The following is a 144,179-nucleotide window of genomic DNA, read 5'->3' as shown; positions in this document are numbered from 1 at the left end:
TGAATTAAAATGTGGAAATTTTTTTTTCTGTTACTCTCTATCCTCCTTTGTGCATCCTTCTTTCTTGTCTTGGAAATCGCCACAGCCCAGTAGGTAAGGGAGACAGTCTGGGGAGGGTTGCAGAGGGATCTTTTTTTGTGTGGTACGCGGGCTTCTCACTGTTGTGGCCTCTCCCGTTGCGGAGCACAGGCTCCAGATGCGCAGGCTCAGCGGCCATGGCTCATGGGCCCAGCCTCTCCACGGCATGTGGGATCTTCCCGGACCTGGGCACGAACCCATGTCCCCTGGCATCGGCAGGCAGACTCTCAACCACTGCGCCACCAGGGAAGCCCGCAGAAGGATCTTTAATTGTGGCTCTTCTTCCAAAAGCAGACCAGGTACAATGGATAATATCTTTGACAAATTTTAGTGCTTTCTAAAATTAAACTTTATTATGTATAAAAGTTTTATACATCATAAAGGAGACACTGTGAGTCGATGAGAAAGGGAACGATCATTTTATAAATCTTATCTGGGCAATTGTTTAGCTACTTGGAGAAAAATTCAACTTGGATTCTCATTGAACAGCATAAACCAAAATATCAGGATTAAAAAGGTAACTGAACAATGTCAAACTTAATTGACTTAAAAGAAATAAAAGGTAATTATTTTCCAATTTCTAGATAAGGGAGGAATAATTCATAAAGAAAAAGAATAATAGTTTTGACTATAGAAAAATATAAAATTTCTCAAAATCAGGAGTATTATGAACAAGTTTAAAACTAGAGAAACTAAGTTATTTAACTACGTATATGACAAATTATTAATAACTTTAATATTTAAAGCAGTTATATAAATTGATAGGACTCCAACATGTACAAAAGACATGGACAGATAATTTATTTAAAAGGTACAAATGGGGCTTCCCTGGTGGCGCAGTGGTTGAGAGTCCACCTGCCGATGCAGGGGACACGGGTTTGTGCCCCGGTCCGGGAAGATCCCACATGCCGCGGAGCGGCTGGGCCCGTGAGCCATGGCCGCTGAGCCTGCGGGTCCGGAGCCTGTGCTCCGCAACGGGAGAGGCCACAGCAGCGAGAGGCCCGCGTACCGCAAAAAAAAAAAAAAAAAAAAAAAAAGGTACAAATGATTAATATATGCTTAAAAATGTATAATGTTACTAAATGCTCAAAAATTAAAGGTAAAATGAGGTAACATTTTCATCTATTGAGTTATAAAATATGAGAGCACCCAGGGTTGCTGAGGATCACTTCTCGTATAACACTGGTGAAAGCTTCCATTGGTGTGCCACTTTGGAGAGTAATTTGACAATATTATGAAAAATCTTATAAATGCTTAGATTGTTTAACTAAGAAACCCAATCCCAGGGCATATATGATAACACAATATTTTGAAATTTAAAAAAACTTTATTATAATAATAGCTTTAATTCATTAATTGCTTACCATGTGACAGGCTTTACTTACGTCGTATAATTCACTTTTCAGCAAAGCTCCTAAGTAGCTGAGCCAGGATTTGAACTTACATCTGTCTGCTTCAAATTCTGCTTGGACTCTTCATTACTATTTTATTCTACTCATAGATATCTTTCATGATATAATTGGAAATACTTTAAATCTATTAATAATGTAATATTGTTAATTTTCTTATTAATTAATTCTAATTAATTTTCATAGTAAAATAAACTATGGTGGACCCACTCTATATATTGCCATGCAGCTAGAGGTGGCATGGAAACTGCATTTTCTTTTTTCTAAAATTTTTTTATTGAAGTATAGTTGATGTACAATATCTTGTAAGTTTCGGGTGTACAGCACAGCAATTCAGCTGTACATATATACTATATATATATATATGATATATGTGTGTGTATATATATATATATATATATATATATATTCTTTTTCAGATTTTTTTCCCTTGTAGGTGGAAAGTGCTTATTCTTAATAATTTCAAGTGAAAATAGTGTAAAACAAATTTGTATATTTCTAAGATTGTAACTATTTAAAGAAGATAGATACAAGGAAGGAATACAAGTTAATAGTAGTTGCTTTGATTTGTGAGACTGTACTGGTCCATTTTGTCTCTGAACTTTTTGGGGCTTTTCAAATTTTTGCAATCAGAATCGATTATCTTATGCTCAGGAAAAAGTAAATTTGAGTTAAAACGTTTGTGGAAGCTTTTATGCTCTCAGGACATAATTGGGAATGTATTGTCTTCATTAGGTTAAATTCTTAGCTGTTCACCAAAAGAAAAATGCTATAGAGATCGACAAATCCAATGAGAAGAGGCAATGGTTCTGAGGTTAGGTTATTATTAAAATGTGTAATTAGACAAAATTTGTTAGTGTCATGTAAATAAACAAGAATATCTGTATCAGTATTACAGAATGAAAACATATGACTTAGCTCTTGAAAATATAGGTAAGGGATTGAGAAACAAGTTATAAATCTAACAGTTAAGTTTCCAACATAATCAGAAAACAGTTTGTCTTAGTAATGACTTGCCCTGTGAGTATATATGATGTCTAGGAAATTAAATATCTCAACAAATTGATTGAGAGTTTTCTTTGTAGACTTACATGGCAAAACAAGGATAAATATTTTTTAGGTGCTATCATTAAAATCTGCTTAACCTGATTTTTTTCGGGAAAAAAAAATAGAATAAAGTTCTATCTTTTTTGAGCTCCATGTATTAGCTTTAGAAAACAGCTTTACCATAACACATGTAGAACAAAAACAGTGATTTTATAATTATTTTTAACCCGTATCCCCTGCACTGGCAGGCTTATTCTTAACCACTGTGCCACAAGGGAAGTCCCAACAATATATATTATATACCAAAGACTCAGAAATACTGTGCACTAAAGTAATCTATTAACTTAATCATTTAAAGCATATTATAAAGCATATTTTGTTTTATTCTTACATCTTTCTTTCCTTTTGTTTATTTGAGGGTTTTTTGTTTTTTTTTCTTCTTGAGTTAAGCACTTGATTCATATATTTTATTTTATTTTATTTTTTAATATTTATTTACTTTTTGACTGCGTCAGGTCTTAGTTGCAGCACGTGGGATCTTTCATTGCTGCACCCCAGCTCTTCTTTGCAGTGCGTGGGCTTCTCTCTAGTTGTGGTGTGAGGGCTCCAGAGTAGGTGGGCTCAGTAGTTGCAGCACATGGGCTTAGTTGCCCTGCGGCATGGGGGAATCCTAGTTCCCTGGCCAGGGGTTGAACCGGTATCCCCTGCATTGCAAGACCAATTCTTAACGGCTGGACCGCCAGGGAAGTCCTGATGCATATATTTTAAATCTTTATTTTTCAATAAATGCCTTAAGGTTATAAATTTCCTTCTAAAAAACTTTTGAGTTGTATGCCACAAACTCTAAAATGATGTGATTCATTACCACATAGTTCTAAATATTTTGACTTTTGCATTGGGATTTCATGCTTAATCCAGAAATTGCTGAAGAAATTTTAAGAAGTATTGTATGACACTGTGTGTTCCCAAAGGACCATAGCTAATTCATCTCTTAGCTATAACATGTCATGGCATAAAATGGTTATTCCATAAAAGCTGGTTTATTAAGTGAATTGAATTTTTTTCAAAATCACTCAGACTATGGCAGAAATGAAGCTAAAATATGTATCTCTTAACTTTCTTAGTCAGGTTTATTGAGGTATGATTTATATACAGTAAAATTCACCCTGTTTATGAACTTGATGAGTGTATACAGACATGTAACCACTGCTACAATTAAGATTTAGAAGAGTTACATCCCCTCAAAATTCCTTTGCGCCTTCTTCTACCTCAAGGCAACCAGTGAGCTCTTTTTGTCACTATAATTTTGCCCTTCTAGAATATCATATGAATAGAAGCATATAGTATATAGCCTTTTGTGTCTGCCTTCTTTCACTTACTGCATTTGTGATCCCTTCATGTTGTTGTGCTTAATAGTAGATTATTCCTTTTTATTGGTGAGTAGTATTCCACTGAATGCCTATCATATAGTTTGTCATCCATTCACCAATTGATGGACGTTTAGGTTATTTCCCTTTAAGTTGTTAGCAATTTTATGAATTGCTAGGTTGTTTTAGCAAATTTATGAACAAGGCTGCTATAAACATTTGTGTATAGGTTTTGTGAGGACGTAAGCTTTCATTTCTCTTAGACACATACCTAGGAGTGATATTGCTGGCTGTTCTGATTGTTGTATGTTGTTGGTGGCAGTTAGGGGAGGTAGAGGAGGACAATGTAGTTTCTCTGCTGTCCTGGTGCGAAAGAGAGTTTCCTGGCCCTTCCCAACAGAGAGAGCACACCTCTAATGGCATTAATATAGGATTCTGGGGCTGGCTCTCCTCCAGGGGTAGAGGATTTTTTCTTCTACATTCTTCTGTCAGCAATGGGTCTTCACCTCTGCTCTTCTCACAGCAGCTTCAGGCTTTTGCTATTTGTGAGAGGATGATCTGGGCCAGGTGCCTGGGGTTCATGCTTTCCCCATAGCAGCAGCTGTTTCTCTCCTGCTGGCCTGCACCCCCCAGGGGGACTCTCTCAGGGTGTCCACTGTGCCCTCATATTTGTCCTGAGCACCTGCTGGAATTTGTGGGAAAGAACCTGGAGTAAGTATTAACACCTCTTGTGTCTGGGGCTGCCAGGGTGCTTCTATCCTGTCATACTACCCACACTTAGCCCTTTACTGGTTCTTTAAAGGGTCAGTTGATTTTTTTCTTATTCAGTTGCATGGCGGCCAGTGCCTTTTCTCCCACGTTCTGTTACCTGTGAGCTAGTCCACTGGTGCTTGATTTAATTCAATTTCTTTCAAATATAAAATTCAATTAAAAGCAATTCCACACAGTTTAATTTCCTGTACGATAATTACTGTGGATTTCCTATTGGGGCATCCATGGAAGAGAAGTTAGATGATAGAAGAGGAGCAAAGTCTGAATCCAAAGAAATGTGCTTCTCAAACTAGTCTCCCACACGCCCTTAAAACAATGGGGTTTTGCTACAAAATTTCACTAGGTTGGTATGTTCCCAAATACTCAGAAAATAGTTAAGTTTGTGAGTAGAATTTTCTGAATTCTAAGTTTTTACCTCATAATTTGTTATTATGGTAAAACCTTGGCAACTGCTGCTGATTGTTTGCTCAGTGGCTCATGCAGCTGGGTAAACAATGAGCATGAAAATGGCAAATTGGCCAGCCAATCAAGCTCTTTCATCACATCATAAAGTAATTGGGTTCATCTTATATGGTTTCAACTTAACAAAATGTTTTCCTGAAAATTTGTGTGTGTTTTGGGAATGCGGAGACCTATATCATTTTAGAGATTAAAAGAATTTGCATTGCCTACAGGAACTCAGAGTAGTCTTGTAGAGAAATACTGCCAAGCAAAGGAGAGGATGTAGCCAAAAATTAGGGTCAGCAAAAGATCTTTGATTCCAATTGTATGTTATTTCTGTTACTGTGTAAATTTTTACTGCATGTTATCTCAAGTCATTTGAAAAGCCAAGATTTCAACCAAATCTATTTGAAGACCTACAGGGAAGACATGTCGATCCTAAATTACAAACCTTGTACCTAATTGTGAGGGGGTGGGGTGTCACATTTTAATTCATGCTAACTTTTATCTTGGAGAGGGTGTGGGAAGGCTTCCACACTGATTTGAAACAGCTGAAACATATCCAGAAGAATTTTCAACTTTTGTAAAATTCAGTGAGTGAAATACATAATTCTGCAAGACATCGGGTCTGTACGTATTAGAGTTGAAGGCATTCTGGGACATAATATCCCTCTCCAAAGCTGGAGTTGATTTATATATTACTTTTATGTTTAAACATATACAATATAAATATAAATTGGTTGGTACCCATATTATTTTATAGTAATATTTTCTGCTAGAAAATGTTTCTGGTTTATAAAATGGAGCTAAATATATCAATTTTGTGGCATTCCATGAAGAGTGCTATGATTTCCAAGCAATTGCTCACCTGTCTAATGACCTCTAATGACCTCACCTGTTTGAGTTGGCTTTAGGGAGTTTTCACATGACTTACTTTGGATGTTGGGGCATAGTCTTGAATTTGGCCCTGAGAAGTGATCCTGCTTAATTTCTTCGTCTGTGAAATGGGAGTGATAATAGTGCCTCGTTCGTAGGATTATTATGAGGATTAAACTTACCTTGTAAACTGCTTGTTTCAATGCCTGACCATAGTAAGCCTTCATTTAGAGTTTAGCTGTTATTAATATCTGAAGCATAGAAGTAGTCATGGGCTTGTTTTGCAGGCCCTGTAAAAAAAGCTATGCATCATTGTAGAGATACCTCCATTTAAACTGGAGGAAACAAGAGTTATAATATTCCATGGCTTATTAACTTACAGCATCTATCGTGAGGACCAACTGAGATAATGCTCATTTTTCTATATTGCAACTTTAAAATACTTTACACACATATTGTTTTCGGGCTGCAAAATTAACATCCATTCACACCAAGGAAGAAACTGACTGTTATTTTATACACTCATTACTGTAAGAGAAACTGTCAAGTTTTATTTTATTATATATTTTTTACTGTTTTATTCTCCTAGGTTTCATTTTTTTTTAAATAATAGCTTTTCTAACCTTGAATAAGGTTGGTAAGAGATCTTTTTTCATAATGTCTTTCACATCTGACAAGCATGTGTATTAATGCGGGGTTTTAGGTCAGTTAAGATTGTATAGCAAACTCGGTCATTAGGTAGCATTCCACACCCCAGAATTCCAAAATGGTCCTTCAGGTAGGCAAGCCTCCCTGCCCAGGGTGTGAGCCTGACTCTGCCAAGGATTTTCTGTTATCATCTTTCTCTGTAGAACCAGAAGAGGGAGCACTGGTCTCTCGCTATCTAAACAATCATAGTAGCTTTTAAACATATGGTGGGCCTTTCATGATTAAATTTTTTTTTTTAAAGATAGAGTTTGAATAAAGATGTAAAATTCAAAGTATGAATGTCCATTAATTATCTTAATAATTCTGGCAAGTTTAACCGGATTCGAAGTGGAAATGTTCTTTTAAAGACTACACGTTTTCATGGAGTGAATCTGGGTGCTACTGAATAACTTTACCACAACATAATTTAGAATATATTAGTGGTTGGAAGTAGAGGGGAGGAGGAAGCTGACAATGAATGAAATCATTTAATAAATATTTATTGAGTACTTGCTATGTTTTGGATCATGAGCTAAATTATGGCGCTACTTAGATGAATCAGACTCAGTCTGAAGAGGCAGGCAGGGAGGAGAAGTTTGGGAAAAGTCACTTGAAGAAAATATTGTCTAATTTCTAAGTAAGAGGCTTAAAATAGAATGTTTGTTGAATGAATAAAAGAGGGACAATAGTAAGTATATTAATAATACAAAATTTAACATTTTAACATGGTACTCTAGAGTTATGGTGCTTCCACATGCATTACTGATGTAATTAGACTTAGTAGAGGTTTAAAGTTTCGCAAAGAGTAAGTTGCAAGCTAGGTCTCTGATTGCAAATTGTAGACCTTTTCACCATTGCTTTATTCTTACTATATAAGGTTTTTACAATTTGTCTTTTAAAAGTAAAAAATAGGGACTTCCCTGGTGGCACAGTGGTTAAAAATCCACCTGCCAATGCAGGGGACACAGGTTCGAGCCTTGGTCCAGGAAGATCCCACAGGCCACGGAGCAACTAAGCCCACGAGCCACAACTACTGAGCCCATGCGCCGCAACTACTGAAGCCCACATGCCTAGAACCCGTGCTCTGCAACAAGAGAAGCCACCACAATGAGAAGCTCGCAAACCGCAAAGAAGAATAGCCCGTGCTCACTGCAACTAGAGAAAGCCCACATACAGCAACGAAGACCCAATGCAGCCAAAAATAAATAAATTTATAATAAATAAATAAATAAATAAATAAAAGTAAGGAATATCTGCTTTCAAATTAATTCTTATAAAATGAACATATTGCTTTAGTATTGGACAATAATCTCTTTCAGAAGTTATTTTCCCAATTAGTGGAAGCTATTAAGTCCTTATGCTTAGAAGATCGAGAAGGTTGACCAGGGGAAATATATCTATTTCCTGTAATAAAAAAGCCTAACAAGAGTTTCCTTATGGTCATTAGACAAATCTTAGTTGAAGGGAGTACAGGGTCATAACATTCAGAAAATTTCATATACTGAGAAGAAATGGTCCAAGAAATTTTAGTAGTAAGACTGATAGTTCAAATGGGATAATATACCATGTATATCTGTGTTCAAAAATTTTTAAAAAATTGGTTAGATTAGGCAGTTTACCCACTATGCAGATCTAAGTTCTGGACCAGAAGAAAGTCACCTAAATAGTTAACTTTGAATTCATTAAACTTTGTGAATAAAGCAAGCTTTGGGATATTAAAGAAGTAAAGTAAATTGATATTATGATACATTTTGGAGGCAATAAATAGGCACCTGGATCTTTCAGACTTACTCTTACCAAGGATGGATAAGAACTCAAGATGGATCAAATGCAACTAAAGCATGTGAGGTTATGAGAATTTGATGTGGGAATAGAAAAACTACAGCTGACCCAGCTTTATGTTATTTTTTTTTTAATGCTTTAGTGAATAATCTTTTATTTATTTATTTATTTTTGGCTGCGTTGGGTCTTCATTGCTGCGCATGGGCTTTCTCTAGTTGTAGCAAGCGGGGGCTACCCTTTATTGCGGTGCACGGACTTCTCACTGCGGTGGGTTCTCTTGTTGTGGAGCACGGACTCTAGCTGCGCGGGCTTCAGTAGTTGTGGCACACGAGCTCAGTAGTTGTGGCTCGTGGGCTCTAGACCACAGGCTCAGTAGTTGTGGCGCAATGGGCTTAGTTGCTCCGCGGCATGACCCAGCTTTATGCTAGATACAGGTTATTTCAATTTTACTTGAGACAGGACATGGACTTTCTTTTTCTTTTTTTTTTTTTTTGGCATAAAGCAATCATTTTATTATCTCTCTCAGTTCTGTTGGCTGCCTGGGCTCAGTTGGGAGGTTCTTGCTCAGGGTTTCCTTTTATTTTCTTAACATCTTCACCCATTTGTCCCACTCCCCCCCCCACCTCCGGCCACCTCTGGCAACCACCAATCTGTTCTGTGTCTGTGAATTTGGTCTTTTTAGATTCTGCATAATAAGATCATACAGTATTTGTCTTTTACTGTCTGACTTATTTCACCTAGTATAATGCCCTCAAGGGCCATCTGTCTTGTCATAAACAGCAGGAGTTCCTTCCTTTTTATGGCTAAATTTTGTATCTCTGTGTGTGTGTCTATCTATCTGTCTATCTATCTATTTGTCTATCTATCTATCTCACATCTTCTTTATCCATTCAACTATCGACAGACACTTATATCGTTTCCATGTCTCAGTTATTGTAAATAATGCTGCAGTGAACACGGGTACACAGATATCTGTTTGAGACAGTGATTTTCATTTCCCTCCAGTATATGCCGAGAAGTGGGATTGCTGGATCATATGGTAATTATGTTTTTAATTTTTGAGGAATATCCATACTGTTTTCCATAGGGGTTGTACTCATTTACGTTTCCAGACCCTACCAATTTTTAACATACTTCAAACAATTAAAGATTTTCTAAATGGGTATGGGTTATAACATACATGTGTATAATCACATAAGCTAATGTTCAGTAATCCCTGGGTTTCTGGATTATGGCCTTCTCATATGCTTCTGCCCCTCTCTGAGGGGTAGTATAATTCTTGCTTTGTTTTTCTGTCCTGTCCCCCAGCTGCAGTGGGTTTTCACCAGGGCCCTAACATTATGGTTTTCATGCTCTTCGTCCTGCAGATTAGGCTTTCGTTTTGTAGGGAGATGGAGGTGATGGGTAGAGCCAGGATTCTGGCAGCAGCTACTGTTTCCTCGCATAGCCAACCTCCTAAGGAAAAGTTTCTCAGGATTCTCCCTGATCTTCCCTGTGAGTGCCTGATGGGGTTCATGGAGTCAAATCCTGCAAGAGGGTATGAAGGCCCCTTGTAGCTGAGATCCTTAGGGACTTGGCATTCTCATGCTAGCTCACCCTTATCCTCTAGCAATTTGTTAAAAAAAATTAGCTGCCTCTTCTTTCTGGCTAAGACGGTATCTAGTGTTGTCTGCCTCAGGTAAGCAAATACTTGGTCCTATTTTTCCCCAAAAGCACCCGTGTCTCCCCAGACTTAAGGTTGTTTGGTGGCCCTGCAACCTCAGTTCTTTAATGGGTTCAAGAAAAGTCATCAATTGGCACTTTGTACAGCTTTGTCCTTGCTACAAAGTTGAAGCAACACACTTCCGCTCTCTTTACGTCTCTGAGCTGAAAATCCTTATCTTGATTTTAATCATCATCTGTGCTGTTTTCCTGTCTTTATTCCCCACTACCATGTTTCTCAGAATTTACTGTGCATAAAAATCAGCTGAGAAGCACATTAATAATACATATTTCTGTGTCCCATCTCTAGAAATTGTGATTCAGTAGTCTGAGGTAGACAAAAGGAACTTGAATGTTGAAAATGCTCCTCAGGGGGTTCCTGTGCTAATAAAGACTTTGAAAGGCAGTATCCTCTCAAAGGTAAACTTTCTCTGATTGTGTCCAGGTTGATGCCTTATATATGTTAGCCTCTCAATAAATATGTAAAACATGCATTGAATGTAAACTAGTTAGATAGGAGCAGAGGTGGAAAGAAACTTCTCTTGAATATCCTATCTTTTTCACATGTTTATGAAACCTAGCCATAATTCAAGGTTCAATTGAAGTTCCAAATCTTCCCACCATCTTCTTGGAGTATATATAACATTGGAGGAGTCTGAGGGCAGTGAATCAATAAAGCTGCTCTTAGCTCCTAGTTTTGTCAGTAACTAGTTGTGTGATTTGGCTAAGGCACTTAAGCTTTTCTGCAATTCATTTTTGTTTTTGTTTTTTGGGTTTTTTTTTGAATTTGATTAACAAGATATAAGAATGAAGTCGACTTGGATCATAAACATGAGCAATATAAAAATCCCTTGGAGAGGTGTTTATTTTTACCCATAATGTATGAATACTTGTATATACACACATACACGCATTATACATATATACCTACCTGTATATATATATATATATATATATATACATATAAACCTGTATATATACACATACCTGTGTACATGTATGCACCTATAGCACCTTTATGTATATATATAAATTGCAGATCCCAGTCCCTTCAACCTTGGAGATGTTGAATCAGTAATCTGAGGTATTTTTTGTAACCTTCCCTAGATGATTCTAATGATCAGTCATGACTGGAAACCACTGGACTAGATGCTTTCTAAATTCTCAAGTCCAAACAGCTGTCTCCCTCAATGGAACTCCCGCTGATGGTCATATACCACCAGAGAGTTGTGACTAAAAATATAATATGTTACATTTCAGTTTTTATTTGTATTATCAAATTAAAAATTCCTAGTACATTAGAATATACTTGATGATAGATACTACGTGTTATCCTTTTCTCTTGAATAGACTTTCTAGTACAGTTTATAGAATACTGCAAGCAAATTAGTAAATTTTTGTTGATTGATTGATTGGAAGTAGCCAGAAACCTGAAGTCAGAGAGGGAAGGGTGGGAGACATAGAGAGATTGGTAGGAAGACACAGCTGTCTTGGGCTTAGCTGTGTGAATAGCGTATCTCGGCAGAAGGGTTTTAAATAGATCGGATAGGTGACAAAGGAGAACTGGCAGAGAAGAAGATGGCAGTAGTCAGGGTAACTAAGCAGTTGATGACACCTTAGTTGGGAGTTCCCAAAATGTGGAGGAGGAAATGACACGTGAACATGTGAGGGAAGAGCATACAAGAGGAAGGGAGAACTAATGAGGGGAGGCAGCTGCATGTCTAAGGGCTAAGGATAGTTTTCAGACAGACAGAAAGTCTAAAGTTCAGGAAGGAACAAATATGTGTAGCACAATGGCTTCAGAAAGCTTTAATTCTTGGAGATAAAAAGTCGAGTTTTACATGGAGGGCAGCTGCCCTGGAGATCGGCAGCCATCTTTGTGAAAGTGAGAGAAGAACTTCTGTGATTTGGGAATCAATGGCATAGCCCAATCCTATCCTATTCTCACCGATAAAAAACCTTAATAGAGTTTATATGGGCTGTTATTTGATTAATCCTGATGCATGTCAGTTTGAGTTAATAGTAAAATATAACCCCAGATGTCTAAATGGATTTACCTGTTGAGTGAATTTGTGTAATTCTTTGATCATTAATTATGAAGAACACTTGCTCAGAATGAAAAGGTGAAGTTTTAAATTTTGACTTAGTTATGAGAAGTAAATTCTGTTCTCATCAGGATAGTAAATGTTTACTATCAAGGAAGAAGGTGGGATTTTGATTTACTTCATTGATTCTGTTAGTGGAATAACTTCCAGAAAAGAAGTGTATCCCATTAGATATTTAAAAATATTTGTGACCTAATCCTGAGGTCTCACTGCAAGGACGGGAGTGAGCAAAGATCAACGATTTTGAATGTTCTTGTCCAGAAACTATCATTGTGTCCATGTTCCTTGCAAAGGAGAATCAGTGTTCAATTGTTATGCCAAAGAAGAAGTGATCCCCCTTTTAAAAGGTATATTGTGTCATATACTTGCAGCCCAAAGATGACTGATGCTCTGAAGAGAAGGTAGTCATCAAAGAAAACACAGCCACAGACTTAGAGAGTGCCTTGTCTGAGAGGCAGAGGGCTGCAGTATTACAAAGCTGAGTGCAACAAAATACTCAAGGGAAGGCAAACCTTAACAACCATCCACTGATAAAGGTGGTGACTTTATTTTTTTAATTTTTTCTTTTTTAAAATTAATTAATTAATAATATTATTATTTGTCTGTGTTGAGTCTTCAGTACTGCGCGTGGGCTTTTCTCTAGTTGCATCAAGCGGGGGCTACTCTTCGTTGCGGTGCGCAAGCTTCTCATTGCAGTGGCTTCTCTTATTGCAGAGCACGGGCTGTAGGTGTGCGGGCTTCAGTAGTTGTGGCATGCGGGCTCAGTAGTTGTGGCTCACGGGCTCAGTAGTTGTGGCTCGTGGGCTCTAGTACGCAGGCTCAGTAGTTGTGGCTCACGGGCTTAGTTGCTCCGCAGCATGTGAGATCTTCCCGGACCAGGGGATTAAACCTGTGTCTCCTTGCATTGGCAGGCGGATTCTTAACCACTGTGCCACCAGGGAAGCCCCGAAGGTGGTGACTTTAAATAGGTGCAGGAGCAGAGTTGTGGGACCCTTAAGGCAGAAATACATGTCCCAGCATAGAAAATATGGAGCCTGGAGAGAGATGCTGTTCGGGCCAGACCACTCCCTTAGCCTCCCGGTTCCAGGTTTATCACAAGTTCTATGTGAGATAAATAGGTTGTCAGAACCTCCTACGTATCCTTTCTAGTTCGTTGTATCTTAACATATATCTGGGTAGCATTACCAAGTATGGAATTCTTTGATCTCAGTAAATCCTTTTGTCATCTTCGTGAAGTTCTGAATAAATCACCTCTCCAGGTGCCATTAAATGTAGATACTGAAACTGGGAATAACACACCGAATACTCATGATCAAGGATGTAGTACTGAAGTCAGTACTGTAGAATAGACCTTGCTCTGTTGTTTGGCTGCCTAACAACCATCAACCATTCTTAATTTTCCTGTGACTTTTGGGGGAATTTCTTCTTTGTATTTGTGGGCAATTTAAGTATGTCAGTCATGTGTCCTGCCCTGTCCTAACTGAAAACCAGACTAGCTGATTGCTCTTACCTAGAACTTTTGGCTGACTGAGTCAAGAAAACGGTTATTTGAAACTCATTCATTCCAGCATTTGGGCCCGGGAGTCGGTTGAGTCACTGAGCTGTCTTGGTTTGTGATTCTGCCTGTTCTGTCTTGGAGGCTAGTTTCCTTTCCTTCCTCCCTCCATCCCTACTCCCTCCATCCCTATTCCTTCCTTCTTCCCTCCCTCCCTCCCTCCCTCCCTTCCTTCCTTCCTTTTCAAATAAAACTGTAATATATTTAAGTGTACAGTGTGATTTGATATACGAGTGCATTGTGAAATGATTCCCGCAATTGAATTAATTAGCACGTCCATCACCTCACATAGTGACTTTTTTTTTTTTTGGTGAGAATGCATAAGATCTATTCTCTTAGAAAATTTCAAGTATACTGTACAGTATTACTAACTATAGCCACCTATAGTCACCATGCTATATAATAGATCCTCAGAACTTATTCATCTTATAACTTAAAGTTTGTATCCTTTTTATCAACCTCAAAGCCTTTTCCAGTTTCCAGTTTCAACACCTGGTATCCCTTCAATAAATTATATTTTTATCAAAATTTATCTTTGATGTTTGAACTCTCTGCAAATATAGTGCAAATTCTTTTAGTAAACACAGTGAGGAAAACCAGATAACTAGCCCCAGAATTCTCAAGAGGAGAATAATTTATCTTAGGCAGTACTTCATATCATAAAAGGTCAACAGGTAAAAAAAAAAGAAGGAGGTAAATATTAGAGACAGTTTTGTTACTTGTGGGTCCTCTGGGTACCTGGTAATGTTAGTTCATTCAGGGTCAGCTCGTGTTTGGCCCATCCTTCTATTGTCAGCTTGTGGGATCAAGTGCTGCAAATATTATCTGGGCAGATTCAATGAGCATTAGTTTACCTTTAGTCACACAGGTCATATAGACAAAGACGGAGCCAAGGTAGGTAAAACAAGGAGGAGCAGTCAGGCCCCATAGGCACACAGGCTGCAGAGCTCAGGCAGCAGGAAATACAGACTCAAGATATGAGAGTGGATATTAAAAAGGGCAGGCACCCAGGTGCACAGGTGATATAGAATGTACTCAAGAGTCTAAGGCAGAGCATCCGAGCACCATGTGTTACACGTCTAGGGAAAGGTGCAGAGGCTGGAGTGTCATTTCCTCCATTTGAATCCACATTCCTCTACTTATTAGTTCTGTGACCCAGGCAGGTTATATCAATATAACCTCTCATCTCTCTGTGCCTCTGTTTCTTCATGCATAAAATAGGGACAATTGCAATACCTACCTTACAAGTGTTTACTGAGGATTAAATGAGTTAATACAGATACAGTGCTTAGAATAGTGCTTGGTGCATAATAAGTGTTTAATACGTATCAGCTATTAAAAGGCATTGGTAAATATGATTGGGGTGCAACTGTGAGCTTCTCTTCAGGCACTTGACCCCGAGTGCAGGTAGAAGGAACAAAGAGCACATAGGTGAAATCAGCAGTGAGTGGGTGAGGATCCAGGAATGCTCGCCTCCCAAATTCAAGACTGAATTTGGAGACAAATATATGTGCCATAGTATACCCAGAAGGAAAACTTGCTAATAAGCCCACTTCAAAAAGACCTAGATATAATTCTCATTCTTCCCCTCCCCTTTTTCTATTAAAAAAATTCTGCTCCACTATAGAGGCAGGCAAATCTTTAACCTTTGTCCCCTCATCCGTAAAATAGGCACTTTCTCTGGGCAAAATGAAATTATCTGTATGAAAGCATTCTGCACAGTTATAGAAAGTTTGTATTATTCAGGATCCTTCCAGTTGCAAGCGATGGAAACTCAACTCAAACTAGCTAAGAAGTTAAGTGGAGTTAATTAGCTGATGAAACTGGACAGGATACTGGGTATTTCATGGACTGAAGGACAAGCTGTAGGAACCTGGTCCTTAGAGACTGGAACTACGTACTCAAAGTGACCGGGATTTTTTTTTTTTTTTTTTCTCTTAGACTACTTTGTGACACAACTCTAGAGGGCACTGTTCACATGGTATTGCAGGGGAGTGGCACTCCATCAGGAAGAAGGGCAAGTGAGGGGTGAATGGTTCCCTTTGGAGATGTGACATGCTCTCTTCTCTCCTTGATTTTGCTTCTCTTTGCACCTTATTCTCTTCCGCACCAGGTAGGTTTCCTGCTGAAGGCTGGGAAATATGGCCACATGTAACTGTAGCTTGTATCCTTCCAACGCTGTAACAGAAAGAAAACCAAACCTTCCTTTCAGTTTCAGTAGGAAGTTGCCAAGGAGGACTCTGATTGGCCCGGACTGGGTCACGCGCCTATTCTTGATCCACTGTGGCCTGGAGGATGGAGTCTTCCGATTGTAGGAGCACAGGTCAGGTGCTCACACTTACGAGTATGCATGGAGGGAGATGGGTGTGTGGAGGGAAGGTTTGTGATTGAAAGCCCAAAGAAGGGAAATATGAAAGGCAAGCTAGAGTTACCACAGTCCACCATAAACAAAAGCTTTATTATTTTATGATGTTTGAGGTTATTCCCCACCCTTCCACCCTGCATTAATGTGAAGAGTGTGTTGAGCAGTAGTAGTAGTTATATGCCTATGTGATACATATTAAGCCTAGATTTTCGTATTGGGAAAACAGACTTCTTGCTGAATTAAGATATTTCACTACAGCTGTACTATATTTCTTCAGCATTACCCTTTTGGAGCACTCTGACACTGACATGAATGAGAAATTATTTTCCATATACTATCATCGTTTTTAACAGTTCTGAAAAGAGCTGGTAACTACCTCTGTTACTATAAGGGCAGCAGGTGAAAGCAGGAATTCAACGGGTTCGTTCACATAGTAAGTCTCCTGAGTGTGCTCACAGATACCAAGAAGTCAGCGTGACTTCGGGAAGACAGCGTGTGTTTATCAGATATTCTTGCCCCAGCACATAAACAAATAGAACTGGCACTATGGAAATGATATGTAGATATGTTTCTGGAAATTTAAACAGAAGTAGTATTCAGTAAGCAAAAAACTTGGGTTGGGAATTGGTAACCCTTTGAGGGTCACTACAAAGATGAATAAAAACGTATATAAAAACCAAAGGTGAACTTTGGTAGTCAGTTCAAGTTTAATATAACAATAGAGAGTGCCTCCTCTTTCCCCCCAAATTTCTTTACTCATTCTTTCTAAATTTCTGTCTATTTTAAAGACCATTCTTTCTAGTCTATATATAACCTTATTTATTGATAGAGTTTTAGTCTTCATTTTCTTCACATCCAGAATTTTTGTTGCTGATATGATCCCCGCCTTATACAGAATAAGGAAGCTGATGCACAGAGAGGTTAAGTAACTTGACCAAGCTTGCAAATTTCCTTAGTGGTAGAGCCAGAATATGGACCAAGGCAGGCTGGCTCTAGAGCACATGCTGTTTATTATTCCACTTTGGTGCATTTTCACTAAATTCAAGGTAAATGTTTGAAATCTGGTGTATTGTCAAATTCTCTTGCAGGAGAGTTTTTGTGTCATCAGGATCGTTGTATTCAGCCACTTGTTAAACATAGCAATGAGATTATAATTTTTTTGAACATCGATGTGCTCTGAATACAGGGATAATCTGAGTGCTAGAACCGTCTCATCTTCTTACTAGCTGTGTGAATACAGGTACACTCAGATTCTTCACTTTTAATAAAGGGAACATACTAGCTGCTTGACACTCTTTGAAAATTATTGGGAGAAAATGAGACAGGAAGTGTGAATCGAGGAAGCATGAAGAAAATTGCCACCATGAAAATGAAGCAAACTGAAACCAACACCAGCTTCTCACGATCTTCTGTCATCTCATTTTCATCTTCTGTCATTCTCATTTTCCTAATTTAGATCATAAACTCTCCAGTCAGAAACCATCACCTCTTTATACAGAGTACTAAGGCTGGTGTTACTATTTAATAAAAATACAAGAAGCAGTAGCAAAAGTTTGAAATTAAATCCACAGACCTAAGGTGAAAATTATATTGAGTTCCAACGTTAGTTCGTTGTGGCAAAGTTAAGGGCATGGATTTATTTCCTTAATTTTCCTATAACTAGTGTAATGTAGCAATTAAGAGAATGTGGTCCAGAGTCAGATTTCCTGGGTAACAATTCTGGCTTGGCCTCTTAACAATTATATACTGTTTTGAACACACTATATTTTATAGATTCCAAGAAACGCAATACTGTACATTTTCACATCTCAGAATTTGAGATGACTCATACAAAGAACAGTATTTTGTGGTCACCATTGGCCTCATGGCAGCTGAGACATAGCTGGCATTGCCTGAGCACAGACATGTACTTGGTCATTGCTGTTCACGTTGTCATCTCTTTACCGGAGTTATGGGCCCTGGTGTTATTGCACATGCTGAGTTAATTTGCCATTTAAGTTGTTTTCAGAAAGATTACACAATGCACTTGGCTTTAAGACAAAAAGTTACTGTATGCATGAAAACAGAGCAGGGGGCTTAAATTTGATATTTGTGAAGCAAATATTCATCATTAAAGGAATGACCATCTTGCCAGGTTTTCTTCCAAAGAAAAAATCAAGTGCTTTATGATATACAAAAGAGGAAGGTACCCACATGTAGCTGAAACTGTGTTTACTATAATGTTGCTGAGGTGCAGCAAAAGGATTACTTATCACACACCAAGTCATGCAACTGAACTGCACACAGGAGAAATTCCAAATCCTTTGGAATACTGGGAAAAAATTGCAAAGCAGTTTTTGGTGGTATGATACAAGAGTGCTTTCAACAAGTATAAAAGACAAATTCCAAGTGACAAGAAAACATTACATCGTAGTTTATTTGGCAGCATTTCCCCTATTTTTTATTTGTATATTTTAAAAAATCGTAATGTGCTGATGGCCTCCTTGAGATGATGAAATATAGAATCTATCTCAAAGGCTGTGTGAGGATTCAGTGAAATAACATAGGTAAAGGGTTATTGCTGTGTTTGGCACACGATGTGTGTAATACACAGTGGCCATTTTATTAGCATCATCAAATGACAAAGGTCTTCCATTTTCATATCTGCTCTCTAATAGATTAATGGGGATTGGAAACAATTCGAGAGGGATACATTCCATTCGAAAATAAAATAATAGTTTTGTGATCTTGGGGAGACTGGGGAAAATTCAAAAGGTGATGTTGAAGGGGCTTCCCTGGTGGCGCAGTGGTTGAGAGTCCGCCTGCCGATGCAGGGGACACGGTTCGTGCCCCGGTCCGGGAGGATCCCACATGCCGCAGAGTGGCTGGGCCCGTGAGCCATGGCCGCTGAGCCTGCCTGTCCGGAGCCTGTGCTCTGCAATGGGAGAGGCCACAGCAGTGAGAGGCCCGCGTACCGCCAAAAAAAAAAAAAAAAAAAGGTGATGTTGGGAATCCTGCCAGGTGCTTCGCAAGTCACAATGATGAGTGAAGCAGAAGACTTTACAGCATGCCTGACACCGGGTGGCTTTTCTTGTCTTTGGAGGTTACTCCAGTGCTACCTTAAGAAATTGCTACCCAGCATCCTGATAGACACAGCTTCAGCTGTGTTTTCTGAGCCAAGAAAATTGGAGACATTTCTATCTACCACCTTGGTGTTTTTATTCAAAAAGTGTAGTGTTAATTTCAGTGTACCATTTCACACAAAAAATATTCATAGCTTTAGAATTTGTGATTTTAGCAGCTCTTTGGAACTGCAAGCACATTATAAGACTTTATTGAAAAGTCCTCAAGTAAACAAATGTGGGCCTCAGCTCAGTGAATTTACACAATGTTCAAGTACACAGCTGAATTCAACCTCTGAATTATAATTTTCATCTCACTGAAGCTCTTGCATTCCTCAAAACATAAAAGGAAGACTTTATAAAGTCATGAGTGACACTAATTGGGCTGTGATTTTTTTTCAGGATCCATTTCCTGGTTAGAAAAATCAACATTTTGAGAGACTTTTTCCCAAAGTGTCTCTTAGATTGTGTTCAGGCATCTTTATTAAAAGTTAATGCTTTTTTTTTTTTTTTAACAGATTCACTTCTGAAGTTGGACATATTTATTTGACTATATTTGACTTTTATTAATCAAGATAACTAAATATAGAAAAATGGAGTAAGTACAAACACACCAAGTTTCTCTCACACACATGTTTAAGTTACTTTTTGTGAAAGACAAGCAAAGATGACGTGTACCTGATCTTTACAACTTTTATTATTTTGAGAGGGCAAGATGATAACATATGATATTTGAGGTCTTAGGAGTGAAAATCTCTCTTATGGCCAGGGAATTATTGACAATTCAGTTCAAAAATAATTCTGGGCTTATTCATTTGGCCAAATTATTTTGTCTTGTTTTTGCATTATAATTGTGATTGCTGCACTCCAGTTTCTTTTTTGGCCCTGAAAACTATCTAGAAATGCTTTGGCTAATGAGTACCATAATAACAGTGTCATGAGATAATTGCTCGAGTAGTCAAGTTACCAATCATGATACAGTGCCTCTGGACAAGTGGACTTTTGTGCATGTGATTGAAAGTTAATTTGGTGTGTTCATTTATTGATATTTTTGACAAAGTTATCCTTTAAAGTGGGAGGGGAGAAAAATGCTGCTCTGAGACTTCTTTGCTGGGTTAAATTTGTTTCTCCATGTCCAAGTAAGAACAGCCTTTTTTAGTAATGTATGTACTCAAGAAGAATCTTCCACTTTTCACATTCAGCTTGTTTTCCCCAAAGGGTCAGATAGATGAAAGAGGAATGGACATGATCACTGAATATGGTTTAGATCTTTGAATTTATAGGGTCGACCAAGATGGAAGAACTTTCTTTTTTTTTTCATTTTTTACTTTTTCTGTATTTCGTTTAAGCAAAAAAAAAATGGTACAAAACTCTATTCCATGATGGTAAAACTTTCTCCAAAATGTTACCTTTCACTAATAAATATTTGATATGAAGTACTTTGACTAGTGTTAGATAAATCACAGAATGGAAGGGAATTTTCAGAAAACAACAATTCAAGTGTTATATGGTCTCTCTGTGTTTGATAGTCTACTCTATTTTTGGAAGTCCCTTTTTTTTTTTTTTTTTGTGGTACACGGGCCTCTCACTGTTGTGGCCTCTCCCGTTGTGGAGCACAGGCTCCGGACGTGCGGGCTCAGTGACCATGGCTCACGGGCCTAGCCGCTCCGCGGCATGTGGGATCTTCCCGGACTGGGGCATGAACCCGTGTCCCCTACATTGGCAGGCAGACTCTCAACCACTGCGCCACCAGGGAAGCCCATGGAAGTCCCTTTTAAGCTCTGGGAACGTGAAACAATTACCTTTCAAACCACTGAAGTGCAACCTGAATATAGTTAACACCTCATCTGGCTTCCAGGGTGTAAATTAACCTTGTCTACAGGCCATCAGGAACATTTAATTATCTTTATTTGTGAATCATCAACTTTCCAAAATTTGACTAACTGTGATAAAAGCAATGTAATAAAAATTCTTGAATGCAGTTAGGAAGCAAGGTATTATTTTCATGATTTTATTATAATATGCAATACGCTTTTCCTTGATCCCCAAGTTGATTGGTTTCTGCATTAATTCCTCTTTAGAAAAGCATTCTAATAATATAAGGAATTAGTACTCACCCACCTACTGTCACTTCAAATGCACACGCATTGACAGGAAATCTAGGGGCCCCAAAATATTCCCCATCAGCCCATAGGTCTTCTGCTGGGAAGGAGACAGCAGTGGGCACAGAAGAGCACATCTGGAAGGGAGATAGAGTCTCAAAGACTCTGCACAGGAATGTCCCACGAACATAATTTTCTACTGGAATGCTTGAACAATACATGGATTTGACCTTAGAATAAAGATACGGTTAGCCCTCTCTATTAACTGAAATCAAAAATCTTTTTCTTTCTTTTCCTCCCTCCTCGTGCTTTCCCTTCTTCCTCTTTCTTTTCTCTGTTCATTCCTCATCTGTCTCTTTCTACTTTTGGTCTCCTTTCCTATCTTGGTCTTCTACTATCCCTCTTCCCCCATCCCCTCTCCATCACTCACCCTTTGAGAGCACAGATAATCTCTGACACATTAGTGTAGACATAATCCCAGTTCTCCATCTCTAGCCCTGATCTCTTTTTACCTCCAATCCACTATTACCTGCTGCCCACTGGATACTGGCAGCTATGGTCATTTAAATCCTATAGATTCCACTTGTTTTATGTTGAACTCATCTTCCCCTCATTCCTCAACCCGGCTTTTGATCCTCTCTTTCCTATTTCAGTGAATATCCTCACCAACCTTTCAGTTATCTAGGCCTCAATCCTTGCAGTAATCTTGGACTTCTTTGCCTTTTCTTCCTATGTCCAATTAGACACGAGTCCTCCTGACTCTACTTTTGTTACATCTTTAAATCTGTCTTTTCATTTTTATTTCTAATATTAAGTAGTAGACCCTTGTCATCATTCATCTAAATTGGTTTTCACTTCCTTTCTCTGGTCCTTACCAATCCATGCTTCACACCATGTCAAGATATCTATGATACCACAGGATTCCAACATACCACAATGAGCATTTCATCTCCTTATCAAAAACCTTACATTAGGACCTGGAATTGCAAGCCAATCAGAGAGATGAAAACCAAGTTGAGTACATATAATACTAGATATCAGTATGGATTAGAAGCGATTTATACTATAAGATATCAAACGTAATTCAGACAGTATGGTACTTGAGCAAGAATAGACAAATGGACTTGGAATAGATGAAAAAAACTGCAAAGCAGTGAAGTCTGGTATGATGAAAGAACTCTTTCAATAACTGTAGACATAACAGAGATTCCAGAAATGAACTCACACATATATAGCTCCTTGATTAATGAGAAAGATAATGCTAGAGTGCAGTTGGAAAGGATGGTCTTTTCAATAAGTGGTGCTGGGTTAATTGTATATTCATATAGAAAAAAATGAAATGTTGACCCCTCTCTCATATATGTAAAAAACAATGGGGCATGGAGCTAAACTTGGAAGCTAAAATAACCAAAGGGACACACACACAAAATCATTAGCTAAAAAGGAAAATACTAGTTAATCAGACTGCATTAAAATTAAGAAACATAAAGAAGTGAAAATGCTTGCCACAGAGTAGAAGATGTTGGCAGTACAGCTGACAAAGGAGTAGTATAGAATACATAACAAACTCCTACAAAATAATAAGACAAAAGCAAGTAGCCTAATAGAGAAATGCACGAAAGACTTTAACAGGTACTTAACAAAAGAGGATCTATACATGGCCAATAAACATATGAAAAGGTGCTAAATCTTATTAGACACTAGGAACTGCAAACTAAAACCTCAGTGAAATACCACTACATATCCACCAGGATGGCTAACATTTTTAAATGTGTACAATACCAGTGCTGGGAGGGATGTGGAACAGGTAGAACTTTTATAATCCCTGGCAGAAATGCAGAATTTATATAATTACTTTGAAAGACTGTTTGGTAGTTATCAACTAAAGCTGAGTGTATGCATACCCTCTGATCCAGCAATTCCACTTGTACATAAATACCCAGCAGAAATGGGTAATGAGTGCATTTCAAGATGTGTACAAAATTATTTATAGCAGCACTATTCATAACAGTTCCAAACTGGAAGACCACCTCCATGTCCATCAATAGTAGAGTAATAAATACATTTTGTTTTACTCCTTGATATGCATACATTCTACCGACACATTTTGGAAACCGTTGGCTTCCATACTATACATCTTTGTACTCACTTTGCATCTCCCTGAACTCCTATGCGTGGTGAGCCCAGTGGAATTCCTTGCTCTTAGGGCATCACGAACACTGTATGCAAATGGAGTGGTAAGGAACACTAGACACACATATTTTGTCAGTCTCCTCTGCTTACACACATGCTCCATTGTTCTGTTGGACTTACTGACAAAACACAAGTTCAAAGCTAAAATTATTAAGAATTTAACTGTAGAGCAATAAACTAAGCATGGCCCTTCTGAATGAGGGGCATTCCCATGAAACCAGCCCTTCATGTTAATCATAATTCAATACAAAGTTTATTAAAAGCAAAGTGAACAAATAAATATCCTTTGCTGGCTTCTTCACTGATGAGCAAATAAAGTTAAAATTCCTTAGGCTAAAATAAAGTTAAAAAAAATTTTGTCTCAACTCTAGATTTCTCGTCCCTCAGTCCCCTCCCCACAAACCAATTTATCCTTCTCTAATACTGATCCATTTCAAAACCTGAGATTCATCTTACACCACTTTTTCAACTCCTGACAGCAGGTTTGGTTGCCTTACTTTCATAAATGCATCCACCTTCACCTAGAAATTGATCACTCTAATGTAAGCCCCATGGTACCTGAGCTTCTACAATAGGCACCTAATCTAGTAAGCAGCAAAATGCTATAAGCAAAATGAAAGCCAACACCAAACAGCCTGGTGTGGAGGGGAGGGGAGCTTCCAGTCACCCTTCCTCCATGACCCTCCACAGTCATTCCCCAACCAGCAGTCAGATTACCCTTTACAAAATGTTCGTCACTCCCTCTCAGTTCCTACAGGGGATTCCCACTCTATGGAGAATGGAATCCAGACTTCTTACTCTGAACCCTGCACACCTCTCTGTCCTCATCTCTCTCTCCTCCTCACTCATTTTGCCCCAGCTTTCCTGACCCTCTTAAGATTGATTCATGGCTTTTACACTTGGTAATTTCTCCATCTAGAATGCACATCTTTGCGTGGCTATTCCCTTTCTGTTATTATTCAGATCAAAAGTATTTTCCTCGGAGAAGCCTTTGCCTCCCATTAACTATAAAGCAGCTTTCTCCCACCAGTCCGCATCGTTGTTATCATAGCATCAGACTGACATATGTGCTTGATGTTTAATGTCTGGATCGTCTCTCTAGAATGTAAGCTCTAGGCTGTCTTGTTCATGGCTGTATCCCCGGATCCAAGAACAATGCCTGGTACATAGTGTATGCTTAAATGTATTCCATCTCATCACTTGCTTTTGGAAGAGCGATTGAAGGCTCTCATTCCCCAGGTTGGTTTGGCTTTGTTATTTATTTTTCCCCACTGATACTCCTCAGCCAGCCAGCAGGATTTTATTTCAGTGAGGGGATATTAAGAGGCATGTGTGGCAGGAAACCAGGGCTCAGGGTAGTTGGTGGGAAGACAGAGAGGAGATATGCTTATTCTGGAGAGAATTTTTTTCTTTTCTCTGGGAAAGAGAGAAGTAGGTTTTGGAAACTTCTGCTGTCTTGCCATCTAGCTCTCTCTACCTTCTCAGAAAACCATCAGTAAAATCTGCATGGCTCAAGTGTAGGTTTTGGGGGAGGGGAGGATTGTTCACCATGTGCTGATATGGGGTTCGTATACAAGGCAAGGTAGGGAGCCTCAGCAGCCTGGCCTCCTTCAGTTTACACCTGTTCTTCAACTAACATGGACTGCTAAGTTTGGTAAGAAAAATATTTTATGCTTTCTTTGGCTATTGCTTTTGTTTGTCACATTGTTGCCAACCATCCCTCTCTAGGCATCCTCATATGGAAAGGACCTCGTGGGTAAGAACAAGGGTACTGGAGACTGACTTCTTTCAAAGCCCGGCTCTGCCCCTTTCTAACTGTGTGAACTTTGGCAGGTTGACTAGCTTCTCTGTAAAATGGTTGTAATACCACCACTTTTCTCATCGTCTGCTGTGGCGGTCAAATAAGATAACACATTTACACAGTGGCAGGCAACATATGCATACAACAAAGGTTAGTTTTGATTCTCCCTTCTCTGGGAGGCAAACACCTTGAGAACAGGGTAGCTGTGATGGGATTACATCTGTCATGATTTCACGTCTCGTGGAAGAGCCCTGTAAGTCGTTGTATGTGGCCAATTTCAACAAACACTTGTATGAAATCTAGGCTTTTAACATTCAAACTTGAAACAGTCTTGTTCTCTTTTATAACACCCCTTTAAAAGTACCAGTATCCTATTGTCATTTGTTTGAGTTTTATTCTTTTCCCATGCCTCTCCTCAAAAAGAATGTCTTGGAACACCTAACAAATCAAACAATAGACACATAAAATCTCAAATGAATTAAGATGACTTTGTCTTGAGAATATTCATGATACAAAAATAGCTTTGGAAATAAAATCTTTGGGTGTTATTCTTCCACCTTTCCCTTCTTTTCTCCCTAGGAAAACCACAACCCATTATCATTTACTGCTTAGTATGTGAGGTCTTTCTTTAGTGCCGTATCTCTCTAAGGCTCTATCACAGAGAGCGAAGACATCTTCTTCTTAGTATTCCCTACAATTCCTAACTCTATACATTCAGCCCTTTGTATCTGTGGACTCCATATCCATACGTTTAGCCAACTGCAGATTGAAAATACTAAAAAAAAAATTTCCAGAAAGTTCCCAAAAGCAAAACGTGAATTTGCTTTCGCCCAGCAACTATTTACACAGCATTTACTTGCAGTAAACTATTTACACAGCATTTATATCGTATTAGGTATAATAAGTAACTTAGAGATGATCTAAAGTATGGTGGGGGGGGGATGTACATAGGTTATTCAAATACTACAGCATTTTATACATGGGACTTGAACATTCTTGGAACCAGTCCCCCACAGGTACCCAGGGAGGACTATAGTTTGTACGTGGTGCGTGCTCAAGAAGGGGCTGAGCTGAATTTCATGGTGTTGAAGAGCTAGGAGATCCCAATACCTCAATGTATTGTCATTTAAACACGTTGCACAGACCTCAAAGAAACTTCTGATTATCTTCTGGTTCTCTGAGGAAGAAGGCCCATTAATGAAGACCCCTTGCCTAGTCAATAGGTGTCTGCCTGAGGTCTCCTAGTGGCTGGAGAAAACCTTGCTCACTGTCCTCCCACCAGAGCGACAGGAGGTTTGCCTCTGTGAGTCTCTAAAGAGTGTCATTGTGCATGGACCCCCAGTGAGCTCTCTCCCGTCTCATCAGCTTCAGAGCTGGTGGGTGTTCATGGAACGCCTCTCCGGAGAGAGCTTCGGGGTCTTGGACTTTTGGCTCTGCCTTATTCACCCATTCATTCTTCCATCCACTCACACATTCCCCGCTTTTTACTGAGTGCCTCCTATGTGCAGGACTCTCTTCTAGATGCTGCAGGTAGAGCAGTGAATAAGACACACCAGATGTCCACTTTCTCTGTAGAGCTTACATTGCAGTGCAGGGAATGGTGGTGGACACAAATGATGACTAGATAAATAAGTCAACAAAAGTTCCAATGGGCTTAGGTTTCATGAAAGCCTTAAATGGAGAAGATTTTAAGGATGTGTCAGTGGCAAACTAGCTTAGGCAAGAAAGAAATACATTAGCTCATTTGACCAAAAACACTACTGGGGAGGGCTCAAAAAATTGAAGGAGAACTTCCCCGGTGGCACAGTGGATAATAATCCGCCTGCCAATGCAGGGGACACAGGTTCAAGCCCTGGTCCAGGAAGATCCCACGTGCCGCAGAGCAACTAAGACCATGCACCACAACTACTGAGCCCACGTGCTGCAACTACTGAAGCCTGCGCGCTTAGAGCCTGTGTTCCGCAACAAGAGAAGCCACTGCAATGAGAAGCCCGTTCATTGCAATGAAGACTAGCCCCAACTAGAGAAAGCCCGCATGCAGAAATGAAGACCCAGACAGCCAAAAATTTAAAAAAAAAATTGAAGGAAGAGCTGCACCCACAGAGGTCTCAAGCACTTGGATTTCCCCTGCTATCAGCTAGGAACCTGCTGAAAACCTGGAAGATTGAAGACCTCAGGTTCACATCTTCTTATTTTAGAAATCTCACTTGATAGAGAACTTCTTTCTCTTAGTACCTGTGCAGCAAATCCAGGAAAGGATTCTGATTAGCTTCCCTTGGGTAGCTAATCAGAGATGTGCCCATCTCTGAGTTAATCACTGTGTTGAGGGAAATGGATTTTGTAATTGATCAAGTCTGGATCATAGGCTGAATCCAATGGCGCTGAGGTAGAATTTGTTAACAGAAGGCAGGGCTCACAAAAGGTGAAGGGCAATCAAACAATAGATTTCATAGTCTCCTAGAGTTCTCTTTGCTGGGTCAGAAGATCTAGCAATCAGGGTACTAATGGGACAGACCACCAAATAGTATCTTATCAATAGCCTTCTAAAATTCTTGGAATTCTCAGAACTAACCTTAAGGCATAATTCCAACTTGGGGATGGATTTGCATGTCATGTAGCTATAAGGGACCAGGACAAAGAAGATGCTGAGCACGGCAAGAAAGACCTGGGATCCTGGTTCTTATTTCTACTCTGTGACCTTGTGCAAGTTATATATATTGGGACCCGAGTCCTCTCATTTGTGAAGGATTTTTGCATGGATGAAGAACTGTAATTTAAAAAGATTACGCAAATGCGATGTATTAAGTTTCCTCATCCTTGGTCCCCAATCACCAGGCTTAACCTTTCTGAGGCATAACCATTCAGCGTCTCTAGGATCATGGGACTGCAACTCCCGAGGATAAGTTTAGTGCTAAGTGTAGATCTAGACACAGAAAACCAGTCAGTTGGGAATCTTGGGATCCAGAGTGTAAAATAAAGGTGAATTCCCCTATGCCAGCCAGGAAGAAGGATTAGCAGAGCGTTGAGACTACCAAAGTCAGGATGGGGGCAGCTCCACTGAACCCCAGGTTGCCTGGGATCTTCTGTAAGCAGATCTTCTGTAAGCTTCTTAAACCCTTTCTGTCTCCATTTCTTGTTTTGTAGGGCTTGGTTCTCTGGAGGTTTAAAGGTAGCTATTGATTTTATAGGATCTTATTTTATGATTACAGTGTTTCTGCCTATCACTGTTCAATAAGATTATCAAATCTTCAAGAATAAAAAAATAACTACCATTCATTCATTCATTCATTCAATAAAACTAAATTAGAAACAGTATGTGTAGACTGGAACCAGAGTGCCAGGGTTAAGTGCCATTTACCACTACACCTGTGTGACCTTAGGCAAGTTACTTATCCTTTCCGTGCCTCAGTCTTTTTCTCTGTAAAATGAGGAGAATCATAATATCCAGCTCACAGGGTTATTTTGAGAGACAAAAGTGTTTGTGTGTTTTTTAACATCTTTATTGGAGTATAATTGCTTTACAATGGTGTGTTAGTTTCTGCTGTATAACAAACTGAATCAGCTATACATATACATATATCCCCATATCCCCTCCCTCTTGCGTCTCCCTCCCACCCTCCCTATCCCACCCCTCTAGGTGGTCACAAAGCACCAAGCTGATCTCCCTGTGCCATGTGGCTGCTTCCCACTACTTATCGGTTTTACATTTGGTAGGAGAGACAAAAGTTTTTTAATAGTAGGTTGTAAGCCCTCAGTACATGCTAGCTATTAATAGGGCAACAATTACAATGTGACAACCGGTACTGTGCTATATTTATATCATCTGAGTTGTTCCTCACAATGGCTCATGATAGCGTTATTACTATCCCCATTTTACAGATGACATATCTAAGAGGTGGAGATCTCTGACCAAGGTGTTATACATCTAGGATACAGTGGATGCAAGGTTGAAATCCTTGTTCATCTAACAAGAGCCCTTGTTTTCAATGACACCTTACCATTACCTCCTTGCTTGTGGAGTTCCTGCCTTCAGTTCTGGGCACCCAGATGCTCCCTTATAGAACCATGTGTCTGGAGCAGATTGACTCTCCTGGAGTTTCCAGGTTTGATTTCAGTCTTATCACAAGCCTGGGGATTTTCCCAGAGCTAACTCACATCGTGGTTTCACAATACAGAGCTGAGGTGGAGAGGCTGTGTTGAGGCATTTTTTTTCCTCCTTGTCATTTAAGGTCAGGATTGGGTACAGCATGTTGAAATATATAGTGTTCACAGCCTTTTTCTGTTCACTGAACTTTCCAATTAGTGTCCACTTAAATGGATGCCGGGGAGAATTTGTTACAAGTCATGGTGTCATGTTGAATTGTGGTGATTATGAAGGCTACAGTGACAGGAAAGGCTTAAGATATTTTTTATCTCTCCTCATGTTCCTTGGTTAAAAACTGGCTGTGAAAAATAACCCTTAAGTTAAGAATTCCCTGATAGAAAAGGACATTAAGCCTCTTTTTCTTTTTTTGCCATGTTGTTTTTTAAAAGTCCTTCTAATTTAAATGTTCCATTTCCTTGAGTTTTGTTTTAAAGATTATAGTTGTATATAGCGCCCTCGGGGTAATGTTTTATTGATTATCAAATGTCTCCAGTGCATTTCTGCTCTCCGTCTATTTAAGTAGAGAACAAAATAGTGTGGGTTTTCTGTCTTTCATTCCAAATGTCATTTGCTGTGAGCTATTTTCTTGTACCCGGTTGCTTTCTTTTCCTTTTGTTTATCTTCTTTTGCATACACTTTCACTTTTTACAAAATTGGTTATAATATGGGATTACGCTGTGTTCCGAGGGTAAATTGGAACATTAGGACTGATATTTTATTTAGTGACAGAAAGATTAGGGTATTTTTTTTCCTCTTTTATTCTCATTCAAAAAAAAAAGAAATGCTCCAGTCAATGAATAATTTAAGTCCTTGAATTCTGAAGAACATATTTGAGTATTTTATGGTACAGGCATCTTTATTTTATGTTTCCTTCCCCAAGGCAGGAGAGGTACAAGGCATTATAATATGAACTCAATCAGTCATGTCCTTTCCCCGGGCTCTGTGGTGATGAGAGTCTCATCTCTAAGAGGATTTAATTCATGGACCGGAAGAGAATTCAAGGAAGCTGCTGTCACCCTTATTTAATCTCCATTGCATTTTAGGTTAGTCTAGGAGTACAGACTTGCAGTTTCCCTTGCGCTAAAACCAAAAAGGTGGGTTTTCCTATGAAAATACAGCTGTCTCTGGAGTTTGCTCAAGGACGTCCAGGTTTCGATCAGAGGAGTAGAACAGGTTCTCTGTGTAGTTCCCTCCTGGGAGGTATGAGGGGAGAGGGGTGTTTCTAACCGTGCTTCGGTTCTGTTCTCCGGCTCAATTTTATCCAGATCTATTATGGCATTTCTGGCTATCTCAATTTTAAAAAAGGAGCCTGCAAACATTAAAGAAAGTGTTGAATTTGCTTATCAGCCATTCAGAACATATTGGTAGCAGAGGACAATTTATGCTGAATTGTATCTGCTCCCAAGTTTCAAGGCCATTTCAGGGTGTGGCAAGTCACTAGTATAGCTAGTTTGCCTTTTAGAACTGAATTGGGCTTCTTTGTAAGTTGGTTGTTTGGAATTCAGGAGGATAATAATCTATACAAAGCATTAGTAAGAATACGGGCATAATTCCTAGGCTAGCCCTCCAACATCTATGGAGCTTACAATGCGATTGTAGCGTGATATAATCGTACTGATGAAACCAGCAATCATTTACATTTGGAAATGTGTTCGGAGTTTCAGTTACCTCCATTGTGGCCCTGGTTTTAGGAGCTAATATTTTTCCTCCATCCCCACCAACTCCACCTCTTCCTTGGCTTACCACATAGAGACATGTACGTCTTCATCTCATGCCTTGGAACTCCTACGTTTAATCTTTCTCAGTTCTTTCAGGTGTTCAGTGTGCCATCTTTCTATCAAGTCAAGACCCTCATTTTTGCTAGGCCCTCTACTTAAAATCTCCCCCATTCATTCACCTCTTGACTGACTCCTATTTGTCCTTCAGTGTGGGTGTCACCTCTTTGCCAGAGGTGTCCTCCTTCTCATGCTTCACCTTGTCTTAAGCCTACCCATATTCAAACTGCCCAGGACTTCTGAGAGTATATATAGGTAACCCAAAGAAGAGAAGATGGCCAGTCGAGCTTCCATACTTACACGGAAAGACAACTGCTATTTCCACTGGCCCTTGCTTGTACTTGTCCCTGATGAGCACTGGCCCTCCAGATATGTCAGAAGATGCTCTTCTACTCTCCTGACAATGATGGCGAGATTCCTCCAGGGACTTCCATGTGTCTTTGAAGAAGATGACACCACCAGCACCAGTGCTAAGCTCAGTCACAGCTGCCCCATTCTTGGCTCCCAGGGTTTCAGATCTTCGTGCTCAGCCTTTCAGTTCACATGGATAGTTCCCTCCCAGGGAAACAGGAGGCCCCAGAAACACTGGGTCCTGACTGATTCTTGTCCTACACCCCACAGATCCAGGCTACGCTTTTTTCTTCTTTCCCAGAGATTCATACCTAACACTTGAGCAGTATATTAGTTTCCCAGTGCTGCTATAACAAATGAGCACAAAATGAGTGGCTTAAAAAAGAGAAATGTATTCTCTCACAGTTGTGAAAGATGGAAGTCTGAAACCAAGGTGTTGGCAGCACTATGCTCCCGGTTAAGGCTCTAGAGAAGAATGCTTCCTTGCCTCTGGTAGGTTCTGGTTGTTGCTGGCTATCCTTGGCCTTTCTTGGCTTATAGATGCTTTATTCTAGTCTCTGCCAACATCTTCACATTGCTTTCTGCCCTGTGTGTCTGTGTCTTTGTGTCCAAATTTCCCTCTTCTTATAAAGATACTAGTCCTATGGAATTTAGGGCATATCTTAATCCATTATGACCTCATCTTAACTTGATTACATCTGCAAAGACCTTATTTCCAAATAAGGTCACATTTACAAGCTCTTAGTGGACATGAATCTGGGGGGATACTATTCAACTCAGAAAAACAGTTTTCTCTTAAATGTTCAAAATCCAAACAGTCTTATTATGCCTCTTTCCTCACAATATGGGGATCATTTCCCACACTCCTAAGGAAGGTTACTCTTAGTAGTTCTAAGGTGACTCATCCTCATGAAGAAGATTCCCCGACAGACCTGGGAGGTAAGAAGAAAACTAGAGTACAAAATTTAAGGAGGTGCTCATTCTCTGTGTCTTTCAAGTACAGGGTTGTATTTACACAACCCTGAGAGTGGGTGCCTCCTTAAATTTTGGGTAAATGTCTCTTATTGCCTCACCCAAGTTTCAACCCTGTGCCCAAGGTAATATAAGGACTACACCCATGAAAATGGCAGGTGGGATGAGCAACATTCCTGGGCCCTTTGTCAACAGAAAGAGAAGAAAAATCTACAGTTTCATCTGTGGTACCACACCCTGAGACATAATGATAACAAATGATGGAATAGTTCCTTAGCCCTGAGCTAAGGTATCTATCTCATTTATTCCTCATACCTCTAAGAAAGTATTACCATTGTTCCCATTCCATAGATGCAAAAACAGATAACTGCACTTCTCTTTTCATTTCATAACACTTTGACTGCCACAGTTCCTGCCACAGCAAGTGTTCAAAAAATGTTTGAACCAGAAAGCCTGGAATTTTTTGAAGAAATTATTTGTTCATCTGACAACTAATCAAAGTGGTTGTTTTGTGTATGAGTTCACTCAGGCTGCTATAACAACATACCATAGACTGGGTGACTTAAAAAACAGAAATGTCTGTTCTCATAGTCTGGAAGCTGGGAAGTCCAAGATCAAGGTGCTGACCAGTTCAGTTTCTGGTGAGAGCTTTCTTCCTGGCTTGCATACAGCTATCTTCTTACTATGTCCTCCTATGGCCTTTCCTTGGTGCATGCACAGAGAGAGAACAAGGTGTCTCTTCTTATAAGGACACTAACCCTGTTGGGTCAGGTCCCCACCCTTATCTCATTTAACTTTAGTTACTTCTTTACTCCAAATACAGCAACTCTGGGGAATAGGGCTTCCACATGTGAATTCTGGGGGGCCACAAACATTGAGTACATAGTACTCTGTGTCAGGTACTGTTATGAACGGTAGCATGCAGAGATGAATTAGACATCACCCTGTCCTTAAGAAGCTTAGGGCCCAGTGTAGCAGATCTCAACTCATCAGTGTGGAAGAGGGAAGGACTGTTAGAGTTACCTGTGGAGCTTCTCCCAAACTAACAGACAACCACTCTAGGAACCCTTAGGTTTCTCACCTTACAATTTGATTACGCTGAGAAGCACTTTATTTTCTGAGCCCCAAATGATCCTAGTGCCCACATGATGAAAATGCTGTTATGCAAAACTCCCTCCTTGCTCAGTAATTGAGCTGTGCCTAAGGGTCATGTAACAACTTTGAATTATGCTTTTTCCTTAATAAAAATAAATAAAGAGATTTTAGGACATCCTCCCTCTGAAATCCCTCTGTGTTAATTAGACTTAATTGTGTAAAGTGATTTGATGATTAATTTTTAAAAACTAATAAACTATTACTATTCTAATAAATAATAATATTTAATATATGCTAATGAGGGCTCACATTTGTAAACTATTCAATTTTTAACACCACCCCTATAATTTATTACAAAATCTAATGAAAAAATACTGCTTACAAGAAGCTCCGCACTTGGATCATGGTTCACTGTAGTCTATATACCTGGTTCACTTTTTTGTTGGAAAAGAACTGGTAAGTATATTATATTGAAGAAATCACAGAGAGAGAGAGGAAGTGGAACTTATTTCACATGTTGGAGAATCTTTTCAGGTCTAGGTGGAGTTGGAGGGAACGGTCTTCTTAAGTTACCACTTAGCTTCCTTGAATCACAAACTATTGCTTAGACTGTAAGTTTTCTACATCACAATGTGTCAGTGGCTAGCACACTGCCTGGCGCAGAGGAGATGAGTAACAGATATGTGTTGAATGAAAGAATAAACAGATTGAGGCTCTGCTACTTAACCCTCTTCTTTCTCTGTCCTGGTATTTCTCCAGTGTTGTTGGCTATGAAATTGGTTGCTCTCCCATCAGGAGAAGTAGAAGGAAATTGTTCAATGGCTTTAGAAAAGTGCCTTAATATGATTCCTTTCATCATATGGGGAGATCTAAAATGTGTGTTAATAAATACATAATATACACACTATAACTTAGATTGAAAATTAAATTTCTTCATGTAGAGTTAATTTTTATTACACTGTAGACTGGTTATCTGTTCATAATATAGTTCTAGAATGCTGTCCCAGCATGTTTTCCCACAAAGATAACTTTTCCCCTAACTACTGGACAGAAATGAAACATTTTGGCAGAAAATAACATGCAAGAGAAAAGCAAGACTTTTCTCTTTTGGGGGAATGGGGAGAGAATAGACGATAACTGGTTTAGATATTAATATAATGCAATTTGCAAAGAATAAACAATTTTATTTCCTTCCAAAATGTGGTTTTATTACTTGGCAAATTCAACCTGTATTTAATCAGATCACTAAATATTTCTTCTAATAAGGTGTTAGAAAGATAATAATGTCCTTAAGGAATTTTCTTCAGGCAGTAATTATTTGCAGGCAAACATATGTAGTTGCATCATACCTTTTAGTAATGAGATAGGATTTTCCTCCACCCACCCCCAGGATACTAGAAATATTGTAAATAGGGCCATAAGATGGACTTTCCCTTAGACTTAACACCTACTGATGAGAGGACAGGCCAGAAACTAGAAAGGCAAAATTGTTTTGCCAATCAGTGATGTTTCAATTTCAGCTTAAGTTGTTTGGTACAAGAAGTGCCTCAGTTACTGCTAGTGATTGATGGGGGTTGTTTCTCAAGCGCTAAACTGTAAAACTATTTTATATAGCTGAAAGATATGGTAATTTTTTCCCACTGATTTGGGAAAAAGAGAAGTTTAAAAAAATAAAATCTGAACTTGCAGAGTTATTTCTGTGGAAATGAAGAAAACAACTTAGGATATTAAGTATTAAAAAATTCACGCCCTGAATCTTGAAGCAATGATAAAAATGTATCCATACTCCTAGGTGGTGTGTTTTTCTTTCTCTCTCTCTCTCTTTTTTTTCCTATAATGAGATGCACCGAGTTTATTTGGGTTATAGGTAAAACTCTCCACTTTCAAATGTAGGTTGGAAGGAAGCTCATCTTCTATGTTAATGTTAAAAAAGCGAGCAAATGCAATTCTGTGTTTTGAGAGACCTCTCAGGGCCACTGTGACTGGTTTAAAGAAGAGGAGGAGGATATAGGTGATGATTTGACTGGGGGTGGTCCTAGCTTGCTGGGGAGGCAGTAGGGATCCTTACGCCTTTGTCAAACTGGACAGAATCACATCCTGTTCCCTGTTTCCTGACCTTCTGCTCATTCCCAGGATGCAATGTAGAACTCAGGAAAGCACTCGAACTATTTCAGTATCTAGTATGGTGTACCTTAAAAGAGCTCTACCCTTAAAGACTTACTTTGGAGGAAGCGTTGAAGGGTTTACAGTGTTGAGATCTCCTGTGAACATGCAAGTATTTTAAGAACAATCTCTAAGTCTTTTTTTGAGCCTAGGCTCTAGGTAGGGCCTAAACAGCAAGGAAGGTTGTCCCTCACTTCCCTTTAGTACATACCGAATGCCCATGGTGAACCCAGTGTGGTGTGATGTGCTAGGAAATGAGATTACTAAGACTTGGTGTCTCATCTTCCAGGGAAGGATGGGGCAGGAACTGATCTGTGATATGTATAAAGCAGGAATAAGACCCTAGAGAGAGTTGGGGTTTGAGAAAGTGAAAGATGCCTGCCAAATCCTTCAAATTCATTTGTTTACCAGTATTGCGCTGGCCAAACAAATGAGTCAGTGGCATGATTTTTGACCCCTGGGATGACCCTTTGCAACCTTTGACAGAGGGGCATGGGCTGAACAGTCAAGCCACTAACTCTAATACAGTACAATGTGGTGTGTGTTACAATAAATACAAGTATAAGATTAACTGCTGTGGAAGCAGGGAAGAGACAATGGTTAGTTCTTCCTGGGGATATTTCACATGATCTCAGAAAAAAATGACATATGAACTTTGTTTCTGTTTTGAAACTAGTATTTATTGTGGGCTGACTGTGTTGACACTAGGCACACACTGTCACATATGATCGAAAGGAGGTTATTCAAGAGGCAGGAAAGCCCAAGTAAAAGCTGGGGGATTTCGATGTGTGGAGAACGACATTCTTGGAGGAATACTGCAAAAGTTTTTTATATCATTTGAGGCAGCACTTGGTCACTCAGCAGCCTCGGGAGGTTACGTGGGGAGAGAGTATACAGGAAGAAGACAGTGAGCAGAGGGCAGGACTTTGGGGAGTGGTCACAGGCCTGAGGAAAGGAATCCATTTAAGATGACTGAGAAAGAACAATCAGCAAGGATAGAAGGGAAACCAGGAGACAGTGTGGCTAAGCTAGCTTCCATAGAAAGGCTGCAAAGAGAGAGATGACTGTAAATCCCCCAGCTTTTCTAACCCTCTCTGTCTAAGTACTGGACATGAGAGTAAAAATGCCATCTTGTATTTTCCAGGGTTGGTATGGTGGCTCTGATCCATGAATCATCAAGAACCCAACATCCTTGCCTCACTGCCCTACTGTCCTTAGGGTGTTGCCCTCATCCTTATGGTCCAAGGTAGTGGTATGATGTTCCTGGCAGGAGGATGGGGGAAGGAAGGAAAAAGAAACAAAGGGTATATGTCAGCTGACTCTTAAGGTAGGTTCCTGCAAAGTTGTGGTAGATTCCTATACCAAAATTATATGTAATCATATCTTATTGATCAGAAGTTAGTCACATGACCTTACACTCCTGTAAGGAAGACTGAGAAATGTAATATTTATTCAGAGAAACCATGTATCCAGTAAAAACTTAAATTACTATTAAAGAGATATTACCATCTCTTCTACACCCAAACAATGATATTGGGGAGATCAGGATTTCACTGAAGTTCAAGCATTCATAGAAAAGAGTAACGGTATAAGGAAATTTTAGCATTTTGTAAATAAAAGACAAAAAATCACAATTAGCCATTATCCCAAATTATAAGAATTTGAGTTCCCTGTCCACTTTACTGTAAAGCTTCCTAATATTTCCAGGAGTTTCTCTCCCTAAATATCTCTGAGGGCCCTCGGGTAGTATAAAAATATTCATGAACCATTTCTTACCATCTCTCATGCTTTTCCTGCTAGGGGAGCAGAAACTGATGTTCTTGAGGATGAACACCATGATGACCATCCTTTCTGGTCCTCCATTACCACCATCAGGGGGTCCAGAAATCCACCTTGATGGCTCTGTATTCCTTCCTTTCATGGGTGCCAGTTGATTTATTGCAACAACAATATCTTCATGAGTGGTAAAATCTCTTACAATTCAGAGCCTCTCACTCTGCTGTGGCCCATGAAATACACTCATATTACCAAAATTAATTGTGCTAGTAGTAATTTAGTTTTCAGTGGTGTATGTGGGCGGAATTAGTACTCTCACCTCACCCATAGCTTTGATAGACAGACATATTCATGCTTCCAAACTCCTTCTATCTTCTATGGCAGGGGTCCCCAACCGCCACCCCCCCCCACCTCTGCCAGGCTGCACAGCAGGAGGTGAGTGGCAGGTGCGCGAGCAAAGCTTCATCTGTATTTACAGCCGCTCCCCATCGCTTGCATTACCTCCTGAGCTCCGCCTCCTGTCAGATCAGCGGAGGCATTAGATTCTCATAGGAGCGTGAACCCTACTGTGAACTGTGCATGTGAGGGATCTAGGTTGCATGCTCCTTATGAGAATCTAATGCCTGATGATCTGAGGTGAAGCTGAGGCAGTGATGCTAGTGCTGGGGAGCGGCTGCAAATGCAGATTATCATTAGCAGAGAGGTTTGCCTGACCAGAAACCATAATAAATCAATTGCTTGCAGACTCATATCAAAACCCTATCAGCGAGTAGCAAGTGAAAACAAGCTCAGGGCTCCCACTGATTCTGCATTATGGTGAGTTGTATAATTATTTCATTATATATTACAATGTAATAATAATAGAAATAAAGTGCACAATAAATGTGATGTGCTTGAATCATCCCGAAACCATATCTCCACTCCCCCACCCCTGCCCCCATCCGTCTGTGGAAGAATTGTCTTCCACGAAACCAGTTCCTGGTGCCAAAAAGGTTGGGGACTGCTGTTCTGTGGTAAGCTCCGTCCCAGGCATCCTGTTACTCTTAGTTAGAATCTGCCTTGGGCCAGACCCTTATCAGCTCACTGACTTATTTTAATATCTTTGAATGTCAATGAAGAGGAGTCATGGACTCATGGATTCAGCCCCCTTTTTCTCGTAAACCTTACTTGTCCTTTATTCATTTGATTTCACAAATAGTTACAAAGAAAGCGGCAATTTGCTAGCCTGGCAGCATCCAACTATAAAATGAATGCACGTGAGTCTATTGGGAAAGGCTTGATAGAACTTCATGGGTGAGCAGGGTCTAAGCCCTGGGTTCAATCTGTGCCCTATGACACTAGAGGTAGAAAGAGAATTCCACAGGAGTTAGAGCAAGGGCCTAGGAAACAGCAGGCAGCAGGAAGTGGTGTGGCCAGGGAAGGAAAGGTCTGTGACAGGGGCCATGAGACATGATGGATACAGACAATGGACTGGAGAAGTATCCCTGCTGGGTGGTGATTATGCATCACAAAAAATGGGATAGCATTCATGAACGTGACCAGGGTCACCAGAAATGAGAGAATAAGACTGACAGGAAAATTGGGAGGACTCCTAGGTGATTTCCTTCCTTGGTTTTCCCCAAGGTCAGTAATATGTATGAGCATTTTGAAACTGTTTCCACAAGTATGTTTTGTGGAACGCTTATAATTTATAATTAGTTAAATTTTAATATGAGTTCTAAGGAAATGACAGTTTCCCTGTGGTTTTAAAAAACTATGCTGTTAATCAACTACTTTTGAATATATTTATCTGTATTCTGAAGGGATGTTAGAAATTCTCCCCACTCCCAATTATTTCTTATCTTATCTATTTGTGTATCTTCTGTATTTCTTATCTTCTGTAAGTGTACATTGTGTTTGTCTTGGGTCTTTAGAGTTTTAACCTTTTGACACGGGTTAGTTAGCAAAGAAATTAATTACATTACATTCTGGAATAAAGGGATTGCATACGATTTCATTACTACATCCACACTTGGTAGAATGGTGGACATCAGAACCTACCGGCCTATTTTGTGGATAGAGAGGAGGGAGAAGGAGTATTAGCAGCAAAACAGGGTGCCCCAAAACTTGATTACTGACAACTTGTTGTCATTGGCAAGATCACTACCACTCATGAGAGGTTTCTCATCAGGTCTGCAGAGCACAGCAACAGGGAATCCAGGATTCCCTTACATGGTATGTCTTGGTCCAGGCAGGTAGAGAAGGGGAGAGCTGGCTCCAAGAAGGGGAACTAAGGATGCAGGTATCAAAACTATAGTCTCTGAGGTGAGCTGGTAAGAGCAAGGCAGGAGCCAGTCCTTGAAGGATACTAAAGCAGAGATTCAAGTGTACAAAGTAAAGGGGAAAGGATCTTGATAATTACAACGGAATGATAAAGTCAGGGGTTGAAAGAACCATGAACTGAACTCATCTGTAAACGTTTCCATCAGTTTTAGAGGACTCGTCATCAAGTACAGGGAACTGGAGTGCATTCCGGATCCTAAGCCTTAGGGGATTCCATTTTGCAGGACTGCAGCCACTCCATATTCACTTCTCCTGGACTAAGCAGCCTCAGACTGAAAACAGAGAACACACTCTCTAGTGCCTCTTCTCTCACTACATGGTTGTGCAGCTGTGATGGAAAAAAAAAAAGACTAATTAGTATCATAATAAGTAATATTTGAATACAAGACTATGCTAAATGTTTCATATACTTTACCTCATTTAACGCTTAAATCCTAAAACCATTTACATATTAAGAAACTGAAATAGAGGAACTGGGATTTGGGTTTTTCATGAAGGCTCTTACCACTTGAGGTTTCTATACATAAAAATATCCTGTGCACCCACTGAAAAATCAGGCCACCAGTTTCTTACCCTACCTTCCTCAAAATCATGCGATTAAAAAATTATTTGACATTTTTGAGACTTCCTTTCATGTTGATTTTAGCTCATTAATAATTTTCAAGGGGAAGTTCCCTTGTATGGCTGTGATTTTGGACATCTCCAGTGGGGAATGTTTGTGGAGGGAATGATACAGTATTGTAAATAACAATATAGCTCTCTGCTTCCAAGAGACCTTGGTTTATATCTAGTTTTTCATCATATCAGGTATGTGTCCTCAGGAAAGACTCATCTTCTCTTAAGTCATATTTTTCTCATCTGTAAAATAGGGAATAATAAATAAAATAGGGATGTTCTGAGTATTGAATGAGATCATGTGCATAAGGAGACATGGTCCCTGATATATGCAGCTTAGAGTCTAGTAGGGGTGGATAAACAGCAAACCAATAAAACCAAAGCAGAAATGGAGGCCACTCATATAAAATATATTAACAAATTATAATGAGTTGTGCAAAAACAATGACTTTATTTGAGATGTAAATGTGGCAAGGGATATGATTCAAATTGTACTCATACTTTATCTTAAATACAATATCAAGTCTTTGAAGGCTTTTAAGAAAAAGAGTATCACATAATTTTCACTTTAAATTGATCATTTTGGCTGCTCTGTGGAGGATGGATGGAGGGAGGAGGGCAAAAAAGGGCAAAAGCAGGGAGACCAGGTAAGCAATTAGAGTGAAAAGAGAGATGTAGGTGGATTCAAGTAATGTTTTGGAAGTTGAATTGATTGGATTTTATAGCGGACTAGACATAGGAGTTAAGGACAAGTGATAAAATATTAAGGATGATTCTCAGATTTGTGGCTTTACCAGTTGAGGTTTGAAAGACTAGGGATAGAACAGTTTTGGTGTGGGAGAAGGATGATCAAGAGTTCCATTTTGGAGCTGTTGAATTTTAGGAACATTTGAGATATTTAAGCAGATGTATAGAATAGGCAGCAGGCTACCGTGTCTGAGGTCTGTACTGGACATATACATTCAGGAAGCACCAGAATTTGTATATGGTTTCATAGCCATGAGAAAGGATGAGAGAAGAAATGTGTAGAGAAGCAGGTGGAAAAATGAGCCTAAAGATATCCCATATTAGAAGGTAGAGGAACTATTAAAAACAAAACTTGAGTGACAAAAATAGAAAGAAAGAAAATGAAGATCTATTGTCTATATGGCACAATTTTATACTTCAGTAGAAAGTTTAATTTTCTACTATTTCTTACCTAGTTTTATCTTATTTGTCTAATAAGGTGAACATTTCTCGATAGGGATTATGATTCTTCTTTCTCTGATGCTTTATATTGCAAAAGTCCAATAAATATTTTTGATTGATCTGAGAAAAAGAGATGATAAACTAAAGATTTTACCTTACATCAGAATACTGAAAGTCATCTTACCTTCCATATCAAATCCTTATAGTCTTTTAATAGACCATTAGGAAGATTTTAGCCCATCTCTTTGCGTAAGAGAGAAGGAAATTTTTCATAGCAAAACCATTTTCTTCCTTGTCTGCTTAAATAAGATATCTTATTTGTTAGTAGATTAAGGCCATTCAATTGCAATAAAGGCTCTAAATCAGAGGTTGACAAAATAGGCAAGTATCTGATTATGATTCTGGACCTATTCAATGGCTAATCAAAACTATAATCTTTACTTGATTACATTTAAGAGTGGTACACTTCAGGTTTGTATCAGTTAATCATGAAACCAAAAAATCTATTAAAATACTTCATAGCCTTTGTACCACCTGCCCACTAGTACAGTAATTACTGAAAGGCAAAAAGAAGAGTAGGGAGGAAGATTATTTCTAAGAGGATTTTAGTTTTAATACTTAGTTAAATTATGGCTACATGATTGTTGAGCCAGAGATCTACAGGAAAAATGAGAGATTAGTAGAAGATAACAACTGAAGTTTAAAAGTAAGAAATATAGGCAGTCATGTTTATCACCTGACTGTGGTGATGTTCTCCCCTCTGGTTTTTCACCTATTTTACCTGGGGAACTGGACATTCATGGGATGAGCCTTTTGACTGAAAACAAACAGAAACAGAACAAACAGACAAAAAACAAATCCCCAAACCCCATTCTTTGGATAACATCTATTGTATTGCTCTGGGTTGGTTCAAGTAAACTTCAAGGCATGTGTGTTTTTCCTTTGATTTCTAACATTATAGAAAAAGTAGTCAATAGATAATGTGTTTCTTAATATTTATTAATATTTTAATGTAAGAATGTAAAGCAAATATGTCCTATAATACTGTTTTCTGGATAATTATGGTTGACATGGAAAAATAAGCAATATATGAATACTGGGAAAAAATGCAAACAATACCAAGAAATATAAAGTAAAAGTAAAAGCCTTCATCCCTCAAACCCAGGCTTTCTATTGAAGGCTTTTTTGAACAGTGCTTGTGTAGCTTTCAAAAGCATATATGTATATATTTCATTCATTCATTCAACAAATACTAACAAAACATTTATTATGTGTTGATACATGCATAAATATATATGTATGTACACATATAATGCAATGTATTATATGTATGACATACATATCTGTGTATACATAATGTATTGCATATATAGTACATGCATATATGTATATGTAACATATCTACGAGATATAAAGATACGTGTGTGTATGTGTGTGTGCATTCCAAAAACTACTAAAAATGATTTTCAGTTACTGAGATTATCTGCACACCAAAGATTTTTCTGTGTAGATAAGCTTATGCATTTTTTTCTCTATTTCAAATACTTTTCTTACCTTCTTTTCTTTTTCCTTTCCAACCTTCCTTCCTTCATTTCCATATTTGCAAATGGTACATGATATACTAGACATCATTGTTTTCTAACTAATTTCCTAATGATGCCTCTACTTTTCATCTTAAGTGTGATTTTAAAATATTTTTAATAATATTAATGATATCATAGTGGCTTTGGAGCCAGAATACCTGAGTTCAAGCCTCAGTTTAACGACTTATTAGCTGGTAACTTTGAACAAGTTTTTCTGAGTCTTTGTGACTCGGTTTCCTTGTCTATAAAATGGAGATAATAATAGTGCTGATCCCAGAGGATTGTTGTGAAGATTAAATGAGCACATAGAAAATGACTAGAACAAAGTGCTCAGTATGTCAATACAGGTTAGCTAGTGGTATTTTCCTTCCAGTCTCACGTGCTAAAGATCTTTTATGTTGTTGCTTGAAACGATGTAATATGGGTTTGAATTTATTAGTTGCTGTAGTGAATCTCTGCTTCCTTTTTATCTGCTCTGCATTTTTGCTTTTGGAAGAATTCTACCTTAAACAAAGCCAGTTGTCCTACTTATAAATCCATCTAGTCATTACTTTGCCTAAACTAAAACCCCCTTGATATTCTTACTTTTATATTTTTATTGAGGTAACATTGGTTTATAACATTATATAAGCTTCATGTGTACAGCATTATATTTCTGTTCCTGTACACACTACAGCATGCTCAACCACCAAAAATTTAGTTTCCGGCTGTCACCATACAGTTGATCCCCTTTACCCATTTCACCCTCTCCCTGCCCCTTCTCCTCTGGTAACCACCAGTCTGTTCCCTGTATCTATGTTTGTTTTTATTTGGTTTGTTCATTTATTTTGTTTTTGTTTGTTTTTATATTCCACATATGAGTGAAATCATATGGAATTTGTCTTTCTCTCTGAAATCTTATTTCATTTAGCATAATACCGTCAAAGTCCATTCATCCATTCATGTTGCAAATGGCAAGATTTTATCGTTTTTATGACTGACTAGTATTCCTCTGTGTGGTGTGTGTGTGTGTGTGTGTGTGTGTGTGTGTTTTGGCATCAGCTTTACATTCCAGCACCATTTTATGTCTTATACTTATTTTGCTTTCTTCTTTCTTACACACTAATTTATATTATTTTAATAAAATATGCATGTTCTTATAAAGCAAATTTAATCAATTTTGAACAGGATGAGGTTATCAATTAATTACAGATTAATAAATAAGAATAAATTAAACAATTTAATTTAAAAATTAGGGATAAAGTAAATTAAGACAAATGATTAGGTTATAAATGACTTTGCAGTTGGCAAGAGGGTTTTATCATTATTAAAAAGCAACAAACACCCCATGAAAGATAAAATCCTGTGGGGAGAGAACTTTGTTAAACTGGAAAATATGTCTTCCTTTCGTTCATTTGTGGTTCAAACCTGTTCTAATGTGAATGTGGAGAGGAAGGAAAGGCAATGCCAAAGGAATAAATGAATAAATAGGTGGATAGCATTAATATAAGAAAGAGATAAAGATATTCAGGGTAGTTTTAGCTGCCCACTGGGTGGTCCCCAGTGCATTCTGAAATCACTTGCATACCCCCAAGGGACTAGCTGACATCAGAATTAGGCATCCTAGGTAACACTTTCCAGGTCGAAAGGAAAGGTGTTGAAAAGTTTTGTCAGAACCACATAATAGCTGAATCCCTCCCCTGTCTGTGATTGTGTCTCATCACGCTGGACTTTAGGTTTCTGAATTCTCATGGAGGTGACTCTCGCGGTCATCTGAAGAGCCCCATTATTCACTTTTTAATTACTTACCCAAATACCACCTCCCGGAATAGGGGCTCGATCTGAGGACTGCAGCCTGGGCACATCCATGGATACTATGTTAGCCTCATAGCCTGTGTAGGACAGGTGAGGCTGGATATGAGGATTTAGAACAGACCTCAGGATAGTCTGTCTGCCTGCGTCAGCAGATAGGTCAGTCCTTCAGGCCCCAAGGGAAGGCTTAGCCAGGCAGGTGGTAAATGGCCAAGGAGATTTCTGCAGGGCTGTATTTCTTTGGGACTGGGAGGCAGATGACCTTTAGATGCCTGAGAAAGTTCCTCATAAGTAGTATATTATGACTTTACTGCACCAAATTCCCCTTTTCCTCCTAAGCACTCAGCTAGAAACTTCTCCTTTACTGAACTCATAAAATTTTCACTAATGGATGGAACTAATTGTCCCCTAGTTTCCGACCCAGGTTCTGATGCCTCTACTTTTTCCTATTACAGGTGAGATTGGGGCCAAATCATTATAGATGGCGCCAAGGTGTCCAGTCACATACTTGAGAGGTCAGGGAGTGTCTCTTTTCCCTTCTGAAACATACAAATCAATTTATATCTTAAAACCACACTTAAAAAGAGGTTTGTTTTGAAGTGCTACAGAAAGCCGCGGTGTTTCCTTTAAACACTGTTTCCTCCCGGTTTTATAAACTCTCTGGTATGAAGCTCTGGTATAATTAAGAAATAATATTGGTTTTATGGTCTTGGAGTCCCTAGCATAGAAAACCATTTCCTTGGATTTCTTCATTTGTTAGGGTTTTTTTTCCTCTCCTAATTTTAAAGTAGGAAAGAAGGGAAAATCATCAAGAATCTCAGCATTTAAGCACACCATTGCTCAAATTTTGAATTTTGGCATGAGGTCGAGCAGTGTCTTCAGGTAAGGGGGATGAAGGGGGAAGGGTGATATAAACATAATCTGAATTGCTTGCGGGAACTTTTAAAAATGTAATATCCATTTTTTCTATCCCTTATCATTTGAGAAGGAGAAATGAGGAAAAGAATAGTAGTGGTGAACAAGTACTTCTTGTGCACTCCATTTTTCTGGTTAGAAAGCATTTGACACTTTGAGATAAGATATTTGCTGATTTGTAAATATTGTTTGTGTTGGGCTCGTTTGTGTTCAGATGCATTCATGCTTTACTTAATGTCACTGGATGCGGGGGTGGGAGGGGGGAGCAATCTGTGCAGGCTGTGCTTCCCAGGCTCTTGTGTCAGCTGATTCCCACTTGGGCTTGGCCAGTGAGAGGCACTGACAGGAGGTCAGAGGAAGGGTGAAGGGGAAAGGCCAGGGTATTTCTCCCCATCTCTCTGACTCAGGCAACATGGCTCTGTCAGTGACTGAGTCTCTTCCACCCCTCTCGTTCTCAATGGATAGATCTCCCATGGTTTTAAGTTCCTCCAGGTAATGCTGGCTGTTGGGCTTCAGTAACCTTCCTCCTCTAGGCCCCTTGCTGCTAATCATCAGGTTGCCACACCCTCCCCTCCCTGTTTGTCTTTCAGCTCTTTCATCACCTGGGAAACAATTCCCTGTATTGCTTCCACTGTTTTCAATACTTAGTGTCATTTTTAAATTTTCCTGCTTTAAGCTCAATGATATGCCATTATCGCACTTAACTTTTGCATAAAATAAACTGAAAAGTGTAAGTAGACCTTCTGTACTAGTTAATATCCATTCAATCACAAGATGGAGAAAACCAACCAAAACTTCCCTAAGGCAAAATCGTACATTTAATGGCTCTCATAACTAAAAGACCAAGGATTGTAGACTGATTTGGAGGTCTCACAGTGTTACCAGACTTCATCCCGCTGCGTTGATTTCTTGTTTGTTATGTACCCTCTGGATTGACATCATTCTCAGTCTTAGTCTCAGTTGATCATAATACATTCCAAAAGGAGAAAAAATTTACTTTCCCAACAGCTAGCAGCCTCCTGGAGGTGGCCAGTCTCAGTGCTGGGTCAGGTCCTCTGGCTCTGCCCACTTCATTGATGAAACCTCTACCAGTCCCAGATTGCTCCACTTTCTGTCCAGCCCATAGAGCCAGGCTCCATCCTGTCCTGGTCCAGTTTTTCTGCTTATTGACTTCGTCAGAATGATGCTTCTCTTTGAAGGTGTTGACAGAGCTTGTCATGTGATTTGTGAAGTTCAAACAAAGCCTTAGGAAATGAAAAGAACTGCAATTCCTAATGGTCACTAATGGTTTGTAATGGAAACATAACCCATCAGGCAATGAAGTAAGTGAATAACCATTTTGTTTTGAAATGTAAATAGAGGCTTTGGTAATTATCCATCCCTAGTAGGAATCAAAGGTGTATTTAAACCTCAGTGTAATATGAATTTACCAAAAGAAAGTCCACAAATCTGGAAGCAGAAAAACCAGGCAATAAGACTGGTGACATTTTAGGGGGGCTTTAAATAGCACTCTTCGCGTCCTCTCTTGAGTTTTGAATAAATTTATGTAAATAGGCAAATAGCCTGGAATGGTCTTTCCAAAACAGACACACTCACTGAGGACTATTGCTTTATACTTTTGAGTCCCCTGATAGGGAATGAGATGGACCTTCAGAACTGCTTCTAGAAAATAGGTCTTGGTCTGACCCCTTCATGATTGCCCCCTGAAACAAGAACAGAGAAGAATGCTAGTTACCCCAGAGATAGGAGAAAGGTGAGCATACCCAACTGCTTTTCAGTTCCACTAATGAGATATCTATCAATCTTCCCTTCAGGAATGAGTAGAAATCATCAGGTGGGTAGCTGCTTATATTTTCTGGGTGCAGGCTGAAATGCTGAGGCACAAATGAAAGGGTCCCTCTCCAAACACCTGTGAAATATGTGTAACATTTTTTGATCTAAGAAAGTTTTACCATTGGATAAAGGCTACATAAATGTAATACATTAAAATGTGAAACATGCAGCAAACGATTCCCCAAAATTCAGCATAATGACTATCGCTTAAGTGAGAATTCAATACCAAATCCTTAGTGGACTTAGCACAAAAATGATTGTGGATAATAGACCAAGCCATTAGTATTATTGTCTGGTGATTGTAAGAAGCACAAACAACCCTTTCTTGCAACTTTATTCTGGAAGCACGGTATATCAATCAAAAGAAATTATTTTCACATTAAATGTTATGGTTCTCCCACAGGGAATTTAATGTGATTTTACATGACTAATGAAAGTGAAACCTATATTTATGAAACAGAGGGGCAAGGCTATTGGTCGGGTAAGTACAACAAAAACCAGAGAGGAAGAATCCTTAGGATCCTGCTTTCTTCCACCGGAATAATGAACAGAGATTAAGTCATTACCCCTTCAACTAAGACATTTTAATTTCTTCTCAGATTTCTGAAATGTGTTTTAATCCCTAGGAATGATTGCCATAAAATTAAATATGTTGGGTGGAGAAGTAAGGTGTATTTTGCAATGAGCATGCCACATTTTCAACATGGCTCAGATCTCATTGCTTACAAAGCCTTGTCTACATTTAAGAATAGCTCTAGTTTGTGTTAGCCTTTCCGTTGTTGGCAGTCTTTTTAGAATAACTTTTTATTTTGAAATAACCTCAAACTTAGAGAAATTTTTAAAATAATATAGAGAACTGCTGTATAACGTTTACCCATATGCTTTGATTGTTAACTTTATTTTATAAATTTATTTTATTTATTTATTTTTGGCTGTGCTCAGTCTTTGTTGCTGTGCGCGGGTCTTTTTCTCGTTGTGGCGAGCAGGGGCTTCTCACTGTGGTGGCTTCTCTTGTTGCGGAGCACAGGCTCTAGGCGTGCGGGCTTCAGCAGTTGTGGCATGTGGGCTCAGTAGTTGTGGCTCGCAGGCTCTAGAGCGCAGGCTTGGTTGTTGTGGCTCGCGGACTCTAGAGTGCAGGCTTGGTAGTTGTGGCATGCGGGCTTAGTTGCTCTGCACATGTGGGATCTTCCTGGACCAGGGCTTGAACCCGTGTCCCCTGAGTTGGCAGGTGGATTCTTAACCACTGCGCCACCAGGGAAACCCTGATTTTTAGTATTTTGTTGCATTTGTTTTATCATTCCTTCTCTCTTTCTCTCTCTCTCTTCCCCATCTCTTCATATTTCTTTACATATACCTATATTTCTATGCAAATTTTTCTGGGCCATTTGAAATTTGCAAAATATGATGCCTCTTTATCCTAAATATTTCAGTGCACATTCCTTAAGAACAAGAACATTCTCTTACATACCCATAGTGCAATTATCAAAATTGGAAAATTAACTTTGATACAATATTATTATCTAATCTATGGATCTTATTCAAATTTTGCTAATTGTCCAACTACTGTCTTTTACATTGTTAGACTTTTTGTTCTGACTCTCCCAGACTTTAGACAAAGTGTAGGTACAGAAAGCAAGAGGCACCACCTAGTGAGACATCGATAGCCTTTCCTGTGTTTGAATTGCTTGTTCTCTTGTGTAAATACAAACTTTGACTTGCAAAGGAAGTCTCCTAAGCCTTGCTTTCAGAGATGCTTTCCTAGCACCTCTTCTAAGTCACAGCTAATGTTAAATAGCAGACCAAGACCTCCAGTTTCCTTAAAGAGTTTCCACCAATTTCTGACCTCCCCCACGCATGGTCCTGCAAGTACTTCCTAGCAATCACTCCATCCTTGTGTGAGGATTCTGCCATTATTCTTTTCTAATCATCTCTGGTTCCCTGGTGGTATCAGCCCTTCAACCTGCAACATCTTACTGCCGATGTTGGTCCTTAGATTTTGTTGCCTCCTATTAATGATGTTGAGAGATTTCACTGGGATGTGTGATCTCACAGAATTTGGATAAAACCTGATGTTGTGATGTCCTCAAATTCTCTTTCCAATATACAGTAAGTTTCCACAGTCTTTTGTCTTCCCAGTCAATCCTCCATCTCCTCCAAGGCCTTGCCATCCCATTAGAGCTCTAAGCCAGTCCTTTGGGCCCAAGCCTCCTAATTCACTCTCAACTTTCACCATCTCACCTTATCCTACCAGGATGAGGCTGGTCTCTTTCATCTTCTCAGGCTTGTGATGCTGATCATGGGAGAATGGCCTATGTGTCTGCACATTGTAGAAAATACATAAAAACTCATGTGTATACATGCACACACACATATGCCATGTGAATAGACTTAACTGAGACTCATATTGCTAGCATCAGAACCTATCTTATATTTCATGTGAGGCAGGAGTTGGAGTCAAGATCAGACAGCTGGTCTAATCTTCTTGCAGATAGCCACCCCCAATCTCATGATACATATATAAAATTAAGCTATCATTTGACAGCAAGATAGAGTGAGTCGGCTGTTAGCAGGACAGGCAGAAGATTAGCTTGCGGGTCACAGAGCTTGGAAACTAGGTCCTCAATGCTTCTCTGGTGAATAAATGATAGATAGGATAAAAAGCACTTAACTTAAATATGATAGGGCTAGCTCCAAGAAATTAGTTACAGCATCTCAAACAAAATGCCTGCCTGAAACTTTAGTAAGATTCTTCTGAATGACCCTTGTTAGGTTAGCAAAAGTCCAGGAGATAAACAGAGAGTAAAGCTTTCAAATTACAGTATTTTTTTTAAAGTCATATATTTATAACTATTAAAAAACTAGATACATATTGACCACTAATTACCTATATTCACATGCTTAGACAGGGATTTTTAATTGAGTACTACAACTTGGCCTAGATAAACACCCTCATTTCCATATACTTATTTTAAATTGCTACTTAAATTCCACTCAGTCTGGTTTTCTTCCTAGAAGTCAGAGGTCTTACCTGTCATTCTTTTTCTCCCCCCCGCAAGGGTAACTATTTACACTTATTTTTATTTCTTAATTTTTGTATTATATAAGTTTCAAGTGTATAGCATCATAATTTGACATCTGTATACACTATGAAATGATCACCATCACAAGTGTAGTTTCCATCCATCACCATACAACTGACTCCTTCACCCATTTCACCCACCCCCAACCCCTATCCCCTCTGGTAACCACTAGTCTGTTCCCTCTATCTATGAGTTTGTTATTGTTTTATTTTGTTTGTTTCTTTGTTTTGTTTGTTTTAGATTCCACCTATGAGTGATATAATATAATATTTGTCTTTCTCCATTTGACTTATTTCACTTAGCATACTACCTTTAAGGTCCATCCACGTTGTCACAAATGGCAGGATTTCATTCTCTTTTATGGCTGAGTAGTACTCCGTTGTGTGTACCACATCTTCCTTATCCTTTCGTCCATCAATGGACACTTAGGTTGTTTCCATATCTTGGCTATTATCAATAAAACTGAAATGAACATAGGGGTGTATATATCTTTACGAATTAGTGTTTTGTGTTTTTCAGATTTCTTTTTCAAATACCCAGAAGTGGAATAGCTGAGTCATATGGTTTCCCTGTCATTCTTGTAGTAGGCAGCAATGCTACAGAGCTTTCTACATGAATGACCGTGCTATCTGTTTGGCCTTATCTATATCACTGTGTCTGGCCTATTTGGTGCTTCTCATGCTTCTGACTACTGGATTTCTTAGAAATTTTCTCTCTTTAACTCTCCACTTGACTTTACAGAAGGAACCACAGATCTCCTGATGTGGACTCTCTGGTTCTCTTTGATTGATTGATTTGACTTTTTTTTTTTAATTAGTAAGATTTATTTATTTATTTAAAATATTTATTTATTTATTTATCTGATTGCACCGGATCTTAGTTGCAGCAGTGGGCTCCTTAGTTGTGGCATGCGAATTCTTAGTTGCATAATGCGTGTGGGATCTAGTTCCCTGACCAGGGATCGAACCCCGGCACCCTGCATTGGGAGCACATAGTCTTAACCACTGCACCACCAGGGAAGTCCCCAAGATTTATTTTTTAGAGCGATTCTAGGTTCACAAAAAATTGAGGGAAAAGTAGAGAGAGTTCCAACACCCCCCCATCATCCCCACCACCAATATTCCAGATCAGTGTGGTGCATTTATTACCATCCATGAAACAGCACGTATACAACATTATCAAACAATGCCCATAGTTTACATTAGGGTTCATTCTTGCTGTTGTTCATTCTACGGATGTTGACAAGTGTGTAATACATATACCTACTATTTTAGTATCCTACAGAGTAGTTTCACTTCCCTAAAAATTCCCCGTTCCCCACCTATTCATCCTTCCCTACCCCTACCCCCTGGCAATTACTCAACTTTTTACTCTTTCCATAGTTTTGCCTTTTCTAGAATGTCTTATAATTGAAATCATACAGTATGTAGTACTTTCAGATTGCGTTCTTTCACTCAGTAGTATACATTTTAGGTTCTGCCATGTCTTTTCATGCCTTGATAGCTCATTTCTTTTTAGTGCTGAATAACAGTCCATTGTCTGAGTGTACCACAGTTTCTTTATCCATTCACCTACTGAGGGACACTTTGGGTGCTTCCAAGTTCTGACAATTATGAATAAAGCTGCTATAAACGTTCCTGTTCAGGTTTTTGTGGATATAATTTTTCAACTCAATTTGGGTAGATACCAAGGAGCACAATTGCTGGACTGTGTGTTAAGAATAGGTTTGGTTTGGTAAGGAACCGCCAAACTTTCTTCCAAAGTGGCTGTATCATTTTGCACTCCCACCAACAATGAATGAGAGTTCCTGTTACTTCATATCCTCACTAGCATTTGGTGTTGTCTGCGGCTTGGATTTTAGCTATTGTTATTTTAATGTGCAATTCCTTAATGAACTATGATGTTGAACATTTTTTCATATGTTTATTTGTCATCTGTACTTCATCTTGGTTGAGGTGACTGTTCAGAACTTTTGCCCATTATTAAACTGGGTTGTTCATTTTCTTACTGTTGAGTTTTGAGTTTATTGTATATTTTGAATAACATTTCTTTATCAAATATGTCTTCTGCAAATTTTTTTTCCCAGTCTGTGTTGTGTCTTCTCATTCTCTTAACAGTGTCTTTCACAAAATGGAAGTTTTTAATTTTAATGATGTACAACTTGACAATTTTTTCTTTCATGGATTAAGACTTTTGTGTACTATCTAAAAAGTCTTTGCCAAACCTAAGGTCATCTAGATTTTCTTTTATGTTATTTTCTGGGAGTTTTATAGTTTTGTGATTTACATTTAAGGCTGTGACCCATTTTGAGTTAATTTTTGTGAAGGGTGAATGGTGTAACGTCTGTGTCTATATCCGTTTTTTTCTTTTTTGGTATGTGGATGTCGAGTTGTTCCACCAGTATTTATTGAAAAGACTGTCCTTTCTCCATTGAATTGCTTTTGATCCTTTGTCAAAGATCAGTTGACTATATTTGCGTGGTCTATTTTTGGGCTGTTTATGCTGTTCCATTGATCTGTTTATTTATCCTTTTACCAGTACCCCACTGTCTTTGATTACCGTAGCTTTACAGTAAATTTTGAAGTTGGGTAGTATAGTGCCTCAGCTTCGTTCTTTTCCTTCAATATTTTGTTGACTATTCTGGGTCTTTTGTCTCTCAATGTAAACTTTAGAATCAGGGAGCGCCCTAGTGGCCTATGCGTTAGGATTCCAGGCTTTCACTGCCAGGGCCCAGTTTCCCTGGTCAGGAAACTGAGATCCCACAAGCCACACAGTGAGGCCAAAAAAGAAAAAAACCACTTTAGAATCAGTTTGTCAATCAATCCCAAAATAACCGTCTGGGATTTTTATTGAGGTTACGTTGAACGCTTATATCAATTTGGGAAGAACTGATATCCTAACAATATTGAAACTTCCTTTCCATGAACATAGAATATATCTCCATTTTTAAAGTTCTTCTTTGATTTATTTTTTTAGAGTTTGGTAGTTTTCCTCATCTATATCTTGTATATATATTTTGTTAAATTTATACCCAAGTATTTTTTTTTTCTCTCTAATGTAAATGATATTGTAATTTTAATTTCAAATTTCAATTGTTCATTGCTGGTATATAGGAAAGCAATTAATTTGCATATTAGCTTGGTATCCTGCAACCTTGCTAGAATTGCTTATTAGTTTCTGGAGAGTTTTCGGTTGTTGTTGTTCTTTGAAATTTTCTACATAGATAATCATGTCATCTGCAAACAAAGCCAATTTTATTTCCTTCTTCCAAATCTGTATACCTTTTATTTCCCTTTCTTGTCTTACTGCTTCAGCTTGGATTTCCAATACAATGTTGAATAGGAGTGGTGTGGGGACAGCCTTGCCTTGATCTGACCTTAGTAGGAAAGCATCTAATTTCTTATCATGTACAATGAGATGTTAGCTGTTAGTTTTTTGTAGATATTCTTTATCAGGTCAGGGAAGTTCCCCTCTTTTTATAGTTTGCTGAGAGGTTTGTTGTTGTTGTTGTTGTTGTTGTTGCGGTACGCGCGCCTCTCACTGTTGTGGCCTCTCCCGTTGTGGAGCACAGGCTCCGGACGCACAGGCTCAGTGGCCATGGCTCACGGGCCCAGCCGCTCCGCGGCATGTGGGATCTTCCCGGACCGGGACACGAACCTGCATCCCCTGCATCGGCAGGCGGACTCTCAACCACTGCGCCACCAGGGAAGCCCTGCTGAGAGTTTTTATCATGAATAGATGTTAGATTTTGCCAAATGGTTTCTCTGCATCTATTGACAAGATCATGTGATTTTTCTGCTTTAACTTGTAGATGCGATGAATTATATTATTTGATTTTTGAATGTTGAACCAGGCTGGCATACCTGGAATAAATTTCATTTGATCATAGTGTAAAATTCTTTTTATATATGTTGGATTCAATTTGCTAATACTTTGTCGAGGATTTTTGCATGTATGTTCATGAGACAGATTGATCTGTAGTTTCCTTTCTTGTAATATCTTTGTAAGGTTTTGGTGTTAGGACAGTGTTGGCTTTACAGAATGACTTAAGAAGTATGGCCTCTCCTTCTATCTTCTGGAGGAGATGGCAGAGAATTGGTATAATTTTTCCTTGAATGTTTGGTAAAATTCATCAGTGAACCCATCTGGGCTTTGTTTCTTTTCTTCTTATAGTTTAGAATATTCTTGAAGAGAGAGAAGAAGGCCATCAATTTAGGGGTTCAGTCCTCTTCCAATTAATATCAATGTTGAACTTTGTTACGTTTAGTGGCAATCTACTGATATGTCACATGCAGCTCTAAAATCTACCTTAAAAAAGAAAAAACCCTACATCTTTTGCAATTAAGTTCCCCCTCTCCTCTCATCTAAATGGACTTCAGATTTCTGTTTCAGGTTTCTGATCAAAATGTTTACTTTTGGTTCATTCTGGACCTGAGTTTTTGAAGATGGAAGTTATTTATTTATTCTTCCAGTTTTATTAAAATATAATTGACATATAGCACTGTATAAGTTTAAGATGTACAACATAATGATTTGAGTTACATACATCATGAAATGATTATCAAAATGATTTTAGTGAACATTCATCATCTCACATAGATACAAAATTAAAGAAATAGAAACAAATTATTTTCTTGTGATGAGAACTCTTAGGATTTATTCTCTTACTAACTTTCATATATAACATATAACAATGTTAATGATATTTATCGATTGTACATTACATCCCTAAGTACTTATTTATCTTATAACTGAGAATTTATATCTTTTGACTGCCTTTGTCCTATTCCCTCTTACCAAGAGACAGACAGAGGCTCAGCAATATTTTTTAAACCAATTGCTAATGAAGCCATGATGGTTGTAAGTTCAGACTCCTTTGGGTGAGCTATCCTTTGTACCAGGATAAATCCAGCCTATGACTGCATATGAGTGCTTACTGCACTGTAATTTAGGACTAATATGGTAGTTTCCTATTTACTGTATCCTTACGACATATAAGGTGTGTTATATACAACATCTCATTTACCCTTACAGCAATGCTGTATTCTTCATTGTTCAAATGAGGAAAATAAGGCTGTGGTTACAAAGCTTGCCTCACATCACACGATGACAAAGTCAGAATTTAAACTCAAGTCTGTCTGACTCAAGCTCATGTTTCTAATGACTATGGTATATAACCTCATTTAGTAAGTAAGTATCAGGCACCTCAAATGCCAGATACTACTATGGTATGATACAAAGTTTTGCTAACTTTGTATCTATTCTTTTATGGATCTATTCTTTGGATCTATTCTTTTATGATACTTATAATTTAATTAGAGATTTGGAGAGATACAAATGAAGTACTGTAAAACACAAGGAAGGAAAAAAGGAGAAGTCTGCAATGGTTAAAGAAGACATCATGGAGATCGTGATGCCTGGTCAAATGTTTGTATGGAGGACAGAGACATGGATATGGAAGGCCGTTGCAGGATGGCACAGAATGAGCAAAGATGAAAGTAAATGAGCAAAATGTGCGTTCAGCTGTATGTAGCTTCATGAGAGAAAGGTCTGTATTTTATTTCTGAATACAAAGTACCCGATGTAATGCGTAATAATCAGGTATCCAATGAATGTTTGTGGGTTGAGACATTGAGGAATTGTGCCTAAAGGAGAAGGGGTTTGAGTTGAAGGGTGAAAAGAGAGAAGGTTGTAAAGGTAATTGGAATTAGACTCTAAACAGCTCTGAAGGTCCTTCCTAGCCCTAAAAAGTATGCTTCTCTGAATTGTCAGCTTATAGCATAAGAATTGACTGGTTATGAAATACAGAACCATTGACTATTTTGGAGGAGGGCATAATGAAACAGGCATTGGAAAAAATAGACTGAGATAGGAGAGAGGAAGACGACAAGGAAACTAATTAGTAAGACAATTGCAAAAATCTAGTTATGAGGCAAAAAGAGTATCTCCCAGCTTAACAACAAGAAAAAGCCAGACAGACTACAAGATCTTACTTTTGCTAATGCCATCAGAGTGGTGAGTTCACAGGGTAGCTAATTAGTCTGAAATCTAAGAAAATACAGGTGTCTCCAAGAAGCTGGAAAGTGAGCATTGGCTTACCTGTGGCAAAGTGTGGGCAGAATTAGGGCTGCCATACAAGTGAGTAAGAAGCATTCAGCTAAAATTTTAAGGAATTGCTAAATAGACCCCTCTGAGCTACAGACACAGGGGTGCTGGCCCTCACTTGTAGGCTCTTCTCCGTGACTCTCCATGGGGTGCTCTAGAGAAAGATTGGAAGAAAGATGAGAGATCTGGGAAAGACTCCCAGGAAAGGGTTGAATCCTGGATGAGACCTTTGTCTCCCATGGAACAAAAGCCTGAGGCCACTGGGGGAAAGGCAGCAAACCTTGCTATCCTGGATAGGAGAAGACCCACTGCTGCTTGGAGGAATGTAAAAGAAAAGCCTGTCCCTGGGGGAAGGACAGAAAACTTTGCTGGGCCAAGGACATTTGAGACCTCCTTCTACTGGGGGAGGGCAGGAAACACTGTTCTGCAGAAGGACAGCCTGAGACACAGGGCAGAGTTTAGCTGCTATAGGTAAGAGATAGTATCACTAAGCCCCACCACCAAGACCCAGTGACACAGGACTTACCTGAGACTGAGGCTGGACCAGGACAACAGTGAGCCTCCTGGGCCTCTGTCCCCAGGTAAAAATCAGCCTCTGTGCACCACAGGGAGAGAGCAGCCATGTGGAGAGAGACACTCTCTGAGGTAGAGGCAGGGATGGCTGAAGGCTGAGCGTAGAGTGGGAAGAGAAACCTTCTCCAGCAGCCCATGATTTTGTGTGCTGAGTGGAGGATAAACTGTAAGGAGGTGAGAATCTTGGCAGAGAGATCAGGTAAGCAGCTCTTGCAATAATCCAGCTGAGAAAGGATGGCGGCTTGGCTAGTGTGGCAGCAGCTGAGTGAGTGTGAAGTGATGTGGTTCTGATTATGTTTCCAAGCTAGAGCCTGCAGGGAGGGCTTGCTGATATATCAGATATGAGATGTGAGAAAATAATAGGAATCAAGGATGACTGAGGCTTTTGGACTGAGCTACTGGAAGGTAGTATTATCATTTACTAAGTTTGGGAGGACTGAGGTTTGGGGGTAAATGAAGAGTTCCCACTATTTACTCTAGACAGCTATTTGTAATCATTTAGAAGCTTCATAATTATCTCCACATTGCCCATCATATCCTGTGTATATGGGAGGCCAGCCCTGCATATGAGGTGCAGAAGAACTGCAGGCAGCTTGCTTCTCAGGAAGGTGCTTCCTCCATGGAGGACGGAAGTTTTTCCTCGTCCTTTTATATCAGCTGCCCTTGCTTTCTTGATGTGCAAGATGAGGAGCTTTTCTCTTTATCCATAGTCTTGATTGCCCCTTTCATAGGGTAGAAAATGTAACCTGAGACTTTAGAGATGATATTTACTATTGCGCTTTGCTTCCAACCTTGTTAACTAGATTTGTAAATTTCATGGTTCCTTAGTCTTTTTATTCCATCCTCCCTTCTCCTCAATCTTACAGAGTCAGCAGTGCCTGCTGATTCATATGCTAACATGTCTTTGCAAGTAGGAATTACAAACTTTATTGGAGGAAAGTGGAGAATTTGAGGATCCTGTGAAGCAGTTGCATTATTTGGTCCCTCAGAACCCTTTAAGATGCACACAGTTGTGTTCCAAAATATAACAGGTCTGCCAATATTATTTCTCATTGGTTTAAAATGGAAGGAACAAATTGCCCTTTCTCAAGCTAAATTTTCATGGTGTTCTGGCTAAGCATAGGAAATAAAGTAGCGCTTAGTTGCTGGGGGTTGGGAGAGTGGTAGAAAGACTTTCATCAAAGTGGGGACTGTTTAGGAGCATGGAAACTCACATACAGCAGCCTTCTAACCACCGGGACTGGGGTCTTGAAGGCTGAGCATCTGCAAGTGAGGGTTTGCTGGCAATACTCATGAAAAACCTGAAATGCATGTTAAATATTCAGCTTTTTGGGCCCCATCCTAGATCTCCTGCTTCAGAGTTCTGGTACTAGGAGAGGACTTGGTATTTTTAAAAAGTCCAGGTGGGCTTCCCTGGTGGCGCAGTGGTTGAGAGTCCGCCTGCCGATGCAGGGGACATGGGTTCGTGCCCTGGTCCGGGAGGATCCCTCGGGCCGCGGAGCAGCTGGGCCCGTGGACCGTGGCCACTGAGCCTGCATGTCCGGAGCCTGTGTTCCGCGGCGGGGGAGGCCACAGCAGTGAGAGGCCCACGTACTGCCAAAAAAAAAAAAAAAAAAAGTCCAGGTGATGACCTCAAGATCAGGTCTCTGCAGTGTGTCCTGCAGCTTCTGGTTTTCTATTTATGTCTCCCCCAAATAGTCATATTTGCCAGGCATTAAATGTTAACTGCGTATCAAGCACCTTGCAAATATTATATCTGAAATTTCACCCTGAGAAAAGTGTATATTCACACTTTTCAGATAGGAATCTGACTTAGAGAGGTTGAGTAGCTTGCTCAAGTTGACACAACTGATGAGTAATAAAGTCCCCACAGTACATGTAAAATACCAACTTCCAAAAACTAGAATACATTTAGAACATAAAATAGCACTGAATGAGTTTAATCTTTCTTTGATAATGCCAGAGGTACTTGTAGTACCTTAAGGTTATTATTGTAAACCTCAGTTATCATTAAATGGTATTGAACAAAGGAATTCTATTCATTTTAGTGTTCTTGTTCTTTGGATAATTAATAACAGACAATACATAGAGTTGGGTATGACAAAATTGACTGTTATGTTCTTCTGTAGATTCAGAGAACATTCAAATCTTCCATCAGATTTAGAGAATTCCCTGGCAGTCCAGTGATTAGGATTCTGCGCTTTCACTGCCAAGGGCACGGGTTCAATCCCTGGTCAGGGAACTAAAATTCCACAAGCCCCACGGTGTGGCAAAAAAATAAATAAGTAAATAAAATAAAAAATAAAATAAAATAAATTAAAAAATCTTCCATCAAATCTAGTCATTCTACAAGTAAGGACACCTTATTTTTCACAGGCTTTATGCTACCTGATGTTAGGGGTTTCCAAATCTGGCTTTAAAGCAGAATCACTCAGATGGATCATAGGTTTTAAAAGGCTGAAAAATTCTTGAAAATACAGATTCCTGGGTTTTACTGCTAAGGATTTTGATTTGGTGGGTCTTAGGTGGAGCCAGAGAATCACTGTTTAGAAATCTTCCAAGTGATGCTCGTGGAAGCCACGTGTGAAGTACCTGGTTCATGAAGAAATTTGAAGATGATACTAGGAGTATATAGTCACTCAAAATGCCTTCCATTTGTAAGTTCTAGAACTCTAAAAATTTTTTGGGGGGGGAACAGCTACTCATTTGGATTCTTCCCTTTAAAAACGGCTTTTACAAGGATCTCGACTTTGTGAATACGTGAAACTAGGGCATAAGGTATTGGTGGCTTCTGGTGCACTCTGTCTGACGGGAGTGAGAATGCATAAAAGAGCTTGTGAGAGATTAAGGAAGTAGAAGACAGCAGGCATGTGGAAGGGTTCCGAAAATCAAATGAGGACTACCCCAAACCAAACTGGCCCATTTCGTGTATGTAACTAAGGTTGGTGTTGTCTCCACGTCAGTATTTGCTGTTTCCAAGTTAATCCACATACTTCCAGGATCCTTTGAGGGTAACTCCTTTCTTAATGTTCTTGGAAAGAAGGGGGAACACTGCTTCCTGCTATTACCTTAAACCATTTCCAGTGACTTGGAATTATGAGACTTGGCATCCTGTTTTGTGGTATCAATAACTCCTACTCATTACTTTTCAACTTCAAGGAGAACATGATTTAGGGACTTTGAGAAAATAGAAAAAAAAAAAAGAGAGAGAGAAATTACGTTCACTAGTGAATGTCTCCCTGGTGTGATCTGAAATGAAGAGGCACTCCAGACCACTGATGAGGATACGTTTTTAGAGGGGGAAGAGTCTTAAACTCCATAATATTCCAAGCCAATAGCATTTTTTTATGTGTTGTATGGTACCCTGAATATTTTTTATCATGAATCCTATAGGTATATTTTTTCTGAATTCTTAATCAATGGCTCTGTTATTCTTATGTCATATCCCAGAAATAAAAATGTTTACATATATATTAGTCAACACACAAACCATTTTCCCCAATCTGATGGAAGTACTTTATCCTGATGAAAATTAATTTAATCAGTTTTTTTTACCAAAGGATAGAGGGAAGTACTGGTGATCTGCAGCTTGGGGACTGTTGCTAGTTTCCAGTTTACCAATATGACTTAGAGACAGGTTCCGTCTGCTTATCAGATATCGCGTGAGGGAGAGCCAGCAGAATCCAGGTCCACCAATGGCCCCAAAGCATCTGGATTCAGAAAGACTGACTTGGGAAGAAAGAAACATTAGGGACAACAGCAGGAATATTCTGAAAGGTACAGTTGTTTCAGGGCTGGTTTTTAAATATTTTGATAAAGAATGCTGCTCTTTCCTTTTTCCTTAGTATTTAGATTCTCAAGTAACAGGGGACATGGGAATAAAGAATAAAGTCTACACATCCCAGACTCCATTATGATCATGTGACTAAGTTCTGGCCAGTGGGGTATATGCAGAGTTACTTGTGAAGCTTCTGAGAAGAGTCCTTCAAAGAAAAGAGCTTGTCTCCTTTTTTTTTTTTTTCCCATCTTCTGGCTGACCGGAGTGGTTGGTACTAAAGCAGCCATTTTGGAATATGATTAGAAGTTGTATATAGAAAATAGTGGAACAACAAGATAAAGGAATCTTTGGACTTGGTAATTGTGTATTCACATGTCAATTTGGCTGGTCCTACATACCTGGAATTGTACGTGGAACAGACTACACTCTTATTTAGTTGAGGGAAATTTAGCATCATGGTAAAGAATAAAGGCTGAGAGACCAGATTGGGTTTGATTGAGTTTTGGGTCTATTTTTTACTAGCTATGTGACTTTGAGCAAATTAAAGGAATGAATTGTGCCTCTATATCCTCATTTATAAAATGGGCTACTGATAACACTTAACCCACAAGATTGCTATAAGAATTCAATGAGATAGTGTATATAAAATGCTTAGAACAGTGTCCGGCACATGGATTGCACTATATACATAATAACTGTTATTATTATTTGAGCCACCATTATTTTCACAGTTTTGAGATCACAGAATAAGCTAATACTAGTGAATGCAAATGTTTGGTACATATAAATAGTGCCTGGTAAAAAGTGGGTGCTTAATTGATATTTTGAATGAATGAGTGAACTATTTCTATTTACCTTTAAGTTCACATACTATAATAACCTGAAAAGTGACCTTAAGAACACTGCAGCTTTCATTCACCCTTGAATTATGAGCAAAGCAATTAGAGATTAAAGAGGATTATTAACCTTGTGTTCTGGTGACATCTAGATACAATAGTGTCCTTTTGGTATACAGCCGCAGGACTCAATAGTCATTCACCACTCTCTAGTTCATCAACTTCTCCAGAGGGTCATTGCTTTCAGTTCTCAGTCCTCTGCATCTGTCACAGCATCAGGCTATTAACCCACTGCAGGCTCCTCTGCTACTGGCATGTATGGCAGGCTATCCATGTGCCGCCAGCCATTGGCATACACTCAGAAAAGACCAATCTATTTAATATTACCCAAACAAAGACCACGGTTAGGAAGAAAGCCCACCTCCAAGAAAATGCCATAATGTACTGAATTAAAAGAAGTACTTACTGGATTATTCAATAATTGAGGAAAAGGCTGCTTAGCCATCCTATATCTTTCCAAGCACCAATAATTTGGGGTCAGCCAAACTTTAAGAATGAGTTCTATTTTGTTAGCTCTGCCTATGTTTATACTCCATATGTATGACATACTTTTTCAAGTAGTGTTGAAAGGGACATATGATTTCCATTCTATTATTTCCCTAAGTGAAGAACATGCCAAACTTCAGGGAAAGCATGTGATATCTGCAATATTTATAGATTCCTATGAAAAGCTTTGCTACTATATAGAGCATACAGTTAGTTTCAAGTTGCTCTTTTCTAACCGGTCCATATATTTCCTTTAAAGTTAACATAAATTTAGACATTATGCTACCTGTAATTCGAATGCATCATAAAGAAGATGGAAGACTTTATAGTAAAGGTATAAAATTGATAAAGAAATATATCTGATGCAACAGTAGTATCTTCTTATACACACAGTTTAAAAAATTTCATTACTCATTGGCCCAATTCTGCATTTAAATATGAATTCATTTAATTTTACTTTGCAATCAGGTAAATTAGTGAGAAGGAATCTAAACAATATGCTTTAATTGCGTTTATAAATTATTCTCTCTGTACTTCATGAGCATTCTTTCTTTTTTAGATATTGAAATGTAGTGTCTAAATATAAAGAGCAGTAACATCTGGTTCTAATTGCTGGTTTGAATAATACAGACAGACCTTCAACATTTCATGCTTTTGAAAGGATGTGTTTAGTAGGAGGTACCAAGTCAAAGGTTGTAAAAATTTTATGCCACTAAAAATAGTTGAAATCTCAGATGCATTTACAATGGAAATTACCACTTTTTGAGCAAATAGTTCCTCTCTGTGAAAGCTGTATATACACTAGAAATGGTTCATCAAAAGAAACTTTTTGCCTTTTTTTATATCCCATATACCATCATTCTTGTAATCACAGTACTTTTATTTTTCACAGATTCCATGTCTTATTCACATCCTGAAGTAAACATTCAATAGTCACTGAACCCACATGTTGTGCAAGTTTTTATATTTAGGGTTGTCTTTTAGACCTGTTCTACCATAATAAGCTGCAGTGGAAGAGTTCAGTTGTCCTCATGGGTGACAGGCAGATGGGTTATTGTACTGCTAGAAGTGTGTGTGTGTGTGTGTGTGTGTGTGTGTGTATCTTAGGTGTTATGTGTGACAGAATACTGTGTCTCACCAGAAAGTCCTGAGGAGTGTATGTGTATGTTAAAGGCTTTCTTCCTTCCCCTGACCATAAAGATCCTTCCCCCAATACTTGTCTGACTCACAATTCTTTTCTGAGTTCTGATTTTGTGCCTTTATTGGTTTTAACACGCTTGAGAAAAAAATATAAAAGCAAACAGACTTTTATCCGGTGGAGCTCAGTAAATAACTGTTGTCTTAATGCTTAAATCAATGGAAAAGTCGTGTGTCTTAGAACATTATACAATTATTCCATTTAGAATAAAATCTAATATATATCTGGATTCAAGATCTCCTTACAAAGATAAGCACTGCTCCCTTTCTTGAAAGCCAGTATCCCTGAGAAGGTCAGTGCTCTTGAGTTCTCAGAAAAGGTCTTTCCATAGTTTGTTGGGCACCTGAGACCATCTGGGCCATGAATATTCTGGGAAGTTGAAAGTTACCACTTCTGAAATAGTATTTTACAATTCATCTCGGCAGATTCCTGTTTTTAAATTATCAGTTGAACTGAAATTTTGAGCTGATAGTTATGGACCATTTGAAATGGACCATCCTCTCTCTGCATGGCAGAACAGCAATAGTGGGTGCTTAGTGCTTAGTGGGTGGAGGACGCACGTTTAAGCACACAGGCTGTGGAACCAGACTTCATGGGCTCACACCCATGTTTTGCTATTTATTAGATGTGTTGCCTTAAGCAACTGAATGAGCTTCTTTGGACCTCAGTTTTCTCATCTGTAAAATGAGGATAATAATAGTACCCACTTCATAGGTGGTAGTGATACCTAAATTAGTTAAATTACATTAACTGCTTATTATTACTGAGATTGTTTGGGACTCTTTTTTCATGACTTTATTGGAAGATAGGATCAAAGTAATCTCTCCACAGGCATAATCTAAGAAGAAAGCTTGGTCAGGAAGTCAGGTGTGAAGGCAGAGAATTCAGGGAAGATTTTCGAGCCAACTCCAAGCCAGCACCGGCAATGACTCCCCGTGGGCCTTTTTTAGAAATAGGCCAAAGGCAACTAGTCATAGCTCAGACATTTGACCCTCTGGACCCAAAAAGAGTGTGGATCTGCTCCAATGTCTAGAGGGAAAAAGAGTTTTCACCCACCAAGACCTCTTAGGAGCCATGTCTGCTAATAAGAGGTGAGCACAGGTTTTGTTTTCCCTTAAGGTTTCCGTGGACTCTGGACCCTGGGTTAGAGGAATACTCAGATTCTTCCCACCGTATTAATCTTTCTTCTTAACTCAGTTTCTTCCAGAACCAGAGACAGTGATCTTGACTGGAAGAACTTCACAGTAGTCAGTGTTTATATAGCACTCAAATTAGTACCTTATGTACTGTGAAAATACCCCAAAATATGACAGTTAAAAATACTGCCCCCGATAATCTCAGCTATGGTTAGCTTAAATAAAATTTGTTGAGCATATAACTGAAATGAACTGTTATCACACTTTGTTAATTGTGATCAATGGCAACTTTAAGGAATTAACATATCTATTAAAGTTTTGCTCGATTATTCTTACTAACATCATCCTTCTGGAAAAGTTCACTTAGAGGGAAGCCTTTGTCTTGGTAATGATTTGCAGGTCATGCCACTGCCTTGCTCAGGCCCTAATTATTTCTTAACTAAATTTGGAAAAAACAGCTTCTGCCTTTGGGGCTCTTCATCCAAACTTCCAATCAGATCCTTTATCACTGCCAAAGTTGTTGTTTTAAAAATAAAACTCAAATCTGTTCCTATGACTCATTCACTTAAAACTCTTCAATAATTCTCCCATAATCTCAGAAGAGAGCCCAAACCTTTATCGTCTGCATTTGGTCCTTTATGATCTGATCCTGCTTTTCTCCAGTCTCATCTCCTACTACACCTCAGCAAAAAACTCGGTTCAGCTAACACCCAACTTTTTGCTATGTCCTAATCTCGTTCTCATTTCTATCTGGTTGACATGCTATCTTTCTATGTGGAATGCCTCCCCCTACGTTGTCTATTTGGTGATCTTCTACTCATCCATCTTGCCTTCTCCGTGAGGCTTACATAAGCATCTGTGATCTAGGCTAGATGATTCTTATTTTGGGTTCCCATAACAACGTTTCCATATCTCAATTATAGCTCTTATCATCTTGTGCTAAAATGGCCATTGCATGGCCAATGTAATGATTAATAGCCATTAAAATTACATACGTAAGATTATTTACTTACAAGGAAAGATGGTAATAACACATTGTTGACTGAAAAAAAGGTTAAAATGTATGTACCCTATGACTCCAATTTTTGTTAAAAAAAAATATATATATATCTACATATATGGATAAAAATCTCATGTGTATTCCCAGCCTAGATCTGTACTTAGCTTATAAGCAATATTTAAATAACATTGAATGAACCTAGCAGAGAGGTTTGCCATTAAAGACAGTTAGGTGATGTGCTCACTGACACTGTGTCTTGGCCCATGAAGGGGACATAACTACATGAGTAGGACTAGCTGTTGCTTAACCAAGGTGAAAGTTTAGATAAGCCAAAGGGCTATCTGCCCATCCTGTTCAGTCTGACATTTCTTTATGCCTGTTTCCCTAAGTATATTCTGTTGAATCCTAGTCCTACATTATACTTCAAAAAAAGTATATAAACTTGGTCATAAACTTGACAAATGCCACAAACTCTGTCTCCCTCTTAAGGCTCCACATGCACAAAAACATCTTAAAGTATCTGAAAAGTCATGCAATGCAGAAGTGCATTTAACTTTAACTAATAATTTCCTAGACTTACATGACCACAGGACTCTTGTGTTTCATAACTTTCTTCAACATTTTGTGGAAAGACTGTCCTATGGAACACGTGTTAGGAAACACTATTCAGTATCAAGACATTTAAGTGTAGAAGCCATGGGCTCAACATTTACCATCATTCTAATTTCTCCAACTCTGACACTGCACCCCTTTCTTCCATATGTTTTTCAACTCTTCTAAATATAGCTGCATAGAACTGCAGAGATGAAAGTTACCATCTTGTCTACCTTTGTATTAGAAATGAGAAGATGGAGTTCCAGACACTTTCACTGGCTTGCTTAATGCTAATAAGCCTGGTACATGAAGGAGCCTGGTTGCTTGTCTACCAGTCTCACCATGTTCCAGTGTATCCAGTCCCTCCCTCTCCATGCCCAGTGAACTGCCTCAGCACTCAATGCACTTCAGCTGTATGTCAACTTATGTATGTCCTGAACGTTTACAGTATTAACTTGGGTATGAGTAATCTTTGCTTTGTTTGCATGTTTGTTTCTTAAACTCTACAGTGATTTTTTAATTCCCCGATCAGGTACTAGTTTCTCAAAGGAAATAATTTTCAATTCTTTATCTGAAGCATTTTTTTTTTTTTGGCCACGCCGTGCAGCATGTGGGAATCTTACTTGGTTCCCCCACCAGGGATCGAACCCGCACCCCCTGCATTGGAAGCATGGAGTCTTAACCATTGGACCACCAGGGAAGTCCCTATCTGAAGCATTCTGATGGAAACAACTAAAAGTTTCCTAAGAAGTGGCCACTAACAATTTACATGAGAAAATAGAGAAAATCATTAGCAAATAGAAAAAAAATATACAAATAATGAATATACTTAGGAAACTATTTAATTCAATTAATAAGCAAAGAAAAGTAAAATATAACCAAACCAGATAGTATCTTTTCATAAAATTTGTCAAAAGAATTTTTTATTGTTATCCAAGATTGTCAAGACTGAGGTGAAACAGGCACTTTCGTATTTATCCTAGGAATTATGCAGCTTGGAAAATATTTTTGTATGGAAATTTGGAACCTGTCTGAAACCTTAAAACCCTGCCTGATGTGTTTTTGACCCATTCTGTTGATACCTAAAACTTATATTTGATTATTACCCAGTGTAATGTGCACAAATAGTATCACAGATATTCATCAGGGTATTTTTAATGGAGTAAATTGGAAAATAGCTAAAAGGCAAAAAGAAGCATACTTTGACCTCAGGTCAAACAAACTACAAATACAATGTGTATTCCCAGCTTAGATCTATACTTAGCTTATAGGCAATATTTAAATAACATTGAATGAATACATTGAAACAAATCTGGAAGTACATACGGCAAAATGGTAACACTGATTGATTGGTGCTGTGACAGATCATGTTTTTCTTTGTTTTTTATATTTCTTTTATACAATAAACGCACGTAAGCTTTGTAATAAGATTTTTTTTTTTTTTTTTTTTTTTTTGCGGTACACGGGCCTCTCACTGTTGTGGCCTCTCCTGTTGCGGAGCACAGGCTCCGGATGTGCAGGCTCAGCGGCCATGGCTCACGGGCCTAGCCGCTCCGTGGCATGTGGGATCTTCCCGGACCGGGGCACGAACCCATGTCCCCTGCATCAGCAGGCGGACTCTCAACCACTGCGCCACCAGGGAAGCCCAAGATATTTTTTTTTTTTTTTAGTAATAAAACCAGGGACTTCCCTGGTGGTGCAGTGGTTAAGAATCCACCTGCCAATGCAAGGGACATGGGTTCGAGCCCTGGTCCGGGAAGATCCACATGAAATGGAGCAACTAAGCCCGTGTACCACAACTACTGAGCCTGTGCTCTAGAGCCCATGAGCCACAACTACTGAGCCCACGTGCCACAACTACTGAAGCCTGCACACCTACAGCCCGTGCTCCGCAACAAGAGAAGCCACCGCAATAAGAAGCCCGTGCACCACAACGAAGAGTAGCTCCCACTTGTCGCAATTAGAGATAGCCCATGCGCAGCAACGAAGACCCAACGCAGCCAAAAATAAATAAATAAATTTTTAAAAAATAAATAAGAACACAGTTGCTCAGTTAAAATCATTTCCTAGCAAAGCAATAATCACCATTTAACCCACTTGGTCTGAGGTGCCTCTAATGTTTAAATGAAGATGCTCACATCTCATTCCTTGTTTCCTCAGGGCTGCTGTGGAATTCTACCTGTATCAGGCCCCCACCGACAGCCAGGCTTGTATTATTGACTGTCATTTTTAAGTAGCTCAGAGTCTATGCTCAGAATTTCCTGAATGCCTAAAGAATAACTGCTCACCTGCAAACCCCATCGTGCTCAGCTTGGCAGGGCTCCCTTGTCACATACCGTATTTTCCAGGAACATTTCTGTAGAGAAAAATGGTCCCCAAGGAGCAACTGAAGCGTGTGTGTAGGCACTTAGAATTGACACACTGTGGAATGACTGGGAATTTATTTGGATAAATAGCCTGTAATATAGTCAGGGACTTCCCATAATTCTGAAGTCAATGAGGCCCTTGGTGGTTTTATTTCCCTCACTTCTGAGACAATGGGATTCACATAGACTATGGATTTATTCATTAAATGCTGAGTGTAAGAACTTGTTGTCACCATCTTCTTTTGGGACAACTGAGCATGGTTCCTCTTGGTAAGTGATATGAACACAAAATAAACATTGCCAGCTATCTGTGTTCCAATCTTCCCTGTGAGCAACTCTAAGTTTAGCTGCTGCTGTATTCAAGTAAGCTTCTGCTCAGAAAGTAGTAAGATGCTGGGGCTGCAGTATTTCACTGTAGGATGCTGTAATGTCAGGAACCCGTACCAACACATTCCAGAACTCCTATACTATGTGCTCCAGAAAAAGAGGCACAAAATTCCTTCCAGTGTGTGAACTCTGGACCTAGAGAATTTTGGTTTCGATAATTGATAACTTTTTATCTTGAGTAAGTACCTTAACCTCTCTGAGCCTTGTTTTTCCATCTGTAAAAAAGGGAAACTATCAGTAGCCATCTCATAGGGTTGTTGTGAGGAATAAATTCTATCATGTTTGAAATGTGCTTAAACGTGACTAGGAAAAAGAAACTTTCAAAAAAAGTGACCAGCATATCTTAAGTGCTCAAAATGTGAATTCCTTTTATTATCACAACTGTCATCATTATCACGATGATCACCCCAGAGAAGGGGATCTAGTTTTACTGTCTCGGCTGTGTTTCAGTTGACATTTCCAGCCTCAGTTAAATGCTGTAGGAAAAAAGAAACAAACCTAGAGAGAGGCAAAGCAAGGTAGAAGGAGGAAGTGAGGGGAGAGCTATGGGGAGGAAAGGACGGAAACAAAAAGAGAAATATCAACGCCATTGAAGTTGTCTCAGGTCCTTGGGTAGCTGACACCTACCTTAAATAAGTCAAAGGGCAGAATTTGGAGGGAGGGTGTTAACCAGCTAAACATTAGCCAGATGGCTACAGCAAGTTATTTTGAAGTGAGCGGGACGTATTCTTGCAGCGACGCATACCTCTTCAGCTGTGCAAGATGATTGTTAATCACGTAGCCACGATTCTCAGTAGCTCCACATTGTAAGCTCATCTTCTTCACTGGTGGTGGGTGATGGTGATGTTGATGATGATGGTGGTGATAGCAGTAGTAGCTGTCAGTTACTGAGCCTCTATGTTGAGCCACACACCACATTTTACAGGTGAAGACATTAAATATCAGATGGGAAAATCAGAAATTAGACGGCCTCTGGAGATACCACACAATGGATATACACGTGTGCCTGTATGCTTCCAGTCCTTGGATCTTTCTGCCATAGCACTCTGTCTCTCTTTTCTTCCCTGCAGGTTAAAAAAGTGGTTGGTTTTATGGTCCTCAGAATTTGGTAGATTGTTCTGCTGTCAAGTGCATGAGAGCAGGGGAATGGGGCAATGAGGATCAGATTACTTTGATCTTAGAGGGCATGCAGGTTTCTTACCAGAAACTTTTCACTTATGCAGGACACAAACACTGGATTTTCCTGCTACTTCAGTTTCCCAAATATTAGGAGTTCAGTGGGGATCCTTTCAATGAGAAGCTTCTTACTGCCTCTACCAGGTCAATTCTCTAGAGATTCATATAACCCAAGCTAATTTGTCTAAAACAAATACAATTAAAAGTCAGTGTGCCTAAGAGCATTTTTGGTTATAATAATTTTTACTGAATAATATTAATCACTTTCAGTATATTTCTCATATGATATGAGGTATGGAACCCCTTTTACATATTCTTCCCTTTTTTAAAGTACTTTTCTGTTTTTCTTTTTCTTTTCTTTTTTTTTTTTTTTTTTGCGGTACGCGGGCCTCTCACTGCCATGGCCCCTCCCGCTGCGGAACACAGGCTCCGGACGCGCAGGCCCAGCGGCCATGGCCCACGGGCCCAGCCGCTCCGCGGCACGTGGGATCCTCCCAGACCGGGACACGAACCCGTGTCCCCTGCATCGGGAGGCGGACTCCCAACCGCTGCGCCACCAGGGAAGCCCACTTTTCTGTTTTTCTCATCAAGGATCCCAAGCTTTAGCCCAACTTATACACATTTCTGGGATTTAGATGTCTGCACATGTCTTGCAAATAGGTTGAGAAGTATAAATCATATTATTTGCTTAAATCTTGAAGATGTTTCCTGGGAGAAAATTTATCCTGAAAAAAAAGAAAGTAGCATGATTCAGGGACAAAAGTACTAGACACTGGGGGAAAGGACTGGCTGTTTTTCCACTTTGAAACCCAAATTATAAATCATTGCTTATTTAATTAGTGCTAGATACAATTGTTTCTAAAGGTCAGTCAGTCAAACAAGTATTTATTGCATAATTTCGTGCTCAGTATGTAATTAGTGCTATAATTGGGTATGTGTAAAACGTGATAGCTAGCTACTCCATTTGTTCTTGGTTTTTGTATACCCAGAATCCAGAATAGTGCCTGATTTATGTACATGATCAGTAACTAATTGATGGATAAGTTAGTGAGTGAACAAATGGATGAATCATACCCTCGTTGTGGAGACAACACAAATGAAAAACAGCAGCAGTCTTTAGAGAAGAGAGAATGTAATTTAGTACTGAATTATGCATAGTGTGGTGGACTGAGCTAATACTTGGGTTCCATTCCTACTCTGTCTTGACTTATTCAGTGACCATGGATGTTACTAAAATATGTGACGCCTAACAGATTTCTAAGATATTTTCAAGTTGTAATATTTTTTGATCTCATAAAAATGCGTTCTGAAATATCCAAGATTTCTCAGGTAGGAGGAGACAGTGAAGATTGGAACGATAGGGGAAGTCTTCCGTGAAGAGATAATATTCGATTTGGGTAGGGTTTTGGTTGGGTGGAAGAACAAGAAACTAGTAGGTTTCCTTCTGTGTAGCAGGTGCTTATACAAATATCACGATGTCAAGAGGTAGCTTAAGTACCATTTTTGTAGACAGGAGAAGAAACCAGTATCTCCAGTTGAGTTAGAGAAATAAGGATTGGAGCCAGGACAGTCACACACTAAATCCTTTGCTCTTTACTGTGCACCCCATTAAGGAGACCAGGTGAGGGTTTGTTATATAAGCAGATCCTAGGAATTTGGTTTTGTATTTGCATTGCTTTTGCAAATTAACTCTTAGCTAGGGAAGGCTTCTCACCAAAATGAAGTTTTGTCAAAATTTCCATCTGTGGCGGACAGTGTTAGTTGCTTCTTCAATATCTGTTCTCTCTTTCTGTTTTACTAGAGGAAGTAAACATGCCAAGTTAATATGTGATTCCCTAGGCTCACTTGTAGCTAGGGGTGGCCGCCTGGCACATTTTCCCCAGTGTGCTATAAGTGGATGTATACTAGTTGGAATGTCTGGGAAAGCAATTATTTTCCACAGGGATGAATTCACCTCGAATATTCTTTTTGTGGTTTGTACTTTATACCTCTTACTACTTGAAATTCAGATATTACCTAGAGGTAGAGCAGACATACTGTACGCATGGTGACAAAAGCCACATGCCGAGAATTACAGTACAGAGTGATAGAGATTTAGATTGTTAGCAGCGTTGTGAAACCTCTGTCCCAGCCTTGAACTACCAACTGCAAGGCTTCATGTTTTTGTTTTTGTTTTTGTTTTGTTTTTGTGGTACGCGGGCCTCTCACTGTTGTGGCCTCTCCCGTTGCAGAGCACAGGCTCCGGACGCGCAGGCTCAGCGGCCATGGCTCACGGGCCCAGCCGCTCCGCGGCATGTGGGATCTTCCCAGACCGGGGCACGAACCCGTGTCCCCTGCATCGGCAGGCGGACTCTCAATCACTGTGCCACCAGGGAAGCCCGCAATGCTTCATGTTACATGAGAAAACTAAGTAAGGATTCAGTAGCTTGCCGCTAACTGTTATGCCAGAGTGGAAGATAGTATATTCAGTCAATACAAGTTTCTGGTTATCTCCTCCAAATATAACTCTGGAGATACTAAAGGAGTTGAAGAATTTTAGACTTTAACAAAAGAAAAGGGGTTGGGTACCTGTGTTAGGGCTGCCATAAAAAATTTCCACAAACTTGGTGGCTTAAAACAACAGATATTCATTCTCTCAGTGTTCTGGAAACTGGTATGGGAAGGACCGTGCTCCCACTGAAAGGCTCTAGGAAAGAATTCTTTCTTACCTCTTTCTAGCTTGATAGCACCCAGCTGTCCTTGGCATGTGTTTGGCTTGTAGCTGCGTCACTCTAATCTCTGCCTGGGTCTTCACATGGCCTTCTTCCCTGTGTCTCCTGTGACTCTGTGTTGCTCTGTTCTTTCCTCTTTTATAAGGATACCAGTCATTGGATTGGTGTCCTTATAAAAGGACAAAGGATTGGTGTCCACTTGGTGGACACCAGTCACCCATCCTATTCAATATGATTTCATATTAACTTACTAATTAAATTAAGGCCCTCTGCAAAGAATCTGTTTCCCAATAAGTTCATATTCTAATGCCCTGGGTGGACATTATCTTTTAGAGGACACAATTCAGCTTATTACAGTCCTGATGAAGAATAAATGCTTAATTTAGAATGGGAGAAAGGCAGACACCACAGATAGGAGGTAGGTTGGGGGTGGGAGAGCTTTCTAGTTATGGCCCCCTACTTTCTCCGTACTATCCCAAGTACAACATCGTCAGCCCTACCACTCTGGAAGGGCATGAAAAGGGCAGTGCCTACAGCACTCAGAGGTGTCGTAGAGCAGCAGAGCAATCCTGGAACCTAGGTTAAATGCGGAGCCCATCACAGCAAATGGTGGTGGGTTGGATGGGCCTCGGGGCTGCCTCTTCTCCCCTCCATCAATTCTTTGAGCCAGTGAATATGACACAGGTAGGAACTCTTCAAAATGAGTGGTTCCAGGGCAGAGGTATTGGGAGGTGCCTTAAGGGTCAAGGTCATCTGAAGTAGTGGGCAAATGAAGACTCACCCAAGACTGTAACATAAGAGGCTCTCTCTGGGACTTCCCTGGCGGTCCAGTGGTTAAGACTCCCCACTTCCAAAGCAGGGGACACAGGTTTGATCCCCGGTCAGGGAACTAAGATCCTACATGCTGCGGGGCATGGCCAAAAAAAAAAAGAGGCTCTCTGACAGGCACAACACCACGCCTGATGCCATAAATTCACCTAGAAGAGCATTAACTGGGGCCTAGACTTTGCCCTTCTTCATCATGTAAAGCAAAACTAGCTTGTAACCCCTTTGTCTATAAACTCTTGAGGACAATAATGAAGAGGGTACAAACTATGAGAAGAAGAAAACAAGATATTAATCTATGCATGAGAGCACAGAACTAGTAAGCCAGAGCAAACAAGACTCTTCTCAGGGAGAAAAAACTGATGATTATTGTAAAGAGAAAGAGTATGAAGATTTTGTGAAGAGGAACCATTAGGAGAAAATGGGTATAAAACCTATAATTATTAAAATAAAGAAGTCAGTGCATGGATTGAATCCTAGATCAAATACAGCTGAACGATGATATAGCAAATTGGAATATCAAGTTTGGTATCTCTCCTGGAAGGTACAGGGAAGAAATAAAGATTTGGAAAAAATGAGAGGGAGGAGATACCAAGGAGTGAAATATGTCACTATCTTTCTAAAAAAGCCCCAGAATGAAGAAAAAGTAGTTAAAAGGAAAGAACGCCTGAATTTTCCTTAAATCATCAAGAGATGTAAGAGCTTACTGAAGGGGCTTATTGAGACACCAAGAAAAAACAAATCTAGACACATCGTAGTGAGATATTTGGAGGAAGTACTCTTGGCACATGTTTTGATTGGCTAAATTTATCCCTTTCCTCCCTCTTGTCAGTAGCAAACTATATATATTACAGAATTCGGCAAAGCAAAATATTCACCCTACCAACCTCTCTTGCAGCTAGGAGTGGCCATATAAGGGAGTTCTATATCATACTCTAAATGGCTGCTGTGGCAGCAACCGTCCTGTACAGCCTAGGAAGATAGTCAATAATACTGTAATATGTTTGTATGCAGACAGATGGTAAGTAGACTTATTGTGGTAATCACTTCTGCTGTATAAAAATATTGAATCTACAGTTTACACCTGAAACTAATATAATATGGATGTCAATTATAATTTTTAAAAACTTCGGCTCTAAAAGAAAAAAATAATAAATTGGACTTCATCAAAATATAAAAAGCCTGTTCTTCCAAAGACACAATTAAGAATTTGAAAAGTCAAACCACTGATTGGAAAAGAAAATACTCTCCATGCATCTGTCTCAGAAAGATTTGTAACCAGATTATAAAGAACTCTTAAAACTCAGTAAAAAGACAAGCAACTCAGTTAAAAACATGGTCAAAAGATCTGAACAAAAACTTTCCAAAAGACACACAAATAGCCAATACGCATGTGAAAACGTGTCACATGATTGGTCCTTAGGAAAGTGCAAGGTAAAACCGTAGTGAAGTAACTAGTTATTTTTAACTAAAGTTAAAAATATTTGAAGTCTCAAGTGCTGGCAAGACCGCCCAGCAGCTGGACCATGGATGCATCACTGGTTAGAACATAAAATGGTAAGAGCACTTTGTAAAACTGGCAGATTCTTTTTTTTTTTTAATTTATCTTATTTATTATTTATTTTTGGCTGCATTGGGTCTTTCTTGCTGCACACGTGCTTTCTCTAGTTGTGGTGAGCGAGGGCTACTCTTCGTTGCGGTGTGTGGTCTTCTCATTGTGGTGGCTTGTCTCGTTGCGGAGCACGGGCTCTAGGCACATGGGCTTCAGTAGTTGTGGCACGTGGGCTCAGTAGTTGTGGCTCGCGGGCTCTAGAGCGCAGGCTCAGTAGTTGTGGCGCACGGGCTTAGTTGCTCCATGGCATGTGGGATCTTTCCGGACCAGGGCTTGAACCCGTGTCCCCTGCATTGGCAGGTGGATTCTTAACCACTGCGCCACCAGGGAAACCCAAAACTAGCAGATTCTTAAAAGGTAAAATATACCTTTAACCATGTAATCCAGAAAGTCTACTTTGAGGTATTTACCCAAGGAAAATGAAAACCAAAACTCGTACACAAATGCTCATGGCAGCTTTATCTGTTAAAGCCCCCAGAGGGGAAGAAATCTGAATGCTTGTCAGTGGGTGAGTTGATGATCGCTACGGTATATTCATTCAGTGATACGCTACTCAGTGATAAAAAACAAACTACTGATACACACAGCAACACGCATGTCTCTAAAATATCCTGTGCAGAAGAAGCCAAACACTACAGAGTATACAGAGTGTGTTTCCATTTATATGAAACTCTAGAAGAGACAAACCTAATTTTCAGTGTCAGAGAGCACATCATTGGTTGTCTGGGGCTTACTCTGAGCCAACATCTGATGGTACAATGGGGCACCAGAGATGAGCTTGACCAAAGCTGTTAGGTTTCCATTAATTTTGGGGCAGTTTCTCCCTTCACCCACATCTCTGTTATAAAATGGGTAATCTTCTAATTCAGTGGGTCCCAACTCTTGGTCCATGAACTAGTGTGCTATGAAATGAGAAAAAAAAAAAATCAGGTGGGAAGTTTTTCAAGGTGTTAAGTTTATTCAATTGTAAGTGACTATTCATTATTGTGAAATTACCTCCTTGTAATTTGGTGTTAAAATACCTATTTATTTATGCAATGCTGACAGTCAGTGATGAAGTTGAATTTTTAATTGTCCTTGTTTGGTAAAACAGATACTTAACAAGTTTGGATATTAAAAAAAAAGGAGAAAGATGAAGATGAAGGGAATGTTGGAGAATGTCATGTTCTATCTTGATTTAGGGAAAGATATCTATTTTTAAAAATCCATAAAAGGACAGGCATAAAAATAATAAGAACAACAGCAACAGAGAAACAAAATAACAAAAACTAGAATTTTTAACTACAATCAAAATAAAAGTTTTATGCTCAGTTAGACATATTATAGGAAATTTTAGCATATGGAATTTACAACAGTGAGAACTTTAATATTTAAAACATTTAAAAAAATACAAGCTATTCAGCAAAATAAGTGACAACTATGAAGATGAATATAGTATTTGAAAGAACAGTTCACATAAGTGTATAATAAACATGTGAATTGATTCTCAAACCCACTACTAATTACAGAAATGAAAATTAAAACAACAATAAAATACTACTTTATAATCACCAAATTAGCCCAAGTTAGAAGGCAGGTAGAGGTGAGGATAGGTGGTAGAGACATCTTTCTGCATGGACAGCTAATGGGAAGGTGAAATGTTCCAATACTGGAGAGAAGCTGATAGTACCTAGTGAAATAAGTGTTACTGGACCCTATGGCCCAGCTTATGAAAATCACAAGGCATGGTGGAGTAGTTTCATAGCATCACTGCTGTATTAACAGGGAATGATAGGCAACCTGAGAAAATAGCCAAGTAAAATGAGGCTTATGCATATGTGGGAAAACAGTCAGCAACCATGAGCTAGATTTACACTGGACTACATGGAATGATCTCACAAATAGTGAGACGAAAATGGCAAGAAATGTGATATGTAACAACAGTATTTATGCAAATTAAAAGCACGTGTTATTAGAGAAATGCAAATCAAAACTACAATGAGGTATCGCCTCATACCGGTCAGAATGGCCCATCATCAAAAAATCTACAAACAACAAATGCTGGAGAGCATGTGGAGAAAAGGGAACCCTCTTGCACTGTTGGTAGGAATATAAATTGATACAGCCACTATGGAGAACAGTATGGAGGTTCCTTAAAAAACTAAAAATAGAACTACCATATGACCCAGCGATCCCACTAAAACCGTAATTCAAAAGGACACATGTATCCCAATGTTCATTGCAGCACTATTTACAATAGCCAGGACATGGAAACAACCTAAATGTCCAATGATAGACGAATGGATAAAGAAGAGGTGGTACATATATACAATGGAATATTACTTAGCCATAAAAAGGAATGAAATTGGGTCATTTGTAGAGATGTGGATGGACCTAGAGTCTGTCATACAGAGTGAAGTAAGCCAGAAAGAGAAAAACATTTCACATACATGTGGAATCCAGAAAAATGGTACAGATGACCTATTTGCAGGGTAGGAATAAAGACGTAGATGTAGAGAATGGACATGTGGACATGGGGGGGGAAGGGGAGGGTGGGACGAATTGGGAGATTAGGTTTGACATAAATACACTACCATGTGTAAAATAGCTAGCTAGTGGGAACCTGCTGTATAGCACAGGGAGCTCAGCTTGGTGCTCTGTGATGACCTAGATGGGTGGGATGTGGCGGGGGAGGGAGGTCCAAGAGGGAGGGGATATAGGTATACATATAGCTGACTCACTTCATTGTACAGCAGAAACTAACACAACACTGTAAAGCAATTTTACTCCAATTAAAAAAAAGAAAATAGCACATGTGAAAAACATTCTTCAATTTCCAAGGATACAATGTATCTAAATAACCACTTGGATGGAAGGTTGGAAGGATGGAAAAGGGGAAGGAGTGATAAAAGGGAAAATAAAATAAGAATGATATGAAATAGAACCAAAAATGATCTTTAACATGATAAAAGTATGATGAATTGAAAAATATGATTAATCTTATATATATTTTAAAAATTAATTGAAGAAACCACAATAAATCAGTACCTTAGGGTTCATGTGGGAAAGAGAGAGCGTGAACTATGACCAAGAGCGACCCAAATCAATCCAGTGCTGTTGTAGATCACGACACAGTGCTGTGTATTTTTGTATATTGCTTACCATTAAAGTATGCAGTGATTTTTTCTAACACCTTCTTCAGCTAATAAACTCTGGCAAGGTAGATTCTCTGGTTCAACTTTCTCCATGACGCTTGACCCATAATGTTGCAAATATTAGGCACTCAGTAATATTTCACTCTTTTGATTAATAGAACCAAAAAGTTGGAATTCTGCAGAATATGGCTTCCTCGGATCCATCCTTAAGCGATTGCCCCAGATGTGTTGAAACTGCTGTATCTGCTATCATCCTTATAAAATAAATATTCTCACCCCCTTATATGTTGTTGCCAGTTTATTTTGCATTTTGCTGGCGAGAGGATATTTCCTGTGCTAGGTGTTTTGTAGCACTTCTGCAGCTTTGTTGTGTAGTGATACATTTAGGCTCTAGTAAATTTTCTCATAATAAGAGTTTCAATTATTTTTGGAACATGAGAAAAAAAATTGTGGACTGTTTCTCTCACAGACCTCTTATCCGTCACCCCCCCACACACTCTGACTTTCATTTTTCTACTATGTCCTGCATGTTTTACTTCTGTGCTTCCTCTCTCTGTTCCAGCAGTGGTCATTCGAGTAGTTGGTGCCATGTAATGAAGCAGAAAAGTTAGGCAGCCGGGCTTGCACAGAGTCAAATCCTGCCTGAGCCAGTTATTAGCTGTGTGACCTTGGGCAAGTCATTTAGCTTCTCCAGCTCAGCGTTATCACTTCTAATGTAAAGAAAATGACACGTTGTTGATATAGTTTTTGTGGGAATTAAATAATAATGTTAATGTGGAAAGTTTACACTCTGTGGGTCAACTTTATTTTTAAGATTTTTTTTTGATGTGGACCATTTTTAAAGTCTTTATTGAATTTACGGCAGCTCAACTTTTTGATGTACCCATTTTAACACTATGAAAAAGTTGATAGTCTCACGTATTTAGTGTCCTCTCCCAAAGAAATCATTAGTTTAAAAAATTTTTAAAAATAAGCAGACAGACTTACCCTAATCCCCAGCTTATCCAATTATAAAGTCATATCATGCCTTGAGACTTGCCCCATTATTGATACCTCAATCTGTAATTTTTACTCAGATTTCTGAAGTAAGTTTGAAAGTAAGGTGAGGCTTTTGGAGAGGATGATGATATTGTTGGGCACTTTAGTGGGTAGTAAAACAAAGCTGAAAACAGAATTTATCTTTAGGAGGTACTACAATGTCTCCTGAGCTAAATAAAATAGTGAGAGCTCTCGGTACAATTTCTGTTCAAAATGGCAGAGAGAGAATGAGAAATTCACTCATAAAAATGCTGAAACTAAAGGGAGGTAGTGACAAAGTATACCAAAGATTTTTGATAAACTTTTGGAAGACAGAAGGTGTGTAGAACCATATTGACAGATGAATCACAGAGGAGAGAACCGCTATTGACAGCAGGCACATGAGAAAATTCTCAGTTGAGGAGGAAGTTGTTCTTCATGGTGGAGGCTCCTGGATTTAGCTTGTGCAGAGTTCATATGAGAAAAGGAAATGAAGTTGAGGCTATTGTTTAAAGAGCTATTTAACAGAATGTACCTAGGGACCTCATCTCCTCCTTGAAATGGTCCTTGCCCAGCGCTGCTTGTGTTGTCAGGGTCTGCAACAGGCCAGAAGCTAGAGAGATGCTCTATGCAGGATATTGAGCCTTCCTTCTGTCCGGGAATGGCTGACCGAAGCCCCATTGGAAAATGAACTCGAAATGTGTGTTGGTTTCTGCTGTTTAGAAGTAAAGCAAGTGTGATTAAAACTAACATCACCACCGCCAACATTACTTTGCCTTTGCCTTTAATTCAGTCCTTAAAGAGACATGAAGGGGCTTCCCTGGTGGTCCAGTGGTTAAGACTTTGCCTTCCAATGCTGGGGGTGCGGGTTCAATCCCTGGTCAGGGAGCTAAGATCCCACATGCCTAACAGCCAAAAAAACCAAAAAACACCCCATAAAACAGAAGCAATATTGTAGCAATAAACACTTTAAAAATGGTCCACGTCAAAAAAAATCTTTAAGAAAAAGTGAGACATGAAAAACAAGAAAAAAAATTGCTCCCTCAACAAGAAATATTCATCCCTTTCTCCTTCCTAACCACTAGCAACAAATGACCTTCTTACTCTCTCCATAGTTTTGTCTTTTCCAGAATGTCATATACTTGGAATCACACAGTATATAGACTTTTTAGAATGGCTTCTCTCACTTTGTAATATGCATTTAAGATTCCTCCATGTGTTGTCATGGCTTGATAGCTCATTTTTTCTTAGAGATAAATAATATTCCCTTGTCTGAATGTGCCAAAGTTAATTTATCTATTCACTTATTGGAGGACATCTTGGTTGCTTTCAGGTTTTGGCAACTATGAATAAACCACCTATAATTACTATTGTGCAGGTTTTTGTGTAGACATAAGTTTTCCATTCAATTGGATAAATACCAAAGAGCACAACTGCTGAATTATATGGTAAGAGTATGCTTGATTTTGTAAGAAACTACCAAACTGTCTTCCAAAGGGTGCGATGAATGAGAGTTCCTATTCCTCTAATCCTCACCAGCTTTCCGTGTTGCAAGTGTTTCTGATTTTGACCATCCTAATAGATGTGTAGTGGTATCTCATTGTTGTTTTAATTTGCAATTCCCACAATTCCATTTACCATCATATCAAAAAGAATAAAATACCTAGGAATAAACCTACCTAAGGAGGCAAAAGACCTGTACTACAAAAACTATAAGACGCTGATGAAAGAAATTGAAGATGACACAAACAGATGGAAAGATATACTGTGTTCTTGGACTGGAAGAATCAATACTGTTAGAATGACTATACTACCCAAGGCAATCTACAGATTCAATGCAATCCCTATCAAATTATCAATGGCATTTTTCACAGAACTAGAACAAAAAATTTTAAATTTGTATGGAAACACAAAAGACCCTGAATAGCCAAAGCAATCGAGAGAGAAAAACAGAGCTGGAGGAATCAGGCTCCCTGACTTTAGACTATACTACAAAGCTACAGTAATCAAGACAGTATAGTACTGGCACAAAAACAAATATATAGATCAATGGAACATGATAGAAAGCTCAGAAATAAAACCACACACCTGTGGTCAACTAATCGACAGCAAAGGAGGCAAGAATATACAATGGAGAAAAGATAGTCTCTTCAATAAGTGGTGCTGGGGAAACTGGACAGCTACATGTAAAAGAAACTAGAACATTCTCTAACACCATATACAAAAATAAACTCAAAATGGATTAAAGACCTAAATGTAAGACAGAATACTATAAAACTCTTAGGGGAAAACATAGGCAGAACACTCTTTGACATAAATCACAGGAATGTCTTTTTGGATCCACCTGCTAGAGTAATGAATATAAAAAGATAAGCAAATGGGACCTAATTAAACTCAAAAGCTTTTGCACAGCAAAGAAAACCATAAACAAAGTGAAAAGACAACCTACAGAATGGGAGAAAATATTTGAAAACAATGTGACAAATAAGGGATTAATTTCCAAAATATACAAATAACTCATACAACTCACTCTCAAAAAACAAACAACCCAAATCAAAAAATGGAAGAAGACCTAAATAGACATTTCTCCAAAGAAGACATACAGATGGCCAATAGGCACATGAAAAATGCTCAACATTGCTAATTATTAGAGAAATGCAAATCAAAACTACAAGAGGGATCACCTCACACCAGTCAGAATGCCCATCATTAAAAAATCTATAGGGGCTTCCCTGGTAGTCCAGTGGGTAAGACTCCATGCTCCCAATGCAGGGGGCCCAGGCTTGATCCCTGATCAGGGAACTAGGTCCCACATGCATGCCACAACAAAGAAGTCTGCATGCAACAACTAAGAAGCCTGTATGCCACAACTAAGAAGGCTGCATGCCTCAACTAACGATCCCGCATGCTGCAACTAAGACCCTGTGCAGCCAAAATAAATAAATAAATATTTTAAAAAATAAAAATTCTATAAATAACAAATGCTGGAGACGGTGTGGAGAAAAGGGAACCCTCCTACACTTTTGGTAAGAATGTAAATTGGTGCAGCCACAATGGACAACAGTATGGAGGTTCCTCAAAAAACTAAAAATAGAGTTGTCATATGATCCAGCAATTCCACTCCTGGGCATATATCTGGACAGAACTATAATTTGAAAAGATACATTCACTCATATGTTCATAGTAGCACTGTTTACAATAGCCAAGACATGGAAACAACCTAAATGTCCCTCAACAGATGAATGGATAAAGAAGATGTAGTATATATAAGCAATGGAATATTACTCAGCCTAAAAAGAATGAAATAATGCCATTTGCAGTTACATGTATGGACCTAGAGATTATCATACTAAGTGAAGTAAGTCAGAAAGAGAAAGACAAATACCATATGATATCACTTATATGTGGAATCTAAAATGTGACATAAATGAACATATCTATGAAACAAACAGACTCACAGACACAGAGAACAGACTTGTGGTGCCCAGTGGGAGGGGGTGGGGAAGGGTTGGATTGAGAGTTTGGGATTAGCAGATGCAAACTATTATATATAGAATGGATACACAACAAGGTCCTACTGTATAGCACAGGGAACTATATTCAGTATCCTGTGATAAACCATAATGGAAAAGAATATGAAAAAGAATATATATATATATAACTGAATCACTTTGCTGTACAACAGAAACTAACATGACAGTGTAAATCAACTACACTTCAATAAAAAAATTTCACCCCCTCCAATTTTCAATTCCCTAATGACATGTGCTGATGAACAACTGTTCATATGCTTTCTTGCCATCTGTATATCTTCTTTGATGAGGTGACTATTCAGGTCTTTTGGCCATTTTTTTAATAAAAATAATTTATTTTTTCATTTTCCACAGTTACTTAAATTTACATTTTTATGAAAATATATTTAAATTTTATAGACTGAATACAATTACATTTCACTTTTAAATTACTGTCAACAGAACAGAGTGTTTGTGAAAAGTCTTGATTAAAATAATTAATGATTTTACTAAACTAAAGGCAAGTAAAATAAATTTTATGAAAAAAATATGTAATAGTTTATAAGTTATGTGAACCCGTATTTTATTATTAATCCAAATATCAGTGGTACATGAATAGAACAACCAGATGTGCACAAAAACTATGCAATTGTCTTTGATATTTTGCAAATATTCAGTCACTTAAAAATGATAACTTTAGGGAGTTCCCTGGTGGTCCAGTGGTTAAGACTGCGTGCTTCCAATGCAGGGGATACAGGTTCGATCCCTGGTCGGGGAACTCTCATACTGTGCAGTGTGGCAAAAAAAAAAAAAAAAAAGATGACTTTACACACAGTTGTCATTGTAAAGGTAAATTTTCAAAGCAGGACAATAAAATGTTTGTTGAACAGTTTGATAGCTTTAGTTATAATGTTTGTATATTTCTACATATGGTATGGAGGCTTCCATTTCTACTCTGTCCTGGGCTCCCTGAGTGTTATGGGCAGAACTAAACCCTATTCTTTCCCACTGGCTGACAATTTGTTGTGCACCAGATTCTCCCACCCCAGGGGCTTTGAAAAGAAAATTCCATAAGACTGCTCCCTGCCCCCCGCCGCTACACTGTTTTCCCCCCATTACACTCCTCTGCTGAGGCTGTGGGCACAGAGACCAACATCTGCTTGAATAGAGAGAAAAGGAACAGGAAGAATATAGAACTACAAAGTTGTTTTTGAGAAGGGTTACTATTTACAAACACTACCTTACCGCACCTGGATAAAGGTGTGAACAATATTCCCCCGGAGCACAGAGGAACCGAAGTGGTGAACACTCCATACACAGGCAGTTTAAGGACAGCCTCCCTGTTGTGACTTGAAGTTTTTAAGTGAACTTCTAGATTATGGGTTGTGGGTCCTGAATCCTGTGATGGCCTTGCACCAAAGAGGACGAAAGATCAATCAGTTATGATTCAATAATAAAATAATAAAGTGAAATATATCTATATGTATATAGACATGTTTCAATTATAAATATTCATATTTTTGAAGGTGTCTCCTTAAGCATATTTTACCTCTCCGGTTGTAAAATTAAAAGAGTTTGGAAATCACTGCAGTGAGGCAGTGTGTCAGTATGTGGCCTACAGACCACCTGGTGCCGAATGGAGGTCCTAGGGCATGCCGCAGCAGTGTGTGAAGGTGTGTCTTGGGAGTTTTTCTGTAACAAGCTGCCGAGTTCTTGTGCACACAAGTGTTGGAAAACCATTGTGCATAAGGGCTAAGGAAGATTGTTCTGCTGCACTGTGGAGAAAGGAAAAGAGGGTCAAGAAAGTGAAGTTAAGAACAGGTACTGTGGATTTATTTATAAATTTTTTTTCACATTTTAAAAAAATTGAAGTATAGTTGATTACAAAGCTGTGTTTCAGGTGTAGAGCAATGTGATTTAGTTATATATATATATATATATTCTTTTTCTGATTCTTTTCCCTTATAGGCTATTACCAGATATTGAATATAGTCGCTGTGCTATACATTAGGTCCTTGTTGGTTATCTATTTTATACATAGTAGTGTGTATATGTTAATCCCAGACTCCCAATTTACCCCTCTTCCTACTGCAGTTTATTAATTCAAAACTTAGATGGTGATGGGCTTCCCTGGTGGCGCAGTGGTTGAGAGTCCGCCTGCCGATGCAGGGGACACGGGTTCGCGCCCCGGTCCGGGAAGATCCCACATGCCGCGGAGCGGTTGGGCCCGTGAGCCATGGCCGCTGAGCCTGCGCGTCCGGAGCCTGTGCTCCGCAACGGGGGAGGCCACAACAGTGAGGGGCCCGCAAAACTTAGATGGTGAAAGCCAGCTCTAAGGGGAGTGGCAGTGGGAACAGGGAAGAAAGTATGGACCCGAAGAACATCTTGAAGGTAAATTATATAAACTTTATTGTCTAGATATAGGGAGTTTAGGAAGAGAATAAATCTTAGATTTCACATTTTCTAAATTAATTAATTTTATTTTTGGCTGCGTTGCATCTTTGTTGCTGTGCACGGGCTTTCTCTAGTTGTGGCGAGCGGGGACTACTCTTTGTTGTGGTGTGTGGGCTTCTCATTGCAGTGGCTTCTCTCTTTTTGGAGCACAGGCTCTAGGCATGCGGGCTTCAGTAGTTGTGGCATGCGGGCTCAGTAGTTGTGGCACACAGTCTTAATTGCTCCGCGGCATGTGGGATCTTCCCAGACCAGGGCTCAAACCCCTGTCTCCTGCATTGGCAGGTGGATTCTTAACCACTGTGCCACCAGGGAAGCCCAGAGTTCACATTTTAAAGAATTATTTCTCCCAATAAACTATCTAGTTGCCCATTCCTCTCCCACCCTCCCACCTCCCAATTTGTAGGCCCGTTGAGAGTAAGCGATTTGCCCAAGGTCACACACATAGTGACAAACTTTGAATAGAGACCAAACCTTTAGGCCAAACTAAGGCCAATAGTCTTGCCACCAAACCATGAGTCACACATGTTTCCAGGTATTGAGAAAATGGGTCTGCCATTCAGTATTTTGTTGAAGACCATCTACATGTTGAGCAATGGGCACTGTGCTAAGGGCTGGGATTAGAATGGTGAATAAATATGTTACCTGCTCCCCATTTAACTCACTGTCTGGTTGATAACACAGTGATACTTTTGCCAGAGAAGGTTCAGGATGGGAGGCTGATGCAGTGATGGAGATGTGATGAGTTATTTTAATGTACGTTAGTTTGGGGCATGCTGGATTTGATGTCTACATTTCATGTACATACAAATTGCCTCATTCTCCCTGCAAAATACGTGGACGTATTTATTTATGTATATGTGTAGGTTAAGCAAACCTTCCCTAGGTGTCTCTTGGGATAAGGGAGAGAAGTGTAAATAGTGAGGAGAAGGTTTATCATATCCGTTAAAAATACCCTTCCTGAGTTTGTAGCAATGCGACCTCTGGCTTGTGGAAAAGAATATGAGGTTGTTTTACCAGATGGAACAAAGTTGCAGGTTTTTGATGTGATTTTTTTTTATCATTACTGAGATATATCTTTCTTCTGTAAAGTGTGTCTTGCCTCCAGGGTGGGTTATTTTTTTAGATTCTTCTATCCTTTGGAAAGAGACAAAGCACAAAGGCAGTATTAGCTGTTTGCAGCCTATACTCTGTAAATTGGCTTTTAGCCAGGTTTCTTCACAGAGATGGGCAGCGTGCCTTTGCCCTACCTTGCGTCGGGAACAGGAAAATGAATTAACTTGGACATACTTTGGATGATTTGCAGCATGAAAACTGATATCCAAAGGTTTAAAATGAATGTACTCTCTAAATACTTGGACTCAGAAAAGTTTAGATGAAAATACTCTGTGACGATTCAAAGACAGAACATTGAGAAATAATAAAATTATAATCACTTCAGAGAATTTAAAGAGACACATTGAACAAAGTACCTGTGGATGGAAGTGGACACAGCTCTGAATGTGACTGCTTGAATATACTTCTGAGAGATTTTTCTAGCTGTTAAAGAAAATTTTTATGTTGAGGAAGAGGTCTTGGGTTTTTTATATGCTCACGTGATACAATCTACTTCTTTTCTTCTTCCCTCAAGTAAGGAAGCATAAACATCAAGGAAAAATTTGAAAACTGTAATATTTAATAATTTACTAATAGCAAAATGTCTTCATACCTTATACCATTTTGAGTATTGAATAATAAAAAATAGAATAGAGCCACAAAATCAAGTTCTATATGATTACAGAGAAGTAGAAATATTTTTACTTCTTTTTGTTTATAACTTGAATTTAAAATGAAAAAAGAAGAAACAGAAAGAAGAGGAAGAGGAGAAAAGGGAAAGGGGAATATTTTGATAGATTTTAAAAACTCTTTTGAAGACTTTTTGTTTGTTTGTTTAGAGAAACAGGCACAATTTATCCTGATTTTGCGTACACCATATCAATTATTGTTAATATGATCTAGAAGGCTTTCTTTTCCAAATTTAGACATTATGTTGGTATAGCTAATAATTCCCATAAAAGAAAAAAGTACCCTCATATTAAATGGGGTGGAAGTAACTTAACGAACGCTTACACAGTCACAAGTGGAACAGTTTGAAAAATGCTGCTTATATTTCTCAATTATCGATATTTATTTATGAGCGTAATTCTCTGTTTACCAATCGTCATTAATCCTTACAGCTTTATGGTTTATGTACTCCCTTAGGCATGAGGTAATGACTTTGGTTAACAAATTTTACTATTCTTACAGTTTTCTGGATTTACCTTAGCAACTTGGCATTCTACAAAGTCATGAACTGAAGGAAAGGATTTTCCTGAAAAGAGAACTTACAACAGCCTAACAGAAGCATGAGCACACGGTACGTGATCAAAGACCCCAAAGAGTTTCTGTCAATAACTAGGTAAATGGGAATCTCAGTGGTACAACTTAAGGGTAAGAAGTTCTGAGCAGACTCAGTGAGGGCTTTATTGTCTGAGAGTTTGCAGTTCCAAGGGGAAATGAATATATCTCTTCATTTCACTGTTCCCGGAGCCCTATTTTCACTGGTGAAAATAGTATATTCCATGAATTTATCAATATTTAACAATATTTCTCAAAGCAAGTTCACGTGTTTAACAAGAAATACCCCTGAGTGCTGCTTAAACATACTTATAGTTCTCTTATGAAGACAATTGGCAAAGACTTGTTATGCTCTGATTAGTTTATTAGTTCATTCTGGATCTGATAGAGAGTTTTGAGGCATTGTCTGTCAACTTGCAAGAAATTAGGACAGGAAATGCCTTTGAATTGTCTTTGCTCATTTAACCATGTCTCTGCAGATGTTCACTATTTTAATATGTCTTTTATTTGGAAAGTGCACTATTTGTGTAATCAATTAGAGATGTACAACTCTGAATAAATGGAGAAGTTTATAAGTAGATTAAAATGCTAAAGAGACATACTTCCCCTTCAAATGAGTGTCAACCTGCACATCAACATATGATTAATTCTGAGTGTCAAAAGATCATTTCAGGCTCCCTAGTTAGTTCATGCAGTGATAATAAAAAATTACACAGTATAATGTTTACAAAGGCAGCCCATAATGATAGTTTAGCTTGTACTTAGGTTATTTACAAATGATCATAAATTACTTTTTCTGTAAGAATGGAAATATGAAAGAGTTGTTGCTTTAAGGATCAAATTACTTAAAATAATTCTGTAGAAATATTAGTGGTGTTTTCAAGAAGTTCAGTGCAAAACTCAACTCTCACTATTTTTTCTTTCCCCAACTCCTGTTTAATCTTGTTATTTTAATATGAATGAGTTAGTGAGATGGAAATACAGCGCAGTAAAGAGATTAGACTTTTGAGCTAGATACAAGGCTGTGGCACTGGATAGCTCCAAGGGGTACCATTCATATAATAGGCTCTGTGAATGGCATTCCTGGAGTTGTGCAGTATACACCATGGCTCACCATACACAGTGGCCTTGTGGTAGAATAATGTTGGAGACTTGATTAAATAGTGTTGGGCAAAGTTCTTGACTCTCTTTGCACCTTCGTTTCCTTGTCTATAAACTGCAGATGATTTTACCTACCAGATGTGGTTCTTTTGTGAAGATGGGGTTTTACAAGGGTTTATTTCCATAACAGCACTTAACATAGTACCAAGCACATGGTAAGTGCTTAATAACTTAGCCCTGAAAGTAGGTAAATGAGATGAAATCTGACAAGTTGATTAAAAGAGGGGAAAAGATGATATTCACTTAGGGTCTACAACTTAAAAGAAAGGAAAAATGAAATCAGTCTGGAAAGGCGGCCTAAGCCTTTATGTGGCACCTGAGGTTTGCTCCTTGTACTGAATGCAGGCCTTAAGAGGGGAGGTGACACAGAATGGATATATGCATATTATCAGAAGTTTGAAACCTTCAAATATTTAAAACTAGCCCTGCTTATGTATCATGACAAACAGCAAAACTAAATCAGAGAGTTGGTGGTGCTTTCCATCTCAGTTTTAAAATTCTTTCAAAGTAATTCATTTCACTATTTCTGTTCCAACCCATTTTTTCTAAGTGCTTTAGCAAAGACTTTAATAATTAGCAATGCTACACACATGTGTATGCATGCACACACACAAATAAGTGCACACACACCCCCTATAGATTTTGGATACTGAATTTTAAAATGGTAATTTCTATCATATAAACTTTAGACTTTTACAACAAAATATAAAGCAGACATTGGAAATTGTATTTCAGAAAAAGACATTACAACAAAGAAAAAAGATAGAAGAGAGTTTGTATAATTCAATATAATAAAAATAAAAGTGTAATAACAATTACTATAGCTATCAATCTTCAATAATTTGTGAAAAATCTAGCCTCAAATGCAATGAAGCTTTATAAGATTTGTGATTACAGAGTGTAAAATATAACAGATGCTACAATATTTAGATGCCTGCTGGCATTTACCTTTTTCTCTGCACAGTTCATTTCAACTATATGAAAATTTTATGTGCTATATAAAAGTAGAGAAAAAGAAATTTATTTGTAAAATAACCACAGGAGAATTGATGGTGCTTCAGCGATGTGGTATTTGATTCTCTTTGACCAGATGAACTATGTGAGAAAGTGGAGAATTTGATGATACAGTATTACTTTCAGTTTTCATATGGTGGGAGATGCACAAGGCAAAAAATAACACTGGTGTTGAATTCAATTACTTTCTCTGTGGTGTTCAGAGCTGACTTTTTAAGATAGGAGCCCTATTGTCCACAGGAGAAATGGTTTTGCTTTGAGGATTGCAATGGAAATGTATTGGCTTTGGTGACTTTGGAAAAATGGCCAATGTTATATTTCAGAGGCAAGATACTGGGGGTGCAACATCTCATTTTTTAAAAACACATTTTACAGGTTATTAAATATTAGTCGTCTTCTTTTAAAAAAATCCTTTTGCTATCTTACCTATGTTCACATTGTAAACATGATTTTAAATTCCAGATCCCCTAAAAAAAACAAAACCCTAAACTGTCTACTTTTGAAGATTTATGTTCCCTCTTTTAAAAGGTTTATTTTAAAATTTCCCATTATATCATTTTTTTTTTCAGAAAAACCTTTTTATTGAGAAAATAATGAAAAAAAATTCTAGATCTGCAAACTAGAAACCTAGAAGTCATTCTTGGATACCTTTATCTCCATCTTCCCCCCATCCCCAAATCACTAACTTCTATCAATTTTTATCTTCTAGTATCCATTAAATCTGTCTGCTTCTCTCTGTTACCACTTGTACTACTCTGCCTGTAACGATGGAAACATATCTTATTCTCCCTGCATCTACATTTCTAAAGCAAATTCATTTTCCATAATGTTTCAAAATGTAAATCTGACCTTGTTCTACCTATATTTACTTCAAGGAATTCCCACTGATCTTAGAACGGAGACCAACATTCTCAGTAGGGCCCACAAGCACTGAGTTGGCTTTGAAACAGCCGACTCTCAGCTGCATCTCCCCTGGCTCTCTGCAGTCTCCAGTCCTCTTCTACATTTCTAGGACCTGAAAGCCTTTATTATTATTTTTCAAAATTAGGAACTTCCCCCCTGCCAGCAGTACTTCAGATTGAAATTCATGCAACCTTGGATGTGCATGAAGGTGTACCATGCACAATGGTAGTTTTATTTTTTTAAATAAATCTATTTATTTTATTTATTTTTAATTTTGGCTGCATTGGGTCTTTGTTGCTGCACGCGGGCTTTCTCTAGTTGTGGCGAGCGGGGGCTACTCTTCGCTGTGGTGCGCGGGCTTCTCACCACAGTGGCTTCTCTTGTTGCGGAGCACGGGCTCTAGGCACGTGGGCTTCAGTAGTTGTGGCACGCGGGCTCAGTAGTTGTGGCTCGCGGGCTCTAGAGCGCAGGCTCAGTAGTTGTGGCACACGGGCTTAGTTGCTCCGCAGCATGTGGGATCTTCCTGGGCCAGGGCTCGAACCCGTGTCCCCTGCACTGGCAGGCGGATTCTTAACCACTGCACCCCCAGGGAAGACCCCACACTGGTAGTTTTAAAAGAGTCGGTTTCCAGGTCCACAACATCCACATGTATTTTTCTCCTATGAACGATCTGCCTCAAGAACATCTGCAGGTGAGGCGTCCAGCTGCTTCTCCCCTCCATTCTCACTTTCACAGTCACTCTTTTGCTTTACAAACAAACAAAAGAAGGTGGACCTTTCATTCATTCTGATTCTTATTGTGGAACACTGCATCTCACTGTAGTTTTGATTTGCATTTCCCCTATGATTAGTGATGTTGAGCATCCTTTCAAATACGTATAGGCCACCTATTGGTTTGCCTTTTTTGGAGAAATGTCTATTCAGATCCTTTGCCCATTTTTTAAATGGGTTATTTGGGTTTTTTTTTTTTTTTTTTTTTTTTTACTATTGAGTTGTAGGAGTTCCTTATAAATAAGGATAACAACCCCTTATCAGATGTATGGTTTGCAAAATTATTCTCCCATTCCATAGGCTGTCTTTTCTCTCTGTTCGATTGTTGCCTTTGCCACACAGCAAAGTTTGATATAGCCCCACTTACATACTTTTGCGTTCCTTGCCTGTGCTTTTGATGTTGTATCCATCTCTGAGAATATTGATAGTAGTATGTGTTTGTTTACATTTTCAGTTCTTTGCATGGTCTACTGCTTCCAACTTGTTTTTGTTCAGATCTTTCATTTCAGTCTTTCTTTTTCCTATCAAAGTCTTCCTCCACTGTTTTGTAACCCTTGATTGTCTGTCTGCTATATGTAAGACTAGGGGAAAGCTGTAGGAAGTTGTAAATGGGTGAGTGGGACTCGCTACAAGAGAATGTGGTTTGGCTGCTTTCTTTTTTTTTTTTTTTTTTGGCCCTGCCGTCCGGCAGGCAGGATGTTAGTTTCCCGACCAGGGATCAAATCCATGCCCTCTGCAGTGGAAGTGCGAAGTCCTAACCACTGGACCGCCAGGGAATTCCCCATGGTTTGGCTACTGTATTGAGGAGCCCCTTATATTCATCTCTTTAGGACTTTTTTCTTGTGCTGGTCACATTCCCCAGGGAAGATCCATCCAGTCTCCTGCCTGCAGGATAAAGTCATGGCTGCCAACGTTCCAGGAGCTGATGAAAAAAGAAGAGAGCTAAGGGGATGTCAGCCTTCAGTAAAAATTCATCCCTTTAATATCCGTTTCCAGTACTCTGCCTTAGAATGCATGGTGACACAGAGACCCTCTGTTCAAGGCAAAAGCAAACTTCCAGCCCTCTGCCGGGCTGGGGATGAGACCAAGTGGAAGAGCGGATCAGCTTCTGCTTCTTATGGAATTTTGGAACAGTTCTCCTTATTTTAGTTCCCGCTCATTCACTTCCACAATTGGAAGTACCTGATGCCACTAATTCCTGAGACTTTGGAGGTCGTGTCATTTAAAACATTGCCTTAATTTTTAGCTTTCAAATTTAGCAACCAGTTTTTTGTTTTGGCATGTTTGTTTTCTGCTTCAGTTCTCACACTCATTCTTCTGATTTCTAGACTGAAGACGTGTATTGCCAGTTCCCCTTCTCTGTCACCCTCCTCATCCTTATGAAATTAAACATGTTAAAATATATCTTTATGGTACTCTGTTGAGGTTTCAGGAGATAGTGCATTTATATATGTATGTATTCAATCTCCTATTTGGAACCTTGCTTGTTTTTAAAATCTTTGTTTTTGTTGTCTTTCAGGGAACAAAAGTGTGTGTGTGCATCTGAATCTGTCCATTTTTTTCAATACGTTTCTGAATTTTTTTTGAGAAGGGCTTCCTTTTATCGAGGTTAAAACAACTCCTTTCTTAAGCTTTTACTCCTTCTGGAGCTTATTTTCGTCTATGAAATGAGGTAGAATCCAATTTTATTATTTTCAAAATGTCTCAATTCTGTTTTTCAAGCAGCTAATAATTTCCCAACTGATATATAATGACATCTTTACCTTTAGAAAATTTTTATACAGTTTACAGATCCAGTTTTTGCTTTTTCTCTTTCACTTTCTCTTCTTCTGCCCAAATTGGATTTTTTTTTTTTTTTTTTTTTTTGGCCTCGCCACATCTTGCAGGATGTTTGTTCCCCAACCAGGGATCAAACCCGGGCCCTTGCAGTGTAAATGTGGAGTCCTAACCACTGGACCACCAGGGAATTGCCTGGAATATTTTAAATTATTATGGTCTTATGGTCTTATGGCATATTTTGACATCTGAAAGATTATTCCCCACATTTTCCTTTTTCAAAAAATTTATTTGGTCTTGCTTATTTCCATTAGTTGTATAGTTATGTATTTCCATTATTTAAAAAGTCATGCTATACTGTCTTTGAAATCAAAGATTATTTGGTCAAACAAGGAAATTAATAATCCAGAAGTATTGTGAGTTTTCTCTATTTATTGTAATCTCCTTTCATGTCTTGTTTGGCTGTATAAGACCCTCTATTTCTTTTTCTTTATTTTATACTTTCATTGCTATTGTGAGCATGCCAGAATATGGCATAGAAGGAGACAGAACCTTGCTTTGACTTTTCTTCAAAGCCTGGGCTCTAACATGCTTCCCAGCCTCGTCTATACTGGGGTTTCTCAAACTTGACTCTTCATAAAAATCATAAGGCATGCTTTTAAAATACCTTTCTACCTAGTCCCACTCCCTTGAAGTTCTGATTTGATTAGCCTAGTCTGGGTCTGGAGTATTAGTATATTTTTAAAACTCCCTTGCAATGTCTAATGTTTGAACAAGCTTGAGAATCACTCCTCTGTACCAGTAACTCTCAAACTTTGCATACATTAGAATCATCTGAAAAGCTTTTAAAAAAGCAACGAAACAACAACAGCAATAACAAAACAGATGCACACACTGCACACCACAAAAATTAGTTTGGAATTTTTGGGGTGGGTCCTAGGCAGCAGGATTTTTAAAAATCTCCAGTTGATCCCAATGGGCAGCCAGGTGTGCGAACCGCTGCCCACCTCTTGCAACTCAAATGGTGGTCCAAGGACCAGTAAACTCAGCATCACCTATGAGCCTGTTAGATGTATAACATCTGAGGCCCAACCCCATACCTATGGAATCAAAATCTGAGAGTGAATAAGATGCACCAGGTGATTTGTATGCACCTTCAAGTTTGAGGCACACTGCCACATACAATACTATCAATAAATGTGTTCCCAAACTTGCCTGAACATTCCACTCAATTCAGGAGTTTTTAAAAATGCTGCTGCAAGGCCTTAGACTAGATTAATTGGATCAGTACCTTCAGGAGACAGGCCGTAGGCATAAAATATTTTTTAAAAAATTCAGGTGATTATGAGGTGAAGCCAAATTACACCCGTGGACCTATGTATTAAGGCTACCATGTTTGATGTCATTTATCATTTAATAAAAGTAACATGTATGTGACTCTTGTCTGCACAATCAGTCATTAAAAAAGGTGTTTCTGGAGACTGCAGCCAAGAGAGCTCACCTCCTCTCATGAGCACACCAAAAGCACAACTATCTGCAGAACAGCCATTGATGAAAAAGACTGGAACCTACCAGAAGAGATTTTCTACAGCTAAAGACATAAAGAAGGAACCAAAATGAGACAGGTAGGAGGGGTAGACTCGTGATATCCTCAAATCCCATACCCCTCCAGGTGGCTGACCCACAAATGGGAGAAAAATTCTATTGCAGAATTTCTCCCACAGGAGCGCAAGTTCTGAGCCCCACGTCAGGCTCTCCAGCCTGGGGGCACAGCACCAGGAAGAGGAGCCCCCAGAGCACGTGGCTTTGAAGGCCAGCAGGGCTTAACTGCAGGAGCCCCACAGGACTGGGAAGAACAGAGACTTCACTCTTAAAGGGTGCACACAAAATCTCACGTGCACTGGGACCCAGGGCAAAAGGAGTAATTTGATGGGAGCCTGGGCTGGGCCTACCTGCTGGTCTTGGAGGGTCTCCTGGGAAGGTGAGGGGGTGAGGGAGGCTGCAGCTCACTCTGGGGATGAAGACACTGGTGTTGGACATATGAGGGAATATTCAGCCACGTGAACACTGCTGCTGACATCTTGGATCACTAGCTCCAAGACCTGGCCCTACCCAACAGCCTGCAAATGATAGTGCTGGGACACCTCAGGCCCAACAACTACCTGGGCAGGGACACAGCCCCACCCATCAGCAGACAGGCTGCCTAAAGACTAAAGACCCCATAACCACCTCTGGGCTCTACCCCAGACACAGCCCAGCCCACCAGAGGGCCAAGACCCAGCTCCACCCACCCGTAGACAGGCACCGGCCCCTCCCACCAGGAAGCCAGACTCTAGACCAGCCTCATCCACCAGGGGGCAGACACCAGAAGCAAGAAAACTACAATCCCACAATGCAGGCCAGACCCTAGCCTAGAACCAGTTGGGCCCTGGCCCGGCCCACTAACAGGCCAAGGCAGCCTGTGGGACACCCCAGACCCCAGACCCAGCTATGTCAGGAACCGGCCCCTCCCCCCATCCCCCCTGCAACAAGCTGAAGTGAGCTCTGGATCCCTGGGCCCTGCAGCCAGACTCTAGGAACCAGCAGTCTGCACTAACCCCAGGATCTGCCTTCACCAGCTAGTGAGTGGGCGACAGCCCCAGACTCTTCGGGGCCCTGACTCTGCTCACCAGTGAGCCGGCACTGGCCCCTGGGCCCCCTAGGATTCTGCAACCAGCCACCTCGTGACCAGGCCCCACTAAACATCAGCCAGAAGCATCCGTACAAGTCAGGGCCTGGCAGCCAACCAGGCCAGGGGCTTACCAGCCTGACCAGTTAGCCCGCTACAACAGAAGGACCCACGTAGCTCTCTTAGGGGGAACCCCCAGAGCATGTAACTTGGGGAATGAAAGGGGAGTGCACTGCTGGGATGCAGAGGATGCCTCCTCCAGAGGGCCACTCCTCCAAGGTGGAGAAACGTAACTGACCTACCACATACCTAAAAATACAGATAGAAATCTAGACAGAATGAGGCCTCAGAGGAATATGTTTCAGCCAAAGGAACAAGATAAAACCTCAGAAGAACTCAGTGAAGTGGAGAGAAGCAGTCTACCAGAGAAAGAGTTCAGAGTGCTGGTCATAAAGATGATCAAGGAAAGTGGGAGGAGAATGGATACACAGAGCGAGAAGTTAGAAGTTTTGAATAAAGAGAAGATATAAAGAACAGCCTAACAGAAATGAAGAATACAATAACTGAAATAAAAAATACTCTGGAAGGAATAAATAGTAGACTAAATGATTCAGAAGAATGGATCAGTGAGCAGGAAGACAGAGTAGTGGAAATCACTGCTGCAGAACAGAAAAAAGAATGAAAAGAAATGAGGACAGCATGAGACCTCTGGGACGACATCAAGTGCACTAATACTTGCATTATAAGGGTCCCAGAAAAAGAGAGAGAAAGGGCCCGAGAAAAATATTTGAAGAGACAATAGCTGTAAACCTCCCTAACCTGAGAAAGGAAATAATCACCCGAGTCTGGGAAGCAGGGAGAGTCCCATACAGGCTCAACCCAAAGAGGAACACACCAAGACACGTTGTAATCAAAATGACAAAAATTAAAGAAGAAATACTAAAAGCAGCAAGTGAAAACAACAAATAACGTACAAGGGAACTCCCATGAGACTATCAGTTGATTTCTCAGCAGAAACTCTGCAGGCCAGAAGGGAGTGGCACAACATATCTAAAGTGATGAAAGGGAAAAAGCTACAACCAAAAATACTCTACCCAGCGAGACTCTCATTCAGATTTAATGGAGAAATCAAAAGCTTTACAGACAAGCAAAAGCTAAAAGAATTCAGCACCACCAAACCTTCTTTGCAAGAAATGTTAAAGGAACTTCTCTAGGCAACAAAGAAAAGACCACAACTAGAATTAAGAAAATTGCAGAATGAAAAAGCAGAAAAGGCAAACATATAGCAAAAGTAGGTAATCATCCACAAACAAAACTAGTAGGTTAAAAGACAAAAGTAGTAAAAATCATCTATATCCACAATAAGCAGTTAGGGGATACACGAAACAAACAATTAGATGTAAAATATGATATCAAAAACAGTAACCACGAGCGGAGGAGAGTACAGATGCAGGGTATTTAAAATGCGTTTGAAATTAAGAGATCAGCAACTTAAAACAATCACGTATGCATATAGACTGCTATACAAAAACCTCAAGGTAACTGCAAACCAAAAATCTGTAATAGATATAAAAAAGGTGTTTCTGTACTCTTAGCATCGTTTCAAATTATTTTGAACAATATATATTTAAAAAACAAAAAAGGATAGCTTTATCTAGCACACATGCCAAAAGCAGGCTTGCTTTACTTGTAAGAGACACAGGCAAATTGAAGTGCTCTAGAGTACATGTGACACACATGGAAATAATGAATGAAAATAGCATTTGAAGCTCTAATGAATGCTGAGATGATCTGCATTTTAAAAGAGTCTACAGGCCACCTTATGGACCCACACGACCTACCAGAAGTCTCATTTTGAGGCCCCCTGTGCTAGATTATAGATGCTTCACTTGCAGGAGTACTTATTTGATTGCTGTATTTTAATTCATAGAATGGCATTGTTGATTGAGTACCCTGAGCCAAATAAATGAGCCACTTATGTTAGGCACTTGTTCACATTCATAAAAACAGCAAATAATATTATCTTCATCAAGCCCTTCCTAAGAAATAGTGATTGAATGATATCTGGTGTTTTCTTTGTGTGCAATTCCTTTCCAAGAGGTGGAGGAAACTGATTTGCTTTTGATGAACCTGTGTTGCCTCCAAACTGATGTCCACAGATTTCCTACTTCGTTAATTGTCCCAGCAATTTAGCAAACAGTGATTTATATGAAATATTCCCTCTTGTTGCAGGCTCTACAGTCAGCTAATTGATTGCTGTATGAATTATGCATCCTAAACCAAATGCAGGGGTGCATGAAAGATGCAGCCAAGGTCATTTCCACCAAAGAGAACTACGGTGACTAAATGCCTTTTTAAGACAGGCTTTATTACTTTAATTTTGCTGCTTTCTTCATGTATACATCAAGTCCAGAGTAGTGAGCAGACTCTAAAATCGTACCTTTAATTTATAAAAAGATGCATACACCCACAGTTCAGTGTTCTGCTGCCTGACAAAGGCTATCACTGAATTAATTTGGTAGCACTAAGGAAAGAACCAGAAATGGCATACAGGTGCTTTTTATCTAATTCCAAAATATGCCAAATCCCATCAAATTTGCCTATAGTTTATTAACATTCAAAAGTGCCTGCTCCCAAAATAAGCACTTTGATTAGATGAAGGCCATGTTGGGACTAAATACAGATGATTTGGCATTTCCGCAGGTGATGGACAGTTTTGAAAAGATATTCATACTAAGAGAAGTGAATGATTTGTACATTCTAGACGCTGTATAAAGGAGAAGAATGATGCTTTACTAAAGCTTTCAGGATTAAAGAAATCAAATTGGAATAATGAAAAGATCTTCATTTTTGCTGTCTCCGTGGCTTGGTTTGAATTATCACTTAGCCGTTTATTAGTTGAGTGACTTTAGGCGATTTAACCCTTCTGGACTTCAGTTGCCTTCTGCAAAAATGGTCATAATAATACTTTACTTACATAGTTATTGTAAAGATAAACATGACTGTAAGAGTCATTAAAATCAATAACTTAACCTTAGACAGTACCTTGCTGCTTATACAACAGAGCATACTACCAGATATAGTGTTCCTCGAATTACAAGTTGCGTGTGAGGTCTGTAAAGAAAACTTCCAATTTGCTCTTAAAATCACCCCCAGAATGGCCATGAGACCATATCAGTATATGCCCCCTAAACCAAACAAGCATCTTCTGATGTGAATGTTTCCGTATGCTCAAAGAACTCTTCTCGGGCATTAATCCACATAAAAGTACATGTTTCAGGACAAACTACAGATACCTGGGGCATACCAAATCACACTCAGGCTGTGCTGGATAATGTATGTGCTATGATTTCACATTAGGGGAACAGACACCTCACAAGAGAGGAATCAATCACAAACCCTTCAGACCAGCACTTCACGCTTTAATGCACTTAGCAATCAGCTGCGGGTCTTGTTAAAATGCTGACTGTGGTTCAGCAAGCTTGGGTTGGGGCCTGAGATTCTGTAGTTCTAACAAACTTCCTGATGACGTGATGCATCTGGTCCATGAGCCACAATTTGAGTTGCAAGGCTGAGTGCTTTTCAAACCCAGCTGCATGTGAGATTTGCCTGAAGATCTCCTTAAAAATAATGATGCCTGGGCTCTTCCTCAGATTAGCTGAATCTCTGGAATTCAATCCCTGGCTTAGGTACGTTTTTAAAGCTCCCTGAGTGATCTTTATTTGTAGAGCCATGGCTGAGAACCAGTGTTTTAGACGTAAAGGCAAGTACTTCCATCACCTCATATCATGTGATCTTTCTAAAATCATTTATTAGCAAAGCCCAGACTGTGTAACATAGAGAGCCCAGGACTTGGGCTTCAGAACGCGACAGTAAGTGCAGCAGGGCTTCTGCTTCTCACAAGGGCCTCGAGGAGGGCTCCACCCGTGTTCCACTTCCCTAATCTGGAATAGAGCTGTCAGGATAGCTTTTCACCAGGCCCTGGGACAGGATCAACACCTCATCGCTTCCCAGTAAAAAGTATCACCCCTATCAGTGACTCTGGAGCTTTGACTTGAACCTGGAGTGGAAGGAAATGTCATGTAGCATTGAAGGACCATAAGAGTCACGGATTATACTTACAGAGTAGAAAATGCACATGATGGGGAAGTTTTGCTGCTATGGAAGATATCGGTTCTACTTCCAACTACCAGTGACCTCATGCCTTTAAAATTAGCACGCATAATATGCTGTCTGTAAGTTAACTCTACTTTTTCTAAGTTCCCACAGTAGGTTTTTCTTCTTGCTTGTTACATTCCCAACATTGTAATTTTAATTCAATACCTGGTTTCTCCATTTCAGTGGCACCTGCATCCGATGACCTGGAGCCTTTTAAGACCATACTGATGTGCCCATCTACTATAGTTCCTGGTTCAGTAGGTCTGGGGTCAGGACCGAGAAATGGCATTTCTAACAAATTCCTGTGAGGTGCTCTTAGATATTGGGCCAGGAACGACCCCCTCCCCCATCCTTTGAGAACTACTGCTTTATCATTTCATGAGCTTCATGGGAAGAGGTATTGTGCTTTTATATTCTCCATGCACCACCAGTGCCTAGTATGTAGATGGCATGAACAAATATCGTTTGAATAAAAAGTGATCACCAAGCCCCATCTCATTCATAGTGAAAACACTTATGGAACGTTGGACATTTCATCCAGCCTGTTAAGGATAATGCTTTCCAAAGAAACTCAAAAAATAACATTGACTTAGGGATTTCTGCTACTGTGGAATCTAGAGCATCTGGAGTCACTTTCTATGAAAGCTTTCTTTTTTTTTTTCCTCAGCCACTAAGGTATGGTAATGAAATCAGCATGACACACAGGTGTGTTGACTGTTTAGGCTTCCATTCAAGGTGCTTTGAAAGCAGAAGCAACAGAATCCCCTCCTGTAGGGCCATCTGCTTTCAATTTTTCAGCTGAACCTCCTGAAGACTCACCAGGTGCTAATTTTGTATATGATTCCATTGGAATTCTATCACTTTTCTTTAGATTTTAATTCCCAAAGGAAGGGAAAGATTCACTGAAGCAGAAAAGCTCCCTGACATAGAGAAGATCGGGAATGATCTCTAGCTGAACAAAGGCCAGTTCTACAAATAGTTGACAAATTGTCTGAGTTTTAGTCAACTCATTTTTTAAAGTCACCTCCTGAACGTGTAGGCTTTTGCAATCACTGGATCAGCCGTGCAGTCAATCCAATTCAGTCTCAGAAGGAGGAAATAGATTGTTTTTAAACCTATAGTTTTTACTTTCCTAACTCGGGCAGTCGATACTTTGGACAATTTCGAACACAGAAACCATAACTTTATGAAAATCTGCTGCGTGATTTCCTTTTCACATTCAAGTACTTAGAAATCTCTTGCCCTTGTTACTAGAAAAACTAATGTTGGGCAAGTGATTAGAATCTCTTCTAATCCTCATGTTTCCTGAATTCATATTAACAGAAAGGAGAGAGACCAACAACCTAATCTGCAGTCATTCCAAATAAAGTCTGAGCTTCATCTTCACATTTGAGCACTAAATTTAAGAGCAAAACTCATGACAGAGCAGAGAAAAGGGGCACATTTTAGCAGTTAAGCTTTAGGCCGGCTTGATCCGAACTAAATGCTTTGTAATCTCTCTTTAAACAAAAGCTTTAGCTTCTGTAATCCTCCTTTTTATCTATCCCTATGAAGCCTCCTGAGGTTAAAGCTGCTGCTCATGTAATTTTTTATAAACAGCCTAGATCTTTGCCCACAAATTGCTTTCCAAGGGTGATGGCAGCAGTGTCAACTTAGCTCAAGTGTCATGAGTCATGTTCCCCTCCCTTTGGAGACACCTGCCCAAGCAAAGCCCGAGTATCCTTTGCTGGTATTCTCACTGCACAGACGTCCTGCTACTGAGCATCCATCCAGCCGAGGGCCCTGGCTCAATAAAGCATGGCTGAGAGACTATTGCGTCTATCTGCACCTTCTGTTCTTGAAATCCCAAGGAAAGCTTCCATTTGTCACATTGAACCATGCGCCGTTATACTCTGGCTCCACCCAAAGTCTGGTGTCTTTGATGGGGTTCTTCAGTGCCTGTGAACTTCCACTGCCTTTCCTGAGGGGAAACAGCAAGGAAGCTGAGGCTCCATGACAGACTGATGCCCTAATGAAGCAGCCCAGCCAGGACTGAAACGTCTCACGCTTGCCATTGTGTGGTCACTGTAACTTTCCAACAGGCATCTTTAACGCTGCTTGTGAAAGCCTGCATGTAGAGACAACGAAAAGCTGAACTTCATATAAATGCCAAAAAATAAAAATACATCACTATGCAGAAACATCAGAGAGAGCATACAACTTTTGCTGCACCTATTATAGTAGGACCATGTGTTCACATGTGAGTATAGGCGCACATGCGTGCACGCGCGCACACACACACACACACACACACACACACAGACTCCTCCACAAGAGAGCAGCTGTCTTATCTTCTCACAAGCCCAAGCTCTAGCTATGTGTGTAAGAGAAACAATCTCTAGATAAATCCTCATAAGATAAAGACCAATTTTGACTTTCCCTTTGACTTAGAAATCTAGGCTCAGACTCCTTGATAAGGAAGTTGCTATAACTGGGAATTTAAAAATAATCCTGGATTCTCAAGAAGTGGCCTAGTTTAATGGAAGGACTATGGGCTTTAGAATTAAACAGACCTGGCTTTAAATCCCTCATATTCCATTTATTAATGGTGCAGCTATGAGCAAGTACCTTAAACTCTCTGAGCTTTGGTTTCCTTAAATGCATAAAGCTTCTTGGAAGCATTAAAGATGATATGTGTGATGTGGCTAGAAGAGAGTGAAACCTCAGGAATGGTAGGTAGCTTCTACCACTGGCCAACTCATTCTTATTGGACAAGATGCGTTACCTTTTGGGGCCCTGGTTTCTTCCTCAAAGAATCAATTCTAGTGCTCCAAGATTCAAAACTTAGTGCTTATACTTTACTTAGGGAAGGAGGACAGATGTAAAGAATCAGGATTTTCTCAACAAAAGCTGATGAGTCTCCTTCTCCTTGGTGTTCCTGGGTGGGTGGTGGATGGGCAAAAGTTCGGTCTCCACATATGTACAGGTGTTAATAAAATGGGGCAAGATGATGATAAATCCTTAGGGAAGAAAGTGTAAAGCCTCCACTTTCATCTTGTCATCTTGGCTTTCTCTTTCTTTCTCTCTCCTCCCCTGCTTCTCTCTCTCTCTCTATTTCTCTTTCTCTCCCTCTCTCCAAATGAAAATAATGTAATATCTTAGCCTTACATTTCAAAGGTCATTAACACAAACACACTTATAAAACTATATATAAGCATCAGTTATTGTTGCTAGCTATGTAATCATCACTGCAGATATTTAACTCTAAATCACAATGTCTCCAGCTTTCCTTGGCTATAAATTATGTTCAACTCTGGACTGTCCTAGAAAGTACTATCTGAAGAAAAGTTAATGTTCCTAAAGTTCTCTACATAGAGAATACTAGGTAAAAGTATCACACCTTCTTGCATTTGGTGAGTTTTCTAAGAGTTCTCTTTTCTACACCCCGTATTTGATTTCTATTAAGCAATGTCATCTGTCATCCAGGACTGCCACTTATTCCCTACAAAGGGAACTCACGCAGCTAGACTCAGTGTCATCATTTCAAAGATGTGTGCACATACAAGGACTCTCTTGATCCTTTATTTAAAAGGTAGGTAACAAAATTTAGATGGGATTAATCAGTGTGCATAGATGATAGATATTATTTTGAGTTGACTAGCTGGCATTTTTCACTTGCTTTTTTCAGGCGATCAATCTATTTTAAAATTGCCTTCAAAAGACATGAACTAGTCTGGCTCCAACACTTGAATTTTCATGCTGTCTCATATTGACTATAGTAACTACAGTAACAAACCAACATCCACAGGGTGAAGCTACCCTCTCTCATGCTGGTGAACAGGTGATGAATTCCACTGACCCATTTTTCTTTAATGAAGTAAAGTATGTTTACTCTTTAAAGGTGCCCTCATATTGCCTGAATCCCACTTGTTTTTCAGCTTGGAGGGGCTCTTATAAGTTAGTGACAACTCCCACAGACCAAACCTTTTATAAATGACTTGCTGAAAGCCATAAGCCCCGACCACAGAGCAAATGCTACAGATAAGATGGAGTGTTCCAACTTACACCTAGTCCCAACTTGACTCATCTTTATCGTCATTCCGATTTGTGTTTCTGGATAGATGTAATAGTTTTCTCTTGCTGTGTAACAAATGATCACAAATCTAGGAGCTTAAAACAACACACGTTTACTATCTCATAGTTTTAGTTTGGGCACCTCTTTACTGGGTCCTTTGCTTAGGGTCTCACAAGGCTTCAATCAAAATGTTAGCTAGGCTGAGTTCTCAGCTGAAGCCTTTATTGGGAAACCTTTCACTTCCAAACTCACTCTGATGGTTGGCAGAATTCACTTCTTTGTGGTTGTAGGGCTGAGAGCCCCGACTTCTTACTGGTTAGAGGCTGGAGGCTGCCCTCAGCTCCTACAAACTTCCTGCAGTTCCTCGCCATGTGGACTTCCCAACATGGCTGCTCAGTTTAGCAAGGCAAGTCTCTAGAGTAGGTCTGCTACCAAGTCATAGTCTTATTACATGTGAATGTTATTGCATTAACAATGTAATCATGGGGGTGACATCCTTTACTTTTGCCATATTCTATTGGTTAGAAGTAAGTCACAGGTCCCACCCACACACAAGAGAAGGGATTATACAAGAGCATAAAAACCAGGAGACAGGAAGCATGGCAGGATGAACCCACCTTAGAATCTGTCCAACACAACAGGTAAAGAAGGCAAAATCTTGGGAATGGGCTAAAGGAGCATTCAGGGGCAACCCACATGCTTCAAGAAGGTAAGATTCTAGGCAGAGATGGAAATGAAAGTGTGGCCAGCCCAGGAAGACTAACATTTGACACATTTCTAAGCTCATGTTTTAAAAACATTTACTCCGTGTTTATAGAGAGAAGAAATAAAGAGCTGTGAGGAGGGGAAAGAGATAAAAGAATGTCAAAGACAACAGTCTAGTTTGGAAACTCACTCATTAACATCAATTCTTGCATTGAGCTGCCAGCATCTTCTTTACAAGGTGGTCTCCTGACCATCTGTTGTCACTCAGTTATGCTCTCCATGCCTTCTCATCCCCAAATAGACATGACAATATTTCTTTAACTACAAGTAATAGTCATCTTAAGATGAATTTTGGTAAATTCAATTTCCTGTAACTCTCTTCAATTTCCTGTAATTCCCAGTGATATTATATCAGAGTCTAACAGATCAGCTCCCAAGTAAAAGACCATACTCTTAACTGAGCTATGCTTTTATGCTTACATAGCAGAGTCTTTAAACTTGGCAATGCAAAGAACCAGGATGGGTAGTAGCCTTGACTACTATTAGGTTTTTTGCAAATACTACCTGGAACGGCTTCTAACAATACACGTGTCTCTTTCTAATTCCTTGATTTAGGATTCTGGAGACCTCCTTTTGGTAGAATTCAGGGTTGGGGAATTTACCAGCCTTTATGGAAATTAGGGTGGGACATTAACATTATGCAAGTGAAACTATAGAAGGACTTATAAATATTTTCATATTCTTTTAAACAAAACAATACAGATGAAACAACAAAGAGAATACCCATTATGGTATATTATGATCAAGCTACTTAAATTAGGTAAAAAAAAAAGTACAGAAAAAGAAACATACAATCTTTCACTTACTATCACTTTCTCATAGGGTACTTTTTGGACGTCAGCACTTTGGCCAACAGAGCTTCTGAAGTAAGGGCGCTACAAAAGGGGAGCCTCTGGGCCTTCCCATGCCCAATAAGTAGTTTTACCACCACCTGTGCTACCTACCTGGCCTCTGTATGCACTGAATGGTAACCCTAGGTTTCGTACCTCATTTAATTACGTTAGTGCTTTCTCCCCTTTAGGAGAGACCCGTGAGGAAAACAAACAAACAAATAAAAAACACCTCTTGGCCAAAACTTTGTCTTTTATTTTTAATTTCCGAATCCCCTGTTTCCCTTATTTCTAGATATCACCAAAAGAATTACTTCAAAACTCACTGAAATTAAAATATTCATTGTTCCCCAAAAGCTATCCAAAGAAACCTTCATGAACTAAAGCAGAACTTAAAGGAAGGGTGTTTGTGGTGGAGGAATTCCTACACTCCCAAACCAGCCCCAGCCTCTACCTCTACCTTCCCAACAAGGAGGCACTAGCTTAGGTCAGGCCCTCTCCTCACAGCCCGATCTGGGGCCATTCTCAAGTTCAGCTGTTTGTTCTCACACCAGTCTCAAGCCAGGTTGCCATTTTTACTCCTCCCATGTATGGAAATCGGGGCAAGGCTTCAGGGTTCATCTTCAGTCCCTGGGACTCTCTTCCTCTGCTCCAGTAGTTCTCACTCCTGGCTGTGTAACAGAATCTCCTGGGAGATTTAAATGGAAAAACAAATTCCCATGTCCACATCCCAAGCACGCTCATTTACTTGGTCCAGGTTGGAGCATGGTCATTGGAATGTTTAAAGAGGTCCCCAGGTGATTCTAATGTGCAGCAGGCTTATACTTAATTCCACTCAACTTGAATCATCACATTCCATTTCATAATTTAATTACATTTCCCGTCTATGTATGTTTAAGTGTCTCAGCTTTGAATGAAAAAAGTCTATTGCTCCTCCAGTTGTGGTTCTTTCTTTGCTCATCTAGTCAAGAAGTCCTTATCTTTAAAATATAAAACAGACTCTAGTTGTCTTGAGCTTATAAGAAAGGAGGAAGAGTGCCACGTTGGGGCATGGGGTTGAGAACATCCCTGTTTCACAGTTACCACGTGCAAAGAATATCAAAGTCTTGGTTTCTGGCAGAATAGGAGTTAACCATGTGCTGGGATTTGAGGGGTTCTTCGCATGGCTTTTGATTTAAATATGTTTTACTCCTGGTGCCACAAGAGAACTTCTGCCATTAGAGATTCACTTACGTGGATTGAGCTTTCACCTTTTTAGGAGTTTTTCATTAGTGATGAATACTCCTAGGAGGATTCATTAAGACCTTTGTGTGAAATAGCTCATGGGGTCACTGTTGCTTGTGACAAAAAGAGGCACATAATTACCTTTTGTAGTAGCCTTTAGTCTGCTTCCTTCTCTAGGCTGTGCTCTCCATAAACGCAGGGCTGTGCCTCTATTATTTCCTAGCACCTAGCTCAGTATCTGGCACAAAGCAGACTCACGGTAAATATCTTTTAGAATGAATGAACGGTGGATGAATAAAACAATGAACGAATAAACACACTTGAGCAAAGCAGTGGCCATAATTAGTCATGAATCCTGGAAGAAGGAAAAGAAACAAAAAGAGAAAAAAAAATAGAATTCTTAGAGGAAAAACATTACCATGTCATAGTTTTCTTGGAGGTCTGAGGCTTTGCACACATCATAGAGAAAGTGCATTAAAGACAACTCACTAATAGTTCCATTTTGAGTCTGTTGACTTATTTGCTGGAATTTCCCCCTCATCTTTCTTCTTCAATAACAATAATAAGAACAATGAGAGCTACCATTTATTAAGCTTTTACTGAGAACCAGACATCATACTAATTGTTTCAGTGTTTTTACTGATCCTCCCAATAACTCTTTGAAGTGGGTATTTTCATTACCAATTTACAGATGAGGAAACCTAAGCTTACAGAGGATGTAAATTGTAAATGTAAGTTGTGACAATCAGATGGCAGACATGGGATTTGAGCCACAATCCGTCTGATGCCATGTGGTTTCATTGGCTCCTGGTGTGCCTCCTTCCATCTGTTTGCCCTGCCCCAGCACACACTCTCTCTCCTCTGTTCTCTTTCATGTGGCCACACATAAACATTGGGGATGAGGATGCAGTTGACCCGGTCTGAATGTATGGTGGCATAGAGAGGTTTGAGTTAAGAGGATGAAAGCAATACTCCAACAATAAGGATCAGCGCAGCTTCTGGAATTAAACATAAAGCACACAAACTTTCTCAGGTGCCAATATGCAGAGGAAAATATGGTGAGATCTTAATATATTTTGTTCCTCAAGGAGACAAAGTTTTTCTTCCTATCAAACTTGGGAAGAGATTTCCTGCATTGAAAAGGGGACATATATGGTCTAAAAGTAAAAATTCTCAGCCCCTATGTCACATCAGATGCAGAAGAATCGTAGGACAGTGCTTACAGAGACCTTTGATAACAAAGTGCAATTTAGTAACTCTGATTCAGATGGTAGGGTGTACATCGGGGTGGTCTCATATGGTAGCACTTGCTGAGGAAAGAAAAAGCATAAGTAAGCCTCTGTGAACAAAGCTTGCTTGAAAGTCCATGGAGAAAGTGGAGTATGAGGGTCCAAATACTTAGAATATAGAGTACACACTTTTAATATGGTCATCTCTAAATATCACTTTGTACAATTAGATTTCGTAAAGAAGAGGTGTCTCTTAGATGAAGATTTTATTTTCTATTCAGTGACTGGAGGGGTAGTATTCTGGGGCCCAGATTCTGGAGATTTTCTTTTTTTTTTTTTATAAATTTATTTATTTTATTTATTTATTTTTGGCTGTGTTGGTCTTCATTGCTGCGCGTGGGCTTTCTCTAGTTGCGGTGAGCGGGGGCTACTCTTCGTTGCAGTGCACGGGCTTCTCATTGCAGTGGCTTCTCTTGTTGCAGAGCACGGGCTCTAGGCGCATGGGCTTCAGTAGTTGTGGCACATGGGCTCAGTAGTTGTGGTGCATGGGCTTAGTTGCTCCGTGGCATGTGGGATCTTCCCCGACCAGGGCTCAAACCCGTGTCCCGTGCATTGGCAGGTGGATTCTCAACCACTGTGCCACCAGGGAAGCCCTGGAGATTTTCTGAAGTTTTGCAAACCATATAAGTACTTGCTGAAGTAACGTTCTCTTGTGGCTTAAACAATTTTAACGAACATTTTTACACAGATGGGAAGATCAGGCCCCTTCTCAGGACGAGGCCCTGCCTGGATGGAGTACCTGCAAGACAGAGCAAGTATTTCATCTTAGAGTACTTAGGAGAGAGACCCCATTTCACTTTACTGAGGAGGGCAAAATTAGTCTGGAAAGTTCTCAGAAGTAGTATTCTACCTGCTCTTTCTCTTGACCATGCTTATCCTCACAGAAGGACCCAGGCTGATGGATTCACCACTGTCTGGATCATACCAGTCCCTGTGGCAGTGGGAAGAGTATACTCAGGAGGGTCTTGTAACAGCAATTACGTGCTCCAACTCGATGCAGCCGTAATTTTTGCTTACACCCTACTGGCCCCAACAAGCCGTAGGAGCCACGCACCCACCAAAAGGCATACCTTCGAGGTCAGAGGGCGCCGCGAGCTCAGCGCTGAGTCCTTCACCAGCTGTCCCGCATCGCGCTCACGCACCACGTGGAGAAGCGCTGGAGGCCCCACCGAGTGTTCAGCCCGCAGTACTTCTGCCGCCAGGCCACCGCCTCCCGCATCCCTGCGCACCGCCTTGACCAGCTCCCGCGGCCCGCCGCCATCAAAAGCCTCGCCGAGTCCTTCTCCGTGGCCAGCGGCGTTCATGACGCACGGGCGCGCCTACTCGCGGGCCAGTGGGAACGGGGACGGCGGCAGCAAGGGCGGCAGCCTCCAAAACGTCCGAGCCGACCTGGCCCCGCCCCGAGCACGCCCTATCCCCGCCCCCCATCTAGGCCACGCTCGTTTCCAGAGGGCTCGCGCTGGGGGACCGCTCCCGGCCCGGCGCTGAGGCCGGCTCTGGACGCGGGGAGGACTTTGGCCACAGAGCCCCTCCTGCGAAGCGTGGGGACGCACCTCGGTGGCCGCAGCCAGAGTGATGTCCACGGAAGGACAGTGGACCGCGTGGGGTACTGCGGCGGTCTTGGCAGGACAAGGGCGGACCCCGTGGTGCGTGAAAAGCCGTCCGGGGGTGCTCTGCCTGGCTCGAGACCCCGGCCTCTCGGGAGCCGTCCCTGGGTAGCTGAGAGGCCTGGCTCCCTTTTAATTCGTAACAGAAGACTTTTCACCCCTTTGGTGCACTTCTCTGGGGCCATCCGGGAAGCCTCCAGACGGCCAAGCGGTGAGCCGACATCAACTGTGGGGACGAACTTGAGCCCTTTGGAGAGGGAGGGAGTTTAAGGCAAAGATGGGAGAGAATTCGCCTTCAGAGTTGACTCTCTCACCGTGTTGGTTTGGTTTTGTTTTAATTGTATCTCATTTTAAGCTTAAGCAAACACAATTTCGGTGATGGATTGGGGAAGAGAAGTTTCAAGGCTGAGTACTAAGTTTTGGCCTGCTCACCTGAGTGAATTAAGCTGTTTATTGCTAAGTAGAATATTAGTGGTAACAGCTGGGTTAGAGACGGTGCTGAGAATCGAGAGGTTTCTTTTTTTTTGACATGTTAATTGTCAATGCCTAGGTTTACCAGACTGAAGCCCAGGGGAAAGATTTAGGAGTCATCACCTTAGAGATGATGTGTATCTCCGCGAAATCACCACGAGACCTTCTAAGAAGTGGGTTTCGTAGAGAACTTAAGAAGTCAAAGGACTGAACCCTTGAGTAATGTGAGTAAACGGTGTGTTTTATTATTTTTTAATCTTGGAGACTAACAATGTATTGGTATTATGATGGGAAATTGGTGAAGCAAGGAAGATGTGGAGTGACTGCAGGAGCAAATTCCCCAAGAGGGAGAGAGGAATTAGGACACAGTGAACGCAGACTCACTTTGAAAAGCGTAAAGTACTAATTCAGGGAAGTTCTATTAGTAAACTGTGTCCTCTAGAAAGAAAAACTCAGTTCTGACTTTAAATTGTCAATGATAAACGCTAAGGGGGAAAAAACCCCATAGAAGTGCATTAAAAAAGCTGAGCGATGACTTAAGCTTTCTACAGCTTGAGAGGCGTAGCACCAACACAATATAATTTAGGTTAGGAGGTCCAGCTGATTTAGTGAACCTAAAATCACACCAAAAGAGTGCAGACTTCATTGGTAATGTTCTTGTAAGGTTCTCCTGCCTGCTTCAAATTAAAAACTCTCCCAAGACTTCCTTCAGTTACAAAACAAAAAAATATGCTCTCATCAATATGCATAATTTTACATATTGTATTCGGTACTGTATTATAGTATGAAGATGATCAGCTTGTCTCTTGGAAAGTTGTGGTAACCACATTTTATTAGTGCTGTCCTGGGGTTTCGAGAGAGCCCCTCTGGTTCCTGGGCTATTGCTCTCCTCCCACATAGCTACAATTCTATACAAATGGGACTGTACTCACCCTCCATACCCCATTTCACTCTCGACCCTCCTGCTCTATGGTATCAGCCTTTACTACTTCTGAAAATGTTGTTATTCCAGTGCCAGTAATGGCCACTGCATTCATCTGGTAAGGCTGTCATAGCAAAATGCCACAGGCTGGGTGGCTCAAACAACAGAAATTTATTTCTCACAGTTCTGGAGGCTGGTAGTCCAAGATCAAAGTGTCAGCAGGGTTGGTTTCTCCTGAGGCCTCTCTCCTTGGCTTGAGGATGGCTGCCTTCTCTCTGTGTCCTCCCGTGGCTTTTCCTCTGTAAGGTTGCAACCTTGGTGTCTCTCTCCCTTTTTACGGGGACACCAGTCCTATTGAATTAGCTCCCCCCCACCCCGCCACGAGCTTATTTAACCTAGGTTACCTCTGTAAAGGTCCTTTCTCCAAATACAGCCACGTCAGGGGTTAGGCCTTTGATGCATGAATCTTAGGGCCACAGCATTTCGTAACAACTATCTTTCTGGTAAACTTGATGGCAATTCTGGCTTTACTTGAATAATGTGGTTTACTTCATGCTTTTGACAGTTCCCTCCTGAAAAAGATTTTTGCTTCATCTCCCTTATTTTCCATGACACTACTCTTTCTTGTTTCTGCCTATTGCATTTATTTTATTGGCCACTCCTACCTTGGTTTCCATCCAAATTCTTCTTCCCACATCTTCCCCTAATTGTTCTTAATCTCTAGGCTTTGTCCTGAACCCTCTTCTGACCTCACTTACAATGATTTCACTAAGGGGCATTAATCATGCCATAGCTCAAACATGATATGCTTACTACTGACACATCCTTTTACAACTCTAGTCCAGACCCTCTCTTGAGGTTTGGAATCATGTGTGTTCACTTTCTATTGAACATCCTGGAATTTATTGAACATCTCTGACTAAGATAGATGCATGAGCTCAAAAAGCAATAGGCACTCAATACATATTTGTTGAGCTCATTCAGAACACTCATTCATTCAGCAATATTTGTTGATCACCTACTAAATAGCAGACACTGTTGTAGGTGGTTGGAATACATCAGCGAACAGAAGAGACCAAGGTCCTTGTCTGCAAGGAGATTCCATCATAGCAGATTACTGGCAATGACAAATAAATGCTAAATAAATTATACAGTATGACGGATGATGTTAAGTAGTTAGATTAAAGAAAAAGTAGACCAGGGTAGGAGGGATCAGGGATGGGTCAAGGAGCGGGTTGAAGGATTAAATTAGGTGGTCAGGTGAACCTCATTGAAAAAGAGCGATTTAAACAGGCTTGAAGAAGGTAAGTGAATAAATGCAGTTTACGAAAGGCATCTCAAATATAATACGTCCAAAACTCCACTGAACAAGTCTCTTCCCTAGAATTCTCAGTGTGGTTGCCATTCATTCTTCTACTAGAGTGATCATATAAATCTATCTGCCAAACTAGGACACAATGGAGAATAAAGGATGGTACTACAGGCATTAACCAGCACATCCCCAGACAAACTTGGGTGTATGGATGCATGGATGTATTGATGCCTAGCTGTCACCCCAGGCAGAAACATATGTCATTCTTGTCTTCTCTCACTCCCTCGTCCCTCCCTTCCCCCTTATCTTCTCCGAGTAGATGATCAAGTTCTTTTGATATTACCCAGAATATATCTCTTCTATTTCTAATACTGCTGTCTTAATTCCAGATATCTCAGGATCTCTGACTAGCATAGAGACAGGAGCTCAAAAATGTTCTAACTCTGAGTCTGTTCCTCCTCAAATCCCTTCCCTAGATCTCAGACGGACTCTTCCTAAACACTCTAATCCTGACACTCTCATTTAAAAAATGAGGAGTGAGGGAGTTCCGTGTCAGCCCAGTGGTTAGGACTCCACACTTTCACTGCCGAGGGCGTGGCTTTAATCCCTGGTCAGAGAACTAGGATCCCTGCAAACCGCATGGCGTGGCCAAAAACAAAGTGAAAGGTTTGGGTAGAAAGCACGTAAAGCACATACGGAGGCTGACAAGGCCCTTGCTGGTCCCAGGCCCCCTCCTCTGTTGCCCGTCTCCTACTCACGACTTGTATGTAGGCCAGCCCTGCCTGAGTGCCTGTTACAATCTAGCCCTGCCAAATGCCTTCCCTGAAAGGTAAGAACACGGGGGTATCAAGCAGTTGATCTTCAAAACCCACAGTTTCTGTAATTTTAAGTCTAAAACTCGGTGTCTCACAAAGATTAAATCCCCATTATTGCCCTTAAGATGTGGGGAATTAAAAATATATCAGATCTCTCTCTAGTTCCTATTTCAGCTCAAATGAATCCAGTTAGGTTTCACTGCAAACTATGAAATACGCTAGGCCTATTTCCTCTTTAAATTGATTATAAATGTTGATGCTGTTCAGTATAAGTGCAAATTAATCTAGGGAATTCCGTGAAATTTTATTTCTTAATTAAGCAGTTTAGACTAAATTACTTAACTGCAGTGACTACTCTGGCTCCTAAGGTTGTTCAAGGTCAGACACATGTCATCAAATGTAACACAATGATTTTCCACTTAGCACAGACGTTTTCGTCAAACTCATTTCATTGCTTTGGGCTGGAGAGGAGAGGTTGCAGTCTTGAGCCGGGTGATCTCTAGAGACTGGGACCAGGATTATAGGAGGCAACACCAGGTGATGACACTCAGGCCAATTGAAGGAGTTTCTGGAAAATAGAAACGTGGCTTCCATTAAACTAAGAAAAGAACTGGGGCCTTAGACGGTCCAGAAATTAAACTTTCTACTGATACACATCTGGCAATGCTTCAGTGAGCGCAATCCATTTGGTCAGCCAGATGGACCAGTCCTAGCAGCTTTTCAGTCTCATGCACAAAGCACTTCAGCCTGGGGAAGAAAAAAAATCCCCAAACAAAAATATAAATAGAGAAGACCCTAGCATTGTGGCTAAACAATGGGGAAGACTCTTATAAATGAGGTTTCCACAACACTGTGCATTTCAGACATGACAGCTGTTACCTTTTTTCTTTCTTGATTTTTAATAGCTTATTTATCATGGGTGAAGGATGCGATTACTTATCGGAGGCTCCGTGCTCTTGGCAGAAAACCTTTACAATGCTCAGTTACTCTCTCCCGGAGGAAAGAAGGCAATTTCTAGCCTCTTTCTGAGAAAATATACTAAATAATACCAACAAAGAACAGTGATAAGAATCTAAACTGAAAAAGATCTTTTGAAAATGCAAACTTCAATATCATGGACTATCAAAGGAACTCTGGCTAAAAGGATGGGCTCACCAAAGAGATTCTCTTTTTCTCATTTAGGAAGCCTTACTCTTTTCTCACTTTCTAACACCATGAATCTAATTCAAGTTCGCCATTAGCTTGAATGAGAATTATCTTCTGTCACTCAAACTATGTGTCTGCACTGAAGTTCATTGATCATCCTTCAGCTGAACTGCCATGGCTACTCAATAACCATGGCCCATTTCCTACTCCTGAAGTCAAATGCTTAGATGTGACGGCACGCCGTGCACTGAGGAGTCTATGTATGTTTCCTCCTTCCTTGCCCAGAGTTTGCTGAGAGAAGAATAGAGACATAGAAATCCATTCCAAGCAGCCATCCCAATTTATGCCATTTGTAATGATGGACTTCTGAAGTTACTCTTAATAAATATTTTAACTCACTAATCAATAGGTTACTTGGGGGGAGTTAGAGAGTGTAAAGTAAATGAAAAATGTCAGTGTCTTTTACTTATTGAACTTTTTATCAAATACATTTCTTTTTGTCTTTAGATAAATACATCCTGCTAAAACTTAAAATACGGTCCTCCCTTCCCTCTCTTTCCCCCTCTTCTTTCTAGCAAAGATTTACTTAGCTCTCACTCTGTGCCAGGTAACACGCTGAGGGATCTGTGTGGATTATCAAGAAAATAAAGCATTTTTGGTGAATTCCAGATTTATACACAAGCTGCCTACATCAGCTAATCTTCAAGTTTCCTCCATTATTTGCATGTTGATGAGATGTCAAGTTCCAGATCAAATATCACGAATAAAAGTTCCCAGGTGGAGTATCCCATTTTACATTTTGGTTTTAGTGGGGGTTTTTTGTGGTGTTCTGGCTTGTTTAGAGGACTAGATTCCTTAACCCAATCTCAACTCTTCATTCAAAAATATTGGGAATTTTCTTTCTTTATTTCAAGTGAAGAGTAATATGATTTTCTGTCCATTTATACCAGCTACTTTTCAGAATCAGTCCGTTCTTTCATGTTTTTCTATCACTTCTGCATCCAGTCCTTTGCCACGACTGACCTAAGTTCATGATAAAATCCTTAGAATTATGGCATGCTAAAGTCTTTTTGGAGGGTCACTTTCAATGTTTTCCACCATGATGTGAGATTTTTACGTTTCTTATGTTGCTTTCTTGTACTGTCTTAGAGAAACAAATCCAGAATGCTGTGATTGGAATTCTTCAGGTTTGGGTCTTGTCAACTATCCCATAGCCAACATGTTCAGGGAAAACGAGGAATCTTGCAACCGTCAAGCCCTCAGCACATTTTTCAAAGTGGACCTAATTTGACCTTATCCCTTTATCCAGTACTTTGCTTTCTCAAAGGCTTCGTGCTGTTATTCATCCTTTTGTTGGCCAAAGCAAAAGCCAATTTAAAAAATCAAGTATATGGTCTAAAGCATTTTGACAAACATATACATTTGTATAACATTCACCACTACAATCAAGATGTAGAACATTTTCATCACCCCCAAAACCTCCCCGTGTCTCTTAAGGTCAGTTCCCCAACTACTCCACATCCTGCCCTCAGGCAGCCGTTGATCTGCTCTGTGTCTCTATAGATTAGTTTGACTATAAAACTACAGTTCTAGACTATTATACAAATTGAACCACACACACTGTGTTCTTTTGCGTCAGGCTTCTTTCACTCATCATATTGTTTTAAAGATTCATCCACGTTCTTGCATGTATTGGTAGTTCATTTTAGTGCTACTAATTTCCATCTTATGGATATACCACAATGTTTTTACACGTTCACTTGTTAAGGGACATATGGGTTGTTTCTGTTTTTTCTGTTTTGTTTTGCTACTCAAGTAAAGCTGCTATAAACTCACCTGTACAGACTTTGTGTGGATATATCAGAGCTCTTCTGCAAGGAGAGATATTAAAGATATATTCAAGGGCCAAAGTTTAAATGCCAAAGGGAGGAAATAGGTAATATAAATGAAAGAAGCAGAATAATGTAAGAGAAAAGGGGGTGAGGACTGTAGCGATTTGCCACAGATCCAATGTTTAATTCTGTTTCATAATGAAACAATGTTAAGAAAACTGCAGTGATAATGTACCACAGCATCAAAAGAAAAGGTCAGCTCCTATAGGTCAGCTCCTTCCTTGGATCAGGTAACAAACAGCCCTTTTAAGACTTTTTCCTTGACACAGGCTAAAGTATCATTAAGAATGCATTGTTAAGAAAAATTTAGTTTTAGACAGTCTTGGGTTTGAATTCATAATCTATACATGCTAACTGCATGACCTTAATCAAGCTTCTCCAAATATCTTAACCTTTGTTTTTTATTAGCAAAATGGGGATAATAGTGTTACCCATTTTATAGAATGGAGGTAAAGCATAAAAAAATTAAAGCGTATCTGGAATTAGCCTAAATATTCTTTCTCTCACTTTGGCATAAGCTACAACTTGATTGTCTTCCACATGTCAGGCCCTGTGTGATGTACAGTACTCTCATCATCTCTTTTTTTTTAAATTAATTATTTAATTTTGACTGTGTTGGGTCTGTTGCGCGTGGGCTTTCTTTAGTTGCGGTGAGCAGGGGCTACTCTTCGTCGCCGTGCGCGGGCTTCTCATTGCAGTGGCTTCTCTTGTTGCAGAGCACGGTCTCTAGAGCACAGGCTCAGTAGTTGTGGCACACGGGCTTAGTTGCTCTGCGGCATGTGGGATCTTCCCAGACCAGGGCTCGAACCTGTGTCCCCTGCATTGGCAAGTGGATTCTTAACCTCTGCACCACTCGGGAAGTCCCTCATCATCTCATTTTATTAAATCTTCACCTCATTAGCTAGACAAGAAACTGAGGTTGAGTGAGGTTGAAGCCATGTGATGAAAGCAGAAAGCGAGAACCACTAGCTGTGACTGGAATTTGCTTCCCCGAAGTATGAGTCAATAGCTGACAGGTTTCATTGACTGGGGTCCACCTCTACATTTGCAAAAGGCTGGAGCTCACTTCTTTGCAACCATGTCACTTATGCTACTCGTCCATAACCTGCAGGTCTGATGTCCTCATAACAAGTTGGAGGCCAGGCTTTTCTGAGAGCTTGTCTTTGGCCAACTGTAACCATATTGTCAAAAATATGTGTCTGCCACTGGACTGGGAGCTCCATTCTGAGGACCTGGCAGAGGGCCTCGAACACTGGAGTCAGATCATTTTATGGAGCACAACTTGAACATAGTTTTCCTTCCATTGAATTCAGGAACCAGAATCTTTAGATAAAGAACAAGTGTTTACCTCTTAACACCATCGTGCATGTTACTTTGATCTTTGTGTCATCTTTAATAGCTGAGACAACCACTTAGGTGGTCTCAGTTGGCCTTATGACCAATTATGTATCTCTCTGGGTATAACATCGAGTCATCTATTTTTAAAATGATGTCACTCCACCTCACTGGATCCCTGTTGTTTCTTTGTTTATAAAATGAAGGTATGGACTAGATGCTCTATAAGATCCTTCACATCGTTAACTTCTCTATGATTCAAATAACACCCCCTGGTTCCTGTCCCAGTTCTAATAATTTTGGGGTAACCTGGCATTTTTCTGGGATCAGGTTCCTATAGTGCAGTGGCTCTTCAGACCAGAAGCATCAGCAACAACTGGTCCACTGAGTCTCAGAACCACCCCTGCTGAAAGGGGGACCAGCACCCCTCTCCATCTAGTCTGAGTCTTTCCTCAAACATCCAACGCTGGCTCCAATGCCACAGCACCTGCCCGCTGACACCTCCCTGCGTTCTGCAGAGGGGAGACAGCCTGGAGAGTGGCTGGAGTAGGTTATGGAGGGGACGTGACCTCCAGTTGACCCGCGAGCTGGCCCCGGGCAATCAGAGGTTCCTCATCCCCTCTCCTGTCCTTAGAAGGCACGTTCTGCCCACCATCCCCACATTTGGAAGGAGCCTTGAGAGAGCAATGGATGTTGAGACCATGGATGGCATACATGGCGGAACCCACTTAAGGCCTCTATATCAACTTTTAAAATTCTGGCAGGCAGGTATGGAGATCTCCTGGTCTCACAGCTGCCCAAGACACGCCTCATATGTAAGTTCCCTGGCATATTAATCCTGCCACCTACCTATCTGGAGTGGTCTGCCTCTTTCTTCTGTCTCTTCTTACCCCTGTATGGGGGGCGGGGAGGCCAGTTTCAGATTTCACCTGGGCAACCCCTGAGGTTGCAAACCAGCTAGGGTTCTTCAAATTCCACTCCCCCTGCCCTGATGACCCAACATAACATCTTTGTTGGCTTCATTAATGAGTTACGAGGATAATTTCACTTCCTTAGAAACACATGGCATCCTTCCAAAACTGAGTTTCAGTTTATAAGCAAAGGCTATAAAATGGCTTCTTCCTGGCTGAGGGAGGAAAGGAAAGTGTTAGTTGTATGTGTATGTGTGTGGTTGAGGATCAGATCAGGGACTGGCAGTCAAGAAGAGCTTCTGCCTGCGCATCATACCCATGAAAGGGCTTGAACTTAGACTCTTGTTGTAATTTCTAAATTGAATTACGTGTAACCTCACAGCGGCGCACTTGAAAAATAGGCATCATTTCACTTGTGGTCCATATCTGGATTATATCAATACTTTCTGTAGTGTATTGTGAATTATTTTATAAACAAATGCTGTACTTAACCTTATAGACAACATAATTGTGTTGCATTGGGTTTTCATAAAAGTAATTTGTCACTATATTAAATTCTTGTGCCCTAGTCTTGCAATTATTCAGGATAATGGCCTAAGAGCCTCAATATATCAACTTGCCCTGACCTCTCTCTCCCTTATGAGAAGCTCTGGGAAGATACTCAGTATCTAGATGAGGTGTTAGGAGGGTCTAACATGAGGCCCCAAATGGATACAATGCAACCTATGCTAATAACTTCCCCTTAACATTGAACTCCGTGAAGCATTCAAAGTACTTCCTAATTTCATATCTTACCTAAATTATGTCAAAAGTCAACAAACATTTATCAAGTGCTTACTGTGTGCCAGATACTGTATTAATACTGAGGACGCAAAGATGAAAAGAACAGCCAGTGTTCTCAAAATGCTTGCAGCCTACCGAGGGAAAAATCTTGAATCCTGGGTACAGTTCATCATACAAAACACTGTGAGGGAAGTACGTACATGATACAAAAATTCATTTTAACTGGGGAGAAGAGAAAGTGTTCTGGGGAAGACACCCCCAGTAATGGTTATGAATGTGCTATACTACTTCCCAGCACAGGAACGACTGGGGCAGAGGCTAGAGTGTCTGAAATAAGAGCGTGATTATAAAGAGCTAAAGCAACTCTCTGGGTTTTGCTGTGGGCTAAAGGCAGTTTAAGGGGAGCGTGGGCAGGTGGGCCCCATCTCCTGCCCTCAGGCGTTCTTTAAATCTCTAAATCATTTGGTCTAGGTCTGTTGAGAGCTTTTTGCCTAAAAAATTCAGGATTCGGAAGACAGGGACTGGTGAGCTGCTCCCTCCAGGTCTGTCCGGGCACCCAGAAGCTGGCAAAACTGCTAAACAGCTAGGTTGCAGCCGGCCACCACCAGGCTCCAAGTACTCCTCCCTGGAAAGTGTAGAAGACTGGAAGGATTTGAAGGAAAAAGAAAAGTTCTATGTTAGTGCAGAGACATCCGTTTATCAGCAGAGAGTTATCAAGGTTAATGAGAAAAATTATCTCATCAGAGCAATCCCCGGGTGGAGGCGCGTGCGGGAGCCGTCTCCCACTCTAATCTGCAAGCCTGGGGCCTCCCCGAGCAATACGATCCGATCCATCAAAGTCACTTCCTCTGCCTTCCCAGGGGAGCGAGCCCCCTCCTGCCACTGAGGAGGAAGCCGGTGGGAGGGTCCCGCAGACGGCCAGTGGGCACAGGGCGATGCCAGGTGTGCCTGGAAGTAGAAAACGGAGCAGGGGACTGCACCCCAAACCTCCTTCTGGCTTTTAGGGAGCCAGGAACTGAGGATGACTAAGCAGGTGTCAAGGGAGGGAAGGAAACGTGTGCCCTACACACACACACACACACACACACACACACACACACGCACCAGCATACACACCACACCCTGTACTCACATACACACGTAGTACACACAATATGGACATATGCCGTACACATGCACACTCAGTCACATCCACCACACACATCATGCAAGAACACTCCACACATACACACAGTACACACACACACACACACACACACACACACACACACACAGGCATGCTGTGTGTCCTGCTGTCATTTGTTTTCAATCTTTCATCCTTTATGGGAAATAACAACCGTTTAGTCAGATGCATTTTCATAAATGCTTGTCCTTATGGTTCCTTTGGCAGGAGCCTGCAGTTTCCACCTGCTGCCAGCCCTGTGGGTAGAGAGTTTTTTGTTTCGTTTGTTGCAGTTATTGTGGTGGTGTTGGTTTAGTTTTGCATCGTTCCAGGGAAGGCAGGAAGCAGCAGAGAAGTAGCTAGAAAGCACAACTTTTGCAGGTAGGCCGTTCAATATACAGTGCAGTTAGCCAGACTGTGGCTGGCTGGCTCAGGGTCCCGGGACTGCAGTAACTGCCCACTTCCAGTGCCTCCTTCCTATCATTGCCGTACTCCCTTTATGCGAAGGGCAAGCCTTCCACCAGCAGGGGGTGCTACTCTTCGATAAGACCCCCTTCTCTTGGCCACAGCTCCCTTGTTCCCGACACTTCAGACACTTCAAATCTTTCCTCAAGCCACGTCCCCTTTGGGAAGCTTTCAGCCTTCACAGATCTTCCCTCTCCTCGGGCATTCTGTAATAAAGTTAGGATAACTTTAGTAGTACTCCTCTGTAAAGCACAGTTTAGTCCATGATTTATATCAACTTGTATTCTCACTAGATTTCAAGGATGTCAGTCTCGACTTCTCCAGCCAGCTTGTAAGTGACTGCAGGGCATGATCAGTGTTTTAACACATTCTGGCATGCTTCCTCAGCTCTGAGCAAATGTGGGGAGCTGGGTTGCGATTCTTTTTTTTTTTTTTTTTAAACCCACTTTTGTTTATTTATTTATTTTTGGCTGTGTTGGGTCTTCGTTTCTGTGCGAGGGCTTTCTCTAGTTGTGGCGAGCGGGGACCACTCTTCATCGTGGTGCGCGGGCCTCTCACTGTCGCGGCCTCTCTTATTGCGGAGCACAGGCTCCAGACGTGCAGGCTCAGTAGTTGTGGCTCACGGGCCTAGTTGCTCCACGGCATGTGGGATCTTCCCAGACCGGGGCTCAAACCCGTGTCCCCTGCATTAGCGGGCAGATTCTCAACCACTGCGCCACCAGGGAAGCCCCTGGGTTGCGATTCTTATCTTAAGGCATGGCCAGTAGATTTTATATTCATTACATTTCTTTCTTTGACAGAGGCTTCATTTGAGAAACAACCTATTTTTCTGGATGTTCTCTGTGTCTGTCCATTGCTAAGAACGTTTGAAGGCTTACAAATTGTTCTGCAAGCACAGAACCACCTTTGACATAACTGCCAGCATTCTTCAGTGGTGAAGCCTTTGCCAGTGGGGAGACAGAGGGGATGATGTCTCAGAAACCATGACCCCTAGCACCTGGAGCCGACCCCATTTGATGACAAGCATGATCTCCTCACATTAGGTAGGCAGAGACACAGTTTCTAGGCATCTCACTGACGTTAACTCCCCAAAGATCCTATACACATTGGTTGGCCAGTATGATCAGAATATAATGTGATTTATCCATTCATCAGATATTTATTGATTACTTATCAGTTATGCTCTACACACTGGGCAAGGCACTGGAGGTATACCTCTGAACAAGCCAATTATAAGACTTGTACTCTAGGGTTACAAATGGTGGTCAGTACCATGAAGGAACTGGAGAATTATGATGACAGAGGAGCTGGAGAGGGAGAGTGGGGCAGGTGTAGCGAGAACTCATCTAGATGGAGTAAGCGGAGAAGGTGAGGACGTTTAGACTAAGACCCTAAGGGGGAGAAGCAGCAGATTTCAGAGCGTAGGGGAAGAGGTCGTTTGTCACGTGGGACTGTTGGTTTGGTTCAGCTCTAACCACGCCTTATTCAGGGCAGCTGCCTCAACGATGAGAGTCCCAGGTCCCAATGATAATAGCTAACTGGTATTTATTGTTCAGTTACAAAATGCCATCCTTACAGTATTGCTCCAGGTAAGCTTATTGCAAGTGAGGAAATGGAGACTCAAAGAGGTAAAGAGAGGGGGTGCATATCCAGCCCGATCTAATGGCCTCCAGAGTGTGTGCCTCTCCCCTCCTTTCCACCATGGTAATGGTAGGTAAGAGAGAGCGTGACCCAGAGCCACCTAACGCTAGGATCTGAAAAGCTGTTCGGAGAGTGTGTTCTGTTGATGGCCTGTCTGCAAATCAAATCTGAAATAAATTACAGCTGTTTTACTTGTAAAATTTTTCTTGTAAATACCATAAAGTACATTTAGGAGTAGCGAAGAGTCAAAGAATTAAGCAAATAATCCAAAAAGGATAACAATGGCTGCCTTGAAGCTTCCTGATCTATATTATATGTTAACATTCACTGGCCCCTGCCTGTATAGACGATAGACAACCATTATTGACTCTAATTTTTCCTTCTTTCATTCCACAGACACTTTTTGAGCACCTGTTGTATGCCAGACACTGTGGTAGTAGCTCAGGATACGGATAAATATCATGCTCTGTCCTAGATTTACATACAATACTTTGAGAACAAAGAGAAGAAACAATTATAATACAGTGTGGGAAGTGCTGTGATTGAGGGACACAGGGGCATGGAACACAGCCTGGGAGGAGGCACTGTTAGGATTTCAGCAAATGCTCCTTGAAGGAGGTGATTTCTGAACTGAGTCCCTAAAACCTTAGTAGGAGGTAATCAGCTTAAGGCTATAATCCAAAAGTGCTAGCAGGGGACCATTATGGGAACAGCCAGGTATCTGTTGTGTCTGGCCCTAGCATGTGGCCCATGAGAGTAAACACAACAAATGAGGTTGAAATCTAAGCGGAGACCAGACTATGAAGAGCTTCTGCACTGTGGTAAAAAGCTAAGACCTTACTCTGAGTTCTGTGGGATGCCACGGTGTGAAAATGTAAGCAGAGGAATGACATTGTTTTTAGAATAATCTCTCCGACAGCTGAGTGGAGAATGAATGGGAGGGAGGAGAGGCTAGAGGGCTGGCAGAGTGGGGTGGGATCCCTGCTGCGTGCCAGGCGCTGTCCTAGTCACCGGGGCTCCAATTGTGAACAAGGCAAACGTGGAGCAATAGGCTAGTGAGAGAGACACCAAGTTTCACCCATAGATCTCATTTTATATTCATGACCAGCAACCTCCTCTGGGTCCTTTGTGCTGCCCAGCAATCATGCTTTAAGTCCATTCACTCCTCCACTTCCCTAGACACTATTTCATCACTTCTCTTCCCTCAAACTGCTACTTCCTCCCAGAAACTCATACTTCATTGTGGACCTTGCTTCCCACTCACTGAGAAGATGCAAGCCGCCAGAAGAGACCATCCAGTAGACGCTCAACACCACATCTACCCGCCTTTGGCGTCTGTGCATCCTGACACCTCCTGCCTGGCACCACACAGAGTCCCTGGACTCCCATCTAAAACCAGTCCCTCCCATTCCCAGATCCCATTCCCTCTGGCCTACCCGAAGCAATTCTTTTGCTCTCCAAGACATTTTTTCCCCCCACCCATGGATCATTCCATCAGCATACAATATGCTGTTTTTCTTCCCATCTTAAAATTCTTTTGCCCACTTTCCCCACCAACTACTGCCATGTTTCTCTGCTTCTGTTCATAGCACAACTCAGAAGAGTCATCTCTACTCACTGACCCAATTCCTCTCCTTCCAGTTTCTTTCTGTAAACCTACTATGATTGGGCTTTAAGCCCCACCACTCCACAGAAATTATTTTGCTGAATCCAGTTCTCAGTCCTCATCCCAAGTGGCACTGGTACTGATACAGGGGCATAAATCCTCTTCTTAGATCTCCTCTGTTAACCTTTCCTCCAGGGCACACATTTTCTTGGTTTCTCTTTCACCGGCACTACTTTTTGGTATCTTTTGCTGATTCCACCTCTTCTCCCCAGCTGTTTATGTTAGGGTGCCCTGGAACACCACTCCTGATCCTCTTTTCTTTTTTAATAAATTTATTTATTTTATTTTTGGCAGCATTGGGTCTTCGTTGCTGTGCGCGGGCTTTCTCTAGTTGCGGTGAGCGGGGGCTACTCTTCGTCGCGGTGCGCAGACTTCTCATTGCGGTGGCTTCTCTTGTTGGGCTTTCTCTAGTTGCGGTGAGCGGGGGCTACTCTTCATCACGGTGTGCAGGCTTCTCATTGCGGTGGCTTCTCTTGTTGCGGAGCACAGGCTCTAGGCGCACGGGCTCCAGTAGTTGTGACATGTGGGCTCAGTTGTTGTGGCTTGCAGGCTCTAGAGCGCAGGCTCAGTAGTTGTGGCACACGGGCTTACTTGCTCCACGGCATGTGGTATCTTCCCGGACCGGGGCTCAAACCTGTGTCCCCTGCATTGGCAGACGGATTCTTAACCACTGCACCACCAGGGAAGTCCCGATCCTCTTTCCTATTTACTTTGTACTCATACCACCTATATGCTGACATCTCACTAATATGTATAAATCTCAGCTCATTCCTCCACACTTTAGGCTCACATATGCATCTGCCTTCTCAAGACCTCCGCTAGGACAACTGATAGACACTCAGACTCAGCATGTCCAAAATGGAACTACTGATTTTCCCCTACAAAGCCTGCTCCTTTTCAGGGGAAAGCATCTCCTTTTTTCTAGTTGTTCAGGCCAAAAATCTTGAGGACCACCTGGCTTCTGTGTCTTTCACACCCTGCATCCAATACATAAGTAGATCCTATAGCTCTACGGTCATGATGTGGCTAGAATCTTATCGCTTCTGGCCACCTTCACTGCTACCACTTGATCAGAGTCATCATCTCCTGTTTCAGAAGCCTCCTAATGGGTCTCTCTGCTTTTACTCTTGCCCTTTAAAAAGTCTGCATTCAGCACTAGAACAGTTCTCTTTAAACTTATCACTCTTTGCTCAAAACCCTGAGTAACAGCCAGGGAACCTAAAGTCCCTAAAATGTGCTACATAACTTGTCCTCCCCATCACCTCTCTAACCTCACATACTTTCTCTCCTTTGCTCACTCTCTTCCAGTCATTTTGACCTCTTTCCTGATCAGTCCTTAAATTCTCCAGACGTTCTTCTCTTAAAGAATTGTTTCTCTTTCTGAGAATGTTTTTCCTCTAGATATTCCCATGGTTTGCTCTAGATACACCCTCACCTCGTTTAAATCTTTGTCCAAATGGAACCCTTTTACAAGGCCCACCGTGAGCACCCTATTTTATTTAATTTTTTAAAAGATTTTTTTGATGTGGACCATTTTTAAAGTCTTTATAGAATTTGTCACAATATTGCTTCTGTTTTATGTTTTGGTTTTTTGGCCGCGAGGTATGTGGGATCTTAGCTCCCCGACCAGGGATCGAACCCGTATCCCCTGCATTGGAAGGCGAAGTCTTAACCAACTGGGCCACCAGGAAAGTCCTGAGCACCCTATTTTAAATAGCACCCCCCTACCCCTCCAGCATTCTTGATCTTCCTTACCCTGTTTTATTCCGTAGCAATCACTACCTTTTAATTTACCATCTAATAATATGCTTACTTATTATCTTTTATGTTTGTGTCATACTCTGCTTGCCAGAATGTAGGCTTCTCCAGACCAGATCTTTGTACGTTTTGTTCCGTTATGCATCACATGTACCTAGAACAGAGTCTGTCCTATCATAGGCATTTGATGAATACTTGCTGAGTGAATGAATAGCAATGTGTTAAGAAAGAACTGAAAAATGTGCACCCCAAGTGAGACAGTGTCTATGGAGCAAAGAGAAGAGATACAAGAGATTAAGAAGGTAAGAGAGCTCTTTGAGTTCAGGGGTAGAAGAAACGAGTAAAAGTTGATTCCCAGATTTTAGGCTCAGGTGTCTCTGTGGAGAGTGGTACCATTCAGTGAGATAAGAAATGGGAATTCAGTTTGGTACCTGGATGTGGGACACCACGGTAGAAAGTTCTGTTTGTCAAGGTTTTTTCTTTTAAATTTATTAAGATATAATGCCCATTTAATAAATTTGATCCTTTTAAAGTGTACAATTCAGTAGTTTTTAGTATATTCACAAAGCTGTGTAACCACTGCTACTACCCAATTCCAGAAGATTTTCGTTGTTCCACAGAGAAATCTCAGACATGTTAGCAGTCACTCCCCATTCCTCCCTACCTGGAGCCCCTGGAAAACAACTAATAGACTCCCCGTCTCTATGAATCCGGTTACTGTGGATATTTAAAATAAATAGAATCATATATTACGTAGCCTTTGTGTCTGGCTTCTTTCACTTGGTATAATGTTTTCAAGGCTCATCCATATTGCAGCATATATCAGTACTTCATTACTTTTTATGGCTGAATAATATCCCATTGTCTGAATATACGACATTTTTTTCAGACATTGCTTTTTATTTTTTTAAATTTTTATTTTATATTGGAGTATAGTTGATTTACAATGTTGGGTTAGTTTCAGGTATACAGCAAAGTGATTCGGTTAAACATATACACATATCCATTCTTATTCACATTTTTTTCCCATGTAGGTTATTACAAAATATTGAGTAGAGTTCCCTGTGCTATACAGTGGGTTCTTGTTGATTATCTGTTTTATATATAGTAGTGTGTATATGTTAATCCCAAACTCCTAATTTATCCTTTCCCCCACAAAGTCTATGAGTCTGTCTCTGTTTTGTAAATAAGTTCATTTGTCTCATTTTTTTAGATTCCTCATATAACTGATATCATACGGTATTTGTCTTTCTCTTTCTGACTTACTTTGCTTAGTATGATAATCTCTAGGTCTATCCATGTTGCTGCAAATGGCATTATTTCATTCTTTTTTATGGCTGAGTAATATTCCATTGAATATATGTACCACATCTTCTTTATCTATTCCTCTGTTGATGGATATGTAGGTTGCTTCCATGCTACGATGAACATTGGTGTGCAAGTAACTTTTTGAATTATGGTTTTCTTCAGGTATATGTTCAGGAGTGGGATTGCTAGATCATATGGTAGTTCTATTTTTAGTTTCTTAAGGAACCTCCATACTGTTCTCCATAGTGGCTGTACCAATTTACATTCCTACCAAGAGTTTAGGAGGGTTCCCTTTTCTCCACACCCTCTGCAGCATTTATTGTTTGTGGACTTTCTGATGATGGCCATTCTGACTGGTGTGAGGTGATATCTCATTGTAGTTTTGATTTGCATTTCTTTAATAATTAGCAATGTTGAGCATATTTTCCTGTGCCTATTGGTCATCTGTATGTCTTCTTTGGAGAAATGTCTGTTTAGGTCTTCTGCCCATTTTTTGACTGGGTTTTCTTGTTTTTGATATTTAGCTGCATGAACTGTTTGTATATTTTGGAGATTAATCCCTTGTTGGTAGCATTGTTTGCAAATATTTTCTCCCATTTCTGTGAGTTGTGTTTTCATTTTGTTTATGGTTTCCTTTACTATGCAAAAGTTTTTGAGTTTAATTAGGTCCCGTTTGTTGGGTTTTGTTTTTATTTCCATTACTTAGGAGACAGATTAAAAAAGATATTGCTGCAATTTATGTCAAAGAGCATTCTGCCTATGTTTTCCTCTAAGAGGTTTATAGTATCTGGTCTTACATATAGGTCTTTAATCCATTTTGAGTTTATTTTTGTGTATGGTGTTAGGGGGTGTTCTAATTTCATTCTTTTACATGTAACTGTCCAGTTTTCCCAGCACCACTTATTGAAGAGGCTGTCTTTTCTCCATTGTATATTCTTGCCTTCTTTGTCATAGACTAATTGACCATAGGTGTGTGGATTTATTTCTGGGCTTTCTGTCCTATTCCATTGGTCTATATTTCTGTTTTTTTTTGCCAATACCATACTGTTTTGATGACTGTAGCTTTGTAGTACAGTCTGAAGTCTGGGAGCCTGATTCCTCCAGCTCTGTTTTTCTTTCTCAGGATTGCTTTGGCTACTTGGGGTCTTTTGTGTCTCCATACAAATTAAAAAAATTTTTGTTCTAGTTCTGTGAAAAATGCCACTGGTAATTTGATAGGGATTATGTTGAATCTGTAGATTACCTTGGGTAGTATAGTTATTTTGATGATATTGATTCCTCCAATCCAAGAGCATGGTATATCTTTCCACTTGTTTGTGTCATCTTTGATTTTTTTCATCAGTGTCTTACAGTTTTCAGGGTATAGGTCTTTTGTCTCTGTAGGTAGGTTTATTCCTAGGTATTTTACTCTTTTTGATGCGATGGTAAATGGGATTGTTTCCTTAATTTCTCTTCTGATCTTTGGTTGTTAGTGTACAGAAGTGCAAGAGATTTTTGTGTATTAATTTTGTATCCTACAACTTTATGATAAAGTTGCAGGATACCACATTTTGTTTATTCATTCATCAGTTGATGCACATCAAAGTGGGTTGTTTCCGCTCTTGGACTATTATGAAAAATGCTGCTGTAAATTTTTATGTGAAGGTATGTTTTTAATTTCTCTTGGGTATATACCTGGGAGTGGCATTGTTGGGTCCTATGATATATCTCTGTGTAATTTTGAAGAATGTCAGTTGATTTTTAGTAGCATGACCGTGTACTTTGGTCTGCCAAGGTGAATCCCAGTCTCTGCCTGCTATCATGGTGAAGTTTTAGTTAGTGCTCCTTTTCACTCTCAAAATAGCCCAGATCAGGGCATGAAATCCTATGATCACCTTAGTTGTAAGGGTCTAGACCTGAAGAGGGCAGCAGGACTGTGAATAGTAATTGGAAGGAACAGGCCAAGTGCTACATGAAAGCAGAGAGTCACCCAGAGAGTTTGTAAAATGTAAAGAGAAGGGGGCTAAAGGCAGACATCTGAGATATATGGACATTTAAAGAGTTAAGGAGGAATATGAGCCTATAAAGGTGTAGAGAAGGATCTCCCAGGGTAGGAGGCAAGCCATGGAACAGTATTACATAAAACTCAAGGGGGAAAATGTGTCAGCAAAGAGAACACGAGCAATAGGATCCATGGCTGCAAAATGGTTTTTTTTATTTTATTTAAAAATGAATTGGGACCTGTTCAATGAGATAGCATTGATGACCCTGGCAGGAGCAATTTTCATGAAATTTTGAGGAAAATTCCAGACAACAGTACGTAGAACAAGCCTGAAGTCTGCAAAGGGAGGCAATGGAGATAATCAACATGGGTTTCTCTTCTCAGAAGTGTGTCTGTGAAGAAGAGAGATTTAGTTGGTTAATGTTGAGGGAAGGTATATATTTGGGCTTTTGTTGGTGGTGTCTAGTTTTTCTTAAGTAAAAGAGATTTAAATATGTTCAGGGAAGTGGTTGAAGAAAAAGAGAAAAAGGAGATAACCAGGAAAGCACATCTGCTTAGACCTAGCTAGGCAGGCAGGTAACAGGTGCAAGGGCCGAGGTGGGGAGAGCAGTTCACATGAGACCAGAACCCCTTCTACACTGGGGTTTGGGGTGTGGCAGGAATGGGAGGCTGTGGGGATAATTTCGTGACAAGACCAGACTAGGTAAGGGGAAATTTTTAGAATATTAAGGAAACCGTTAGGAAGACACCTGTTTTCTGTGACAAAGGCAGAGTAGCGTTGAAAGGTGTTTACTAAGTGTGAGGCAGAATGTTGAGCAGGTGTCTTGAGGGGAATAGTGAAGGCATGGGAAAGGCAAGAGGCCGATGAGGGAAATTCAGGTTTATGTACAGCACTGCAAGCGTATCAGAGGTTGAAGATGCTGAATTTGTGTTACTTGGGGCATCTTTAAATAGCAGACTGGGAGAGATGCAGAGAAAGCAACTACTGAGCTGGTCCAGCACTGGATTTCTGCAAGGTGGTCAATCCAGATGTTAAGGGGAAAAGAGGTAGAAAGAGCTGTGATGGTTGAATGTGGGACATATGTGAGTTGAATAGGAAATAACTGATTCCAAATTTCCCAAAGTTTTTTCTCCCTCCAGCCTTATATAAAGAGACATTAAGAGAAAGCAAAAAAGCAAAACCCAAGAAAGGCACAACAGAGAGCCTGTCTTTTTTCTTCTGCAGGTTATTCAGCTTTCCCTATCTCAAAATAAATAAATAAAAAGCATTTTCAGATGTTTTCTTTACATTGAACTATGAATAGTTATGAAATGTCACAAATATCTGTTTATGTTCCAATCTGCTCACGGGGAAGAGATGAGTTTAGCTGCAATAAAATTAAATTGACCAAGTATTGAAATCTAACAGAATTTTTTGTTCATTTATGTTGCAGTGCTGAGGTTTAAGATGTGCGTTTACTCTTTCACAATAAATATTTTATTTTTCTTACATTTATGATCAGTTGCATTCATCATAGCCTCACATGACTGATAAGATTGGACAGTATTGCCCATTTGCCTTTTATTGTTAAACTTTTGATGGTTAATTTTAATAACCTATACAAAGTGTGAACAATTTTTGATACTTTTCATTTAGATGGTGTGTCAATTATCTGGAACTGTTCCTGAGTTCTTCATACCATAAAACATAAGGTAGTATAATAAAGGACAAACATGGATTCTAACAATGAGCTTAACATTGATTATATCTAAACTTTCTTAAAATGTTAATTAAAATACAAGCACTATTGGCAAAAGTTAGTTCAGCCCCACTTCCTCTCCAATGAATGGAATAACTGAAGGCATGACAGGCCTTTCATATCAGACAATCATAATATAAATCTGCTTTACACCATGATCTTATTGTTCTAGTTGATACTATGCCCTTCCCCACCTTGCTAATAAATCCTACTTATTCTAAGCAGTCAGTCAGTTTTAGTTCTGCTTCCTCTGAATGCCTTCCAGTGGAGGGACACGGGTTCCATGTTATTTATGGTCTATTCTGTGCTGTTCCTATACAGCCCAGAATGATCTGACCCAAGCATTCTTTTTCAAACTTATCTCACACCATCTCCCCCTTGCTCATCATACTGCAGCCTCACTGGGTCTGATGGTTAATTTCATGCATCATCAACTTGACTGGGCCACAGGGTGCCCAGGCATTTGGTCAAACATTATTCTGGGTGTATCTGTGAGGGTGTTCCTGGATGAGATTAATATCTGACTCTCCTGTGTTTCCAGCTTGCCAACTGCACATCTTGGGACTTCTCAGCTCCCATAAGTACATGAGCCAGTTCCTTATAAAGTATAATATATATACAGATATATGTGTGTGTGTGTGTATCCACATGTGTATTTATCTATGTGTGTGTATCCATCCTATTGGTTTGTTTCTCTGGAGAACCCATATCAATACACTGGGTTTCTCATTAAGCTCTTTCCTGCCTCAGGGCCCTCCTATGTGCTGTTCCCTTTGCCAGGAACTTCCTTTCCGCCGATCTTTCCATGGCTAATTTTCGTCATTCAGGTCTCTGCTTAAGTTGTTACCTCCTCCTGGAAGTCTTCCCTGAACACTCGAATAAAACCCCTGCTTCCATCACTCCACAAACCCTGATTTTCCATCAAGACACTCTGTTTATTTTCTTCTTATGACTTTGAGGTCTGGAATGATACTTATATGTGTATGTGGTTTTTGGTCTTCCTATTCCTTTACTTGGTTTTACATTACAAGAGAAGCAAACCTTCCATTATTGTTCACCAGTGTATCTCTGTGCCCAGGGAAAAGCCTGGCTCATATTAGCTACTCAAAAAATATACTACCTCTTATTTAATGGTATGAGGAACTCAAGCACAGTTTCAGAAAATTGAAATATCCTATAATTACTTTAAGTATTGTAAGAACACAGGCTATGATGATAAAACCTCAGCTTTTTTTTTTTAAATTTATTTATTCATTTATTTATTTTTGGCTGTGTTGGGTCTTCGTTTCTGTGCGAGGGCTTTCTCTAGTTGTGGCAAGCGGGGGCTACTCTTCATCGCGGTGTGCGGGCCTCTCACTGTCGCGGCTTCTCTTGCTGCGGAGCACAGGCTCCAGACGCACAGAGCTCACTATTTGTGGCTCACGGGCCCAGTTGCTCCGTGGCACGTGGGATCTTCCCAGACCAGGGCTCGAACCCGTGTCCCCTGCATTCGCAGGCAGACTCTCAACCACTGCGCCACCAGGGAAGCCCAAAACCTCAGCTTTGAATCTATATCTTCATCAACCCAAGAAAGCAAGTAATGCTTCCCCTTCCTTCCAACCAAATAAGAACCAAATGGGTGATGTACATGGAAGTGCCCTGAGTACACAAACTATGGTTTATACTATTATATAATAGCTATATATTTTAATAGTTTCATAATATAATAGTTTAACATTAAACTATTCTATAACTATTATGATACCTTGTTATCCCACTTTGTATCGTGTTTGATTTCCCTTTGACACTTTATGAGCACTTTTGCATGTTATCAAATATTCTTTGCAAACATGATTTAGTGACACTATATGATGCTTCGTGTGGATGTATAATAACTGTAAATCTCCTGATTGCTGGACTTTGAGAGTTTTTTATTTATATTAAACTTACACTGTGATATGCCATAGTAAATATATATCTGATTATAGTTTCAGGATGGGACTTCAGACACAGAATTAATAGAGCCAAAGAAAGGAATTTTTGTGGCACTGTGAGCATAATGGCAGTTTGTTTTCCATTAGAGATTGTACCAGTTTTCACACTTAACATCTTCCAAGTATTGAATGAGAATTTTTTTTTTACTTCCAGCACTCAGGGGTTTTCTACTGTTTAATGCATATTTATTACGTTATTGGTGAAACTGAGCATTTTTGTATATATACTGGACATTTGTATTTATTTTTCTCAGAATTGCTTGCTGTTATTTTGACCATTTTTCTGTTGAATTTAAGGATTTTTTTCATTTAATCAATTTGTATCAGCATATTACAGATTGATGGCTCCTGTCATTTATCATGAATGTTTAAAATATTTTTCCCAATGTGTCCTTTGTCTTAAATTTATATATGACACAGAACTTTTCATTTTCAGGTAGTCAGATTTATTGACAGTTCTTCTGGCTATGATTTCTTTCAGCACCTTTTTAAAAAAAATAAATTTATTTATTTAATTTTGGCTGCGTTGGGTCTTCGTTGCTGTGCGTGGGCTTTCTCTAGTTGCGGCAAACGGGGGCTATTCTTCGTTTTGCAGTGCGCGGGCTTCACATTGCTGTGGCTTCTCTTGTTGCAGAGCATGGGCTCTAGGCTTCAGTAGTTGTGGTACATGGGCTCAGTAGTTGTGGTTTGCAGGCTCTAGAGCACAGGCTCAGTAGTCGTGGTGCACGGGCTTAGTTGCTCCCCGGCCTGTGGGATCTTCTGACACCAGGGATCAAACCATGTCCCCTGCAGTGGCAGGCGGATTCTTAACCACTGCACCACCTGGGAAGCTCTTTCATCACTTTTATGCTTAGAAAGTTTTTCATTAATTTTAGGTCAGATAATTATTGATATTCTTTTTTTTCCTGGTTCTGATAGAATTTCATTATTTACTTGAACTCCTAATCCACCTGGAATTTGGGGGTACCTAAATGGGGATTTTACTTGTTCCCCATGCCCGTGTGTAACCAAGCATTGTTCATTCATGTTATCAGTCCCTATAATATATGTCAGTCAGTGTTCACTTTGTTCTGTTCTGATCTGTTGGTTGAATTTTGCACTGACACCATTCTGTGTAAAATTTAGACTCTTTAAGTTATGAAAACTCAAACTTACATATTTTGTTGAAATTATACCAAGCCTACAAATTAATTTAGTAGAATTTTATTTTATATTTTTACAATTTCAGGGTTATGTCCCAGCATTAAGACTCTGTTCTTTTCCATTTATTTCAAGAATTGTTTCAGGCTCTACAGTGAAGATTTCTAGTTTTCTTATAGGTCTCTTAAGGTTTTCATTAAGATTATAACTAAATATTGTATATTTGATTTCAGTTCTTATTTAGGTAGCTTTAATGTTATTATACTATTTCCAAGGAAGTAAATGTTGCTCATGTGTGTCCTCAGTTTGTCTCATACATTGAGAGAAGAGCTGAGGGGAAACAAGTCCAGGAAATAAGAATTGGAAAGAGAGGACAGAGGATTCAGGTGAGGAGCCATTTCCTCGTGTAGTTTGTAGTTTTGACTTGGTTCCCATCGTGCCCGATTTTTCACTTTTAGACAGTCATTCCTTTGATTTAAAGTATATATACAGGAGTTTATTGTAAAAATGCACACCATTATTATCCTCCAGTACCAGACCATTAAATATTTTAGTAGGTGAAGGAGCAAAAATAAGAGTTGATAATGGTTGAGCAATATCAGAGCAGAAATAATGTAGATATGGTAGAGGAAGAGGATCAAGCTCGTGCTAATGAATATAATCCCTGTGCTGATCATGCTTTACAAGTAGTGTGTGTCCAAAACCAACATGCCAGCAAAATAGTTGTCAGAAATAGAAGCTAGGGCCCCAGAGGTAGAAATGTAGTCATTGGTTTCTGGGTGAAAGGGCTAAACAGAGGAATTCAAGCATGGAAGACTTGATTCAAGGTATTAAGGCAATTTCAAAGAATCTAAGACAGAGAAAGGGGGTGATAAGGTAGCATAAAGGTTAGGCTTCAGTCAGAAAATAAGAAAGTACTACACTAGAAATAACAGAGTAGTCCCAGAAAAATAATAGTATTTGTTTTTTAAAATTTTTTTATTTTATACTGGAGTACAGTTGATTTACAGTGTTGTGTTAGTTTCAGGTGTACAGCAAGGTGATTCAGTTGTGCATTTATCTATTCTTTTTCAAATTCTTTTTCCATTTAGGTTATTACAGATTACTGAGCAAAGTTCCCTGTGCTATGCAGTCGTCCTTGTTGGTTATCTATTTTAAGTATAGTAGTGTGTATATGTCAATCTCAATCTCCCAGTTTATCCCTCCGTCCCCCCACCTTTCCCCTTTAGTAACCATAAGTTTGTTTTCTAAGTCTGCAAGTCTGTTTCTGTCTTGTGAATAAGTTGATTTGTACCCTTCCTTTAGATTCTTCATATAAGCGATATCATATGATTGTCTTTCTCTGTCTGACTTACTTAGTATGATAATCTCTAGGTCCATCCATGTTACTGCAAATGGCATTATTTCATTCTTTTTAATGGCTGAGTAATATTCCATTGTATATGTGTACCACATCTTCTCTATGCATTCATCTGTTGATGGACATTTAGGTTGCTTCCATGTCTTGGCTACTGTAAACAGCTCTGCAGTGAACATTGGGCTGCACCTATCCATTCAAACCATGTTTTTCTCCAGATATAGGCCCAGGAGTGGGATTGCTGAATTATATGGTAGCTCTATTTTTAGTTTTTTAAAGAATCTCCATACTGTTCTCCATAGCAGCTGTACCAATTTACATTTCCATCAACAGTGCAACAGTGCAACAGTGCACCCTCTCCAGCATTTATTGTTTGTAGACTTTTTGATGATGGCCATTCTGACTGGTGTGAGTTTTGATTTGTGTTTCTCTAATAATTAGCAACGTTGAGCAACTGTTCATTTGCCTCTTGGCCATGTCTTCTTTGGAGAAATGTCTATTTAGGTTTTCTGCCCATTTTTTGATTGTTTATATATATATATACATATATATATATATATATGTATGTATATATAGAGAGAGAGAGAGCTGCATGAGCTATTTGTAAATTTTGGAGAATAACCCCTTGTCACTTGAATCATTTGCAAGTATTTTCTCCCATTCTGTGAGTTGTCTTTTGTTTTTGTTTATGGTTTCCTTTGCTGTGCAAAAGCTTTTGAGTTTCATTAGGTCCCATTTGTTTATTTTTTTTTTACTTCCATTACTCTGGGAGATGGATTGAAAAAGATAGTGCTGCAATTTATGTCAGAGAGTGTTCTGCCTGTGTTTTCCTCTAAGAGTTTTTAAGTATCCAGTCTAACACTTAGGTCTTTAATCTATTTTGAGTTTATTTTTGTGTATGGCGTTAGGGAGTGTTCTAATTTCATTCATTTACGTGTAGCTGTCCCATTTTCCCAGCACCAGTTATTAAAGAGACTGTCTTTTCTCCATTTGTATTCTTGCCTCCTTTGTCATAGAATAGGTAACCAGAGGTGTGTGGGTTTATCTCTGGGCTTTCTATCCTGTTCCATTGATGTATATTTCTGTTTTTGTGCCAGTACCATACTATTTTGATTATTGTGCTTTGTAGTATAGTCTGAAGTCAGGGAGCCTGGTTCCTCCAGCTCCGTTCTTCTTTCTCAAGATTGCTTTGGCTATTTGGGGTCTTTTGTGTCTCCATACAAATTTAAAAAAATTTTTGTTCTAGTTCTGTGAAAAATGCCATTTGTAATTTGATAGGGGTTGCATTCAATCTGTAGATTGCCTTGGATGGTGTAGTCATTTTGACAATATTGATTCTTCCAATCCAAGAACATGGTTTATCTTTCCATCTGTTTGTGTCATCTTCTATTTCTTTCATGAGCTTCTTATAGTTTTTGGAGTACAGGTCTTTTGTCTCCTTTGGTAGGTTTATTCCTAGGTATTTTATTCTTTTTGATGTAGCTGTAAATGGGGTTGTTTCTTTAATTTCTCTTTCTGCTCTTTCATTGTTAGTGTTTACTAGGCAACAGATTTCTGTGTATTAATTTTGTATCCTGCAACTTTACCAAATTCGTTGATGAACTCTAGTAGTTTTCTGGTAGCACCTTTAGGACTTTCTATGTATAGTATTATGTCATCTGCAGACAGTGACAGTTTTACTTCTTCTTTTCCAATTTGTATTCTTTTTATTTCTTTTTCTTCTCTGATTGCATGGCTTGGACTTACAAAACTGTGTTGAATAAAAGTGGTGAGAGTGGACATCCTTGTCTTGTTCCTGATCTTAGAAGAAATGGTTTCAGCTTTTCACCATTGAGTATGATGTTAGCTGTAGGTTTGTCATATATGGCCTTTATTATTTTGAGGTATGTTCCCTTTTTGCCCACTTTCTGGAGTTTTTTTAATCATAAATGGGTTTTGAATTTTGTCAAGAGCTTTTTCTACATCTATTGAGATGATCATATGGTTTTTATTCTTCAATTTGTTAATGTGGTATATCACACTGATTTGCAAATATTGAAAAATCCTTGCATCTGTGGGGTAACTCCCACTTAATCATGGTGTATAATTCCTGCATTTGGTTTGCTGGTATTTTGTGGAGGATTTTTGCATGTATATTCATCAGTGATATTGACCTGTACTTTTCTTCCTTCCTTCCTTTATTTCTCTTTCTCTTTCTTTCTTTCTTTCCTTCCTTCTTTCCTTCCTTCTTTCTTTTCTTTTCCTTTCTTTCTTTTTTCTTTCTTTCTTGCCTTTCTTTCTTTCTTTTCTTTCTTTCTTTCTTTCTTTCTTTCTTTCTTTCTTTCTTTTCTTTCTTTCTTTTTCTTTCTTTCTTTCTTTCTTTCTTTCTTTCTTTCCTTTCTTTCCTTTCTTTCCTTTCTTTCCTTTCTTTCTTTCTTTCCTTTCTTTCTTTCCTTTCTTTCCTTTCTCTGGTTTTGGTATCAGGGTGATGGTGGCCTCATAGAATGAGTGTGGGAGTGTTCCTTCCTCTGCAATTTTTTGGAAGAGTTTCAGAAGGATAGGTGTTAACTCTTCTCTAAATGTTTGATAGAATTCTCCTGTGAACCCATCTGGTCCTGGACTTTTGTTTGTTGGGAGTTTTTTAATCACAGTTTCAATTTCATTACTTGTGATTGGTCTGTTCATATTTTCTATTTCTTCCTGGTTTAGTCCTGGGAGATTATACCTTTCTAAGAATTTGTCCATTTCTACCTGGTTGTCCATTTCATTGGCAGATAGTTGCTTGTAGTAGTCTTTCATGATCCTTTGTTTTTCTGTGGTGTCCTTTGTAACTTCTCCTTTTTTATTTTTAATTTCACTGATTTGAGCCCTCTCCCTTTTCTCTTGATGAGTCTGGCTAAAGGTTTATCAATCTTGTTTATCTTTTCAGAGAACCAGATTTTAGTTTCATTGATGTTTTCTATTGTTTTCTTCGTCTCTATTTCATTTATTTCTGAGCTGATCTTTATGATTTCTTTCCTTCTACTAACTTTGTGTTTTGTTCATTCTTTCTCTAGTTGCTTTAGGTGTAAGGTTAGGTTGTTTATTTGGGAGTGTATTGCTATTATCTTCCCTCTTAGAACTGCTTTTGCTGCATTGCATAGATTTTGGATTGTCATGCTTTTGTTTTCATTTATTTCTAGGTATCTTTTGATTTCTTCAGTGATCCATTGGTTGTTTAGTAACATGCTGTTTAACCTCCACATTTTTGTGTTTTTTATCATTTTGTTTCCTTATAGTTGATTTCTAATCTCATAGCGTTGTGGTCAGAAAAGATGCTTTATATGATTTCAATTTTCTTAAATTTAACTGAGGCTTGCTTTGTGGCCCAGCATGTGATCAGTCCTGGAGAATGTTCCACGTGCACTTGAGAAGAATGTGTATTCTGCTACTTTTGGATGGAATGCTCTATAAATGTCAGTTATGTGCCTGTGGCCCAATGTGTCATTTAAGGCCTGTGTTTCCCTTTTGATTTTCGGTCTGGATCATCTGTCCATTGACGAAAGTGGGGTGTTCAAGTCCCCCACTATTGTGTTACTGTCTATTTCTCCTTTTATGGTTAATATTTGCCTCATATATTGAGGTGCTCCTATGTTGGGTGCATATATATTTACAATTGTTATATCTTCTTGGATTGACCCTTGATATTATGTAGTGTCTTTCTTTGTCTCTTGTAACAGTCTTAATTTTAATGTCTATTTTGTCTGATATGAGAATTGCTACTCCAGCTTTCTTTTGATTTCCATTTGCATGGAATACCTTTTTCCACCCCCTCACTTTCAGTTTGTATGTATCCCTAGATCTGAAGTGGGTCTCTTGTAGACAGCATATATTTGGGTCTTTTCTTTGTATCCATTCAGCTAGTTTGTGTCTTTTGGTTGGCGCATTTAATTCGTTTACATTTAAGGTAATTATGGATATGTATGTTCTTATTTCCATCTTGTTAATTGTTTTGGATTTGTTTCTGTAAGTCTTTTTTTCTTCCCTTCCTCTTTTGTTCTCTTCTCTTGTGACTTGATGACTAACTTTAGTGTTGTGTTTGGATTGCTTTTTCTTTTTTGCCTGTGTATCTATTGTAGATTTTTGGTTTGTAGTTACCATGAGGTTTTGATATAGCAAACTATATATAAACAAGATTGTTTTAAGTTTCTGGGCTTTTAATTTCAAATGCATTCCCAATATCCTGCATTTGTACTCTCCTGTTCACATGATTGCTGGTTTTGATATTATATTTGTGTGTGGATGATCTCCTACCTTCACTGTATGTTTGCCTTTACTGGTGAGCTTTTCCTTTTGTAGTTTTCTTGAATCTAGTTTTGGCCTTTTCTTTTCCACCTAGAGAATGTCCTTTAGCATTTGTTTCAAAGCTGGTTTGGTGTTGCTGAATTCTCTTAGCTTTTGCTAATCTGTAAAGCCTTTGATTTCTCTGTCAAATCTGAATGAGAGCATTGCTGGGTAGAGTATTCTTGGTTGTAGCTTCTTCCCTTTCATCACTTTAACTGTATCGTGCCACTCCCTTCTGGCCTGCAGAGTTTCTGCTAAAGAATTAGCTGATAACCTTATGGGAATTCCCTTGTATGTTATTGGTTGCTTTTTTTCTTGTTGCTTTTAATATTTTTTCTGTCTTTAATTTTGTCATTTTGATTACTATGTGTCTCGGCATGTTCCTCCTTGAGTTTATCCTGCCTGGGACTCTCTGCACTTCCTGGACTTGGATGACTGTTTCCTTTCCCATGTGAGGGAAGTTTTCAGCTATAATCTCTTCAAATATTTTCTCAGGTCCTTTCTCTCTCTCTTCTCCTTCTGGGACGCCTATAATGTGAATGTTGGTGTGTTTAATGTTGTCCCAGTGGCCTCTTAGACTCTTCATTTCTTTTCATTCTTTTTTCTTTATTCTGTTCCGCAGAAGTGATTTCCACCATTCTGTCTTCGAGCTAACTTATGTGTTCTTCTGCCTCAGTTATTCTGCTATTGATTGCTTCTAGTGTATTTTTCATTTCAGTTGTTGTATTGTTCATCTCTGTTTGTTTGTTCTTTAGATCCTCTGGCTCTTGGTTAAACATTTCCTGTATCTTCTTGATCTGTGCCTCCATTTTTTTCCTGAGATCTTGGATTATCCTTACTATCATACTATGAATTCTTTTTCAGGTAGATTGCCTATCTCCACCTCACTTAGTTGTTCTTCTGGGGTTTTATCTTGTTTCTTCGTCTGGGACATAGTCCTCTGCCATCTCTCTTTATCTGACTTTCTGTGGTTGTGGTTTCCATTTTGCAGGCTGCAGGATTGTAGTTCTTCTTTCTTTTGCTGTCTGCCTCCTGGTGGATGAGGCTGGTCTAAGAGGCTTGTGCAGGCTTCCTGGTGGGAGGGACTGGTTTCTGCCCACTGGTGGGTGGTGCTGGGTCTTGTCTCTCAGGTGGGCAGGACTGTGTCAAGGGGTGTGTTTAGCAGGCAGGTGTGAGCTTATGAAGACTTCAGACAACCTGTCTGCAGATGGGTGGGGCTGTGTTTCCACCCTTTTGGTTGTTTGGCCTGAGGTATCCCAACACTGGAGACTACAAGCTGTTGGGTGAAGCCAGGTCTTGGTGAGAAAATGGTGGCCTTGAGGAGGGCTCATGCCAGTGAACCCAGAACTACCACCACCAGTGTTTTTGTCCCTGCTATGAGCTACAGTTGCCCCCTCCCACCACTGGAGACCCTCCAATGCCAGCCGGTAGGTCTGGACCTGGCTCTCATGAGGTCACTGCTTTTTCCCTTGGGTCCTGGTATGCACAAGACCCTGTGTGCAGCCTCCAAGTGTGGATTTTCTGTTTCCCCCAGTCCTGTGGAAGTCCTGTGATCAAACCCTGCTGGCCTTCAAAGCCAGATGCTCTGGGGGCTCCTCCTCCCATTGCCAGAATCCCAGGATGGGGAGCCTGACATGGGACTCAGAACTTTCACTCTTGTGGGAGAACCTCTGCGATATAACTATTTTTCAGTTTGTGGGTTGCCCACCTAGTGGGTATGGGATTTGATTTTATTGCAGTTGTGCCCCTCCTACCATCTTGTTATGGCTTCTTCTTTGTCTTTGGATGTAGGGTATCTTTTTTGGTAGGTTCTTGTGTTTTGTAGTTGATAGTTTTTCAGCAGTTCGTTGTGATTTTGGTGTTTCCTCGTGAAAGGAAACATCTTATCTCCCCCAAATAACCGTATTTGGTTCCTTGAAATCCTAGTTAATCATGGTATACTTTTCTATTCAGCAAATCCTGGCTCAAAGCTTAGCCCTTGGATGCCCAAGTCACCTTTTTCCTTCCACCAACTGAAAATGCTGAAAGCAGAGCAAGATGGCTGCCATGGCTGTAGTCCTGGACAGTTGGTGAACATCATGAAGACAGTAAAAATCAATTCATAAATACTGAGAGAGGAGAGAGTGGCCAAAAATGTAGTTGAGGAGAATGTGCTAGTCACCGTATTCGTGTAGCTTACAAGTTTGCCAGTGGTGGTTGAATGAGGTGAGAGATTAGAGATTCTGAAAAATCTGCCCTGTCATCATATGATGTTCTATTAATAACACTTCACGGGCTTCCCTGGTGGCGCAGTGGTTGGGAGTCCGCCTGCCGATGCAGGGGACACGGGTTCATGCCCCAGTCCAGGAAGATCCCACATGCCGTGGAGTGGCTGGGCCCGTGAGCCATGGCTGCTGAGCCTGCGCGTCCGGAGCCTGTGCTCCGCAACGGGAGAGGCCACAACAGCGAGAGGACCGTGTACCACAAAACAAAAACAAAAACAAAAGAAACACTTCACATTCATATTGTATGTTATAGTCTACAAAATGCACCCAAAACCACCAATCCATGGTCTCGTAAATTTTCCTCAGAATCCTGAGGGCTAGTCTGGGAAGTTATAATTAACTCCAATTTATAATTAATAAAAGCGAGGTTGTGAGAGATGTAGTGACAAAGCTAGTGAGGTGCAGAGATCCTGAATGCAGTCCCTCTGACAGGCCACCTAATTCCCTTTCCATAACCTGCTTTGTTTCTGCTGCTTCTTTAACTCAGCCACTGGTCCTCGAACTTGGTTGCATCTTGAAATCATCTGGGAAGCTTTAAAAATACTGATGCTTGAGTCTTACTCCTGGAAATTTGGATTTAATTGGTGTGACAGGCAACCTGGACTTTGGGATTTTTGAAAGCTCCAAGGTGATTCTAATGGAGCAAGGTTTGAGAACCCACTAATTAATTCTCTGATGATAAATGCTTCATTCAGAAAGGTAGCTGGGGATTTAGTGATCCCAGTATCAGCCAAAGTATCCCATTTCAAATCAGCTGGCTGAGTTGGTAGGGATGGGTGGGTGGTCTGACTCGGGTAACTTTCTTAATTGTAGAGCTAATAAAAGTTAACTGGAGTTGATAAATAGCTCCCTTTTCTCATCTTCATATTATGCATTGGAGTATTTTCTCTTCACTTTTGTTACCAAGGAGTACATATGGGTGTCAAGGAGGGTAGTTGGTGGATAATTACTGTCAGGCAGGACATATCAAAGAAAATGCCTCAGCCAGGGTAAACTAAGGTGAGTAAAAGCAGGTTCATAGCAACTGGGTGTTCTGAGTAAGAGTCAGCCAGAGAGGAAGAGCTGAGACAGCAAAGGGAGGTGAGTCAAGTGTAGAAACCAGGCTGGGCTGGAGGGAGTGGGGCGTGGTCCCACATGGAAAATGACATCTATGTAAAATTCCATGTGCTCTCAAAACTGGTCAGGGTGGGTGAACCAGTAGGGCGTGGACAGAACAAAGAAACTGTCTATAGCAGTGGCGGTGAGATGTCATCAGACAGAGTCCGAGCTGGCATTGTCAGGTGCTCATGCAAGGAGTGAG

The 144,179-nt window shown here is 39.9% G+C and overlaps 1 protein-coding gene and 1 long non-coding RNA gene across 3 annotated transcripts; both read left to right on the top strand.

The window, feature by feature from the left end:
• The first annotated feature begins 68,460 nt into the window (after positions 1 to 68,460).
• On the top strand, positions 68,461 to 109,734 carry LOC117198339 (uncharacterized). Of its 2 annotated transcripts, XR_007478264.1 has the most exons (6): positions 68,461 to 73,089; positions 88,228 to 88,336; positions 95,398 to 104,338; positions 104,435 to 104,587; positions 106,409 to 106,452; positions 109,618 to 109,731. It is a non-coding gene; the product is annotated as an uncharacterized LOC117198339 (long non-coding RNA). The 2 variants fall into 2 exon arrangements; XR_007478265.1 differs by lacking the exon at positions 106,409 to 106,452 and having other exon boundaries at positions 109,618 to 109,734.
• Positions 109,735 to 109,797: 63 nt separating this feature from the next.
• Positions 109,798 to 116,024, top strand: LOC117198337 (uncharacterized). Its single transcript, XM_049712545.1, has 4 exons — positions 109,798 to 109,896; positions 110,048 to 110,747; positions 111,087 to 111,231; positions 114,962 to 116,024. The coding sequence occupies exons 1-3, from the start codon at positions 109,798 to 109,800 to the stop codon at positions 111,098 to 111,100; spliced, it is 813 nt and encodes a 270-aa protein (XP_049568502.1). The 3' UTR covers positions 111,101 to 111,231; positions 114,962 to 116,024.
• The last annotated feature ends 28,155 nt before the right edge of the window (positions 116,025 to 144,179 follow it).

Source organism: Orcinus orca, chromosome 7 (assembly GCF_937001465.1).
Source record: "Orcinus orca chromosome 7, mOrcOrc1.1, whole genome shotgun sequence".
Classification (NCBI taxonomy): Eukaryota; Metazoa; Chordata; class Mammalia; order Artiodactyla; family Delphinidae; genus Orcinus; species Orcinus orca.
This window is presented reverse-complemented; position numbering and strand designations above follow the sequence as displayed.

What these genes read in the sequence shown, in the direction of transcription:
- LOC117198337 (XM_049712545.1), top strand. Translation starts at nt 109,798, where the DNA reads ATGCTTATCCTCACAGAAGGACCCAGGCTGATGGATTCACCACTGTCT. An exon ending in AGTATACTCAGGAGGGTCTT is followed by an intron (nt 109,897 to 110,047) that starts GTAACAGCAATT and finishes GTCCTTCACCAG; the next exon opens with CTGTCCCGCATCGCGCTCAC.